Source organism: Gorilla gorilla, chromosome 14 (assembly GCF_029281585.2).
Source record: "Gorilla gorilla gorilla isolate KB3781 chromosome 14, NHGRI_mGorGor1-v2.1_pri, whole genome shotgun sequence".
In the NCBI taxonomy this organism is placed as follows: domain Eukaryota; kingdom Metazoa; phylum Chordata; class Mammalia; order Primates; family Hominidae; genus Gorilla; species Gorilla gorilla.
In genome coordinates, this window is record NC_073238.2 from 29,594,830 (window position 1) to 29,738,587 (window position 143,758).

At 47.5% G+C, this 143,758-nt stretch overlaps 2 protein-coding genes, 2 long non-coding RNA genes, 2 pseudogenes and 1 gene segment (V, D, J or C); 3 read left to right on the forward strand and 4 right to left on the reverse strand.

Moving 5' to 3' along the window:
- Positions 1-6,965: 6,965 nt before the first annotated feature.
- On the reverse strand, positions 6,966-38,123 carry LOC129527211 (rho GTPase-activating protein 23-like). Its single transcript, XM_063697670.1, is given in 15 exon segments — positions 6,966-7,027; positions 9,114-9,210; positions 9,798-9,854; positions 16,150-16,275; positions 17,128-17,217; positions 17,504-17,577; positions 21,565-21,643; positions 25,025-25,180; positions 25,560-25,681; positions 27,823-27,953; positions 28,218-28,279; positions 29,817-30,113; positions 35,768-35,911; positions 37,873-37,930; positions 38,119-38,123. Coding segments are annotated over 15 exon segments (1,560 nt in total).
- A 14-nt stretch (positions 38,124-38,137) lies between these two features.
- On the reverse strand, positions 38,138-40,560 carry LOC129526481 (immunoglobulin heavy variable 3-15-like). The segment is given in 4 exon segments: positions 38,138-38,253; positions 38,478-38,633; positions 40,055-40,381; positions 40,485-40,560. Coding segments are annotated over 4 exon segments (645 nt in total).
- A 20,678-nt stretch (positions 40,561-61,238) lies between these two features.
- Positions 61,239-72,197, reverse strand: LOC129526259 (uncharacterized). Of its 4 annotated transcripts, XR_008670880.2 has the most exons (6): positions 72,081-72,197; positions 70,687-70,802; positions 69,859-70,081; positions 68,674-69,613; positions 61,919-62,108; positions 61,239-61,833 (listed from the first exon to the last, which is right to left on the reverse strand). It is a non-coding gene; the product is annotated as an uncharacterized lncRNA (long non-coding RNA). The 4 variants fall into 4 exon arrangements; XR_008670879.2 differs by lacking the exon at positions 72,081-72,197 and having other exon boundaries at positions 70,691-70,879; XR_008670878.2 differs by lacking the exons at positions 70,687-70,802; positions 72,081-72,197 and adding an exon at positions 71,013-71,193 and having other exon boundaries at positions 61,240-61,833.
- Positions 71,906-79,532, forward strand: LOC115931457 (sodium- and chloride-dependent creatine transporter 1-like; annotated as a pseudogene).
- Positions 79,533-83,831: 4,299 nt separating this feature from the next.
- LOC129527224 (B-cell receptor-associated protein 31-like) lies at positions 83,832-92,681 on the reverse strand (annotated as a pseudogene).
- Positions 92,682-94,001: 1,320 nt separating this feature from the next.
- On the forward strand, positions 94,002-112,962 carry LOC129526160 (aquaporin-7B-like). The gene is given in 7 exon segments (XM_063697139.1): positions 94,002-94,168; positions 100,358-100,487; positions 108,091-108,214; positions 108,643-108,780; positions 108,989-109,107; positions 109,318-109,535; positions 109,894-112,962. Coding segments are annotated over 7 exon segments (1,380 nt in total). The 5' UTR covers positions 94,002-94,055; the 3' UTR covers positions 110,432-112,962.
- A 28,876-nt stretch (positions 112,963-141,838) lies between these two features.
- LOC129526162 (uncharacterized) overlaps positions 141,839-143,758 on the forward strand; it is a 3,161-nt gene continuing 1,241 nt past the window's right edge. Inside the window, exon 1 of the long non-coding RNA XR_008670773.2 lies at positions 141,839-142,050. This is a non-coding gene — a long non-coding RNA (uncharacterized lncRNA). The remainder of the gene's footprint in view (positions 142,051-143,758) is intronic.

Genomic DNA, 143,758 nt, shown 5'->3' on the forward strand with positions numbered 1-143,758 from the left:
ATTCCATTGCAGTTGGGGAACAGACTTTATATAATTTTAATCCTTTTCCATTTATTGAGGCTTGTTTTAAGGCCTAGTATAAGTCTATCCTGAAGAGCGCGTCACGCGTAGCTGAGAACAATGTGTGTTCTGCTGCTGTGTGGAGTGTTTCGATGTCTTTCAGGTCTTGGCTTACAGTGTTGTTCAAGGCTTCTACTTCCTTGTTGATCTTCTGCCTCGTTGTTTTATCTGTTATTGAAATTGGGGGCCGGGAGCAGTGGCTCACGCCTGTAATCCCAGCAGTTTGGGAGGCCGAAGTGGGTGGATCACGAGGTCAGGAGATCGAGACCATCCTGACTAACACGGTGAAACCTCATCTCTACTAAATATACAAAAAATTAGCCAGGCATGGTGGCGGGCACCTGTAGTCCCAGCTACTCGGGCAGCTGAGGCAGAGAATGGCGTGAACCCCGGAGGCGGAGCTCGCAGTGAGCGGAGATCGTGCCACTGCACTCCAGCCTGGGCAACAAAGTGAGACTCCCCCTCAAAAAAAAAAAAAAAGGAAAAGAAAGTGGGGTACTGAAGTCTCCAACTACCATATTGAATGGTCTAATTCAGTTCAGTTCCCTTCAGTTTTATTAGTTTTTGCTTCATATATTTTGGGCTCTGTTGTTAGGAGTATATATGTTTACAATCATTTTATCTTCCTCATAAACTGCCTCTTTTATCATTATAAAAGATATTGTATCTTTAGTAACAATTTTTTTTTTTTTTTGAGACAGAGTCTTGTTCTGTCGCCTAGGCTGGAGTGCAGTGGTGCTATCGTGGCTCACTGCAACCTCCGCCTCCCAGGTTCAAGCAATTAGGAGCTCCTGTCTCAGCCTCCTGAGTAGCTGGGACTACAGTGCATGCCACCACGGCCAGCTAATTTTTGTAGTTTTAGTAGAGATGGGGTTTCACCATGTTGGTCAGGCTAGTCTTGAACTCCTGACATCAGGTGATCCACATATCTTAGCCTCCCAAAGTGCTGGGATTACAGGTGTGGGCCACCTCGCCCAGGCTTCAGTAAGAATTTTTGTCTTAAAGTCTAATTTGTCTCACGCTTGTGTAGCCACCCTAGCTCTCTTTTAATAACTCCTCACATGGTTTCTTTTTGCATCCTTCTACTTTCAACTCTTGTGTCTTTGACTCTAAAGTAAATCTCTCACAGTTAGATCATTTTATTTTATTTTATCCATTCTGGGCTGGGCCTGGTGGCTCACAGCTGTAATCCCAGCCCTTTGGGAGGCCCAGGTGGGAGCATCACTTGAGCCCAGGAGGTTGAGACCAACCTGGTTAAGATAGCATGACCTCGTCTCTACAAAAATTTTGTTTTTAAAATTAGCCAAGCATGGTGACGTGGCCCCATAGTCCCAGCTATCTGGGAGGCTGAGGTGGGAGGATTGCTTGAGCCCAGGATGTCGAGGCTGTAGTGATATAGGATCACACCACTGCACTCCAGCCTGGGCAATTGAGCAAGACCCAGTCTTATAAAAACAAAAAAAATAATAATCCATTCTGCCAATTTCTGCCTTTTGATTGTGGTGTTAAATTCATTTACATTCAATGTATCACTAATAAGCTAGGATTTATGTCTGCCATTTTGCTAATTGTTTTCATATGTCTTGCCTTTTTTGTTCCTCTATTCCTTGATTCTGCCTTCTTTCCTTCCTTCTTCCTTCCTTCCTTCCTCCCTCCCTCCCTCTCTCCCTCTCTCTTTGTTTTTTTTTTTTTTTTTTTGGAGACACAGTTTCACTCTGTTGCCCAGGCTGGAGTGCAGTGGCGCCATCTTGGCTCACTGCAACCTCCACCTCCCCAGTTCAAGCGATTCTCCTGCCTCAGCCACCTGAGTAGCTGGGATTACAGGCGTGCACCACCACCCCCAGCTAATTTTGTATATTCAGTAGAGATGGGGTTTCGCCATATTGGCCAGGCCGGTCTCAAATTCCTGGCCTCAAGTGATCTCCCCACCCTGGCCTCCCGAAGTGCTGGGATTACAGGCGTGAGCCACCATGCTTGGCCTCCTCTGATTCTTGAAGCGGCCTGAAGTAGATAGGGAATCCCTGCATTCCAGTATCTGTTGTCAATGCAAAAATTGCCACGGCCAGTTCTCTGTCAGGGTCAGAGTCGTGGGGAGGTTTCTTATGGTGCAAGAGTTGGGGTCAAGGAATTTGAGGAACTTGAATAGGGCAGGGCCAGGGAAATCAGAGCCTGGTCAGGAGCTAGACTTCTCCCTGTACCAGTGGGGGTGCTTAGGGATTACTGCAGGCCGTAAAGAAAGCTAAGCAGTAGGCAAGGGACCACCAGAGAAGACAAAAGTGGTCCCCTTCCTCAAGAACTTGTAATTAAGATGATAAGGAGAGTGGGGTGCCGTGGCTCATGCCTGTAATCTCAGCACTTTGGGAGGCTGAGGCAGCAGGATCCACTGAAGCCAGGAATTCAAGAACAGCCTGCGCAAAGAAGCAAGACCCCATTTCTACAAAAAATACAAAAACATTAGGCAGGAGTGGTGGTGTGTGCCTGTAGTCCAGCTAACTCAGGAGGTTGAAGCAGGAGGATCACTTGAGCACAGCAGTTAGAGGCTGCAGTGAGCTGTGTTCAGGCCACTGCACTCCAGCCTGGGTGACAGAGCGAGACCTGTCTCAAAAAAAAAAAAAAAAAAAAGATGATAAGGGAGCCTTCTGAGTAATGAACAGCTCCACTCCACCCGCCGTGGAGCTGAGAGACTGCCATGTGTGCCTGCCCACACTCCTACCCGGGACAGCCTAAACCATCCACACAGGGAGGCATGATCAGAATGTGGCTGTAACTTGGGGCACCGATGCCGCCTGGGTGTCCTGGACACAGCCTGGAGAAAGTCTAGAGATGGGCTGTCACATCTAGAACAATGGATTCTGATGAGCTTGGGAGCACTCTGTCCAAATCAAATCCTCCCTAGAAACCCAGCAATGTGAGACAGAACCAAGAGTGGCTAAGATGGAGGCCATGGGAGCTTGGATCCCTGCACGCTTGGTCCTCTCATACACCTGTTGGTGGTCACAACCCCATGGTGGCTCCAGGGAACACAGTTTGACCATCACGGACCTGGGTTTTAGAGTCAGGCAAGAGAGACAGAGGCTGGCAGTCGTGAGTGTCCGGCACTTGCAGGATTTGTGCCCACCCTCAGAGCTCACAGCCTGGTGGGAGGCCAGGCCCTGGTGCCCAAGGCAGCCCCTTCCCTACAGCCGGGACAGGAGGCCACAGGCTCTCAGATGCCTGGTGCCTCCTGCTTCCCTGACTCTGGTTCCTGGTCTCCCCAGTAGATGAGACTGAGACCACTGCGGCACACACAACTCAACGTCCCTGTCCCTGAAACAGTTATTCCTATCGCTGTACTTAATAGACTGACAGCCTCATCCGTGCCTTCATTTCTTAGAGGCTTGGCCAGCTGGTTTCAGCTCAGGCTTAGGACAGAGCCAGTCCCTGTGCCAGAAAATCAAGAAACACTCAGAGCCTGAGAACAGAGGATCAGAACTCAGATACCAGAGCACCACCAAGGAAGGAGGCCACCTAATCAGCTCCCCTGCCTGAGGCCCAAGAATATGCCCAAATTCTAGTTGCTTAAGTTCTCTGAGCCTTGGTTCCCCCATCTGTAAAATGGGGATGGTACAAAATTCAAGGGTCTTCCGTAAAAATGAAATGAAACCGATGTTTGTGAAAAGTTATCTGCATACTGGCTGGCACCTAGTAGGTGCTCAATAAATGTGCATTCCCTCCTCTGTCATCTCATGCTAGTGATTGTGATGAACTCACTGGGTCACAGTGAAATCTCTGAGTCAGTTTACAGTAAAGACGTACTCTCTGAAAAGCACGTTCTATTGTTCAAGGCCCTATGATTGAGAAGGCCTCCTGCAGGAGTTCCCAGGCTAATGCAGGAGTCAGGCAGGCCCAGACTGGGAAGCGGTAACTGCTAGCATCTCAGGAGGAAGGAATTTCAAGCCAGGAGGCTTCAAGGAGGCAGTGGCCTGTGAGCTCTGGGGAGGTCAGTGTTGAGTCCACTGGAGACCCGGTGGGGTCACAGGAAGCAAATGAGGACATCTTCTGGCCAGAAGGGACTCAGAAGGGCCTCTCCGGGGAGTGTGGAGAAGCCAGGCCCAAAGGGGCGGGGCACGGCTGCTGGGCAAAGTGCTGGCTCTCGAGAAGGGGCCGCAGCCTTCGGAGGCCTCGGCCTGCCCATGATGCTCCTTGGCCCCTTCAGGAAATCTGCCTTGCTTCATGGGACCTATTTCAGACTTCCTTCACTCTGCTCAGACTTTCCCTGCCACCTTCACGCCCAGCAGAGGTCCTCACCTTCCACTCGCTGAGGAAAGAGCCATCAGCTGGGAGTGGCCCCAATGACCTGCTGCCAACACTGCCTGCTAGTGTGCCCCTGCCACCTCCCCCTCTTCCTACTACACCTGGGGATGCATCTGCTAGGAGCACAGGCTACTGCTGCTTCATGGGCTCTGGCCCCAGCTCTTCCTCTCGATCTGTCTCTCACCTGGATCATTCCCATTGGCAAGTAAATATGTGCTTTTGTCTTTTTTTGTTTGTTTGTTTGTTTTTGAGATAGGGTCTTGCTCTGTTGCCCAGCCTAGAGTGCAGTGGCATGATCATGGCTCATCACTGCAGCCTCAACCTCCCAGGCTCAAATGATCTTCCTGCCTCAGCCTCCCAAGTAGCTGGGACTACAGGCATGCCCCACCATGCCTGGTTAATTTTTGCATTTTTTGTAGAGTTGAGGTCTCACTATGTTGTCCAGGCTGGTCTCGGACTCCTGGGCTCAAGGGATCCTCCTGCCTTGGCCTCCAAATGTGTTGGGATTACAGGCATGAGCCACCATGCCTGGCTGCTTTCATCTTTTAATGAAAGTTTCCCTCAAGCCACATATTTTCCCATTTTTGTTCTGTAAATATCTCTTCACAATCGGACTTCTCACAAGAGTGGTCTATGTATGCGCTCTTCCCTCCCTCACTTTATTAGCTCATTCCATCTGGTTTCTACCTCCACTGTGCCTCCAAACTGGCCAGACAGTCTGTTTCTTCATTAGCTTAGTGTCTGTCTCTCATTAGAAGATAAGCTTTGTGAGGGCAGGAACCTATCTGTTTGGCTCATTATTTATATTTTCAGTACCCAGCACAGTACTGATATAAAGTAGACATTCAACAAGTATTTGTGGTATTATCAAATGAATTAGCCCTATCTTTTTCAAAAGCATTGTTAGGTTTTGGTATAAGGGTAATGCTGGCCTCATAAATGAGTTGGAAAGTGTTTCTCCCTCTTCTATTTTCCTTTCTTTTTTTTGAGATGGAGTCTCGCTCTGTCGCCCAGGCTGGAGTGCAGTGGCACAACCTCGGCTCAGGTTCAAGCAATTATCCTGCCTCAGCCTCCTGAGTAGCTGGGATTACAGGTGCATGCCACCACACCCAGCTAAATTTTTTGTATTTTTAGTAGAGATGGAGTTTCACCATGTTGGCCAGGCTGGTCTTTAACTCTTGATCTCAAGATCCAACCTCAGCCTCCCAAAGTGCTAGGATTACAGGCGTGAGCCATGGTGCCCAGCCACCCTCTTTTATCTTCCAAAAGAGATAGTGGAGAATTGGTATTATTTCTTAAATAACTATTTAAATAACATTTAAATAATTCAAATATTTAAATAAACTAAATATATCAATATTTAAAATTATACTATTTTCTATTTAGAATATTTTAAAAGTATTAAAGTAAATTGTTTAAAAATTTAAAAAATTCCTTAAATATTTGGTAGAATTTAACAGTGAAACCATCTTGTCCTGAAGTTTTCATTGTTGGGGGGTTTTAAATTACATATTCAATTTCCTTAGGAGGTATAGGACTATTCAGGTTATCTATTTTTTCTTAAGCAAGTTTTGGCAGTCTGAATCTTTCAAAGAATTGGTCTATTTCATCTAAGTTATTGAGTGTATGGGCAACTTTATGCCCATAAATTCAATAACTTATGGGTCTATAGCCAGGCACGGTGACTCACGCCTGTAATCCCAGCACTTTGGGAGGCCAAGGAGGGCAGATCACAAGGTCAGGAGATCAAGACCATCCTGGCTAACCTGGTGAAACCCCGTCTCCACTAAAAATACAAAAAATTAGCTGGACGTGATGCTGGGTGCCTGTAGTCCCAGCTACTCAGGAGGCTGAGGCAGGAGAATGGTGTGAACCCAGGAGGCAGAGCTTGCAGTGAGCCGAGATGGTGCCACTGCACTCCAGCCTGGGTGACAGAGCAAGACTCCATCTCAAAAAAAATAAATAAATAAAAAATAAAAAATAACTTAGGGATCTGTAGTGATGTCCCTCTTTCATCCCTGATACTGATAATCTGTGCCATCTTTCTTTTTATTCTGTTAGTCTGGCTAAAGGTTTAGCAATTTCATTGATTTTTTTTCAAAGAACCAGCTTTTGGTTTCATTGCTTTTTTTCAACTGTTTTCAATTTCATGGATTTCTGCTCATCTCTTTATTTCCTTCCGCTTGCTTTAGGCTCTCCAAAGACCTTAAAGGATATCTGTTTTATTTATTATAGCACCCCACAGATTTACTGATATTCCCATTTTATAGATGAGGAAGCTAAGGATCAGAAAGTGGTTAAGTAACTTGCCCAATGTCCAAAACTACTAAATGGTGGAGCCAGAACTCAAACCCAGGACTGTCTGACTCCAGAGTCTGTGCTTCTAACTACTGAGTGACATTGCCTCCTAGCCACATAACTCCCAGGCCAGGTCCTTCTACTACAGCAGATGCCTCACCAAACACTGCCAAGGTAAGAAACTTCTCAGCTTACCTTGGGCACTTGGTACCTCCTGCCTTCCCTCCCAGGGACCATCAACTTTCCCTATGGTCCAATTGCCATTCCCTCAATTCCCTTAAACAAAAACCAAAGTGGGCTGGCTTGTACAGGGATTAAGCCTTCAGAATTGCCTTCATACGTACCTTGGACTTGGCTGAACTACAGGTGGTAGAATCTGTTGGTGAAAGACAGAAAAAAAAATGAAAGTTGCATCAGGGAAAAAGAAAGCTGAGTCTTATGCACACAATTCCCTCTCCTCAAAGGCTTCAGAAACCAGGGAATTCTGAAACATGAGATCTCCCCAGGCCCTAGGAGTATGATGGACCTCTGATGTCCATCTACGGGAGAGGGATGGAGCAGAAAATGATGTTAATTGCCACTTCCTCTAGAGGCAGGAAGTGACATCAGGCTGCCAGTCACTGGCCCCTCATTTACCAATGGCTAAGGGCAAGGGGGCATTGTCTTTGAGCCTGGTTCCTCTCCCCTTCCCCGCACATCCCTGTTACTCTGAAGCACTGGAGAGAAAATGCCAAATATCAGGTGCAGTCCATGGAAACCACCACAGTGAAACACAGCAAATCACAGATGCTCTGGAGAAACGGAGACCACACAGTGCACAGAGAGGTGGGTGCCCTACATCCACCCCCGAGCACACAACAAAGAAGAGGGACCACATTAACAATGGATAAAAGGTCAGAAATGAAGTGGGTGGGATGCAGGAGGTGGAGTGGGCTGGTGATTAGAGCCTTGACAGGTTCCACCTCCAGACCTGGGGTCACCCTGCCTCATGGGCAGGGTCCCCAGTTATCACCCAGTTATGAAGGAGACTAAAAGCATGATTTCTATGGGAATCGGGTCCCACTCCCTTAATATCACTGGGGTGGAGAAGGAACCAGAAACACGTCCTGGTGGGTCCTCTCCAAGGCTAGAGAGGCAGCAGGTTGGTCCAAGGGCCTTCTGGGGTCCCACAGGGTAGTGGGCAGGTGCGGTTAATCCACACTCTCTGGCAGGCAAGTTAGATGCCCCCCTCTCCGGACCCCTCCCCGTGCACAAGGTGAGAAAAGCAAGATGGGTGACCACACACGACACAAGGGGCGCGGGGGGCGGCGGGTGATTAGAAGAGACAGGGTGTCCCTCTCTGCCATCCCACCCCCATGTCTTCTGGCCCCTCCTGAGCCTGCCTCTGGTGACTAGGGAGCTCCTGTGTGGCTCTGTCAGAGATGAACAGAAATGCTAAAACTAAAGGGAGGGACAACCATGGCGGGGGGAGGAGTCAGTGGCTGCAGCCACAAAGGGAGTGGCCCTCATCTGTCTCTGAGCATGTAAATCATCTGTCCTCTGCCATGAGAGGGCCACAGGCCCTGCAAACAGGACTTAGGGCCCCGGTTTCTTAAGCAGGAAGAGGCGGCCCATTGGGGCGAGTGAGGCAGGAGTTAGAGATAAAGAGAAGCTTCTGGGCGTGGCATCGCTGGTCTCCAGAGAGTGTCGGTCCCCAGCCCGGATGACTAGCAGTGGTGAGACTCGGCAAAGAGAGGCCGCAGGGTCTGTGGCACTGCAGGAGGGCAGCAATTTGATGCCCAGGTGTCCAGGCAACGGGGCGGGCCCTGGGCCCAGTGAGTGCCTCCTTCCTCCTGAGAAGGGGCTTTAGGATGGGAGGGGCATGGACTGCTGGGGTAAGTGGATAACAAGCAGGGGTAACTGGCATGTCAGTGTGGGGTCCTCACAGTCCGGGACATTCTGCCTGCCTCTGTGCCCACCCAGCCTTCTTATCATCACCCGCCACTGTTAGTGACCGAGGCCGCGACACCGCACTGTACCCTTTAAATCTCCAACAGGTCTGCTGGAGGAGGGGAGGGGGAGGAGAAGAGAACGGGGTGGGAGGAGAGCACGGGGAGAGGAGGAGGGAGAGGCGGGAGTGCAAGGAGGAAAAGAAGAAAAATTAAAAAGAGGAACATGCCCAGAAGGACACAGCCAGCCCATGAGAAATTAAAGGCTGAGGAAAGAAACCAGTGAGAGAGAGGGAACAAAGCTCCGACCCTGCCCGGGGCGGGGCAGCTGCGCAGACAGGAGGTGGGCACGGGGCAAGCTGGACTTCCCCAGGGAGGGAGAAGGCCCCCAACAGCCCCATCTCCATGGTGGCTGGCAGGGGAGGGCCCCGCTGGGGTGGCACAGGGAAGCTGGGCATCTGGCGAGGCATCTAGGACCCTCAGGAATGCAGTGTCCAACCTCCCGCCTCTCCACTCCCAGGGCCCTGCACTCACCTGACCCCAGGTCACCAGGGGGCACTGTCCTGCCAATGTTGGGCAGGAGGTACTCAATGTTGGGCACTGCCTGAAGCTCCTTGTCGCCCACAGGGGCCTGCAAACAGGAGGCGGGGTCAGCTGGCATGCCCTCGGATGCTGGGCTGCCGACCCCCCAGAGGGGTGTGCCCTGATGACAGAGCCCGTGTCTCCTCCATCAGACCGGGCTCACTGGGGCAGGGACCGTCTCCCTCATCAGCCAGATGCTCTTGAGGATGATTCCTACATGTCCCCTTTTAGACAGTTTTGCGCCTTCCTCAACATCTCGGAACTGCGAAGGCCAGAGCGGCCCCTTCAGCTAGGGGCAGGAGCTGTGTCTCCTGCACCAGACTGGAACTCCTCCAACCTAAGTCCTTCTCAGTAGCCCAGAGGGCAGGAGCTGCCTTTACCCCTGAATTGGGTTCCCTCTGAACAAGGCTTATATCTCCCCCATTTAGACTGGGGATTCCTGAAGGCAAGCTTTGTGCTTCTCTATCAGACTAGGGGCTCCTGAGGAGAGGGTCTGTGTTTCCTCCATCAGACTTGAGGCAAGCTTCAAGGACAGACACCTTCCCCAGCTTAAGTCCTGCTGCCTGCCCCACCCCCAAGGACTGGGGCTCACCCCAGACCAGTCCCCATGCCAACCCAGCCCGCAGCATCACTTACTCTCTCTGCCTTGTCCTCTTGAACCTGGTCACTGAAGAACCAGTCTGAAGAACCAGTCTGACTGCAGAGAAGACAAAAGGAAGGAATGAAATCAGCATGGGAAAGAAGAGTCTCTTCCACCTGCTCATTCCAGAGGACCCACTCAGGCGGCAAGGGGGGCCTCTCTCTCAACAATCCACAGGCTGGTGGGGCTGCAAAAGAGGGCTCAGAAGGAGCTGGACGGACCCTAAAACCTGACTCCACAGACTATGAAAAACCCTAGGGGAGAGAAAAGGTGGGACCCCAGTGTGGGAGGAGACATGGCAGTGAATGGGAGCGGCCACCTCAGATGGGAGATAGGCTTAGGGAGAGCTTCGCTTTTACTTGCTTTTCTCTAAACACTGTCCTGGGCACACCCCTATGGTATACTCCCCACAGCAAGCCGGGGGGGCAGGGATGCACCAGTGCTGTTAGTGTTGGCCAGGTCCATGGCTGTGACAGCTGAGTGTGCCCCACGCCACCTGCCACCCATGGGTGCCACACTGACAACAGGGGTGTCACGTACTCAGCCCAGAAAAGGAAAATGACAGGAGAAAGGTGTTGGAGGTTTCCTGAGGGGCAGGAGGTGAGAGCTTTCTCATAAAGGCCAAACAAGAGAGAAAATAAAGACCCCGACAGTTTAATATATTTTGTAAAATTTGAGAATCTTTAAGATAAAATTCTAAGTTTTCTGAAAAAAAATCCAGATTGCTTATAAATGAACACGTATCACAGGTACTTGGAACTTTCAGCAGCAAGACACAAGAAGACAAGACAAGAAAGTAAGTTTTGATGTGTTGAAGGAACCTAGAATTTTATACCCTGCTAAAATCTCATTTAAAAAAATGAGAATGTAAAATAAAACTATTCTTTTTTTTTTTCCAACAGAATCTCACTCTGTCACCCAGGCTGGAGTGCAGTGGTGCAATCTTGGCTCACTGCAACCTCTGCCTCCTGTGATCAAGTGATTCTCTGGCTTCAGCCCCCCCGAGTAGCTGGGATTACAGGTGCATGCCATCAGGCCTGGATAATTTTTGTATTTTTAGTAGAGATGGGGTTTCGTCATGTTGGCCAGACTGGTCTCAACTCCTGACCTCAAGTGATCCGCCCACCTCCACCTCCCAAAGTGCTGGGATTACAGGCATACCACAGATTGTTTTAATCACCCCTTAAGTGAACCTCCTGCTCTCTGGAACCACCACACCTGGCCTTGAAATAAAGCTATCCTGAGACAGCAGAAAATTTACTACACAAAGACTCTCTTAACTGAATACTTGAGCAAGTAAAGAGATGAACTTCGGCAAGCTCCAAGAAATAACTAAGGCACTTTTGGCTTTTATTGTATTTATTTATTTATTTTTGAGATAGGGTCTCTCGCTGTTATCCAGGTTGAAATGCTGTGGCATGATCCTAGCTCACTGTACCCTTGCACTCCTGGACTCAAGAGATTCTCCCACCTCAGCCTCCTGAATAGCTGGGACTACAGGCATGTGCCACCTTGCTCAGCTAATTAAAAAAAAATTGTAGATTTTGCGATTACAAGCATGAGCCACTGCACCCCACCACTTTTGGCTTTTAGATGTGGTGGAAGGAAGACACAGAAACTGATAAGCATTAGAAATTGACAGTGACAGGCCGGGTGCAGTGACTCACACCTGTAATCCTAGCACTTTGGCAAGCTGAGGTGGGTGGATCACCTGAGGTCAGGAGTTTGAGACCAACCTGGCCAACATGGTGAAACCCTATCTCTACTAAAAATATAAAAATTAGCTGGGCATGGTTGTGTGCACCTGTAATCCCAGTTACTCAGGAGGGTGAGGTGGGGGAATCACTTGAACCTGGGAGGCAGAGGTTGCAGTGAGCTGAGGTCGCACCACTGTACTCCAGCATGGACAAGAGTGAAACTCCATCTCAAAAAAAAAAAAAAAATGAATAAAAATTAAGGCAATTACCCTTTTCCCCCCTCAACACCTATGAAAGAACAGGAACAGGCAATTTATAATCTCATTATATAGACTTAAAACACACAAAGAATATTATATATATTTAAGGATAGCCATGCATTTACAGTAAGTGGAAGGTGTCCTGGAAGGACACATATTAGCCTATTAAGAGTGGGCACCTAGGGGAATGAAGAGGGGAAACAAGGGGACTTGCCTGAGCATGCGCCATGAGCCTCAGTTATTATTGCTCATGATCTGACGTGTGATTAACTCAAACAGCACAGGAAGGCCAGAAGGGAAACAAAAAAGAGATAGAAGAGAAGAGAGCGAAGGAAGATAAGAAAAATGCAAGCTCTGGCCAGGCACAGTGGCTCACACCTGTAGTCCCAGCACTTTGGGAGGCTGAGGCAGGTGCATCAGCTGAGGTCAGGAGTTCAATACCAGCCTGGCCAACAGGGTGAAACCCCAGCTCTACTAAAAATACAAAAATTAGCCCAGCATGGTGGCGTGCGCCCATAATCCCAGCTACTTGGGGGTGCTGAGGTGGGAGGATCACTTGAGCCCAGGAGCCGGAGGCTGCAGTGAGTGGAGACCGCACCGTTGCACTCCAGCCTGGATGACAGAGACTCTGTCTCAAAAAAAAAAAAAAAAAAGAAAAAGAAAATTGGAAGCTCTGGAGTCAGTCATCTTGGTTCAAGTTCACCTTAGCCAAGTTGCTTTCCCTCTGTAAGTCTATTTACTTATCTCTAAAACGGGCATGATGTGAGTACCTCCTTCTAGGCCTGAGGAGGATTGAGAAGAAATACTGTATGGAAAACGTTGAGTGCAGCACATTGTTAATGTATAATAGATGTCAGCTACCATTATTCAAAAGTGCGGCTTCCAGAGGCAGGCTGACCAGGGTGAGCCTGAGGATCGGCCCAAAGAAGCCAGCCATTAACTCAGGTTGGAAGGTGCCCAGAAGTACTCTGCAAGCCACAGCATCTACAGGAAGCACCCGGGTGGCCACAGCTCTCAAGACGAATCCACACTAGTTCCTGCCACCCTGTTTCTGCACGTGCTGTTCTTTCCGCCTGGGATGCCCTTTCTCCCTGCTCTACCTGGCTAAGTTCTCATCATGGTCCTCTAAGGCAGTTCAAGAACTCCATGACTACGACCCCAGCCCTGCACCCAGGGCCGGGGTGGGTCCTTCTGTGGGGCTTCCTTGGACATAGCCCAGAGCACAAAGAGACGCAGCTCTTACTTTGATAAACATTATTTTATCAAAGTAATAAAATAATAATGAGAAGCATCATTTTATGGATTTTTGTGTGTGTGTGTGTGTGTGTGTGTGTGTGTGTGTGTGTGTGTGTGTGGCAGGGTCTCACTCTGTCACCCAGGCTGGAGTGCAGTGTCACAATCTCGGCTCACTGCAGCCTCCCACCTCAGCCCCCCAAGCAGTTGAGACCACAGACATGCACCACCACACCGGCTGGCAATATTCCTTCTGAGCAGGCTCCCATTCACCTCCGTGTTCCCAGCACGGGGATCTGTCTCTGGCGTGGAATAATGACCACGACAAAGAGGATGACAGTCAGTTCTCACACAACACTTAGGACCTGCCAGGCACCGCTGCGAGTGCTTTAGCAGACATTCACAACGATGTGCGGTAAACAGTATTGTCATCTCTACTTTACAGATGTGGAGACTGAGGCACAACAGGTAACGAACTTGTCCAAGGCCACACAGCACATAGGAGCAGGCTGGCCCCAGAGCCACTGCCATCAACCCCCCCACCCCAGGGGGCACTTGGCAATGTCTGGAGACTTTTTTGATTGTGACAACTAGAGTGATATTCCCAGCATCCAGCAGGTAGAAGCCAGCGATGTTGCTAAATGTCCTATAACACACAGACCAGCCTCTCACAATAAAGACTTATCTGGACCCCAGCGGTCACTAGTGCTGAGGCTGAGAAACATTAGGTATCACTGCCTTTGCTGAGTGAGTCCCTAAGCAAAAGCCCTGGGTGATCTTTGTTTGGGTTCCATTTGACTTCGTAAACATAGGTAGGGGCTCCTGGCAACTTGCCTGCTGCAAGATCAGACATCCAGGTTTGCTCTCCTCTCTGCTCTGCCATTATCTTGCTGCGTGGCCCTGGGCAAGTCGCTGTTCCTCTTTACCCCTCAGTTGCCACCCTCTTTCCAACCTGAAGACTGGTCTGGGTGCCCCAAGTGACAGCAGCACTGCCCTGGCTATGGAGCCTCCGGGCTAGACAGAGCTGGCACGCTTGGGTGGGCAGGCTTTCAGGGCTTGCAGAGTGGGTGGCTCATTCCCTCGACAATCATCCAGTGCTGGTTACGTTCAATTGCCAAGGAGGCAGAGAAGGGAAGGACACTAGCTCAGTTAGCTCTCGGGAATGAATCTCTGAGTAGAAAAGCCCAGCCTGGCCGGGCGTGATGGCTCACACCTGTAATCCCAGCACTTCGGAAGGTCGAGATGGGAGGATTGCTTGAGTCCAGGAGTTCAAGACTAGCCCTGGCAACATAGTAAGACCTCATCTCTACAAAAGAATACAAAAATTAGCCAGGTGGTGTGGTGGTGGCATCTCTAGTCCCAGCTACTCAGGAGGCTGAGATGGCAGGATCGCCTGAGCCTGGAAGTGGGCCATATCTGCCCACTGCACTCCAGTGTGGGTGACAGACTGAGACTCTATCAAAACAAACAAACAAACAAACAAACAAAAAAGCAAAAAGAAAGAGAGAGAAAGAGAAAGAAAAGCCCAGCCTGACGTAACCTCAATTAGCAATTTACTCATTCATTTATACTCCACAAACACTGAGTATCCACTGTGTGCCAGGCGCTAGCGTCAGTGCTAAATGAGACAAACTTCACCTTCTCCACCCTGCCCAGGGCAGGGACTCCCCATTGGGGCTTTGGCCTCCTTCCTCCCTGAAGGCTGCAGTTCCTGACACCTCAGCTGACCTCAGACCTTGGGCTTCCAGGGGCTTCTCCAGGAACACAGAGCCAGACACCCACTCTTCCCTGCTGCCCCCAAAACACACCCTCACGGGAGGTTCCGGGGCTCCCTGGTGCCCTGGAGAGCTAAGCTTTCCCAAGGCCTCATCAGGATCCCCGATGCTGCAGGGCAGCCCTGGCCTCCCAGACAGCTCTGGAGTGGTGTTCCTAGTGTCCGGATGCAGCAGGCTGTGATGCTCCCTCCTGTGGCTCAGAGCCCTGAGCATGCAGTCAAAGAGGGAGATGGGCAACCAAGGCTGTTAACATGGCTCAGCTGCCCACCACCTCGCCTCCTTACCCTGGCCCCCTCCCTCCGTCCCAAGCCAGCTCAAGGAGGGACCTAGGAGTCTGGCCTTTGGATTGATAGCAGGAGGAAAGCACAGGCTTTGGTCAGTCAGATCTGGCTTGAAATCGTGGGCTGCCACGTATTAGCTGTGTGACCATGAGCAAGTTGCTTTGCATCTCTGAGCCTGTTTCCTCCTCTGTAAAATGGGGGTGATAGGGCCCAGCTTTCCTTCCGTGAAGTGTCTAAAGGGGGCTTGGGACTGAGGCTTCCCTTCCTCTGACCAGCTGCCAGTCTTATTTCCCCTGGCAGGAGGGGCTCTGTTCTCATCCTTTGTGGGCTGTAACAAGAATTGGAAATGGAAAATCTATGATTCATAATGACATCCGTGTGTGCCCCAGAAGGCGGCAGTGCTGCCTTAGGGTTGGGCTCTGGAAGACCAAGGCCTCCTGCGCCCTCTGCTGGCCACTCTGGGTTCTCCTCCGCCCATGCACAGTAACAAGAACCTACAGGACAAGGGCTGTTGGCATCCAGGAAGCCATGAGAAGGGAGGTGGCCAGCCCAGTACATGCCAAGCACTGGTGCAGGATCCTGCCTCAGGCCAAGGCCCTGTGTCCTGCCCCATCCACCCCTTGTTACCATGGACATCACCACTACCTCCCCAAAACCTCAGTGGGGCCAGCAGGGAAAGTCACTAGAGCCGGGGCCTTCTGATATCAGGCCAGACCTTGGCCACCGTCTGCTCGTGTCTGCCAGGACACCTCTCCAGGGACCACCTTCTGAAGCTGCCCCTTCCGCCCTCCACCAGTAGCACCTTCCCCGCCCTTCCTCCTCTTCTGCCTTTCCCAGGCATCTTGGACACTCGGGGGCCTCTCGACTCTCCTGCTGGGGACACAACATCCCAGGGCAGCAAGGATTCCAGGATCCATTCCTGCCTTGCCTTGAAATGCAGCCCATGGCTTTGGAGGAGTATATACCACCCTAGCAGCATGCTCTAAAGCTGCCAAGCCCCTCCTGGGGCACACCCCGCCAGGCTGAGCAAGAGCGAGGGGCTCAGAGGAACATGGCCTGGGCCCCAGGGGCTGCCGGGCACCCCCCCGGAACAGGGGCTTACGTGCTGGATCAGTGTCTCCACGATCTTGTAGCGGTCAGGCATGTGGGTCACCATGTCTGTCATGTTGTCCTCAGATGTCCTCACCATTGTCGGCCCAAAGACCAGGGCCAGGTTCCGGGGTTCTATCTGGGCAGCAGGGAAAGCAGGTCACTGTCAACATCCTGAACTCAGTCCTCCCTCACTCTGGCCCCTAAGGCCTCTGTCCCGAACTACATCATCACCAGTCCCCAGCTTAAAGGGTGGACACCCCCTTGTATGGGCATGGAAATGCTTGATGAGTAGAGCACAGGCCAGATTTCAGCCCCTTTCATCCCCAGGCCCAGCAGCCATGAGCAGTGCCCAACCCGCACACCTATACAGGGCAGCCCTGAGTGGTCAGTGCCAGCAGTGGGAGACCCTGCAGTAGGAAACATGTTGGAGGTCCCAGGGGTTATTTTAGGCCTGGGAAAAAATCTGATCACTTGCAGATGCCTGTAATCCCAGCTACTCGGGAGGCTGAGGCAGGAGAATCGCTTGAACCCGGGAGGCGAAGGTTGCAGTGAGCTGAGATCATGCCAAGGCACTGCAGCCTGAGCAGCAGAGTGAGACTTCATCTCAAAAGAACAAACAAACAAAAAACACAAAAAATCCTATCACTCCCCTCATTTTCCCCACTGCAGAACCAGAAGGCATAAGGGGTTTGATGAGGAAAATGCAATGCGAGGGACTTGAGCTAAGTCGGAGGATGGCAATGCATCGGATACGGGGGGCCAGGGTTCCCTGACTCTGGAAAGCCCTCAGAAACTCAGGAGATGGCTCTCTGGGGGAAAACACTGACCAGCATGTAGGAGCGGGATGGGGACGGAGCAGTCATAGGAGGAGGGCGTGCCTAGAGGGGCCTGAGTTACTGGACCTGCAGGAGCTCAGTGCGTGCTGAGGACCCCCACACAGTAAGTCCATGCTTGCCTCCCCCAGACTCCATGCGGGACTCCTATCCACCTTGTTTTTCTCAGAGTGGTCAGCCATGGTCTTGAGATGGCCCACAAGGAATTTGAGCGTTTCATAGTAGTGTCCTGGGAGATCCCGGATCTGAGCAGGAGAGAGGAGGGGCATGGGGACAGGCTGTAAGGGCCTGCCCCTGTCCCCCGTCACCACCATGCCCCAAAGATCTCCCACTACCATGCCTCAGGGAGTCTGGAACCTATCCTCTGACCCCCTGTTCTCTTGTATGGATGGGGAAACTGAGGCCCTGAGTGGAGCAGGTCTTCTCCAAGGCCACAGGGGTCGTGGGCAGCACCGGACTCCCTGCCTCCTGGGACAGAGGTGCTCAGGCAGCTGCCCCACCCCGTGCCTGGCAGCACCTCTCGCTCCTTACCAGCTTCCGCAGCGTCCTCATCCGCTCCCACACGTCCTCGATGCGGTTGGCCTTGATGAAGTCGTTGTATTTGTCTAGAACACAGCAGAGACTCTTTAGAGAGGTGGGCGCAGCACCTTCCCCTGTTCTCCGGGCTGAGGGCCCTGCTGGGAGGGCTGTGTTTTGAACTCCTCCAGTTCGGGGGCTCCAACGTGGGCGACAGCCTCTTGTGTATGTGAACACACCCACCACAGCTGCACTTACCACAGCTGCACTCACCACAGCTGCACTCACCACAGCTGCACTCACCACAGCTACACTCGGGTGTGCACCTGACCTGGGGTAGCCCAGCTGTGTTCATTTGGGAGGCAATATGGTCTGAGCTGCATGCTGATCCCAGAAAAGGGGTCCCTGCCCCCATCTCCAGGACAGGGACACCAAGGTTCAGCAGGTCAGAAGAGAAGGGCACCTGGAGAGGAGGAGGGGCTTCAGACAGCCTCGACCAAGGATTCCCCCAACTCCCTTCAGAACAAGTCCATGGGGACCTTTAAAAAATGGAACATGATAAGCCTATTCTGAAATTCATCTGGATGAGCTAATGCACAAAGACAGCCAGGAATAGTTTTTAAAGAAAGAGTAACCTGGGAGGATCTGCCCTACCAGGGACTGAAACATCCTGAATGGATGGCACAGCTGAAGCCGGCTGGCAGGGCAGAAATGGCAGAGCAATGTTAAGGCTAGAAAGGGGGGAAGGGGGCCATGTGGATATTTATTATATGATAAAGGCAGCACTTCCAATCGGGGGGAGGGATGGGGGCCTCAACAGATGTCCCCGGGACAAATGGCTACCATCGGGGGCGGGGGGGATCATTTCTAGCTCACAATACACAAATGCAATCACACGGCAGAGCCAATTGTGAAAATTATAAAAGCACTGGGGAAAAAATAAGAAAATATTTTTATAATCCTAAGGCCATCCTAAACATGAGATGCAGAATCTATGAAGAAAAGATGAACAGCTTTGGTCACATTTTAAACAATTGTTTTCAGCCAGGCACGGTGGCTCACGTCTGTCATCCCAGCACTTTGGAAGGCTGAGGTGCATCAGCTGATCACTTGAGGTCAGGAGTTCAAGACCAGCCTGGCCAATGTGGCAAAACCTCATCTTTACTAAAAATATAAAAATTAACTGGGCATGGTGGCAGGTGCCTGTAATCCCAGCTACTTGGGAGGCTGAGACAGGAGAATGGCTTGAACCTGGGAGGCGGAGGTTGCAGTGAGCCGAGATCATACCACTGCACTCCAGCCTGGGTGACAGAGTGAGACACTTTCTCAAAAAAATAAATAAAATTAAATAAAAATAAAATTAAAAATTGTTAGGCAGGGCGCGGTGGCTCACGCGTGTAATCCCAGCACTTTGGGAGGCCAAGGAGGGTGGATCACCTGAGGTCAGGAGTTCGAGACCAGCCTGGCCAACATGGTGAAACCCCGTCTCTACCAAAAATACAAAAATTAGCTGGGCATGATGGTCGGCACCTGTAATCCCAGCTGTTCGGGAGACTGAGGCAGAAGAATCGCTTGAACCCAGGAGGCAGAAGTTCCAGTGAGCCGAGATCACACCATTGCACTCCAGCCTGGGCGACAAGAGTGAAACTCTGTCTCAAAAAACAAAACAAAACAACAACAACAACAAATTTGTTTTCAGTTTCTGTACTGCAAAGTGAAAAGGCAAATGGCAGGCCAAAGCAAATATTTGTGAAAACTAACAAAGTGTTAATATGTGTAAAACACAAAGAGCTTTTCTCCCACAAATCAACATAACAAAAAAATAAACAACCCAACAGAAAAATGGGCACATTGTCTGATCAAGCAATTACAGAGAAAATAGAAACAGCCAATATGCTAATGAAAAAAGATTTAATCTCCCTAGTAATGAGGGCAATGAAAATAAAAACAATAATGAGATACCATTTCCCTTATCTGATTAGAAAAGTTTAAAATATTAATACTATTTAATGCTGTCTGGGTGAGGTGGCTCAAGCCTAAAATCCCAGCACTTTGAGAAGCTGAGGAGCGATGATCACTTTAGACCATGAGTTGAAGACCAGCCTGAGCGATGTAGGGAGACCCTGCCTCTACCAAAAAAAAAATTTTTTTTAATTAGCTGGGTATGGTGGCACAAACCTGTAGTCCCAGCTACTCAGGAGGCTGAGATGGGAGGATCACTTGAGCCCAGGAGGTTGAGGCTGCAGTGAGCCATGATTGCGCCACTGCATTCCAGTCTGGGCAACAGAGCAAGATCCTGTATATATAATAGTATTTTTATTTTTATTTTATTGTATTATTTATTCATTTATTTTGAGATGGAGTCTGGCTCTGTCACCCAGGCTGAAGTGCCGTGGTGCGATCTCGGCTCACTGCAACCTCTGCCTCCTGGGATCAAGCAATTCTCCTGTCTCAGCTTCCCTAGCAGCTGGGACTACAGGCACCCGCCACCACACCCAACTAATTTTTGTATTTTTAGTAGAGACGGGGTTTCACCACAGTCAGGCTGGTCTTGAACTCCTGACCTCAGGTGATCCACCTGCCTCAGCCTTCCAAAGTGCTGGGATCACAGGCATAAGCCACCATGCCTGGCCTTCAAATAACAATAATAGTTATAACATCCAATGCTGTTGGGGATGTGGAGAGACAGACTCCTACATCGTTAGTGGGAGTCTAAACCAGGGCCTCTTTCTCAGAGTGCAATTGACACTGGTCTCAGAAAGGTTCGCCGGGACTTTGACCCAGCAGTTCTACATCTAAGAATCTCCTTAGAGAGCACAGATCCAGGTGTGCAAGGACTTATTCAAGGAAAGCCATTGCAACAGGTTGTGTGATAGCAAACATTTGAAGACAAGCTAAATATCCATCAATAGAGGAGTACTTAAAGAAATTATAGTCTATTCAAACCATGAAATTCTGTGTGGCTGATTTAAAAGAAGAATGAGGTAGACCTCTCTGCACTGACACGAATGAATCTCAGAATTACAACTCTGCTTTTGTTAAAAACAACTCAACCAGCGGTGTGCTGGAGCCCGCTCACACCAGCTCCTGAGAGCGACTGTGTGCCTCTCTTCCCAGTTCCATGTTGGTGACATCATGTTGGTGGCTTGAAATACACCATGGTAGGAGTATTTACACCATGGAAGCTGGAAAACGCTAGGCATTAGGGTTTTTTTCCCCAGAGACAGATGTTAAACATCTGCCAGCACACCCCTGAACCCATCCAACTCCAAACCCCATGCAGGCACGTGTGTATCTCTGCCACGCATATAAGAGGGCCAGGAGAGAAACACAACAGATTGTGAATCAGCAGTTCAGCAAACGGCCAAAGCCCGTCGGAGCCCGATGCCTGGGGTGGAATCCTGGCTCTGCCATTTACAACCTGTGTGACCTTGGGCAAGGCATTAAACCTCTCTGAGCCTTGGTTTCCTCATCTGTAGAGGGAAGACAATAGCACCTTCCTCATGGAGTTGCTCTAGGGATTTGTGCTTGGCACACACTAATGCTCAGAAAGTGTTAGCCACAACCTCCCGTGAAAGGGAGCAGGAGATTCACAGGGTCCTGTGCTGTTTTCTTTATTCACATCTGTACAATCTATGTTTTTTTAATAAGCTTTTGTGTTAAAAAAAAAAAAAAAAGCCAGCGTGGTGGCTCATGCCTGTAATCCCAGCATTTTGTGGGGCTGGGGCAGGCAGGAGGATTGCTTGAGCCCAGGAGTGCAACACCAGTCTGAGCAACATAGTGAGAAACTCCCCCCATCTCTGAAAAAAACTTTTAAATTAGCTGGGTGTGGTGGTGTTCACCTGCTGTCTCAGCTACTCAGGAGGCTGAGGTGGGAGGATCGCTTGAGCCCAGTAGCTTGAGGCTGCAATGAGCGGTGATTGCACCACTGCACTTCAGCCTGGGCAACAGAGCAAGACTGTCTCCAAAAAAAAAAAAAAAAAGAGTAAAACCAACAAACCAAATGCAAAAGTAGTGGTCAGGGTGCGGCACAGACTGGTATCCCCTCCCCACTCCCACTTCCACCTCCTACTCACCATCAGTGAAAAGAGGCTCAGGCAGCTTTCGGAAGAAGGACTTGAGCAGGCTGCTGACCACATTGAGGTCTTGCCAGCGCTGGGGGAGGAGTCAGATGTCAGGCCACAGGCAGGCCTAGCCCAATGCCCATACCTCCACGATCATTCACCCCAGAGCCCAATCAAGCCCACCAGGCCCTCCCTGGGACCCACTTAGACTAAGCTCTCTACTCATCAGGATGGTGGCAGCAGACCTGAGTCCCCAGAGAGGTCCTGTGCCCACACTCACACTTGGCCCCAGTACCTCCCTGCTCCTGCCAGCACGTGGGCTCCAACACCTCCCCATTCACAGAAAGTCCCAGGCACTGTGGGGACACAGTGAGTGGCAGCTGCTGCCTCCACTGGGCACAGTTTAAGCATCCGTGACACACCAGTTATTCGTGCTGGCTCCTTCCTGTCTCAGGTCCTCTGCATCTGCTGGTTCCCTCAACCAGAACTTTCCTCCCCGCCTCCACACAACTCGCTCCTCATCCCCGCCTAAAAGTCACTCTTCAAAGAGGACTTCTCTGACCCTCATAGCTAAAGCAGCCACCTTCACCACTGCCCTGTCACCTGCACCCCAGCCCTGACTTTGTTTCCTTCATGGCGCTTAACCCAATTTGTCATTATTTTCTGCTTTTGTTTCTATGTTCATGCCTGTCTCCCTGCAGGACTGTAAGCTCCAGGAGGAGCCAGGATCCCGTCTGTCTCATTTCCCACTGTGCTCCTATCACCTAGGACAGTTAACCTGATACTTACATGGCCCTAAATCAGTAGTTCTAACAGAAGGAGGCCATTTTGTCCCCCAAACTCCCACTCCACCCCCAGAGGACATTTGACAATGTCTGGAATCATTTTGATTTTCCCAACTGGGAGATGCCACTTGCATCTAGTGGATCGAGGCCAGGGATGATGCCAAATTTCCTCCAATGCACAGGGCAACCCCACACAACAAATAATTGTTCTTCCCAAAATGTCCAGTGAGGTTGAGAAACCCTACTCTAAAATAAATGGTTGTTGAGTACAAGAACTAACGGCCGGGTCGTTGTCCCTTCTGTCCTCCAGGGGGCACCATCACCCCACACTGCAACCAAGTTGGGCACAGCCGCCTCGCTGGGAATGGCTCAGAATAACTCAGGCCCAGAAAGCGACCTAATACCCCCAACAAAAAGACAGAGCACAGCAGTACACACGCTCATTACAATGGATCCACAGCTTAATGCCAGACAATCCCATAAACAATACACTCCCCACAGGCTCACCAGGGGTTAGATTCATCCCCCACTATACTTATTCCCAGCACGACCCACAACAAATGACACAATGATATCCAAGACAAAACAACACATCCAATACACCTTGTATGCCCCCGGCTGGCCCTGGCTTGGACCAGCTGCCTGCCAGCATGGCCCCCTCATCTCACACACACCCAGTGCGGCTCCTGCCCACCCGACTCCGTTACCTCCTGGCCCTCAGGTGTGAGCTCCTCTCATCTCCCAGCTGCCAAACCCAATGCCCTGGCCAGTGCTTTCTGGCTCCTCCAGAGTGAAGTGTCTGCCCTCACCCCAGCCTCACCAGCGGCCCTCTCCTTCTGTCCCACTCAGAGCGAGGCCCCTGCTGTTCTGCGACCCACCCTTGGTCATCCCATGCCCCAGCTGCAGCAGGACCCATGCCACTCTCTAGTCCACGCTCAATCTAGTGCCTGTTTATGCCCTCGCCCCATGCAAGGGACTTTCCACACCCCAAATCCAATGGAGCCACTCCCTGAGATGGCCCCTCCCTTCCACCTCTCCTCATGCTGCCCTACTCCCTGGTTTTCTGCCAGGGGAAGATACCACCAGCCCCAGCTCAAACATGCAGCTCTTCCTCGCCCCTCCTTCCTCCCTCTCATGCAGCCAACTCTTAGGGTTGCTCCCATCCTCCCCCTTCCCCCGGGACCACCAAGTCCTCCCGACACTTAGCGCTTCCATAGATCAGTGACTTCTCCCCAGACCCCTGCCCTCCACTTTCGTATCCAATGGACATGAGCAGAAGCATTACTCTTTCTTTAACTTTGTTCTCACGATGCCTCCCCAGCTTAAGAACCATCAAAAGCTCCCTACTGTCCATCAGATCAAGGTCAAAGTCTTCAGTGAAGCCATCAAATGCCCTCTCTGTCCCCCTGGGGCCTCACCCTCCCCACCTCCAAGCCCAGGAGGTAGATCTACTCTCTGTGCTAACCCTCAAGCCCTCCCTGGCCCTTGCTGGGGTTTTGGAAAAATGCCATTATCTCACACCCCGAAAGGCTTCCTGTCCACCTGCCCCCTCCTATTCATTCCTCCAATACTCAAATCCTCCAGCCACCACCTGCTCCAGCCTGAGCACCCTGTCCTTCCTCATCACAGTGTGGTCCCTGATGAGAGATCATCTTTTTCTCTTGTCCACAATTTCACACACACTTGTCTCAGCTCCTCACTCTCCAAGGACAGGAAGACTTGTGTATTCCATGAGCCTTCATGTGTGTGACTCATGGGACATCACTGCCCACATTCATGGTTTTCCAAAATATCTTTTTTATCAGAGCCCCTTTGGGCAAATAAAATTGTACGTGAAAACCCAGTACAACAGACAGGGCAAAGCAGGGTTGCTCTAGCAAGGACACGGGGTCCTGACCTGCCCCTGGCCTCCCATGCCCCTCTGGGGAACCCTAGGACTCTGTGGAACACCCTTTGAGAATCGCCGGCCCTGCTGGAAACACTTAAGTGTGATTGCAGATCCTTTCACAGGCTGGTCTCATCTCGCCTGATCAGCCACTTCTCTTTCCATGTTGCAGCCACCCAAATTGCTGGCCATTCTAGAAAACATCATATATTCCCCTTTTTCTAAGCTGGCGGTTTGTAAAACATGGTCTGTAGGCAATATCTAGCCACAGCCTGCTTCTGGATGGACCTTGAGCTAAGTATGGTTTTTACATTGTTAAAGGATTAGGAAGAGAAGGAGGAGGAAGAGAAGGGGGGAATGCAACAGAGCAAACTACAGCAGAAAATATTTACTTTCTGCTTTCTACAGAGAAAGCTGGTAGACTCCTGGCACACTTTCCACATCTACACCATCGTGCAGGCCATTCTGCTGCCTGGAATGCCCTTACCTGGCTTTCACCGGTCTTTGGTGAACTCTACTCATCCTAAACACTCGGACAAAACTGCCATCTGTGAGCCTCTGCCTCAGAGCTCCCCAGGCCATGACTGCATTTACTTGGTCAGCTTCAGCCTGGGGTGATGCCCATCCCCAGGCTGGCCAGTGGGGGCAGGTCCCATCTTGCCCATCTTGGTGTTCTGGACCAATGCCGGGCATGTCATAGGGCACAATGCATGCAACACAATAGACCACAGAACTCTCCAAGCGGAGCACCACCCACACACCATCTCATCCCCCTTCCACAGACCCCCCCAACTTCACCCACCTCATCCTGCAGGTTGATGTCACCAGGCCAGCGGTTGAGCTGCTCCTGTAGGCTGGACACCACTGCATTGTTGCCGGGCACTCGGTAAAAGCCTGTGGACTCCAGCCCTCATGCCTCCACAATGCGACAGCATGCAGCCACGATTAAGGGGACATGCTGGGGACACAGGGGAGGGGTGTTAGGGGGGACAGGGGCCAGAGGAGCTGGGGAGGCCAAGAAGGGGACAATGCAAGGCCCAGAGCTGCTGCCGGGAACCCTTGGGGGGAACAAAAGGCCCTTGCTGCCTCCAGTCTGGGAGCTAAAAATAACACCAAAGCCTCGCCATGGTCTGAGAAGGAGCCGGGCTCAGCCTCAGCCCTGCTGCTCCCTCCCTGGGAGGCCTGGGGCAGGTGGGGGCCTTCCTCTCTCTGGGCTGTTTTCCCAGCTGTGCTTGTACAATGAGGTGAAGAGCTGGTTCCATGTCCCTTGCTGCTCTGACCCTCTGTGCCTCAGTCTCCCCCTGCCGGGCCTGCTCTGGCGTGTGGCAGAGACCCACCTGGTTCTCCGTGGCTGGCTGGCACTCCTCCAGCCTGACCCCAAATGCCCTTCGGGTGGCCTTCTTATTTTTCTTGATGATGTTGATGCCCCAGGGGGTTTTGGTGGCTGCAGCACTGTCATCTGAAGTGGGGGAGACAGAGCCAGAGTGAGCTGGAGTATCCAGTAGGGTCACACATATTCACTGCCACATTCACACATATGGAGTTATGGGGATTCCATCAGAGAAGAAACCAGATGCCCAGGGCTGATGGGACATTTTATGGCAAGAGAAAAGGCCTGAAGTGGAGGATGCTTACCCCAAAGGAGAGGCCCAGAGCAATGCAAGGACTTCCATGTGGCTCATGGGCCAAAACTACAAGGCAGAAGCCATAGAACTTTGTTTCTTTAGAGACAGGGTCTCTGTCGCTCAGGCTGTAGTGCAGTGGTATGATCATAGCTCAATGCAGCCTCAAATTCCTGGGCTCAAGCAATCTTCCCTGCCCAGCCTCCAGAGTGGCTGGGACTATAAGCTCATACCACCACACCTGGCTAATTAAAAAAAAAAATTTTGCCAGGCACAGTGGCTTATGCTTGTAATCCCAGCACTTTGGGAAGCTGAGGCTGGCAGGACCACATGAGGCCAGGAGTTCAAGACCAGCTGGCCAACATGGCAAAACCCTGTCTCTACTAAACATACAAAAATTAGCCGGGTGTGGGCCGGGCGCGGTGGCTTACGCCTGTAATCCCAGCACTACAGGAGGCCGAGGCAGGCGGATCACAAGGTCAGGAGATCGAGACCATCCTGGCTAACATGGTGAAACCCTGTCTTTGCTAAAAACACAAAAAAATTAGCCAGGCATGGTGGCGGGTGCCTGTAGTCCCAGCTACTCAGGAGACTGAGGCAGGAGAACGGCGTGAACCCAGGAGGTGGAGCTTTCAGTGAGCCGAGATCACGCCACTGCACTCCAGCCTGGGCAACAGAGCAAGACTCCGTCTCAAAAAAAAAAAAAAAAAAAATTAGCCAGGCGGGGTGGCGCACGCCTGTAATCCCAGTTACTAGGGAGGCTGAGGCACAAGAATCGCTTGAACCCAAGAGGTGGAGGTTGCAATGAGCTGAGATCATGCCACTGCACCCTAGCCTGAGTGACAGAACAAGACTCTGTCTCTAAATAAATAAATAATATATAAAAAAATATTTTGTAGGGATAGGACCTTGCTATGTTACCCAGGCTGGTCTCAAACTCCTGGCCTCAAGCAATCCTCCAGCCTCAGCCTCCCAAAATGATGCTGGGATTATAGGTGTCAGCCGTCATGCCTGCTGGCCCAAGGGAACAACTTTCTTTTTTTTTTTCTTTTTTTTTTGAGACAGGGTCTCGCTCTGTCACCCAGGCTGGAGTGCAGTGGTGTGATCTCGGCTCACTGCAACCTCCACCTCCCAGGCTCAAGTGATTCTCGTGTCTCAGCCTCCCACGTAGCTGGGATTACAGGCGCACACCACCACGCCCGGGTACTTTTATTGTATTTTTTTTTTTTTGAGATGGAGTCTCGCTCTGTCACCCAGGCTAGAGTGCAGTGGCGTGATCTTGGCTCAATGCAAGCTCCGCCTCCCAGGTTCATGCCATTCTCCTGCCTCAGCCTCCTGAGTAGCTAGGACTACAGGTGCCTGCCACCATGCCTGGCTAATTTTTTGTGTTTTTTAGCAGAGACGGGGTTTCACCGTGTTAGCCAGGATGGGCTCGACCTCCTGACCTCGTGATCCACCTGCCTCTGCCTCCCAAAGTGCTGGGAGTACAGGCGTGAGCCACTGCGCCCGGCCTTTTGTATTTTTAGTGGAGTTGGGGTTTCACCATGTTGGTCAGGCCGGTCTTGAACCCCTGACCTCAGGTGATCTGCCTGCCTTGGCCTCCCAAAGTGCTGGGATTACAGGTGTGAGCCACCTTGCCCAGCCAGGTAAGAACTTTCTAATAGCCAAAGTGAGGGAAATGGGAAAGGTTGCTCTTGGAAAGGGTGGGCCTCTCATCCCTGCAGAGACACCAGCAAAGATTAGAGGACCACCCAGCAGGGATGTCAGAGAGGGGAATCAGGCTCCAGGCCCTTCCCCCCTGAGACCCTGAGAGCCCCCAGACCCTCACAGGCATGCACACGCAGACAGACATACCGGTAACCCTGGCACACAGTCAGACACACACGAGCAGACACAGCCCAACACACGCACACACGCTCTCCCCTCCCAATGCCCTCTGCCCCAACACACCACCCTGTCTCAGTGGCCACCTTCCTACCCTTGCTCCCTGCGGGCAGGTCCTGAGTCCTGAGGCCACGTGCCGCACTCTGCTTGAGGAACTCAGACTTGAGGCCCCCCAGGCTGCGAGAGCCTTTGGGGGAGGAATCAGCTTTGGGCCCAGAGCTATGGCTGTGTAGGAAAAAGGGGGAGAGGAGAGGTCTTCACTTGGGGTGGCCAAGCAGGCCACCCACCCTGGCCTCCCGCCCCTCGGGACCTCCCCTCCACCCTGAGGCAATGCCTCCATGCCTAACTGCAGCCTGGAGAACCTGGATACCCTGGATACCCCTTCCCCCAGCAGAGGGCAGCCTTGGAGGTGGGCCAGGAAGACATACTTTGCCTTCAGCCCCCTACCACCCCCACAGAGGAGACTGCTCCATGAGGGCTGGGCCTCACCTTACTTTGCGATAATCATTAAGCTTCTTGCTGATCAGAGCTTGGTTGGCACAGCCGGGGTCCTGAAGCAGGAGAGGAGAGAGTGGATCATGTGAGTGCCCACAGCCAGCCACCCCAGGGCTCATCCCTAGCCCTGCTTCCCCTCTTGTCCACCTGCGAGGTGGACAGCCCAGACCCTGGAGTTAGAAAGACCAGGCCTGGACTCCCCAGCACCCTCTCACCAGCTGAGGCCTTGGGGAAGACTTTTAGCCTCTCTGAGCCTCAGTCTCCTCAGTAATAAACATGGGGGCCTAACAGGGAAGGCTCGGGGCTGGGTGCAGAATCATGCAGCACTCGCCACCATCCTGGCAGACGCTGAGCAGGCATGGAGGAGGTGCCCCAGGAGGGACTGCTAATGCCATAGTGATGGTGACTTGGGACACCCCTGACTAAGCCTTGTTGGGGACAGCCAAGCCAGGCCCCCAGAGGAGGAGGCCCAAATTCCAGGCGCCTTCCTCCCTGCAGTGGGGAAACCTGTTCCCGGGAGAGCAGAGCCTGGTCAGCGAGAGGATGTGTCCTCAGCAAGAGGCCATGCACTAGCACCCCCTCCCACGGCCAGAGCAGGCCCAGGCCCACTGCCCTCTTGGCAGAGACCCCAGGCCTGGGACGCCCACATGACTTTGTGTGGGTGTCTCAAGGCACTTCTGTGCAGGTTCTTGGCCAAAGAAGTAAACAGGGAGGAATCCCTACCTAGGTCCCTGGAGTGTAGCTACGGTTGACCACAATGGGTGCCATTAAAAAAAAATTCTTCAGCTGGGCGCAGTGGCTCACACCTGTAATCCCAGCACTTTGGGAGGCTGAGGTGGGAGGATCACGAGGTCAGGAGATCAAGACCATCCTGGCTAACACAGTGAAACCCCGTCTCTACTAAAAAAAAATTAGCCGGGCGTGGTGGCATGTGCCTATAGTCCCAGCTACTCGGGAGGCTAAGGCAGGAGAATCACTTGAACCTGGGAGGCGGAGGTTGCAGTGAGCTGAGATCATGCCACTGCACTCCAGCCTGGGCAACAGAGTGAGACTCTGTCTCAAAAAAAAAAAATTCTCCCAAAATCCCTGCCGAGGCCCTTGGCTCCACCCCTGCCCACCTGTGGCCAAAGGCCAAGCCTCTCGGCCTCCTCACAAGGTCAATGTGTTCATCCCCCTGCAGACAGGCCAGCCCAGTGCAGTTCTGTTGCGGGGACACTCATGCCCTAACACACTCCATAGGAGGACCCTGTCTTCCTCGCCTCCTGAGAAAAGCTGAGACTGGCCTGGAGCTGACCACTCCACACCAGAGCCTGCTCAAGGCGATCCTAACACAGTCACAATAATCCCTGTCATCATTAGGGTCAGGATGGTGACTGCTGGTCCCCGCACCCGAGGACGCCAGGTCCTCCGTGAGCCCTGCCCTTGCACCCTCCTCACCCCGAAACCTAGGGGGACACAATCACGAGGTGCACTGCTGTCAGTCCCCCTTTCTAGCAGAGGGAAGTGAGGCTCAGAGCGGACATCCCAGGTCCACAGCCGGTGAGAGGCCACCCCACCCGCCCTCTGTGGCTGCTGGGCTGGCCGGGCCATCACCTCGCCCTCGGCCCTGCTGTTCTCCCAGATCGCTCTGATCCAGCCCAGCATGTCATCCCAGTCCTCAGCCTGAAAGAGATATTCACAGAAGTCAGCGGTGGTCAGCCGGAACACGTGCCTCCTCTTGGTCTCACTGTAGCCGATGCAGACGGGCGCCGCCTCGTGTTCACCTGCGCCGGCCGCTGCAGCCCCCGCCGCCGCTGGCCCGGGCTCCTGCCGCTCCTTGCTCAGCGAGAGCGAGCGCGCCCGCAGCGCGGCGTACACCCGCTTCCACTGGCGCAGGCCGCTGCCCGCTTTCTGCAGGGAGACACGGGGTTGGGGGAGACAGGAGTGGTGAGAGGCCAGTTCTGCCCACTGCTCTCAGAGTAGCAGACAGAGGACAGCCGGGGGATGGACCCCACGCTGCCTACCAGAAGCCCCCTGCTCCACCCGGCTAGACCTGGGCAGCCTCCTGCCCACAGCCCACCAATGCTTTCTCAGCCCCTCGCCTGCCTAGACACCCCTACCCATCACCCTAACGCCCCCCAGCAGACCCCAACCCTCTCCCCCTCTAAACACCAGCATCAACACTCACCGAGCGGTGGCAATGCTCACACACCCAGCATGGCCCTCCCTACATGAAATCCTCGGGAAGCCGTTTGCAGCCCACGCCCCTCCCCAGGCTGCCCCTCATCCCAGCAAACCTGCTCAGAAGCCGTCCGCACTCTTAGAGGGTTGTTCTCCCCACTTTCCTGCCGCCCACCCAAGACTCCGCTTGCCCAGAAGCTCCTCTTAGGGACACCCAGAACCGCCATGTGGCCAAAGCCAGTGGCTGCTTCTCCCCAACTTGCCTTAACCCCTCGGCGGCATCTGACACAGCCGGCCCCTCCTTCCCTCTCCAGACCCTGTCTCGGCACCTGAGACCCCACGTTCCCGGCTTTCTTCCTAATGCCACTGGCTCCTTCCTAGTCTTCTCTACTTCCCCTCCCCCACCCTCTACACCTGTAGTTAAACAGCCAGGAGACTCGTCCCCACGGGACATTTGTGTGGAGGGAGCTGGAGGGTGTGCTATGGCATCTGAGGGATGCGGCTAAACATTGCACAATGCACAGGACAGCCTCCCCCAACAAGGAATTATCTGGCCCAAAATGTCAGCAGAGCTGAAGGTAACAGACCCCGCCCTAAAGGAGGCGGAGCTCCAGAACTTTGTCCTGACTCTCCCCTCCTCTCCTCTCCCTGCACACCTCCCTCAAGGATGTCACCTGTGCCGTGCCTTTAAACCAGGTCCATCTGCTGATGGCCATTCCCCAGCCCAGCGTCTCCCCCAGCCACAGCCCGGCACCCCCACCCTGCTCAGTGTCTTCATTTGCAGGTCCCATGCGCACTTTGCACAATACTTGCCAGGCCATGTGATTTCTTACCATCAGACCTCTTCTCCACTCTCTACCCCCATCTTTTCCAGCCCAGTCAATCCATCCAGTTGCCCAGAAACCTGGGAGCTGCCCTTGACTCCTCACTTTTCCTCGCCCTTGACATCCCATCCATCAGGAAGTCACAACTGTCCTGCCTCCAAAACATCCCCTGTCTCTGTCTTTCCTGCCAGAGGAAAGACATCTTTCCACGCCATCAACGCCTCTTGCTTGGAGGATGCACAGACCTTCCCAGTCTCTACTCTCGCTCCTGCAACCATTCTCCAGCAGAAGCTGCAGCGATCATGTTAGAATGAAAAGGAGATCACATCTCTCCCCTGCTCAGCATCCTCTCAAGAGATCCCATCGCCCTCAGAATCAAATCTAAGGTCTCCTGTGGTCTGTCCCTGCCTTTCTCCAAATTCATCTTCACACCTTTCTCATTATGTCAAGCCAGGGGGCCCTTGCAGGTGAGCGAGCCAAGGCTTTCCTTTCTCAGGGCCTCTCCGCTTGCTGTTCCTTCTGCCTAAGCCCCCCTCTGTCACTTCTATATGTGGCTGCTTCCTTCTTCCCCTTCAGATCTGAGCTCCAGCATCACCAACGTCACCTCCTCAGCGAGGCCTTCTCTGGCCATATTTTTCCCTCAATGCAGCTCCCGCTTCTGATCAGCTTGATCCCTTCCAAGAACTTACTGCAGCCTCAGGCTGTCCTGGGGACAGGGAGCTTGTCCGTCCTCTCATTTCCATATCCCAGGGCCTACAGCAGCATGCAAGCGCTCATCAATATTTTCTGAATAAATGAATTAATGATCCTTGGAGCACCCTGAGGGCAGGAGCTCCATCTCCCATCAGACCAAGAGCTCCTCTCTGCTGGCTGGTGGCTCCACATGCAGCACAGGCCTCAGCTTTCCGAACAAACCAGACAAAGAGACCCCGTGGCTGGCAGATGGGCACAGCCCACATCTGGCCTCCCATCGTGTGGATCCTGAGCTGTGAACCCTGCTCATCACAGAACTGCTGGAGGGGGACAGGGACATTCAGAGTAGGAGACAGCAGAGCCCTCCAGGGAGAATTTTAATGTGACAGTGAGGTGGTGACAAGGGCACCTCTCTGAGGCTAAACCAGCGGCATGACCTAGGACAAGTCAACCGCACTCCCAGGCCTCAGTGTCTCCGGCTGGTAAATGAGTGAGGGAGTTGGTCACCAAGGCTGTATGCAACTCCCATGCTGGGGCTGAGGCTGGGGGGACAAGCCACTGTCCCTTTCCCTCCTCTGCCTAACAGTCCGTGTCTCTGAAAGAGGCTGGGGCTGAGAGGGAGCACAGAGAGGGTGCCCACGGCCTGGGTGGACCAAGGGCCTGAGGCTGACTTGAAGACTCTCCTCTAACGTCCAGGCCACGGCACCAAGGGAACAAGTGACATCGGGTTTTGGCCAGCAAGGGACTGGAGGCCTGGTCCTCCAGAACTGGCCGGTGAGCAGGCAGGGGACAGCTCCTGTCCCTGAACTGGGCTCAGGGCCCCCAGGAGCTGAGGGTCAGGCTCCCCAGCAGGGGGAGCCAGCCACCCTCACAAGGACCCTTCATGTGGCTCACACGTTAGACTGGAAGGGCTGGCCCACATGTGGCTCTCCTCCCACAGTGCACGTGGCTGGTCCCTCCTTGCCTCATGGCTCCCACCCCACGGGTCGCTGCCAACTTGCTGGCTCTTTTTGGTCTCTGTCGGCCTCCCCGGCCCCCCCACTTCTCTCAAGGCTCAGCCAGGTCTCTTGCCTTCTTCCTTCAAGCACCTGCACAGAGGCACAGGTAACTCGTCGGTGCTGACAGACAAAGGCCGTCCCCAGGTGGGCCTCCCTCTAGTACCACGCCCTCAGAGCCTCTGTCCCCAGGACATCTCCACTGAGGTCTGTCCCAGGGCCCTCAGACTCACATAGCCCCAGTGGAGCCACTTGGCTTCCTCTCCCCAAACCTGCTCCTCCAGTGTGCCATGGCCCAGGGAGGGTCCCACCACCCACCACCCTCCCTCAGCCCAAGCCAGGAATCCAGGAACCTTATCGCCTCCTCCTCCTTCCATACCTCCCAGCAGCTGGCAAGCCCTGGCCGTCCTTCCCATGGAATCTCTCTCTAAAGTGTCCGCTCCATCTGGCCCCACACCACCGCCTTGGGTCAGGGCCCCCAGCCTCACTCACCTGGACAAGGGCAATGGGATTGGCTCCTCCTGTCACAGACATAACCCCAGTCTCCTGCCAGCCCCAGCCCACATTTAAAACCCTGGACAGAACCGGGCACGGTGGCTCACGCCTGTAATCCAAGCGCTTTGGGAGGCCAAGGCAGGCAGATCACTTGAGGTCAGGAGTTCGAGACCAGCCTGGCCAACATAGTGAAACCCAGTCTCTACTAAAACTACAAAAATTAGTTGGGTGGGTGCCTGTAGTCCTAGCTACCCAGGTGGCTAAGGCTCGAGAATTGCTTGAACCTGGGGGGCGGAGGTTGCAGTGAGCTGAGATCGTACCACTGAACTCCAGCCTGGGCAACAGAGTGAAACTCCGTCTCAAAAATAGATAAAATAAAATAAAATAAAATAAAATAAAATAAAATAAAATAAAATATAAAATAAATAAAATAAAATAAAATAAAATAAAATAAAATAAAATAAAATAAAATAAAATAAAAAAACCCTGGACAGGCTCTTCCTGGGTATCAAGGCCCCACACTCTGGGCAGGTGCCCAATTCCCCAGCTCATCTTCCACCTCTAGCCCTGGCTCCCAGCACACCTCTCCCCACCTCTCCCCAGGACCCTCTAAGGAGACATCTTCCCTGTCAGGCCCCTCCACTGTCTCCCAGTTTTGTGGCTTCTCATCCTTTCATGTCTCAGCCTCTGGATACCTCCCTATCCATGCCCACCCGCCCCTGCACCCCGGTGTCACAGCAGTCTGTGCACTTGGAACCATGATGCCACATGCGTTCTCTCTGCTCAACAGGAGCCCCAGGAGGGCAGGGCTGCCCTGGCTCCCTCACCACTAACTCCCCAGAACCTCCACAGAGGCTCCAGAGCAGGGAGGCCTTAGTCATTCTCCACAGAGGAGCGCCAGTCCCGCCTCGACTTCACCCTCAGTTAGTCCACAGCAGCCCTTGGGGTAGGATAACATTGTTGCTATCATACAGATCAGAAAGTGACGCTCGGGGAAGGTAAGTGGGGTGCCCAAAGCCATGTGCTTGATATGTGGCCAGATAGGAACTCAAAGTCTGCCTGCTTCAAAGCTTATGTTCTTTCCAGGGACCCCCAAGACCCCAGAAGGCAGGGTAGAAAATTCAAATAGCAGTAAGCGGGCTGGGCACGGTGGCTCATGCCTGTAATCCCAGCGCTTTGGGAGGCCAAGGCAGACAGATCATTTGAGGTCAGGAGTTCGAGACCAGCCTGACCAACATGGTGAAACTCCGTCTCTACTGAAAAAATACAAAAAAAAAAAAAAGTAGTTGGGTTCGGTGGTGAGTGCCTGTAGTCCCAGCTACCTAGGAGGCTGAGGCTGGAGAATTGCTTGAACCCAGGAGGTAGAGGTGGTAGTGAACCGAGATCGCGCCACTGCCCTCCAGCCTGGGCAACAGAGCGAGACTCCATCTCAAAAAAAGAAAACAAATAGCAGTAAGCAGAAGTACAGCAGCTTCAAGTGCCGGGCACTGGGTAAACCCTTTACTTAGATCATCTCATTTAATCCTTAGCAACAGGCTTATGAGCTAGGGATTACTGTTAGCTCCATTTACAGACGAGGACACTGAGTCACGGCCAGGTGAGTCACCCAGGCTCTCAGAGCAATGGGTGATGCAGTCAAGAGTCAAACCCGGGTTCATCCTAATCGCCGGGAGGGAAGGCAGTGGTCTCTCCTCCCACTTCTCCAGCCCACAGTGCAGCCTGGGGCCAGGATTTGCACCCCATGGATCCAGGGGCTCTGCCCTTCTCCTCTCAGAGTCCTGCTGGTTCCCTCCCAGGCCCTCCCCAACTACTCCCCGAAGCCCCCTTTGCCTCTCACCTGGATCTCCACGGTGGCTCTAACTGGTCTTCTTGCCTCCAGCGTGGCCCCTCCCTAACTCACTCCCAGGGAGCCAAATGGATATTTTAAAGCTGTTAACTCCCTTGGCAAGAGCCCCCGAGAGCTTTTGGTTGCCCTTAGGATGAACACTAAGCCCTTTGCTGGCTTGCCTGCGTCTTCTTGGGCCTTAACTCTCCTACGGAAATCACCCCGGCCTTGCTCCTTGTTTTCCATGAGCCCCAGCGGCCATCTTCAGGATGGCCTATCAAGCCAGGGCCACTGTGGGATGGTTTTGCCAGAATTCCAAGCACGACTCGATCAGATCCATCCCACAGCAAAATCCACCTCTCTTATTAAGTTCTTTTACATAAGTTCTTTAAATCCCCCTGCCAGGAAGTTCTTCCTAGCATCTAACCTCCATCCTTCATGCAACAACCTACACTGGTTCTCTCTGGCTCCAGAGGCTGTCAGGGTAGGCCTAGGAGAGGCTGGAGGGTTCTGCTGGAGCCAGCTTCCACCTCATTCCTCCACCCATCTTACCTTCCCCTTCTTGGTGAGAATCTGCTTATAATACAACCAGCCTTCTCTCCTGATATCGCTGAAGGTCGCATCTGAGAGGTCAGAGGTTGAGTGTCGCTTAGAAGGAGCGTCAGCATCTTCAGAGGTGCCCCAGCTATCCAAGGACTGCAGGGAGACAACAGAGGACAATTTAGGGTGGCTCCCACAATGCCAGCATCTCAGGAACCCCAAGGACCACTTGTGGCCACACAGTCCTGATATATGTCTGTGCTACACCCCGATGTGCCGTGCGACCTCATGGGTATTGCTTGTCCTCTCTGGACCACTTGTGTTGAGGTCATGAGACATACATAAAGGAGAAGCCAGAAAGGAGGAAAGGCTATGACCTGTCAGCAGACCACACGCCTCACCACGCTAGAGGAGCCAATTCGGAGCCTCCCGTAACTTTATAGACTTAGAAGAATTAAGGAAATGGAGGAAGTGATCGTGTCAACGAGGAGTTAAATAAACAGGGGAAGTGGGAACATCAACAAAGGCTGAGTGAGTGGAGCAGGTAGTCATGTCCACGAGGCGTTAAACAGAGGAAGTGACAGTGTCAACAGGACTCCAGCCAGAGGGCGCAAGTCAAGGGAGAGTTAAGTAAGCAGAAGAAGTGATAAAAAATAAGCTAGGTGCCAATATCACCGGGGTGTTCAACCAACCAATGAGACAGAGCGCTTGACATCAAGATGGCTTTTCCAGTCCATCTATAATCAAAAACAGCCAGGGAAAGGTGGGGCGGGCACGGTGGCTCATGCCTGTAATCCCAGCACTTTGGGAGGCTGAGACAGGCAGATCACTTGAGGTCAGGAGTTCAAGATCAGCCTGCCAACATGGTGAAACCCCATCTCTACTAAAAACACAAAAATTAGCCGGGTGTGGTGGCGCATGCCTATAATCCCGGCTACTCGGGAGGATGAGGCATGAGAATCGGTTGAACCCAGGAGGTGGAGGTTGCAGTGAGCTGACATCGCGCCACTGCACTCCAGCCTGGGCAATAGAGTGAGACTTCATCTCAAAAAAAAAAAAAAAGAAAGAAAGAAAAACCATGCATGAAAAACATATACATATGATTTTAAAAACAACAATATGTCCAGGTGTGATGGCTTATGCCTGTAATCCCAGCATTTTGGGAGGCCAAAGCAAGAAGATCACTTGAGGCCAGGTGCGGTGGCTCACGCCTGTAATCCCAGCACTTTGGGAGGCCGAGGTGGGTGGATCACCTGAGGTCAGGAGTTCAAGACCAGTCTGGCCAACATGGTGAAACCCAGTCTCTATTAAAAATACAAAAATTACCCAGGCGTGGTGGCACACGCCTGTAATCCCAGCTGCTCAGGAGGCTGAGGCAGGAGAATAGCTTGAACCCAGGAGGTGGAGGTTGCAGTGAGCCAAGATCATGCCACTGCACTCCAGACTGGGCAATAGACTGAGACTCTGTCTCAAAACAAACAAACAGCCAGGGCTATCACAGGCCCGATCCTGCCTCCCCAGGTCCTGAGGCTGGGAACTCCACCTGTCCACCAATCTCAACCCCGTGTCCCGGCCACACCTTTCCAGTGTCCACCCCGACCCCATCCCATGAAGACAAGACGCGATGCAAATACTGACTGAAGGTAGTGAAGGAAACAAATGAAGCCCCAAGTATAAGCTCGGGGAGCTTCTATTCTAGCTGGGGAGCCAGGCAGGGAGGAAGGGAAACACCAATTGTGCATGAGGCGTGCTGAGGAGGAAAACAGAGTAGCGAAGGGAGGCGTGAAATGTCAGGAGCGGAGGCTGGAATTTCAGGGAAGACCTAAAAAGCCGCGAAGACAGTGGAGAAGTGAGTCGTGTGACTATGGGGGATGGGTCTGGAAAGAGGCAGTCCAGACGGGGGCCCCTGGGTGGGGCTGCATGGTGTCATTCAGGGATGTCGGGGCCCACAGCAGAGGGTGGGTCCCGCGGTGGACACAAGGGTGAGGGGTGCAGGGAGGAGGGGGAAGGCAGGAGCTGGAGCAGGAACCCCCATGCCGAGGCTGTGGCCCCACCTCCCTGACACCCTCTCTCCCCACACCCTCGCTCCTGCGCATGCACACACACTTGCAGCTCACCCCGTCGGTGAAGAAGCTCCGGAGCAACCGCAGGCTGGGTATGCGGTTTGGCAGGCACCTGGAAAGCGAGGGTCGAGGGTGAGGGATGTGGGCAGCAAAGCTGGGACCTCACGATCTCGTCATCCACCAAACCCCAAGCCCAGAAGCCTTCCAGCGGGGGAGGCACACTGTCCCATGCATAGAGGACCCTCAGGGCCAAGAGCCCTGCCCCAGAGCAGCTGGCCAGGGTGGCTGTGGCTACCCCACCCCATGTCCAGACAGGGCCTCAACGCAGAACCCGGCCCTCGTCGCGGAAGGTGTTGAGTCCATCATCGCAGGACTTGGAGCGCTCCTTGGTGATGGCCAGCAGGTAGGAGGAGCGGCGGCCAGCCTTGATGCGGCCTGCAAAGCCGCCCGCATCGGGCCTCAGGGTCCGCGGGGCAGCAGGTCAGGGGCTTCCCAGAGCCCTCCCCTTTGGGCAGGGGCAGGAGGTGACTCTCCCAAGGTGCCCCAGGAGAAGCGGAAACCAGAGGAAGAGGCCAGACATCAAGCAGCAGGCCCAACAGAGACCCCTGGGACTGGGCAGCCAGGGAGAGGGTGGGACTGGGGGTGTGGGGAGTGCTCACCGCAGTCCTCCGAGTAATGGCGTCCGAGGGTGAAGGTGAAGGTCGGGGAAGATGGGCTGGTGCCCAAGACAGGGGCTGAGTTCATGGCACTGGAGACCACAGCAGAGGCAGGGACGTGCTTGGCTTGGAGGTCAGTGCTGAGGCTGGTGGGCTCATCTATGCATGTGGAAGGAGAAAGGTGTGAAGGCGGCAGACAGTGGAGCCTGCCTGCCTCCACCCTAGCCTTGCCAGCCCCCGTGCCACTCACCTCCAGGCTCAGACACATCCCAAAGGGTCCTGCTGGCAACACGCCCACTGTCAAGCGTGACTGGCCCGCTGTCCAGACTGTGGCCATGGAATCCTTACCCTCAGGAGTGGGGCTGAACCACCCTCCTTAGACCGGGCTCCTGAGGACAGAGCCAATATTCCCCCGTCAGACTGGGAGCCTCCTGAGGGCAGGGACAGTGTCTCCCCCATCAGACTGAGGGCACTCAGAGAGAATGAATTATGTCTCCCCTCTCAGACCAAGAGCCTCCTGAGGGCAGGGGCAGTGTCTTCCCCATCAGACTGAGAGCTTCCTAAGGGCAAAAGCTCCCCCATCAGCTGGGGCTCCTCAAGGGCAGAGATGACATCTCCCCCTCAAACAGAATGTGCTCTGGAAGAAGAGACTGCCTCTCCCGGCCACAGCCTAGAGCCTTCCATCAGGGGTCAGCGGTGTGGATGGGGCCCTTGAGACAATCCAGTGAGATCTGGAAGTGAAGAAAAAGATTATAATCTGGGATAAATATAAAAAATTACAATAAAAATTTTATTGCAAATTTACAAATTATGGTTGTTTATATGTACAAGGTAAAGGACAATGTTATGATTTGTGAATACAACATGAAATAACTAAGATAATTAAGAAATAACTGATATAATTATCATTCATTGCTTCAAATTTTTATCTTTTATTGTGACAACATTTAACATTTACTCTTAGCTGTTTAAAATGACCGAGGTACTATTTTAAATGAACCAATAGAAACCAATTTATGTAAACAATTGAAAATCCGGGAAATCAATTAAGAATTACTGTAATAATTTAATAATTAAAATTTAATAATGTAGTTAATTAAGTTTGATTTTTTCAAACTTTTTTATCATTTCATTGTAATGTTTAATATGAATGCCTACATATACATGCATTGGTCTGTGTATTTATACATCTTTCTATGGGTATAAATTTATGTCCCTATAGCTATGTAGTTACTGATGTCAACAAATGTTAATAAAACTCTGGAAGAATCAGTGCAAACAATTAGGAATGTTTATTTCTTGAAAGTATATACTTAAAATATAATAATATGTAGAATGTTAATAATTACTAAAATTTAAATATTAATGATAAAATTCATAATAAATATAAGTAACAAAATATCACAGCCCAGAAGACTCCAGAGTCCTGCGAAGATAAACGTGACTTTTCCAGCTGAGGAGAAAGGAAACCTCTCCCGGCACCTGCTCCTGGGACCTGTCCCGTCCTCAGTGGGTCCCGAGGGCCCCCTGGTTGCCCCACGCGCCCCTGCAGGGAGGTTTGTGTCTGGGCTTACACTGACCTCTCCTCACTGTGTCTGTGGTACAGTAATACACGGCCATGTCCTCGGTTTTCAGGCTGTTCATTTGCAGATACAGTGTGTTTTTTGAATCATCTCTTGAGATGGTGAATCTGCCTTTCACAGGGGCAGCGTAGTCTGTTGTCCCACCATTAGCTTTGCTTTTAATACAGCCAACCCACTCCAGCCCCTTCCCCGGAGCCTGGCATACCCAGCTCATCCAGGTGTTACTGAAAGTGAATCCAGAGGCTGCACAGGAGAGTCTAAGGGACCCCCCAGGCTGTACCAAGCCTCCCCCAGACTCCACCAGCTGCACCTCACACTGGACACCTGCAAACACAGAGACACTAAGGTCAGAAACTGCCACACATATCCACTGTTTCTCTCACTCATGTCCGCTCACACTCAATCTCTCTAGCTCTCCGTAAATTACCTTTTAAAATAGCAGCAAGGAAAACCCAGCTCAGCACAAACTCCATGGTGATTCCTGTGTGTTCAGTCCTGATCACTGAATGAAAACACTTGGGAATCCCAAGGCTGGGGCTCCTCTCCCAGAGCTGCAGGGTCAGGACTGGGCTGGTTTTCATCAGGAGAGGGAGGGCCCTATTTGCATGTCACCTACTATATAGCAAGCTCTGGGGTGGGACGCCTGAGCAGAGGGCAGTGCCCAGATAAGGTAATGATGCCCTGCAAGAATCTGATGACAATGATGGTGTTTGGAAAACTTGCTGTCTTATTAGGAAATTGTGCTGTGATAAACACTTTGCACTAATCACTCTCTTACATTTTTACATATTTGTGTAAATCATATTTTTAGGGGTCAATGGTTTCTCGATTTACAGATGGCGAAGTAAACCCATACGTGGAGGGGCTTTGTATGTATCTAAGAGCTCATACTTGAGGTTAGTGAGCCCCAGTATCTGGGCCTGTGCTCCTCATCCACTGGCACTATATTACTCCCTAACCCAACTCCAGGACAGAGCTGGGCATGCCTAGTGTGGTTTGTGAAACCCACTTTCTGTATTGAGAACATGTGTAATTTTGCTGCATTCTAGCATTCACCTAATAATATGGTGAGAACTAGGGTTCACGAAGATAAATTATTAGGTGTTTCTGAAATTTAATATTTTTTCTATCTTTATATCACTTATTTCTTGTGCAAGTTTTCATTTGTTTGCTGGTAATAAATTTTATAAATTTCAGTTTACTGATAATAAACTTCACATATTTAAAGTGTACAATTGATAAACCTGATGTAACCATCCTAGTTATCAAGGTGAACCAGAAAATTCTCAAAATTTCCCTCTCATTCTTCCATATTCCTCCTCCTTTCCTCTTCCCTTCTTCTACCGTTTCCCCAAATGGTAAATTCTGATCTTCTTTATATTGCTGTAGATTCAATTTAATTTATCAGAATTTATTAAAATGGAATAACATAGTACATATTCTTATTTGTTTGCTTTATTTTCCTGAACATCAATACTTAGATATTTTATCTTGTTGTTATATTGCTTAAGTTCAGTTTTTATTTTCCAGAATTTATATAAATGAAATTATATGGTAAATCTTCTCATTTGTATGGTTTATTTTACTCAGCAAAAATACTTAGATATTTTACCTTCTTGTTGCATGTATCAGACAATTATTTATTATAAATGTTGTGTAGTATTCCATTGAACAAATTTACCATAATTTGATTTTCTGTTAAGCAGCTTAACAATGTTCAAATTATTGTATTACTCTGGTAGTACTAAAAATCTGCTACTCAACTTGAAAATGTACATAAATGAGGAATATATTTTCTTTATTTCTTACAACTACATCAACAATAACAGATAAACAGTCAAGATGAAATTTTGCAAATTTCTGAATGCTTAGGATAACTGAAGTTAAAAAAAATCTTAAATTTAACAAGAAGCAAGTTCTTGTAGAGAGTAACAAAGCCAGCATATGAGATTACCTAAGGCAGAGTCTGGCATATGAAATATAGGCTGTTAAAGATAAAAATACAAATATATATGGGATTGCTTGAAATTGAATATGGTTAGCTTGTTGTAGTTTGAAATTCTAAGGGACCACATACTGAAGAGCTTTTCTATCCTCTTGAATCCCTTTCCCCAAAAAAGGGGCAGTCACAAAATCCTCCTTTCCCAAAGTGTCTGTCTAGGAGAGAACAAGAGTCCCCATTTTTGAAAGGCATTCAGACTCGACTCCCTTATATCCACTACAGATCTAAAAATTACTTTGCAGGGGAACCACCAAAACCAGTACACTAGGGGCACAGGTGCAACCCCTCAGGAATTGAGATGGGAACAGAGGTCACTGCCACGAAGTTCTGTTGAGACATAACTCTCTTTCTTATGGAATCAGAGCTTTAGTCTGCAGGGCAGGGCAGCAGATCTGGGAGGTGATGACACTGATGGGGAACACTGGAGTTGTGGGAGGGAACACCTGGGGGAAACAGGGGGGCTGTATCCCAGTGGAAGGGACAAGAACACACAGATGAGCATCTCATCTGGAGGAGGGTCAGGAACACTCAGAAGGTCACACCCAGACTTACGGGCACAATGCCTTTCTAGGAATATGGACCGAGATGAGGTCAGAGACTCTTCCTTCAGTGTAAGGGCTTCCACTAATTTATCAATTGTCAGTTACATATAACAGAGGAATGCACCTGTGGGAGCTGAAAGAGATTCTCTGGAGGATGGAACAAAGAGAAGAGACACAATCACGCAGCAAAGAAAAACAAGATATCACTGGAGCATCTGTAGTCTCTGGTGGGCATAGAAGAACAGACTTCAATTAGTTGTTGAAACCTTTATATCAGTCTTTACTAATTTATATGCTAGAATAGTCGGCCTCATCAATGGAGTCTTATTATCCCCATCAGGGATGAGTGTCCATGTGGGCACGTGGTGCAGTTCTAGTCATGGGGGCAGGGGAGGTGGTCTGTTCAGGTGTTCCTGGTCCTTCAGAGAATTGCAGAACTGTCTCTGCCCCTTTTCCAGCCAATATATAAAATATGTATGTGACCATGGGAATATTGTCACCACGTAACTGCATGATGGGAGTCACCTGGGGGGTGAAGCTGACTTTCTGGATGCATCAGTGTGGAAAATTGAGAAAAGAAACTTCCTGGGCACATGAGCTGTCAAATTATTCAATCCTGGAGCCACTCACTTCCAGAGGCTTCCTGTTTCATCAGGTTGTGATTTTCCTCATTGTGTAGTCAGCCTAGGTTGTCCTTCTTCACTCTCTGCTAAAATAGTCACACATAATATCTAGAAGCATTAAGATTAATAAGTAACTAATTTGAAAATTAGAACAAGTCCCAAGTGAAGTCGAAGTTACTGTGTGGTTGACAGGAAACCTGGCTGGATACTAAGAGTGTGTTCACATCTGTTTTATGTAGATTAGCAACATATTCTGTATATCCCTTAAGTAATACTTTCATTGAGACTCCTGATTTAACACTATTTCTTGATGAATAACACCTAAATCATAAAGGTGGAGGTTATTACCTAATAATTCATATTACTGGTACAAACTTTCACCTAGGATATATTCCTATACCTGATGTAAAATCAGCCCAGAATGGAGGAGTTACTTCTCTTATTAGAGCTTGTCAATTAACTAAAAACCAGGATTAAATACAGATGTTCTACATTAGTGTGTAATTTTAAAATGTGTTGTAAGCAGAGGAGGTTCTTAAGTCTCCTGGAAGCCCCATCAAAATGGACAAAAAAAAAGACACTTTTAAATAAATTCCTACATTCTAGAGACCTGACATATGAATTCGAAACCAAATGCCAACAAAGGAGAAAACAAACAAATGAAACAACTAGTATGGAAGCTAGAATAATGTGATGCACCATTACACCAAATATTCAGTCTTAACGTGGTTTTTAATATTATGTAAACATGGAAGGTATTGCCATTGTTCATATGATACAGAATCAATGGCACTCACAATCATCTGAATATGTTGAAAAATGGCATCTTCAAATAAAAGTTATGAAAACTTCAATAAAATATTGAACTCTCTTCACCAAGTGTTATACCATTAGCACTGTGGCATGATGGTTTCCTCCCTCAGCACACATCGGTTATTACCCTATGACTTGGTAGCTGGAAGATTCACACTTTCGAGATTTTACCCTCATCACATACCTTTGTCCTATTGCATGCATGTGTTACAAAATATGGAAAATGATTTTTGTGTTATTCGCACTCCAACGACTAAAAATTTAAAGTTGCCTTTTTACCACATCTTTTAACAGCATTTTGTGATATCCGACCATGAAGTTATGTCTATTGTGTGTCTTTTATCACACAATGTGAATCTAGTTAGGAATCGCAGAAGCTTCCTCATTTGACACCAGTGGGTGTTTCGCACTGTACAATCCCTTTCCTGTGAGTGGGAAGCCTCACTCTGACCCACCACGAAACCATCACAAAAACCCTGAGCCAGTCTGCTTTCTGGCTCTATCGAGCTATTTTGGGTGTTCCTGAGAGACCAGCACTAATCTCAACAGACGCCTCAAGAGGTAATTAACTTTTCCATATTCACATCGAGGGAGTATGCAGCACCCACAGATGTGACATCCACCTGACATTTTAGTTGAGATCCCTTCGCCTTTTTGAGGTGTCAACTAGAACTGATGCTGTGAGCTTGTTGTCATGGCTGCTAAACACACGACCCACCTGTTCCCTGAACCAACTCCAGGACAGAGCTGGACATGTGTGGTGTGGTTTGATAAACCCCCATTTTTAATAAAATCATGACATCGTTTTGCTGTATTCTAGTGTTTCCCTAAAAATATAGGTAGACCCAGCGTGTATTCATGTGTATATTCAGGAGTCTCTGATTTCTCATATATATTTAATGGAATATGTAATCCTTTCTTTAAATTATACTTTACGTTCTGGGGTACCTGTGCAGAATGTGCAGTTTTGTTACATAGGTATACACACGCCATGGTTGTTTGCTGCACCCATCAGCCTGCCATCTACCTTAGGTATTTCTCCTAATGCTATTCCTCCCTTAGCCTTTTACCTCCCGACAGGCCTCAGTGTGTGATATTCCCCTCCCCGTGTCCATGTGGTCTCATGGTTCAACTACCACTTACAAGTGAGAACGGCAGTGTCTGGTTTTCTGTTCTTCTGTTAGTTTGCTGAGAATGATGGTTTTCGGCTTCATCCATGTCCCTGCAAAGGACATGAACTCATCCTTTTTTATGGCTGCATAGTATTTCATGGTGTATATGTGCCACATTTTCTTTATCCAGTCTATTATTGATGGACATTTGGGTTGGTTTCAAGTCTTTGCTATTGGGAATAGTGCCGCAATAAACACACGGGTGCATGTGTCTTTGTAGTAGAATGACTTATAATCCTTGGGGTACATACCAAGTAATGGGATTGCTGGGTCAAATGGTATTTCTACTTCTAGATCCTTGAGGAATCGCCACACTGTCTTCCACAATGGATGAACTTATTTACACTCCCACCAACAGTGTAAAAATGTTACTATTTCTCCACATCCTCTCCAGCATCTGTTGTTTCCTGCCTATTTAATGGTCACCATTCTAACTGGTGTGAGATGGTATCTCATTGTGGTTTTGATTTGCATTTCTCTAATAACCAGTGATGAGGAGGATTTTTTCATGTTTTTTTGGCTGCACAAATGTCTTCTTTCGAGAAATGTCTGTTCGTATCCTTCACCTACTTTTTGATGGTTTTTTTTTCTTGTAAATTTGTTGTAGATTCTGGATATTAGCCCTTTGTCAGATGGATAGATTGCAAAAATTTTCTCCCATTCTGTAGGTTGCCTGTTCACTCTGATGATAGTTTCTTTTGCTGTGGAGAAGCACTTTACTTTAATTATATCTCATTTGTCAGTATTAGCTTTTGTTGCCATTGCTTTTGGTGTTTCAGACTTGAAGTCTTTGCCCATGCCTGTGTCCTGAATGGTATTGCCTAGACTTTCTTCTAGGACTTTTATGGTTTCAGGTCTTGATAAGTCTTTCATCCATCTTGAGTTAATTTTTCTATAAGCTGTAAGGAAGGGGGTCCAGTTTCAGTTTTCTGTATATGGCTTGTCAGTTTTCCCAACATCACTTATTAAATAGTTCTGGAATTCTTTCCTCATTGTTTGTTTGTGTCAAGAATGTCAAAGATCAGATGGTTGTAGATGTGTGGTGTTATTTGGGAGGCCTCTGCTCTGTTCCATTGGTCTACATATCTGTTTTGGTACCAGTACCATGCTGTTTCAGTTACTGTAGCCTTGTAGTATAGTTTGAAGTCAGGTAGCATGATGCCTCCAGCTTTGTTTTTTTTTTTTTTTTTTTTTTTTTGCTTAGGATTGTCATGGCTATGCAGGATTTTTTGGTTCCATATGAAATTTAAAATAGTTTTTTCCAATTCTGTGAAGAAAGTCATTGGTAGTTTGATGGGGATAGCATTCAATCTATAAATTGCTTTGGGCAGTATGGCCATTTTCATGATATTTATTCTTCCTATTCATGAGCATGGAATGTTTTTCCGTTTGTTTGGGTCCTCTCTTATTTCCTTGAGCAGTGGTTTGTAGTTCTCCCTGAAGAGATCCTTCACATCCCTTGTAAGTTGTATTCCTAGGTATTTTATTTTCTTTGTAGCAATTTTGAGTGGGAGTTCACTCATGATTTGGCTCTCTGTGTTTCTGTTATTGGGCTATAGAAATGCTTGTGATTTTTGCACATTGATTTTGTATCCTGAGACTTTGCTGAAGTTGCTTATCAGCTTAAGGAGATTTTGGGCTGAGATGATGGGGTTTTCTAAATATACGATCCTGTCATCTGCACACAGAGACAATCTGACTTCCTCTTTTCCTATTTTTATACAATTTATTTCTTTCTCTTGCCTGATTACCCTGGCCAGATCTCTCAATACTATGTTGAATTGGAGTGGTGAGAGAGGCATCGTTGTCTTGTGCTGGTTTTCAAAGTAAATGCTTCCAGTTTTTACCCATTCTATACGATATTGGCTGTGGGTTTGCCATAAATAGCTCTTATTATTTTGAGATACATTCCATGGATACCTAGAGTATTGATTTTTTAGCATGAAGGGGTGTTGAATTTTGTTGAAGTCCTTTTCTGCATCTATTGAGATAATCATGTGGTTTCTGTCATTGGTTCTGTTTATGTGATGGATTACATTTATTGATTTGCATGTGTTGAACCAGCCTTGCATCCCAGGGATGAAGCCGACTTGATCATGGTGGATAAGCTTTTTGATGTGCTGCTGGATTCGTTTTGCCAGTATTTTATTGAGAATTGGTGCATTGATGTTCATCAGGGATATTGGCCTGAACTTTTTTTTTTTTTTGTTATGTCTCTGCCAGGTTTTGGTATCAGGATGATGCTGGCTTCATAAAAAGAGTTAGGGAGGAGCCCCTCTTTTTCTTTTTTCTTTTTTTTTTTTTTTTTTTTGGAGACGGAGTCTCGCTCTGTCCCCCAGGCTGGAGTGCAGTGGCGCCATCTCGGCTCACTGCAAGCTCCGCCTCCCGGGTTCACGCCATTCTCCTGCTTCAGCCTCCCGAGTAGCTGGGACTACAGGCGCCCGCCACCACAGCCGGCTAAGTTTTTTTTTGTATTTTTTAGTAGAGATGGGGTTTCACCTTGTTAGCCAGGATGGTCTCGATCTCCTGACCTCGTGATCCACCCGCCTCGGCCTCCCAAAGTGCTGGGATTACAGGCTTGAGCCACCGCACCCGGCCACCTCTTTTTCTATTGTTTGAAATAGTTTCAGAAGGAATGGTAACAGTTCCTCTTTGTACCTCTGATAGAATTTGGCTGTGAATCCATCTGGTCCTGGACTTTTTCTGGTTGGTACGCTATTAATTACTGCCTCAATTTCAGAATTTGTTATTGTTCTATTCAGGGATTCAACTTCTTCCTGATTTAGACTTGGGACGGTGTATGTGTCCAGGCATTTATCCATTTCTTCTAGATTTTCTACTGTATTCGCATAGAGGTTTTTATAGTATTCTCTGATGGTAGTTTGTATTTCGGTGGGATCAGTAGTGATATCCCCTATATTACTTTTTATTGCATCTATTTGATTCTTCTCTCTTTTCTTCTTTATTAATATGGCTAACTGTCTATCTATTTTGTTTATGTGCTGTATTCAGGAGACCCATCTCATATGCAAAGACACACATAGGCTCAAAATAAAGGGATGGAGGAATATTTACCAAGCAAATGGAAAGCAAAAAAAAAAAAAACAACAACAACAAAAAACAAAAGCAGGAGTTGCAATCCTAATCTCTGATAAAACATTTTAAGCCAAAAAAGATCAAAAGAGACAAAGAAAGGCACTGCATAATGGTAAAGGGATCAATGCAACAAGAAGAGCTAAATATCCTAAATATATATGCACCAAATACAGGAGCACCCAGATTCATAAAGGAAGTCCTTAGAGACCTACAAAGAGACTTAGACTCCCACACAAGAGTGGGAGACTTTAACTCCCCACTGTCAATATTAGACAGATCAACGAGACAGAAAATTAACAAGGATATTCAGGACTTGAAGTCAGCTCTGGACCAAGCAGACCTAATAGATATCTACAGAACTCTCCACCCCAAGTCAACAGAATATACATTCTTCTCAGCAACTCATCACACATATTCTAAAACTGACCACATAATTGGAAGTAATACACTCCTTGCCAAATGCAAAAGAACAGAAATCATAACAAACAGTCTCTCAGACCACAGTGCAATAATCAAATTAGAACTCAGGATGAAGAAATTCACTCAGAACTGCACAACTACATGGAAACTGAAAAACCTGTTCCTGAGTGTCTACTGGGTAAATAAATGAAGGCAGAAATAAAGATGATCTTTGAAACCAATGAGAACAAAGACACAACATATGAGAATCTCCGGGACACATTTAAAGCAGTGTGTAGAGGGAAATTTATAGCACTAGATGCCTACAAGAGAAAGCAGGAAAGATCTAAAACTGACACCTTAACATCAAAATTAAAAGAACTAGAGAAGCAAGAGCAAATTCAAAAGCTAGCAGAAGAGAAGAAATAACTAAGATCAGAACAGAAGTGAAGGAGATAAAGACATGAAAATCAATTCCAAAAAATCAATGATCCAGGAGCTGGTTTTATGAATCTTTAATTCTGTGTTGAGAAATTTAAAATTTCTTTAGTTTGATGATTGAAGTCCTTATGCCATCATTCTGACATTTTCTTTTTTATTTCTCATATATTTTATCCATCTCTAAATTCTTTTCTACCAAATTATATATGTTTAAATTTGTAGTATTTTAATGTTGAAATTAGAAAGTAACAATCTTCCCTTAATGTGTACAATTTAACAAATAATGACATAACCATAACTTTTCTCAATACAGAAAAAATTATCCTCAAAATTTCCTCTTGTTGTCCTGTAATTTCCACTTCCTACACCTTCCCTTCTCATACCATGACCACGGCCAACTACTGGTTTTCATTATGTAACTTTAGATTAGTTTTCATTTTATAGAATTTATAAAAGTGGAACTGTATGTATGTACTTGTATTTTTTGGTTTATGTTACTCGTCATAAGTACTTGTGAATTTAGCCTTGTTGCGCATTTCCAGCAGTACTTGTTTGAACAGTGGGTATTATTCAAGTGAACGAATTTAGAACCAAGTGTTTACTGCTTAATCTGCTGATCAATATTTGGATTGCTTTCAGTATCTGGGTATTATAAAGAAAGGTGCTACTCAGCTTAGAGAACTACACAGTTGAGAAAGACAATGTTCTTATTCCTACATCAACGTGAACAGCAGTTAAACTGAAAAAGCTGTAATTCAATAAATTTTCTTCAACATATCAGGTAATTAAAGTTGTAGAACTCTTTGTGTGTGTCAGTTTGTGTGTGAGAGAGAAGGGAGGAAGGGACACAGAAAAAGTGAGAGATCCTACATAATTGACCATAATTTATGAGGTGCTCAAATATATACAAGGACTTAGTCCTAAAGGACAAGGTCCACATTAGATGGAGAGGACAACGTGGTGCACCTTCGTATGGCTATCTATTTACATAAATATCATTGTCTAATAATACAATAATATACATCAGAATAAATATGGTGGAGAGTAAAATATGCCAGTGATGAAAAACCCCACCTCCAGCACCTTTTTTACCCTCTTGCACCTGTCTTGATGTGTCCTGAGCGCCCCTTGGTGACCTGAGCACCCCCTGGTGTCCTGAGCTTCCCTGCGGGGAAGTTTGTGTCTGGCCTCACAATGACTTCCCCCTCTGTGTCTTTTGTATAAAAATCCATGGTGGTGTACTCATTGCACAGGTAGCTCAGCTGTAGGAAAAACTGCTTTCTGAATGTGGATCTGGAGGTGGTGACTGGACTCTTGAGAAACGGGTTGTACTGTGTGCTTTCTCATGACCTACACACCTGACCCACTTCAGCTCCTTCCCTGGGCGCTGGCAGATCCAGCTCCAGGAGGAAGTACTGGTTATGATCGGAAATCCAGAGGCAGCACAGGTGAAGGAGAGGGTCTCTGAGAGCTTTACTAGAACATGAGTGCACTGAAAAACACAATTTTTGTCATACGCAGCATCTGAATGACATTTTGATGAGAACGATCACAGGCTAGAAGCATCAATAACAAGGTTGACATCAGTGTAAGGTTGGACAGGCAGTTGCTGTGCAGATATTTTCACAGATGTAATTCTTTTATTGCTGTGGTTGCCTTGTGCAAGATTGTGGCCTTTCCGAGTGTTACAAAGCTAGCTCTTGTTGTTAGGGATATAAATAATTATTTTGTTGTTGTGGTTGCCTTTGTGCACAGTTGTGGTTATTCTGAGTGTTATAAAGCTAGTTCTTGTTCTTAGGGATATAAGTAATTCTTTTACTGTTGTGGTTGCCTTTGTTCAATTTGTGGTTTTTTGGTGTGTTATAAAGCTAGGTCTTGTTCTCAGGGGTATGTGCATGAGAAGCTTCCATAAATGGCCTTCCCCAGCTCCATTTGTCAGGGTTTGAACACAAGGGACTCCAGTTGGATTCCGACAACTTTTACAGGCTCTTCTAACACTACCGGTGAAGAAGGTGACTCTGTGACAGTTTACACAACACAGGATCAATTCCACATCCTCACCCCATTTTGACCAAAGAAGCTTATGCCCTCATTCCTAATGGCCACATGCATTCCCAGATGTGTCTCCAGAAAACAGAGTGAAGTGTCCTGAACAATGAGAGAGAAGAAAGTCTCAGCAGCCTCTCCCAAGGGCTGCAGGAGTCACAGCCTGAGCCCCACCTAAGCTCCAGGGAAAGGGCTTGAGCCCCAGGATTTAGACCACAGGGACAACATCCTTTTTTCCAGAAAGCAGGAAAAGCAAATGGAAAAGCGAGAACCACTAAAAATGAAAGTCAGGAAGCACCAGATCAGTGCTGATACTCATTTGAATACTTTATTTTCAGGAGAAATGTCATACATAAAACCTGTGAGGTCCTACATGACACTGAACCTGCTCCAGCCTCTCTCTTGGCTGTAATCAAAATCCCTAAAAGCCATTCTAGTCAGGGAATCCCACTGAGGTTCCTGTCCTGAGTCTGACTGGAGAAGACTCACCAGGCACCCCTGAGCTTCCTCACGACTCTGATGCTGGTGCCCATGGTTGAGGAGTTCTCATTCCTGTAGGTGGCAATGTACATATTGTGCATGTGAGAATGAGTCCTCATATTACAATGATTTAAAAAATATATGTAGAGATGACATTGGTGGGCACAGAAATCTAAAATTAAAGAGTTTCCCTAGAGAAACTGTCAGAAGCAGAGGAAGTCCCAAATCCTGACAGGAAACAAACCCCAGCCTCCATGTGAACCTGCTCTGGGGTTGACTCTGATGAGTGGGTCCTGAGCGCCCCCTGCAGCTGATTTCCCCCAACGTTCCTGCAGGAGGTTTGTGTCTGGGCTCACACTTGTGTCCCCTCACAGGATTTCTCACACAGTAATACACGGCCACGTCCTTGGCTCTCTGTCTGTTCTTTTGCAGATACAGGGACTTCCTGGAATTGTCTCTGGAGATGGTAAATTGGCCCTTCACGGAGTCCACATAGTGCATCCTACCGCCATTCTAACTAATACCCGAGACCCACTCCAGCCCCTTTCCTGGAGCCTAGAGGACCCAGTTCATGTCACTGTTACTGAAGGTGAATCCAGAGGCTGCACAGGAGAGTCTCAGGGACACCCTCAGGCTGGACCAAGCCTTCCCCAGACTCCACCAGCTGCACCTCACACTGCACACCTGCAAACACAGAGACATCCTGGTCAGAAACTGCCACACATAGCCACTGTTCTGTCACTCATGTCCCCTCACACTCAATATCCTTAGTTCTCCATGAATTACCTTTTAAAATAGCAGCAAGAAAAACCCAGCCTAACCCAAATTCCATGGTAATTTGTTTATTGCTGTTGACCCAATAGAAACACCTGAGAATCCCAGGGCTGGGGCTTCTCTCCCAGGGCTGCAGGTTCACGGCTGGGCTGCTTTTCATCAGAAAAGGGAGGGTCCTATTTGCATGTCCTCTATTACATAGCAAGCTCTGAAGTGGGACACCCGAGGAGAGGACTGAGCCCAGAGTAATGAGAGTGAAAGAGCAAACCTGAACAACTACAGATAAAAGAAAAAAAAAATCCTCAGCATATCAGAGTTGATATCATGGAGCAAACATGAACTGAAAATTTGGGGACAGGTGTTGATAGGGAGACCCAGGATGCATATATGAGTGTACCTGGGGCAGGTGTCACTCCATGGCATTTAAGCTAACCTGGAAACATTTAGAGTTCCTTGAGGATGTGCGCATTAACAGTGTTGCAGTGTGAAGCTTCTAGAGCCACATATTGTTGCAGGCTTTCCTTACAAAGCTTGAAATATCCCACATGACCTCACACTCGCACAGTGTGACCTTGCACATCCCCAAGGTCACCTCACATGTGCTCTGAGTCACCTCACACATCCCCAATGTCACTTTACACATCCCGCAGGTCACCTCACACATTTCCCAGGTAACCTCACACAAGTCCCAATTCACCTCACACATCCCGCAGGTCACCTCGTCAATCTACTAGGTCACCACACACATGCACCAGGTCACCTCACGCATTCCTCAGGCAACTTCACACCTGCCCCTGTTCACCTCACACATCCCCCAGGTAACCTAACACATGCACCAGGTCACTGCACACATGCCCTTTGTCACCTCACACATTCCCCCATGTCACCTCACACATCAGGCAGGTCACCTCACATATACCCCTTGTCACCTCACACACACTCCTGCTAAGCTCACACATCCCCCACGTCACCTCAAAAGCTCCCAGGTCACCTCACACATTCCCCAGGTCACTTCACACATGCCTTAGGTGATCTCACATGTGCCCAGGTCACCTCACACATCTCCCAGGTCACCTCACACATTCCTCATGTCACCTCAGATGCACCTTAGGTGACCTCATACATCCCCCAGGTCACCTCACACGTCCCACAGGTCACCTCACACGTCCCACAGGTCACCTCACACATTCCCCAGGTCACCTCACACATTCCCCAGGTCACCTCACACGTCCCCCAGGTCACCTCACACGTCCCCCAGGTCACCTCACACGTCCCCCAGGTCACCTCACACATTCCGCAGGTCACCTCACACATTCCCCAGGTCACCTCACACGTCCCACAGGTCACCTCACACATCCCCCAGGTCACCTCACACATTCCCCAGGTCACCTCAGACATTCCCCAGGTCACCTCACACATGCCTTAGGTCACATCATACATGCCCAAGTCACCTCATGAGTTCCCCGTGTCACCTCATGCATGTCCAGGTAACCTCACACTCACCCAGGCCACCACACATGCACCCTGGGTCACCTCACATGAGCCCATGTTCACCTCACACATACCCCCAGGTAACCTTACACATCCCCCAGGTCACCTCACTGTCATGTGACCAGGTCACCTCACCTTCATACAGGTAGGTCCCTTCACACATGCTATGATACATGTATACATTATGGAATTGTTAATCAAGCTATTTAACATATCCATCACCTCACAAATGTGTAATTTCTTTTTTTTTTTTTTTTTTTGAGACTGAGTCTCACTCTGTCGCCCAGGCTGGAGTGCAGTAGTGCGATCTCGGTCACTGCAGCCTTTGCTCCCAGGTTCAAGCAATTCTCCTGCCTCAGCCTCCCGAGTAGCTGGGATTACAGGCGCCCAACACCACGCCTGGCTAACTTTTGTGTTTTTAGTGGAGACATGGTTTCACCATCTTGGCCAGTCCGGTCTTGAAATCCTGACCTTGTGATCCACCCACGTCGGCCTCCGAAAGTGCTGGGATTACAGGTGTGAGCCCCCGCTCCTGACCTGTATAATTTCTTACTGGGAAAAATTTTAACATTTACATTTTTAGCCATTTTGAAATATATAATGCATTCACAGCCATATTTTCCATCTTGTGCATTAGAACACTGCAACTTACTCCTTCTGTCTAACTGGAACATTTTACACTTTGACCAAAATCTCCCTTTTTCCAGTCCAACCCTCCAGCCCCTGGTAACCAACATTCCATTCTACTTCTGTGAGTCTACCATTTTAATGCACTGCAGTGAAATCACGAATTACTTGTCTTCTGCGCCTGCTTGTTGCACTTCACATATGGTCCTCTAGAGTCATGATTGCTGTCGCATTTCAAAACCAATCATGCCTGTTCAAGAGTGTGCCAAAGTCTTAACTCATTTGAGCCTTAACTCAAAAGTCCACAGTCCAAGGTCTCATTTGAGATGAGGCAAGTCTCTTCCATATGAGCCTGTAAAATAAAAACCAAGTCAGTTACTTCCTAGAAAGAATGGGAGTTCAGGCATTGTGTAAATACAGCCATTCCAAATGGAGAAATTGGTCCAAACTACAGGCCCCATGCAAGTCTGAAATCCAGCTGGGCAGTCAAATTTTCATGTTCCAAAATAATCTTCTTTGACTCCATGTCTCAAATCCAGGTTACCTGATGTAACAGGTGGGTTCCCCTGGTCTTGGGCAGTTCTGCCCCTGTGGCAGAACTTTTTTAAAACTTTTCAAATGAAAAGTTTTAAAAAACTTTTGCAGAGCACAGTCTCCCTCCTGGCTGCTTTCACGAGCTGGCATCGAGTGTATGTGGTTTTTCCAGAAACATGGTGCAAGCTGTCAGTGGATCTACCATTCTGGGTTCTGGAGGGCAGTGGCTTTCTTCTTACAGCTCCATGAGGTTGTACACCAGTAGAAACTCTGTGTGGGATTTCTGACCCCACATTTCCCTGTCACACTGGGACTAAAGGCACGTGCCACAATACCTGGCTATTTTTTGTATTTTTAGTAGAGACAGGGTTTTACCATGTTGGCCAGGCTGGTCTTGAACCCTTGACCTCAGGTGATCTACCTGCCTAAGACTCCCAAACTGCTGAGATTACAGGCCTGAGCCACCGTGCCTGGCCAAGATTAATATGTCATTTAATGATGTATTTGAAAACTTCATGGTTCTACAAACACACATACATACACAACAGCCCAGCAAAGACACCTACATATGCCCATGAAAAGTGAATATATATCTAAACACCAAAATAGCACACCCATTTGTTTCATATTTTTTAATTACTTGATTGAATTTAAATTGTGTTTGCAGTTTGAGGTTGTAGTAGAAAATAATGCTCTTCTATGTGTATGTCTGCCTATTCCAATACTAAAAAGACAAATATATTTACATACATGTTTTGTTAAAGCTGAATGTAAATGCTGTTCTTGCCAAATATGTCACTCAAATGTGCAATGGTATTAACTTTAAATATCAGTCTGTTTTTAATAAATTGAATAACTAATAAGACAAACATTGTATTACATTATTTGTTAAATTTAGATTGTAGTTTTCAAACCAGGAAAGATAAAATTGTTTCATTTGAAAAATTAAAAAAAAAACTTTTCTGGCATGAATATTCAATACAAACTCTAGTATTTATTTGTCAATATTCCTTTATGATAGAGAACATCCAGGAATATGAAACTGAATACAGCCCATGATTTTCAGGGCTCACTCACAATGGCATCTTCCTACAGGGTGGTCTCTGAGGGTCCAAGCACATGGGGATTTGGACTTCATCATCAAAACACTAGTGAGCCCCAGGGCTGAACACACAGAGGGCAGCAGGAGCTGCAGAGCCCACTCTCGGGTACTTAGGGAAATGAGGGGATGGTCTGCAGGACCCTGGAAAAGGGTGAGTAGGGCAAAGAGTCTGCAGGTAGATGAGCATATTCTAAGGAGAACCATTATCCTCTAAACATGGTTGGCTTCAGTGATTATGAAGACAAGGGAACTGATTCACCAGACTTGGAGGTCAGAAAGTAAAGTGACTTTCTTTTTCCTTCATGGAGACTGAGGAAGGTAAAATACTTTCAAAGAAAAAGGGAAGATGGAGAAACAGTCTGAAAAACAGGACACCTGAAGCCAACCAAAATGGAGAACAAGAGCATTTAAAGTCGTGTTTAATTTCCAAAAACAGCAGATGAAAGAAAAAGAAACAAAATACCATGTATATGCTGAGTTAATGTTAAAAAACATGTACAATTGTTTGACTATTACAGCACAAAAATACAAAACTCTAATCATTGAAACAGTTTGTATTGAGGATATACATTTTCTTTAAATAGGATCTCACTCTGTCAATGAGACTGGAGTGCAGTGGCACAATCACAGCTCACTGCAGCATTAACCTCCCAGGCTTAAGGGATCCTCCCACCTCAGCCTTTCAAGTAGCTGCTACCACAGGTGGAACAATACCCAGGTATTTATTATTATTATTTTTGTATAGAAAAGACCTCACTGTGCTGCCAGGCTGTTCTAAAAGTCCTGAGCTCAAGTGATCTGCCTGCCTTAGCCTCCCAAAATTATGGGATTACAGGTGTGATTTTTATAATTTTACTATTTTAATAATAGTATTATTTTTAATCAAGAGAATATATGAATAACCTATTTTAAAAATTGTCCTGAGAGATCATTGCTAGTATTACTTGGAAAATATGCAGCATTAAAAGTTGAATTAAATCCTGTTCTAAGTTAATGTTTTGTAGGTAAAAGTAATCATGGATTTACAAGGAAGAAATGGTGAGAGATCCTGGGGAAGACTTTTGCTTGACCAGGTTGGGAATCACCAAGGTTTAAAAGAAAACCACAGCTTCTCAGGCTCCTGATTTGGAGCTGCTTCCTGAGAAACCCCGTGTACTGAGCGCCCCCTGGTGGTTCTGAGTGCCCCTGGTGTCATGAGCGCCCCCTCGTGGTACTGAGGGCAGTGTGATATCCTGAGCACCCCTGATGCTTCTGAGCGCCCCCAGGTGTCCTGAGCGCCCCCTGGTGGTTCTGAGTGCCCCCTCGTGTCCTGAGTGCCCCCTGGTGGTTCTGAGCACCCCCAGGTGTCCAGAGAGCCCCCTGGTGGTTTGAGCGCCCCCCTGGTGTCCTGAGCGCCCCCTGGTGGTTCTGAGCGCCCCCTGGTGGTCCTGAACACCCCCTGGTGACCTGAGTGCCTGCTGGTGGTCCTGGGCAAACCCTCGTGTCCTGAGTGCCCCCTTGTGATTCTGAGTGTCCCTTGGTGTCATGAGCACCCCCTCGTGATCCTGAGAACCCCCTAATATCCTGAGCACCCCATGGTCCTAAGCACACCCTGGTGGTTCTGAGTGCCCCCAGGTTGTCCTCAAGGTGCCTTGGTGGTTCTGAGGAGCATCTACCACACAGCTCCCTCCTGTCTTCCTGCAGAGATTTTTCTGTCAGAGCTCACGCAGATATTCCCTCTCCTGTGTCTCTCACAGTATTACAAGGCCTTGTCCTTGACTTTCAGTTTGGTCCCTTTAAGGTAGACTGCACATTAAAAGGTGTCGCTTGGGACTGTTAATTTATTTGTACTTATGGAGAGTAACTTTGAGAACTCCCACTTGATCACTCACTGTTTCTACCTACGCAAATCCCTGTCATGAAGCTGGCTGGACCAAGCTCATGCTGTAGCCAGTAAAGGAGAAATCAGAGGCTTTGCATGAGAGTCTCAGTGAACCACTGGGCTGTACAATTTTTCCCCCTTTGACTCCATCAATACATTTCACACAGGACTTCTGCAAACACTGAGGAAATGGAAGAACGGCCCCATGTGGAGCAGCCGCAGCTGGACCTGATTCACAAGGGACACTAATATTGAGGGTGATGAGAAGGGAAGCCCAAATCAGTGCAGACCCCACGGTGTGGACACTGAGGAAGGGAAGAGACATGGGTTGGCTCCTCACCAGGGCCTGAAGGAACAGGGGATGAGCTGCCTTTCATGAGGAGGGGAGGGGACACATTTCCTTGTCTTTCTTTTTGTGGTCTTGGGTGCACTGCTCAGCATTGCTCATCCGTCCTCTGTGTCTCCATTTCGGGGGAGGCAGGGTCAAAGGACTCGTGGGTCTGGATGCACAGGGTTAATCTGCTGATTAGTCTTTTTTATTTTCTAGTGTGGACCCTGTTCAGGTATCTTCACAGTAGCAAACATTATAAAAAAAAATACATCCAGTAAGAACTTAAAAATACATTTCCAGAGAAAACGGACACCAATCTCTAATCGGTGCATTTAGAGCTACAAACTACTGTTCTTGACAATAAGGCAAAGTTAAGGTACAATAAAAAAATGCAGATCTACACCTTGTCAGGGAGGGATTTTATAATTATTTTCTTGAGATCATTTTGCCATAAAACAGTTCAACATTGGATATATGTGCTTGTGTCAGGAAACAGTCAGTGTGGAAATATGTGTACTTATCAGAGTGAAGAGTTCACATGGAGTCATGTTTGTTTGTCTGAGACAAGAGTCCACATGAGGAAATGTCATTACCAGAGGAAAGAGTAAATGTAAGGACATATGTGGTGGTCTGAGGAAAGAGTCCATGTGGGGACATGTGTGTTTGTCTGAGGGAAGAATCCATGTGAGTAAAGGTGTGTTTGTCTGACAGAAGAGTCCCCATGTTGACAGGTGTGTGTACCCATCTGAGGGTAAATGCCCATTCAGGGACAGTGTGTGCCTGAACTGAGCTGAAGTTCGGGGAAAATCTTTCTCAACCAACGAAAGAAAAGAATTATCTGGGTTATTTGCTTGTCAGGAAGAAAAAACCTGGGTCATGTTGAAAATTGATTTTTTTTTTAATTAAAGGTCTTTAGTGAATGGTAACATCTTATATGCAAATGAGGAAAATTACTTCATTCTTTTTTGCATGCATCTCATGACATCCCCACCCTCACCAAATAAGTTATTAGATAACTTTATACAGTCTGCATTTAATCCTGGGTTTAATGAACTGCTAAATACTTTTTACAAAAATTGTATATATTTAGGTTTATATTTTCCATCACACAATTATGAGCTTAGACAAATTAACTGCATCATGTCTCAACCATTTTATATCACTAAAAATAATTTTACTATTCTTAAACAGTGCCATTTTTACTTATTTAATACTCATTCTCTGAATTCCTTGAATATCCTCTATCTGTTTATTTGACTATAGTTTTGGTTTATACCGAATTTCAAATAAATGATACTATACGGTGTAATTGAAATGACTTCACTGAAGAAAGTAGAAAATGAAGTTGCTAGTCTAATTAACTTTGAAAATGAGGAAATTCTGTATGTTTAAGATGTAAAGAAACTACACATAGCACTCTATTCTAGTAGATAAACATATTTCCAATGAGCTTTACATTTCTGATACCACTATGCATGTGTCCTAAAATTGTGCAACCAGGTAATAATAAGGCAGTTGGTGGGATAGGATTCCTCACTTTAAAGTGGATGGTTATGGACAGTCAAGGAAGGAAGGCTAGAAAGGTCCACGTGGTAGCATAGTTGGGTCAGGAGACCAGGGTGTTCTCATTTTTAATATAATAAAGTTACAGAAGATTAGGTACATAAATAGTTTTGATGTGTCCATAAACATGGGTTCATATAAACATGCAAGTCTACTAGGCCAGTAGGTTGAGAGGTCCTAGAAGTAATTATGCACGGTATCACAATTTTTTTTATTTTACTGCTATTCGTTAACATTAGAAACAAGCAATCTTTAGAAAAATGGCTAATTCTATGTACAAAAGAGGTAATATAGAAAATGAACTTAGAATTTATTGTAATACAAGGAAACAGGGAAGTGTTCAAAAACAAAAGGATGAGGTGCACTGTAAGGATACAGGATCCAAACTAAATGAGCTCCCAGGACCTAATAAAGCTGTGGTGATTTGAATGACAAAATGAATAATACAGCATGGATCTTCTTCAGTGTATGAAATATATATTCATAAACCAATACACATATTAATAGATGATTATGAAAATAAATATTGGGAAGATGAACACATCTCCTTACAGAAGTATTCCAAATATCTGAGGTCAATAGTCCTCCAATCAAGTAGGTGAAGTTTAAACACTCATGAGTTGATTGTGGCCTGAGCTTAGACACATGGAAAAAATAACCACTATTTGTGTATTCTATAATGAGACTTCAGATATAATGCCAAAAACATCATCTATGAATGAATACAATTTTACATGTTTTTGAATCTAAATTTGTACAAACACACACATACACACACAGACACATGCACACACACACATATGTTTCTGCAATACACACTGATAAGGGAGTAAAGACAGCCACAGACTTGGAAAAAATACTTCCAAGTCACATATTTGTGAAATGAATTCTTTTAATTTGTCAAATGACTTTTATAAGCAATATGCAAGTAAACTTGCAATGAATCAAAATGAAGCAATGCAGTTAAAATGAACCAAATGTCAGGAGAGGCATCTCAACAGAAGTTATAGGAAAATTGTTAAATATGAACTTTTGGAGGGACATGTGCATTTAAATAAAAATTAGATACCATTACTCACCTACTAGATTGGTTAAAACACACAATTCTCATAAGGATACATGACAATATGAATGTGGAAAACCAAGAACTATCATGCATTGATGGTGGGAATTCAAAATGCTACATGCACAAAAGATTTTTTTGGCATTTTTAATAGACATGAATGCAGACTTAAAATGTGATTTTGTGTCTGTATTCCAAAATACTTACAGCACTGATTAAGAAATTAATGTTTACAGAGATACCTTCAGAGGAAGTTCTATATTAGTTTCATTAATTTGATTCATTCTTTAATCATTGAAATTTGTTTACAGAATAAATGTTGTAGGAAAATCTCTCAAATAATTAAAATTTCTCAAATACACATTAATATTGTTCCTTTTCTTTAATGACTTAATGTCATTTTCTAAGCAAATCTTTAATCTAATAATCTTTGTCATCTCCTCTGTGTCAGCACAGGTGTCTCCTTCCTGGGGTTTCTGACACTCTCAGGATGTGGGTTTTTGCACTGTGTCTCTCACACAGTAATACACGACCATGTCTTCAGATCTCAGGCTGCTCAGCTCCATGTAGGCTGTGCTCATGGACCTGTCACTGGTAATGGTGACTCTGCCCCGGAACGTCTGTGCATAGTGTGTGTTATCATTGTGAGGGTTGATGCATCCCATCCACTATGCCCTTGTCCAGGGCCTTGTCGCACCCACTGTGTAAAGTATTTGGTGAAGGTGTATCTGGAAGCCTGGCGGGAGACCTTCACTGAGGACCCAGGCTTCTTCACCTCAGCCATAGGCTGCAACAGCTGAACCTGGGAATGGACACCTGTGAGGAGAATGGAGGAGTTGATAAAAGCCCCCTTGACTGAACTCAATCCCCTCCTCATCACTGGTACTTGGGAGCCCCTTACCTGTGGCAGCTGCCACCAAGAAGAGGATCCCCCAGGTACAGTCCATGGTGAGGAGCTGTGTTCTCAGGGGCTTCTATAGAAGAGGGATGTGGTTGTTGGGTGATGCTCTCAGGGCACAGACATCCAAATTTACCTCAGTGGATCTCGGGTTATTTGCATATTCATGAGATAGCATTTCATAGCACAAAGCCTGGTTAATAATAAGAAACGGAAGATAAATGACACATCAGATTTACAAGAGTGAGATGCTGATGGTCCAAGCCCTATTCCTGTTTGAGGAAATGCATGCCCTGCTCCATTTATGAACATTCATGAACAGAGGTCCTTTCACAGAAGAACAATTCCCCTCAGGACATGCTCCTCACTGTGAACCTACATTTTATAAGCACAGAGACCACCTGGATAATTTCTGGAACCATCACTCTCCATGACACTGAGCAGGTGCCTTGGTTCTGTCCTGGATCCATCAGTCACCAGCACAGCTGACTGATGACTGAGGAAGTTACTGCTGATGTCCCACATGAGTGACCAGCAGGTCCCTCTGAGATCTGCTGGGCGCTCCTGAAACAGTGTCTCCAGCACGTGACTGGTGTTCAGATCCCCCAGGATCTTCAATAGAAACACTCTTGTTTACAGATTTGCTCTGTGATGTGTGATTAGAGATGATTTTCTCATCTCAGGAACAATAAGAATCAGAAGCTGAAACGGTAGTTTCAAATTCTTTATGAACTCACTGCTCCCAAAATATTTGTCAAGGAATTTGTGTTTTGAATAATTTGGGTTAATTTTGGACTCAATTTATTGGAATTTTTTGAAGTATTTATATATTTTCAATTCATATCCATAGGTCCTCATCTTTACATATTGATATCTAACTCACCTGGTCTGTGCCCCCAATAGCCCAGACCCTGCCTTGCAAAGAGGTTCCTGCTGGGACTTACAAATCATTTCCCCCAAGCTTCTCTAGCCCAGCATGAAATGGCTGTGTCCTGGTTTATCATACTCCTTCAGTGACACCATATGCTGCTGACACCATCTCTTGAAACAATTGATTAGCCTTACTAAACCTATTGAACTCTGCAAGGAGACCCAGAGCAAGGATTCAATGACACAGGAGGGAGCCCCTTCTCTGAAGCTCCAGATTCACTTCATTAATGGAACCAAAATGAAGACAAAAACTTACAGGAGATTTGGGAGTGCCATGTTTCTTCACTGGGCTCTTGCAGTTGAATGTTGCATCTGAGAATACCAGCAGGTGCAGATACGTTCAGATGAAAGCCCACTCCATATCCACTATTCCAATAACACACATTTTCCCTTCTTCCTAATATGTAGCTTTTAGGAAGTGCCTCCTACACTGACACTAGGCCAAGTTATCTGACTTTCTTCTCCTAGAGATTTAAAGCAAACAGGATACAGGTGGAGACTTGGGAAGTGCATGCAGGTTGTTATTTTCACTTTCTCAGCTAGGAAACCAACAAAGTCCCCATAATAAAAGAAGCTGAGATCTATGATGGCATTTACAAGATGTTGGTCTTAAAAATCATGATGTCAGAGGCTTCACATTGCTCTACTGCCTTTGTCTCACCCTCTGTCATTGTCTTAGTGTTTCTGTGTTCTCCTCAGATAGAGTCTGTGCATTGCCACACTTTCATCTTTAATCCATAGTCATCATCCTAGTTAGAATGGATTGTGCAGTGCAGGTAAGCACTGCCTGTTCTTCCAATGGAAACCTAGAGATTCAACAGGCTTCGTCTTCTGGGCTGTGACCTTAACAAAGCATCTCCAGGGGAAAAGCTCATTTTTGGCTGTTACTCCCTTTTGTGGTTTTGGCCTCCCTGGACTATTTACGTACATCTTACCCCTTTTGGCTAACTTTACTCATTCTATAATAATGGAAGAATGGGGGAGAATCTGGAATGGGAGATTTGTCTTCCTTCACATAGGATAAGGTTCTGGAAAAGTCATTCCCTTTAGAAGCTTTTGAAGTAGGCTCCTGGTGTATTTTTCTATAATTAATCATCTTCATTTCATCTTCAATTCTGACCCACAGGAAATTTATTTGGATTGTATATTTTAGAATCTGGAGGTTTCTGGAGAGAAAGTCCAGAAACCTTAGAAGTATAAGACCCTCTGGAATGCTCACATTTACCGAGTCCACATTTGTCTTTCAGACGTCTATAGTGGTTACCATGTAAGTGCCCTCAACAACTTGTGGCTTCTGCAGCTTCTGCAGTTTCTGCACCAGTTAAGCAAGTGCTAACTGCAATTCTGGACATGCTCATCTCTCCAGTTTTTGGAGTGGGTAATATTTCTTGCAATTTCAGTTATTTAATAGATTCCAAAATGTATTGACATTCGGATTATGCAGATTTATTTTGACATAAAATATGACGGTGATGAAATTTATAATCAATATCTTGGAGCATAAATCAAAAGTACAATCAAAGGTCACCTTTGATGTGTTACTGGAGGCAGAATTCTGACCTTATTACATGTAGGTGGCACATCTGACATAAATAAACAGGCAAGAAAACAGAGAAAGGACACGGCACAACACTGTGCCATGGCACAACTCTGGTTGCCCTTAAAACTTTCTCCTTCATTTCAACCTTGGTGAATCTGACAATTATGTGTCTTAGGGTTGCTCTTCTCAGCGAGTATCTTTGTGGTGTTCTCTGTATTTCCGGAATTTGAATGTTTGCTTTCCTTGCTAGGTTGCACAGGTTCTCCTGGATACTATCATGAAGAGTGTTTTCCAACTTGGTTCCATTCTCCCTATCACTTTCAGGTGTACCAATCAAACTTAGATTTTTCTTTTCACATAGTCCCATATTCCTTGGAGGCTTTGTTCGTTCTTCTTACTCTTTTTTTCTCTAAACTTGTCTTCTATTTTTATTTCATTAATTTGATCTTCAATCACTGATATCCTTTCTTCCACTTGATCAAATCTGCTGTTGAAGCTTGTGCATGCATCACAAAATTATTGTGCCATAGTTTTCAGCTCCCTCAGGTCATTTAAAGTCTTCTCTACACTGTTTATTATAGTTAGCCATTCATCTAACCTTCTTTCAAGGTTTTAGCTTGCTCTTGATGGATTAGAACATGCTCCTTTAGCTTGGAGAAATTTGTTATTACTGACCTTCTGAAGCCTACTTCTATCAGCTCGTCAAAGTCATTCCCATCCAGCTTTGTTCTGTTGCTGGTGAGGAGCTGTGATCCTTTGGAGGAGAAGAGATGCTCTGTTTTTTAGAATTTTCAGCATTTCTGCTCTGGTTTCTCCCCATCTTTGTGGTTTTATCTAAGCTTGGTCTTTGATGATGGTGACCTACAGATGGAGTTTTGGTGTGGATATCCTTTTTGTTGATGTTGATGCTATTCCTTTCTTTCTTTCTTTTTATTTATTTATTTTTTTTTTTTTTTTGAGACAGAGTCTTGCTCTTGCCCAGGCTGGAGTGCAGTGGCGCGATCTCAGCTCACTGCAAGCTCTGCTTCCTGGGTTCACGCCATTCTCCTGCCTCAGCCTCCTGAGTAGCTGGGACTACAGGCGCCCACCACCACGCCTGGCTAATTGTTTTTGTATTTTTAGTAGAGATGGGGTTTCACTGTGTTAGCCAGGATGGTCTCGATCTCCTGACCTTGTGATCTGCCCGCCTCGGCCTCCCAAAGTGCTGGGATTACAGGCCTGAGCCACCATGCCTGGCCATGCTATTCTTTTGTATTTGTTCATTTTCCTTCTAACAGTCAGGTCCCTCAGCTGCAGGTCTGTTGGAGTTTGCTGGAGATCCACTCCAGACCCTGTTTGCCTGGGTATCACCAGCAGAGGCTGCAGAACAGCAAATATTGCAGAACAGCAAATATCGTTGCCTGATCCTTCCTCTGAGAGCTTTGTCCCAGAGGGGCACCCGCCTGTATGAGGTGTCTGTTGGCCCCTACTGGGAGGTGTTTCCCAGTTAGGCTACACGGGGGTCAGGGACCCACTTGAGGAGGCAGTCTGTCCATTTTCAGAGCTCAAATGCCATGCTGGCAGAACCACTACTCTGTTCAGAGTTGTCGGACAGGGACGTTTAAGTCTGCAGAAGTTTCTGCTGCCTTTTATTCAGCTATGACCTGCCCACAGAGCTGGAGTCTATAGAGAGAGTAGGCCTTGCTGAGCTGAGGTGGGCTCTGCCCAGTTCGAGCTTCCCAATGCAGTGGCTCATGCCTGTAATCCCAGCAATTTGGGAGGCCGAGGCCCAAGTAACAAAAGTGAAACTCCGTCAAAAAAAGAAAAAAAAAGCTGAGGGGATTGAAGGGATTTCTATGCAAAGTGTGGACGGTGTGTTTTAATTTCTCCTTGCTTAATATAGTATAATGTGAGAGGAGGTTGATAAAGAGGAAACTATTGGAAAATGTGGAATCAGGTATTTTATAAATAAAGAATATTCTCCCATCTTCTGGAAACCCCATAATCTTTTTAAAAATGAAGGAATTTTAAGATGTATTTCTACATTCCAGATACATGCCTAATATAAACTTGGATTTAAGTGCAAACAGAGATACATAGAAGATGAAAATTCTGCAGCAGATCATTTGCCAAATAGGCAATTTTATACTAGTTTGTAATTTTACCTAAGATTCAAAAGATAAACGACAGAGAGATCCAAATAATAAATTATAACATTTCAATGTTAGACAACTGGTTGAGAGGCGCTTGAATTGACATTATTCTGATGAATCATACCTCAATAATAAAACTGTGTTGAATGGTGCACCTGTTCAAGAGGGTGCTTGAGTAAATAGTTTCTACCTCCCCTACTTAGGAGTCCTGCCACAACCCAACATGCTCTAAAACCTGGGGGACACTAAGAACAGAGACAGAAGTTTGAATATTGTGAAGTTATTATGAAGTTTTTGAGCGATCCACAATCACTGACAGGGTGATTGGTGAAGGTTTTCTCTAAGGGCCTAGGCTTGGAAGAGTATGGCTCTTTGTTATGATGAACAAAGAGCTGTTTTTCTTTGATGAGTAGATGGCAACAAAGACCATCAAGGAAAATGAAGAAATGGGGAAATATGGTCCAAACAGGGGAACAACATAAAGGTCCAGAAACTGGCATCAATGAATATAAAAGCATATGGATTTCCTGGCAGAAAATTTAAATATTACAATCATGTTTAATAAGCTAGTGGCAGCATGCAAGAACACTGTGAGAATTTTAAGAGATAAAAATATTTAAAAGAGAACTAAAAAAAATTGGTGCTGAAGAATACAATAAGTCAGCCAAAAATTTTTAGAAAGCGCACTGTAGGAGAGGCTCAGGCTTTCGTTTCCCCTACAGGAGGTAGCCCTGCAATTTCCTCAGACGTGAATCACTGTTTCCTCTCACCCACCTTCTAGATTCTCCTCAGAGATTCTCCCGACTCCAGAGCTCATGTTCTCACATGTTGTGCGACTTTGGGTTAAAACACACCTGAAACATTTAATGGCTGTTGTCCTTGATCATTTCATCATCACCTGCATTTTAGTTGATGTGATTTTTTTAAACCTCAGTTTGAAGGAAAGAAAAAAAAATCTATAGACTCTATCTAGGCCAGAATTACTTCTCTCTCTTTCCCTTGGTAGCTGCGAATGTAGCCCCAAATATGATAGGAATCAATAAACACTGCAGCTGTTACAATACTTTCTTGGTCAGCTCTTCCAACAGTATGAGAACCACGGCAGCACAATTATTTTATGGGACTAATTCTGTTCCTACTGGAGACACATCTATTCTTATGTACCAGGACCTCCAGTCCATCGCAGCCTATGATTATGGAGAAGGAAAGAAACATTCTTCAAATTTTCATCATACATGTGGCAAGGGAAACTGGTATTTCTGTCCACTGCTTTCTAGACCCAGGTATTGTAGCTCCTGGCCATGGGACACTGTAGTGCTGTTTGGGGGCATTTAAGCATCCTAGAGAATAGTATTATCCCCAAAATGGCCCTTCTTTATTAAATTTCCTACTATAAAATGGAAGCATAAACTACCTGCTGTTTATCTCACATCAGACTGTGGAGATCTAAGTCAATGTTTCCATTGTTCTGCTGGGGCCTTGTTTCTGGTCAACTGTGAGGGAGAAAGAACTGCTGGATCACAGACTGTTGTTCCCATGATCACATCTCCTGTCCCTTAACTATAGCTACATCCCCTCGTGTCAGAACACATTGTGCAGTGTCTCATTCTAGGAATAAGATATTCAGTAACTTGGACAGTGACTCTAGTAGCTTCTGTATGATTAAGAAAAATACATGTGAAGATAAGAGTTAATTCTTCTAAGTATAAATGACTACCTATCAGGTTTGGGCTTTGACTAAATTTTTTAAATTGTCTCCTTATGACTGGTGGGTATCCTTACAGGTTGTAATGATTTTGTTAGGCAAATGTGATATCTATCACTATCAGCTCAGGCACTCAGTGAGAGGTGCTGGTCAGTCTGGTTGGCGGTATCTGTGCTCAGTCTTTATTGTACGTTAGAGAATGTGCTGATATAAAGAGAGAGGATGCTATCACTTGTGTGGCAATAATGATTAAACTGCAGAAAATCATTGTACTATGAGGTCTCCATACCCTCCTATGCAGCAGAAGAGATTTCCCTTGCTTTCAGCTGCTGGTTTCCTTACATTAAAATTTATTGCGTTTCCTTTTACTGCACTTTTTTTTTAAATTCTAAGATATTGTCTGCTTATTTAATTAAAGTAAGCACCAATAAATTTTAAAATTATCAATTACCTGTATAAGAAACATAAAATCGGTGTGGTGAAGATGCCGAGTAGAGATACCAGAAAACAAAACTAATAAAGAAACACATTGTGTAAGTTTAGAGTCGTCACTGAGCACTGAAACCATGAGGAGCTTGTGTTGACTTTTATATGATGAAAGTCTATTATATTTGACATCCAGAAGGCTGATCACACCAGTGAGAAAAATCTGTAGAGTGGTCCACACAGATCAGAAATCAGAAAGTCACAAACTTGCACAACCTGCAGACATTCAGTGAATTCAGCATTCAGCTCTTCCTATTTCTTCAGTAAAATAGATGGGTTACATCTGCATGGAAAATGGGACAAGTATTTTATAAGCTGATTCTCCTGGGAAGTTGCTAATGAAATCAGTCAAGTGATGCTCTGACACAGGATTGTGAAGAGGACGTTGACCCCTGGTGGTCGCTGTCATCAACATGGGATGCTCAACCCTGGTGGGTGTCTTTGTTACTGTTTTGTTCACAAGAGATTTTAAGCTGTCATGTGCTGCATGCAGGTGAGTTTTTAAGCCTCAGATGAGGAAAATAACATGACCACACAGTAGATGAGAAAATTGAAGACCTCACTTCATCAATGACATTCCACTGATGAGAACTGTTCACACAGAGAGCCAGGGATAACCTGGGAAGAGGAAGGGGCTGGGGAAGATCATCCATAGATGGACCCATCCAGGCTGCTTGAACTCCCTGTGGAAGGAGGGTGTAAATGTTTGTCCTCAACAGATAGCGAGTATTTCAAGACCTTCACAAGCTTTCAGAAAAACAGTTTTCATGAACAAGTGCCCGTATGTTACTCAGAGATGTACTTGTCATCATTTATCCTCCTCTCTAGGCAGCACCACAGTAGCGTGTTCTCAGAATTCTCCCTGATCCTCTATGAGTTCCTGGTGCAGCTCCTGGAGGAAAAGCCTGCATGGGGGAAGGAGCCCTCCTCAATTGCAGCCCTGAGGCTGTCCCCAAAGTGCCATCAGCTCTCCTACATCCTTCTCGAGCCTCTGCTCTCTCTCCCTTCCACCCCCACCCCTTGGACAAGCAACATCTGAAAGTCTCCCCTGCCCTCGGCTCCCAGAGCTGTCTGGCCGTGGCCTGTACTCTCCCTCAAAGCGGCCCTCCCCCAGGTCACTGTCCTCCCTTCGATGACATCACGCGCCCACCCTGCACTCCTGCTGGGCTGAGGGCCTCCGAGCCTACTTCACCGGGTCCTCTTCTCTCTTCTCTCAAAGGCCATGGGGTTTGCCTGTGGTCCAGCTGGGTTGGCCCTCTTCCCTCTGTCCTGGGTCCTTGAGTGGCCCCGCTTCTTTAGGCCATCTATGAGTCACTTCTCTAATGCCCCTGTCTCCAGACCAGCTTCAGTCAAAGGCTGGGCCAGAGAAGACCCTAGTGAGAAACTTCTGATGAGCAATGTGACCTTGCCACCTCAAGGTACCCGCCCACCGCCCCTGGTCTAAGCACAGGTGACACCGCCTGTCTCCCCCAACCACACACACCCCTTGAGGCTCCTCCTCCAAGCCTGGGTGGGGACACTGCCCCTCCCTCACCCAGGAAGCTCAATCTGGCTTGGGCCAGAACTGCTTTTTTTCCTAAAGCTGGAGGGATGGCCGCGGGCTTAGCTTAACGGGATGAGCCATCTGGGGACTGCAGTGTCCACGATCAGATCAGGGAGCTTGAAGTTGAGGGGGGCACACTTTACCTCCCAGGCCAGGACAATGACCACTTCCTTCCCCACCCCACCCCCAGGCTACTCTTAGTCCTAGAAAATTCTAGACAAGCTGCTCAGCTGGCAGCAGAGAGGCAGCCCAAAAAGCTGACTCTTGCTGGGTAGGCCTGGGGGGTCCTGGGGAGAGGAACACGGTGTGGGTGGGGGGCGGGCAGCCAGGACCTCAGGGCTGAGGCCTTTGGGGAAGGGTCTGTGCACCCGCCAGGCACCAGGGGGCAGCCTTGCCTTATTCCCGCTCCAGTCCCCTCAAGTCCGAAGCCCCTACCCACTCTCACACCAGGCAGGGGTGGGGGCCGCCGGGGTCATTTATCCGGGCCCCTTCTCTGCCTTGGTGACAAAGTCGAGCCTTGCTCATCAGTCAGGCAGGCTCCCCTCTGGCCACTGTGGAGACACAGAGGCCTGTCACCTGAAGAGCTGGTCCCGGCCTCCAGCTTCCAGGGTAGCCGGGAAGCTCTAGCCCCCAGTGGGTAGCGGTGGACAAAGCTCAAGGAAGGAGGGAGCACTGGGAGGAGACGGCTGCAGCCTGCCAGGAGTGGGGAGAAAGGGAGAGAAGGGGAGGCGGAGGGCTGAGGGGGCCCGGGGGACGTCTACCTAGGGCTGGGAGGGGCCGGCCAGAAAGCCTGGGCCGCACTAGGAGCCGGCGACCCTGGGGCGAGGGGCGGCCCGGAGCCCTGCGGGAGGAGCTGGCAGCCGCCCCAGGTAGCCACCATCCTGCCTCCCGCTGGAGCAGCGTCTCCTCCCCAGGAGGAGGGCAGGGACGAGGTGAGCGGAGTGTGACGAGGAGGGCGGGAGGGAGGGATGCGGGAGGGGGAGTGGGAGGGGAGGGGGAGAGGGGGCGGCCGGCCGTGGGGGTGGGGCGATAGTGACATCACCCCGGAGTCGGTTTTTAAGCTGCGGCCGGCCGGGGATGGGGAAGAGAGGGACAGTCGGAGAGCGGCGGCGAGTCGCTGAGCCCGCCGCGGCCCCGAGAGCGGCTGCAGCCGCTGCCGCCGGGAAGGAGAGGGCGAGGCGCGCCTGAGCCGCCGCCGCCACCGGAGTCGCGGGCGAGCTGGTCAGCCGCCGCGGGACCCGGCCCCTGCTCCGGCCGCCGCTTGCAGACCGCGGGCGCCGATGTCGCCCGCGCCCCGCTAGGCTGAGCCTCGGGTCGGGCGAGGAGCCGCGGCTGCCGCCGCCGCCCGGGCCGCGGGTAAGAGCCTCGGGAGCCACCACCGCCGCCACCCGCCCAGGCCCCGCCGCCGCCCGCGCGCCTCCGGGCCCCCGAAACACAGGAGATTCTTCAGGCTCACTTTCAAGTGCTTCGTGGACTTCTTCTGACAGCGCCGCCCGCGCCTCGCACCCCGCCGCCCGCCCGCCGCCCCGTCCCCAGGCCCGGCCGCCCCCCGGCCCCCGGCCGGCCCGCGCCCTCGGAGCCCTTCCCGGTGCCGCCGGTGCCCCCCGCCTGACCGCCGCCCCCCGAGAGGGGCCGCGACCCCGGCCCGGCCGTGCGGCCCGCCGGGGCCATGGCGAAGAAGAGCGCCGAGAATGGCATCTATAGCGTGTCCAGCGACCAGAAGAAAGGCCCCCTCACCGCGCCCGGGCCCGACGGGGCCCAAGGGCGACGGCCCCGCGGGCCTGGGGACAGCCGGCGGCCGCCTGGCCGTGCCGCCGCGCGAGAGAGACCTGGACGCGCCAGATGGACTTCATCATGTCGTGCGTGGGCTTCTCCGTGGGCTTGGGCAACGTGTGGCTCTTCCCCTACCTGTGCTACAAGAACGGCGGAGGTGAGCTCCCCCGCCCGCCGCGGCCCCCTCCCCCAGCAGGCTGCCGGCCCCCGATGCCCGACCCCCGACCACAGGAGCCGCCGCGGAGGGGTGAAGTCCGGGCAGCGGTTGGCCCCCGGGCACGCGGGGTCGGGGCCACCCCTGGTCCGCCGCTGCCGCTCGGTGGCTGAGCCAGGCGCCTCCACCCCCCTCGCAGTCATGTGCCTGGCAGGGTGAGGGGAGCGGGCGGGCGATGCCCGCGAGACTGCCCCCCAGACTCCTGGGCTGGGAGGAGCGATTGGCCGCCGAGGTGGGAAAGCAGGCCTGCTCCTTGGGGTCTCCTCGAGGTAAGGAGCCCTGGCTGCCCCCGCGGGTCGGGCACACAAGCGGCACATTGTGTGGGCCCCCCACGTGTGCACACACAGAACACAGAACACACACACACACACACACAATGGGCCACTCTGTCCCTCCCCCTGCCCTCCCCTCCCCTGGCGGCCCTCCCGCCCCTCCCCTCTGGCCCGGGCCTAGAACACTGGGTGCCCGAGCCAGGCTTGGGAAGCCTGCGGCCTGGCCCGCCTGGCGCCGCCACTGGACACACTGCACGCACGTCCCATGCCTGCCCGCCCGCCCGGGCCCAGCTTAGCAACAGCGATGGGCACGCGTGTGTCCTGTGACTACAAAACAGCACTGGGGTTGCTGGAAGCCGAAGTGACCCGGTGATGGGTGGGAAACAGAGGTCCAGAGCAAAGGCCTTTGCCCAAGGTCAGGAGAAGGATGCTGGGACCTGGAGTCAGGCAAGTTGCAGCCAAGCTCAGCCTCTGAGTAGTGGAGCGAGCCCAGCCAGGGCAAGGGTAGGAGGCCCAGAGAGGAGAAGAGGGTAGTGGCACCCAGCTCTCCCTGCCCTTTTGCCACCCCCACCCCAGCCTGCTGGCCAGGGCCTGTGTCACGCCCTATCTCCTGCAGAGCCCGACTCCCTGGGCTTGCTAAGGCCGGCCTGGCCCCTTTTCCCGCACTTGTATCCCTCTGTCCTTGCACGTGGTCATCCCACCAGCAGCGGACTGTGACCCACCCGCCCTCTGCCTTGGACCTCACACTTGCAGGCAAGCGTCCAAGTGCAGGACAGTTGTGCTCCCTGCCTTTGGATGAGCCCCTCAGGCCTGATCACCCAGCCTTGGCGCACACACACACACGCATGTGCCCTGACTGTGCTGCCTGAAACAGGGAATTGCGGCACTAGGGACAGCCTGCGTGTCTGAGCGTGCATGTCCTCCATGGCCATCACCCCAAGTAACCATGGGGCTGGAAGCCCTGTGGGCCTAGGGCCTCTCTGCCACCCAGGGAATAGGGCTTCAATGGCCCAGGGGCTACTGTAGCGCCTCTTCAACACACTGAACCCACCCCCTGAAGACCCCACCTGGGGCCTGAGTCAGTGGCCACCCCTACACTGACTTACCCAGTGGGAAGTTGTGATGGGGCCTTTGGAGTCTGGGCTGGTCTGCTGGGCCTGGGCAGCCTGGCTGGGGGCCACCCTGAGTCCACCCTGTGCCTCCACCCCCAGGTGTGTTCCTTATTCCCGGCGTCCTGATCTCCCTGGTCGGAGGGATCCCCATTTTCTTCTTGGAGCTGGGCCAGTTCATGAAGGCAGGCAGCATCAATGTCTGGAACATCTGTCCCCTGTTCAAAGGTGAGCAGCCCTTGGCCAGCCTCAGGGACTGCCCCCTTTTCCCAGCTGGCTCCCACTTGAGAAGTCTTTTCCTGTCCTGAGCACCAGGCCTGGGGCCACGTGATGGCATCCCAGTCTTGAGGGGGGATCCTGGAGGAGATGTTCAGGCCGCACAGCGAACTTGGGGAACCAGGGACTAGAGGGGGCATAGGCAGCTCCACAAGGCAAGGACAGGCCAGGCATAGCCGGGCTGGGGATGGGACCTGCCCAGCACACCTGGCTCTCTAGGTAGGTCCTACTATTACTATCCCCAAGGACGCTGGGGCACAGACAGGTGGAGCGACGTACTAAGGTTGCCCACTGTGGGGGCAACTGTCTCCAACACTACCTCAGGCTACTGGAAACTCCCCCCCTTCCCACCACCACCACCACCAGCTGCTGAGGACTGGAGCTACTGGGTGGCCAGGTGGAGGCTTGGACCTCCTGGAACTGCCATGGTGGCAGTGGGACCCACAGAAGGGGCCAGGTGTGTGAGGCTGGAGACTCAACAGCACTTGGTCAGATGGGGACAGGAGGAGAGGGGCTCGCCCTGCCTTGGGTCTAGGGGGCGGCTGGAGGAGAGGAGTCAGGCTGCGGAGTCAGCCCAGTGTTGGGGCTCACACAAGGGGGAGTCCAGGGGAGTCAGGAGCACCACAAACAAGGCTCCAGAAGGACAGACGGTGGGAGCACTGCCAGCCTGGGTGGGGAGATGAAGGGGTGGCAGGGGGAGGTGGCCAGGAAAGAACCTACATGGCAAGGACTTCCCGGCCCCAGGCCTGGGCTACGCCTCAATGGTGATCATCTTCTACTGCAACAGCTACTACATCATGGTCCTGGCCTGGGGCTTCTATTACCTGGTCAAGTCCTTTACCACCACGCTGCCCTGGGCCACATGTGGCCACACCTGGAACACTCCCGACTACGTGGAGATCTTCCGCCATGAAGACTGTGCCAATGCTAGCCTGGCCAACCTCACCTGTGACCAGCTTGCTGACCACCGGTCCCCTGTCATCAAGTTCTGGGAGTGAGTCCAGCACCTCTGGGCCAAGCCCATCCCATCCCCCAGGTCTCCCTCACATTGCCCGGCTCCAGGGGAATGGCCCTGAGGGGGGACCAGGGTGTTGCTTGGCAGTCCCTCCTGGACCCTGCCTGCCCTTTCCTGCCCTCGGAGAGTCCTGGGGCCAGCCCCAGGGGCTGGGCCAGGTCAGCCTCTTTCCTGGGTTCGGCAGCCTATCACTGTCCTGGTCACTCCCGCCTGATGGGAGAGCTGGGGCTGCATGTGGGGTGGGATGGGAGTGGCCTCCCAAAGGCCAGGGGCTCATGGGCTCCAGGCCCAGCCCAGATGGACAAGAGGGCCCGCTGAACCCTGGGCTGTGGGAGAGAAAGGAGCCACGACTCCTGGGGGTGGACCTTGTGGCTCCATCCTCTGCTGGCACAGGCCTCATGGGACCTCCCTCCCTCCCCTAGGAACAAAGTCTTGAGGCTGTCTGGGGGACTGGAGGTGCCAGGGGCCCTCAACTGGGAGGTGACCCTTTGTCTGCTGGCCTGCTGGGTGCTGGTCTACTTCTGTGTCTGGAAGGGGGTCAAATCCACGGGAAAGGTACCACTAGAGGCATGCAGGGGGGAGGGTGTCTCAGCCCTGGGAGCTGGATGTCTGTGCCAGGCACACCTGTGGCAACGGGAGGTGACCAGAGTCTAGCCCTAAGGAAGGGGGAGGTACTGAAAGCCAAGCAATGCTCCCCACCCTACAAATCCAGGGCCCAGCATCCTTTGCCACTGTGGGGAGAGGCCCCGGCAGGCACTGTCCCTTCCCTGTGCCCATCACCCCCACCGGTGCCCTCTTGCCAGTCTCTGACTCTTGTGACAGTCTGGTGGACCTGGTCTGGCCATCTGTTACCTGCCTATCTTGCCTTGGGGACCCAGAGCAGAGTCTGGCCACATCCCTTGGGGGCTCCCGGTCAGGCTGGGGAGTAACCTGAACAAAGAAGACAGTGTCCAGAGCTGTGGGACATGGCCAGCTCCCTGGGGGACAAGGTCCCCAGAGCAGCATGTGGGAAGAGGGGGCAGACGGTGTGGCAGCCGTGTCTTGCCTGCCTCTGCCTGGCCCAGTTCCACTCTCCACCTGCTCAGCCCCCACCTCTCTCCCGAAGAGGAGGGGGACCCGGCCCCGATCCAATATCCTGCTCCTTGCCTGGGCCTCCCACACCTGCACTGCCCACACACTCACACAGCTCTCACTCCCCACATGCTCCACGCCTCCTGTCCCCACTGAGGAGAGCTCCCAGAGGCTCGCCCGCTCCCCACCAACATGCGTCCCTGCAGACAAACAAGGCGCCCAGAGAGCTTCCCCACTGCACTTGCCAGGGCTGCCGGGGCCCAGCCTTGCCCCTAGCTTCCTCTGGTGGGAGCCATGGCTCGGAGGAGAATGAGAACCTCTGAACATACCTGCCTGCAAGGGGGACCGGAGGTGCTGGGAGTGGGCGTGTGAGGGAGGTGGTGCCGCAGTCCCCGCTGAGCAGCCTGGTCCCCCAGATCGTGTACTTCACTGCTACATTCCCCTACGTGGTCCTGGTCGTGCTGCTGGTGCGTGGAGTGCTGCTGCCTGGCACCCTGGATGGCATCATTTACTATCTCAAGCCTGACTGGTCAAAGCTGGGGTCCCCTCAGGTGAGGTGGAGGTGGGGAGGCTGCAGCAGTGCGCTGGTGGGGAGCCCTGCAGGCTCCTCATGCCTGTGCTCTCCGGCCCTCCTCTAGGTATGGATAGATGCGGGGACCCAGATTTTCTTTTCTTACGCCATTGGCCTGGGGGCCCTCACAGCCCTGGGCAGCTACAACCACTTCAACAACAACTGCTACAAGTAAGCACCACCAGCCTGCCACCCGTGCCCTGTCCTGCCCTGCCCAGCAGCCTAACCCATCCACTCTGGCCCCTCCACCCCTCCGGGACGCCATCATCCTGGCTCTCATCAACAGTGGGACCAGCTTCTTTGCTGGCTTCCTGGTCTTCTCCATCCTGGGCTTCATGGCTGCAGAGCAGGGCATGCACATCTCCAAGGTGGCAGAGTCAGGTAGGGCCCTACCCCCAGCCCCGCCTCCAGAGCAGCAACTGCCACCCAGATGCATGATGTACAAGAACACGCAATAGAAATGCTGAAAGGTGACGAGGATTCAAACGGAACTTGTCAGATTGTGGGCCTGCGGGGGCAGGTCCTGGGATTTGTCAATGTTGACAGAGACAGGACTTGCCAGCCCCTGCTGCACGACCCAGGGTTGACAGCGCCTCAGAGGCAGGTGTGGGCATGGGCGTGAGTGTTGCAGGCAGGGCTCAGGGTGCACGCAGGGCAGGACATCGGCTGCAAGGTCTAGAGCCTGCACCTTTCCCACAGGGCCGGGCCTGGCCTTCATCGCCTACCCGCGGGCTGTCACACTGATGCCAGTGGCCCCACTCTGGGCTGCCCTGTTCTTCTTCATGCTGTTGCTGCTTGGTCTTGACAGCCAGGTTTGCATGGGGCTCTGGGACAGGGAGCCAGGAGGGGGGCAGAGTGAGGGCTGCAGGCAAGGAAAGGGGTGGAGGGTGGTGCGGGGCTCCGCCTGAGCTGCCCTGGCCACAGTTTGTAGGTGTGGAGGGCTTCATCACCGGCCTCCTCGACCTCCTCCCGGCCTCCTACTACTTCCGTTTCCAAAGGGAGATCTCTGTGGCCCTCTGTTGTGCCCTCCGCTTTGTCATTGATCTCTCCATGGTGACTGACGTCAGTGGGGTGGGGGGTCTGCCTGTGACCTCTGGTGGCCGTCCGCCATCCTCCCTGACTGGGCTGTCCCCCAGGGCGGGATGTACGTCTTCCTGCTGTTTGACTACTACTCGTCCAGCGGCACCACCCTGCTCTGGCAGGCCTTTTGGGAGTGCGTGGTGATGGCCCGGGTGTACGGTAGGTCATGGCTGAGGGCTGGGCTGGGGCACGGTGGCGGGGAAGGCAGGTCTCCAGCTTGGCCCTCCCGCCTCGCTTCACCACAGGAGCTGACCGCTTCACGGACGACATTGCCTGTATGATCGGGTACCGACCTTGCCCCTGGATGAAATGGTGCTGGTCCTTCTTCACCCCACTGGTCTGCATGGTAAGGGCTGGGGGAGGTGGGGCGGGGTAGGGGGAGAGGCAGGACGGGGTGGGGGCCCCATTAACCGTGGCATTCTGGTCCATAGGGCATCTTCATCTTCAACGTTGTGTACTATGAGCCGCTGGTCTACAACAACACCTACGTGTACCCGTGGTGGGGTGAAGCCATAGGCTGGGCCTTCGCACTGTCCTCCATGCTGTGTGTGCTGCTGCACCTCCCGTGCTGCCTCCTCAGGGCCAAGGGCACCATGGCTGAGGTAAGGCTCCCGCCCGGCCCGCCCTCCCCTCCCCTGCTGTGAACATTCAACCCAGCCTGCTTCCTAGCCAGGGAGTGGGAACTGGAGAGAGGCAGAGGAAGTCACCGTGGGGATGAGCAGGTGACCCTGGGGGCTTCAACATGTCCTCTCCTGCAGTGCTGGCAGCACCTGACCCAGCCCATCTGGGGCCTCCACCACTTGGAGTACTGAGCTCAGGACGCAGATGTCAGGGGCCTGACCACCCTGACCCCAGTGTCCGAGAGCAGCAAGGTCGTTGTGGTGGAGAGTGTCATGTGACAGCTCAGCTCACATCACCAGCTCACCTCTGGTAGCCATAGCAGCCCCTGCTTCAGCCCCACCCCACCCCTCCAGGGGGCCTGCCTTTCCCTGACACTTTTGGGGTCTGCCTGGGAGAGGAGGGGAGAAAGCACCATGAGTGCTCACTAAAACAACTTTTTCCATTTTTAATAAAATGCCAAAAATATCACAACCCACCAAAAATAGATGCGTCTCCCCCTCCAGTCCTAGCCCAGCTGGTCCTAGGCCCCGCCTAGTGCCCCACCCCCACCCACAGTGCTGCTCTTCTCCTGCCCCTGCCACGCCCACCCCCTGCCCACCTCTCCAGGCTCTGCTCTGCAGCACACCCTTGGGTGACCCCTCACCCCAGAAGCAGCAGTGGCAGCTTGGAAAATGTGAGGAAGGGAAGGAGGAAGAGATGGGAGGGAGGAGAGAGAGGAGAAGGGAGGCAAGGGAGGGGCAGCAGAAACAAGACAAATATTTCAGCTGGGCTATACCCCTCTCCCCATCCCTGTTATAGAAGCTTAGAGAGCCAGCCAGCAGTGGAACCTTCTGGTTCCTGCACCAATCACCACCAATATCAATTGTGTGAGCTTGGGTGCGAGTACACGCGTGCGTGAGTATGTAGAGTATATATAGATTTCTATCTCTTAGCAAAGGTGAATACCAGATGTAAATGGTGCCTCTGGGCAAAGGAGGCTTGTATTTTGCACATTGTATAAAAACTTGAGAGAATGAGATTTCTGCTTGTATATTTCTAAAAAAAGGAAGGAGCCCAAACCATCCTCTCCTTACCACTCCCATCCCTGTGAGCCCTACCTTACCCCTCTGCCCCTAGCCTAGGAGTGTGAATTTATAGATCTAACTTTCAGAGGCAAAACAAAAGCTTTGAGCTGTTGCGTGTGCGAGTCTGTTGTGTGGATGTGTGTGTGTGGTCCCCAGCCCCAGAATGGATTGGAAAAGTGCATGGTGGGGGCCTCGGGGCTGTCCCCACACTGTCCCTTTGCCCACAGGTCTGTGAGGCAAGAGGCTGCAATACTCCGTCCTGGGTGTCTGGGCTGCTAACCTGGCCTGCTCAGGCTTCCCACCCTGTGCCCTCCGCTGGGCACACCCCCGGGAAGGGACCCCGGACACGGCTCCCACGTCCAGGCTTAAGGCAGATGCACTTCCTGCACCTCCAGTCTTCTGTGTAGCAGCTTTAACCCACGTATGTCTGTCACATCCAGTCCCGAGACGGCTGAGTGACCCCAAGAAAGGCTTCCCCGACACCCGGACAGAGGCAGGTCTGGGGCTGGGTGAGGTTGGTGGGCCTGTGGGTACATTCTTACTGTGCTAAAAAGCCACTGCCAACATAGAAATAAAAACATGTCATTTTCCAAAGCAGGCCTCTGCTTCTGCCTCTGCTGCTCTAAGGGGTCGGGGTACAGGAAGTAGGGGGAACCTCCTCCAGCTGGAGCTGCTGCGGTGGGCAAGGCTCTGCTCTGGAGGCCTCTGAGGCCTGCACCCTTCTGGGGACTGGGAAGGGAGCAGGGAAGGCAGCAGCCCAGGGAAAGCCTTGTCCCCCTGGAGCCGAGGCACCTGGGGAGAGCAGGACGAGAGAGCTGGGGAGCAGCCACACCCACAGGGAAGGGTGGGTGTAAAGCCATGGGTGCTGAAATTTTCAAAATGTTACCCCAAGAATTTGTCACTGAACATGTGCCTTGTGTCACTTGGGCCAGGCTGGTAGCAGCAGAGGGGATAACTCTTTGCATCAGGGATCAATTTTGAAGGTGGAGCCAATAGGGGTTGTGCATGACCAGGATGCAGGGCTCAGAGAGGAGTTAAGGACAACAGATTTGGCCTGAGCAAGAGGAAAGATGGAGCTACCAGGTCCTGCAACAGGGAAGCAAGGAGAGAATGGTCCGGAGTCAGCCTTGGGTGTGTCATGCAGGAAGTGTCATCCAAGTGGAGATGTCTAGTTGGCAGGTGGACACAGGAGTTCCAGAAAGTACTGGAGATGGAACTTTGCAAGTTCTTACCACATAGAGATGTCACTGAAAGCCCTGAGCCTGGGTGAGCTCAAAGGGACGCCGCAAGTCCCAGGACACAATGAGAGGTGCAGAGGGAAGATGCAGCAGCGATGGGGGAGGATGCCTGAGGGCTCCTGGTGGGGTCCTGCAACCTGAGCCGGTGAGGACCCCTCACAGGTCAGGGAGGAGCAGTGGCTGGCTCCATCTGTCCAGTGCTGCTGCTGCTGCTGCTGGTGAAGGACAGTGACCTGCAAATGCTCACTGAGTCTGGCAAGGGTCACAGGGGCCTGGTGAGGGTGGCTTGCATGAGGGGGTGTGTGTGAAAGGCTGGCTGGTGTGCGACTGAGTAAAGGAGTGGCGGCAGCCCAGTGTCATCTGCAGACGAAGGGAGAGACAACAACGTAGTTCACCCAGGCAAGGAAATATGAGCCGGCCTGGAAAGGGAAGGCACTCCAACACACGACACAACATGGCTGACCCCTGGAGGGCATTTCTGTGAAATGAGCCATCATAAAGGGACACTTGCTATAGGGTTCTGCTCCTGTGAGAGAGACAGGGCCTTACATGAGAGGAGGGAGATCCACAGAGACAGAGGGCAAGGGTGGGTGCCAGGGGCTGGGGACAGGGTGGGGAGTGTTGAGTGGGGACAGAGTGCCAGTTTGAGAAAATAAATTCTAGAGGTGGACGGAAGTGGTGGCTGCGCAACACTGTGGCTGCACTTAATGCCACTGAATTGCACACTTAATGATGGTGAAAATGGCTCATTACATATACATTGATGACACTATATATGTGTATGATATATATGCGTTTACCATGAGAAGAGGCGGAGAGGAATTGGAGACAGTGAGTACAGACAGGTCCTTCAAGGGGCAGGACCCCGTGCACAAGATGAGCATGTGGCACCCCACCCTGAAAGGGCTGGGTGCCACGGCAGGGCACAGCAGGCAATGCAGTGGGCGGCTCAGGCAAGCACAGAGAACATCAGGGATCGGAGCCTGTGAAGGGGGAGCAGGTGGCCCCTCAGAGCAAAGTGACAGCTTGGGCTGCTCCCTTTGTGTCCTGCCCAGGACTGCTATCGTGCTATGGGAGAACCCCCAGAGGCCCTGCTCCTCAGCGGGCAGCACCCCCTATGGAGGTGCTTTACCCCTAAACTTCTGGAGCCAGGGGAGGGACCTGGCTTAGAATACGGCCAACGAAGAGCCTGGGTGAGAAATACATGGACCAGACAGGGAGCAGAGAAAGGAGTGGCAGTGCAGTCCCACCCTAGCTCAGCCGGGGGCTCTGGAGCCTGACCTGCAGTCCCTGGCCCCCATCTCTTCAGCAACTGCTGTTTCCAGTTTTCTTTTTCTCCCCAAGAAGCCTGTCCTCTCACCATGCCTGCGCCTTCAAGAACCCCACCTGCTGGCAGCTCCCAGATCTCCAGCCTGGCCCTCCTTAGCTGCAAAGGTGCTTCCCAACATCGGCAAGACCTCTCCCCAGGGTGCCCCAGGCCCTCACACAGCCCCTGTCCCCAACCGACTCCAACTGTCCTGCAGCCCACAGTCACCCTCAGGACCCCTGAGCTCAGGCCAACTGCTTTATACACTGTCGGCCAGGTCTCTGCCTGGATGACAATCACCCTCTGCTAATTGTTCTCCACACCTCCAGGTCAAATGCCCTCCAAGCCACCTCATGCACCATGATGACACCAAACACACAGAAAAAAGACATTGAAAAAAGGAAACTTCACAGAGGCGTGTCATTTAAAGTGGGTTCTGAAATGGAGACACCATTACCTCAGGACTTAGCTCCCGCATCAGGGGTTAGGACACAGAGATCAACAAGCAGCAGGCTTTGCCCTCAAGCAGCTCGCAGTCTAGTGGAAGATGGGTAAGAAAACAGATGAGGATGCCCACGGGTGCAAACGCCCTGGAACAGAAGCTGATCCAGGAAAGCGCGAGCCTGCAGGCCGCCCTCCAGTCTAGGCTGGGCAAGCGCCTCAATTTTCATCTCTAAGAGCCTGTGCCCACACCCCCTGCCCCATTGTTGTTCTGTCACTCCACTAGAAAGGGCGCTCCAGAAGCTGGCCTTGTGCAGCTTTCTGTCTGCTGCTAGCCTAGGCAGAACAGTGGAAGAAGCCATCAGGGCTGGTGAGGGAAGCACCCGTTTGGACTTCAGCCTTTCAAAGCTCAGAGAAGGGTGAGTTCAGGGAGGCCCAAGGTAGCCGAGAACACTTCCTGGAGAAGTGGGATCAGCCTTCGGCCTTGGCACAGCAACCAGAGGGTATTGCCCACGTGTCCCCTACTCCCTCAGACACCACGTCTCAGATCGCCTGGAAAGGGACAGAACTCGTCACGAGGCGGCTGTGCTCTGAGCACAAGGGAAGGGCGACAGGATGCTAGAGAAGGGAACCACTGGCCTGGGCCTGGACAGGGCAGGCAGAAGCAAGCATGCACAGCAGGCCATCAGCTACCCTGCCAGCATCAACATCCTTCAGGGGTCCCCCCAGTTCCAGGAGACACACCTCTAACCTGCTCCCCTGACCCTTCTGCCCAGTCCTCATGCAGACACCAGGTATGGCAGAGGCCCTGCAGGGTGGGAGCACTGTGCTGCGGGTGGGGGCTGCCTTCCTCATGTGCTACTGGAGAGCAGCACAGTGCAGGGGCCTGGGCACTGGTGCCAGGCAGGAAGCCCCGGTTCTGGCCTGGCTTGCTGTGGGCCTGGAAGACACAGCTTTGAGGGAGCCATGGGAGGGACGCCCTGGAGCCAGCACCAGCACAGCGCTCTGGTGGCAGGCACACACCCAGCACGTTCTCAGGGCCAAGGGCCCCAGCCCATTCCCAGCCCCTTTCTGCCTAGCTCTGCCCTGGGCCAGCTCCAGGTCACTGCCAAGGACAAGTCTCCTCTCCCAGCTGGCATTAATCAGAGGTCATCCTGCAAACCTTCAGGAGGGGGTGGGGCAGGGAGTGACTAGTGGCATTCTGCCATGTTCTGTCTGTCCCAAATGTGACGAACAGGAACCCAGAGAAGGCAAGCGAGTCCTCTAGCCAAAGGACCGCCGGTTTACTGAGCCTCCCAAGCTGCCCACACCCAGGGAGGCAGACGGGACACACACTCGGCGGGTGGCCCTGAAGCAAGGCCTGGCCCAGCCCGGGGAGCAGGAGGACAGAGAGGGCAGGGCCTTCGAGAACAGGTGTGAGCCTGGCCTTCAGTGGGGGAAACAGGTTGAAGGGCTGTGGCCGCTTGGGGGCTCCAGGCAGGAGAGAAAGCACAGCCCTCCCCACAGCCGCAGTCACACACTGCACCACGTACACACCATGACAACTTTTATTGCCCTCAAGAGAAACTCCAGTCCATCTGCTCCACCCACCCTCCTGCGGGACCAAAGAAAACACCCAGAGGGCAAAACAAAAAGGGGCTCAAACCAACAGGAAGTCAGCCCCACCACAAGCCGGACTACAACTAACTCGTGCCCTCCACGCTCAGGCATGGAAGCCAGGGCTGTGCCAGGCCTGGCCAGGCCAAGCAGGATGACAGCAAATGCATTCTGAACATGTAGCAATCAGGTCCCCTGTAATGTGCTTGGAGAGTGTGGACAAGGGCCGAGATGAGGAGCTATGAGCTGTGGAGGGGAATGGGGGAAGCGAAGGGCACAAACAGAAGTACTGCAGGGAGAGGCCGGGCTCTCAGGAAGCAGCAGGCACGTGCCAGGTGGAAGCCAGCTGCAGGCAGGGGAGGAAGGAGGCCCTTACTCTTTCTTCTTGTCCATGGGACCATCTACTGCAGCCGGGAAAGGGACAGAAATCCCACAGCAGTAGGTTGGCCGGGTCCACTCCTCCCCTGCCACCTCCAGCCCCATGCCCCAGAGGTCCAGCTCGGTTCCCCTCTCTCCTAACAACAGCTATTCAAGTGAGCAAGGGGCCCCCTCCTCGGCTTCACCCAAAGGCCTGCCAGGGTGGGAGCGTCAGCCCTGGCCCACACTCTAAGGAAAGCCCTGGACCTAACGCCAGCCAGGGAGGACTGCCAGGACCTCACTGGGGGCTGAGTCCTGGCTGCAGGGAACAGCAAGGCATCCAGTCCCCTTCAAGACCTGATCAGGCCCTTCCCAACTCTGCACACCTTTGACAGGTGCCCTCGAAGCCCAAGTCCCATCTGCCAAGCCTGCCCTATACAGAAGGCATGGGTGCCCCCTTTGAGGCTGGACCCTTCCTCCCCACCTGCTGTGGTGCCCAAACTTGGGCCACCAAGCACTGAGGCCAGCTGTCCAAAGTTAGGAGTATTTATGTGGCCCTCACTCCCAACGTCAAGACCGCCTGGGCTTCCAAATGCGGCCTGGTGCACCCAAGCTAGTCTGAGGACTCGGATCACGCCTAGGGCAGCAGGTGATGGCCACAACTAGTGCCTGCTAGGGGAGGTGACTTTTTGACACCTTGTGCCCTCACTTGCCCAGGGATCTTTGCCCTACATCACCCCCCAGCACTCTAGGAAAAAAGGCCAGCAGTGGGTCCCAGAGTTTCACCTGCTTATTTGTTCTTGACCGGGCCCCAAACCATTGAATGAGCCTGAGTACGAAGGTAGGAAGGCTCAGAGCCTAGTGAGCCAGTGCCACTCCTGAGGGCCGCCTCGGCAAGTGCCTACATCTGCTGCCAGGCCACCCCTCTCCTGCCCAGTGAACGGTCCCACTCAGTAGGGCAGAGGTGGCCAGGGGGAGTGGGGGAGAGGGCAGCCGGCCCCTGGGCCCCTGGAAGGTTCTCTCCATACCCACACGGGCTGCCTCATCCTGCTCTGCTCTCCTGCCCTGGGCGCAGCGATACGTGAGGGCTGACCTGCAGCTTTGCGTGCTCCTCCAGCAAGTGGTCGTACTCCTTGGTGAGGCCCTCAGACTGCTTCCGCATGGCCAGAACCTGGTTTTAAGCTTTCTCTAGTTCTTTAAATGATGTAAATGACCAAGAAAACAGAAATGAAAAGACAGGAATTAGGGGGAAAAAACCTGACTGCTACAGACACCAGAAACTGGCCCAAATCTATCTCAAACGAGGTTATACAGGAGCCTACTTCTCAAAATAAAGCCCCTCTGCTGTTGCAGGCCCCCAAAGTAGAGGGAAAGGGCTGACAAAAAAGCTCAAGATAAAGCAAAAGAAATACAGAGGACATCCCCCAGTCCCTTTAATGGAGGAGAACTCTAGTGGCTCTCGGCAATGGTAACCTCCAGGGAGGCTGAAGGTGGGAGACAGGGAGCAAGATCCCAGCCTGAAAGCGAGACCCAATGACAACCATGCCTTGCAGACAGCAGCAGCAGGCGAGGCCTGTGGTATTGTGGGAAAACGCCCGAGACTTAAGTCTATGCGTGGGAGACCAAAGACAGGCAGGCCACTTGGGAGCCGCCCACTCCCCTCCTGAACGCCACTCCCACACTCCCCTCATTCTCAGCCCCCAGGCATGCTGGGGCTACCGTGCCACACTCTGGACGGGAAAGCCCCAGCATGCACTGCTCTAGTGCAGGGCAATCGAGGCCCACCGACTGCAGCCTGGTTCCTCCTGAGCCCCATTCAAACCACTTAGCTTCACTGGCCTGCGGGCTAAGCATGGCTGCATTGGGGTTGGAGACACAGGGTGCTATTTGTTTGTTTTCACGCAACCCTCGAGCATGCGTGCAAGGCTTGTTACTAATACTTTGGCACAAAATGGGCAGCAGTGGGCAGAGGACGCTCCTCTGGACTTCCCTGCGGGGAAGGACACGAGGTCGAGCCTCACTTTGCTTAGTGCTGGCCAGCTTGTCCTTTAGCTTCTGCAGGTCAACCTTCAGGCTCCTGTTCTCTTCCTCCAACATCACCTCAGCATTCCCGACATCCAGTTTGCCTCTGTCAACAGCAGATCACTGGGAAAAGCGCCAAAGGCCAGGGTTACTCAGGAGGTAGGGAGGGAGAGGTTCCAGCCCCATCCTCCCCACCGAGCTGTGGTTCCTCAAGCTGCCCTGGCCACTCGCCCCTTCGGAAATGTCAATGCGGAACCGAGCCACCACTTGCTCCCAGCTCCTAGGCAAAGGCCAGGGCGTGGCTGCCTGCTGAGGGGAAGAGAAGCGCCAGCGGGGCCACTTGCTGCAGCTCGCTGGGCACGCCTTGCCTGCCCTGGCCCCTGGCCCTGCCTCCTTCCCGAGCAGCAGGGCTCAGCAGCTCCATGGTGCTCACCAACCCCTCCGCGGATGGCGGTGCCTCGTGCTCCCCACACGGTGCCGCTCACTGCAGTCAGGAGCCCCCAGTCGGCCTGGCCAGCTCTATCCCACCTCTGCATCCACATCCCTCTGAGCTTGCCTTGCAGCTCACCTCCTGACAGGACGTCTAAGACTGGCCAACTACCCTGCCCCCACCTCCTCTCCAGCACTGAGGGATGCCACAGACCCCGAGTTCCAGAGGGGGTGCGGCAATCTTGCAGGGAACAAGGGCCTAGCTGAGGGCCTTCGGATCACAGCAGAGGGCCTGGCTCACTGAGGGGCTGTTTTTCTCAGGGAAGGGTCTGACTGGAAGCAGTGGATGGAAACGAGAGCAGCAACACCCTCCTCCTCACCCAGACCCTCACACACAGACGCCTCCAGCAGGCATACTCTCCCCAGTGAGGACTTCCCCTCTGCGCCTCCACCCAACTCTGGCTTTTCAGGCACATTTCCCAGGGTGATAGGCTAGCAGTGGCCACTGAGGCCCTAAAGAATGTGGCTCCCACAGTATAACACCAGGACGCCCCATGGTGGGTAGGGAAACTGGACTCACCTTCTTGAGCTGGTCATTCTCCATGTACTTCTTGGCCGCCTCACTAGCACTCTCCGCCTGCTTTTTAAAGGCTTCATTGGAGGCCAGCAGTGTGGCCTGCTGCGAGATGAGAGTCACCAGGTGTCTAAGCAGGCTGCGATTATTTACAAAAAGAAGGGAGAAGTGAGAAAAAGAGCATGAAGGGCTGGCAGGAGCACCTCCTGGTTGCTCCCACTCCACACCTGGCTCCAGCCTGGACCTGCCCTCTTGCCAAGGCAGCCGAGCGAGAAGCCACCAACCTGGTGCTGGCAGTGTGAGGGAAAAGGTGGGGCCCAGGAGCTGTCCTCTGCTGCTGTGCCCAACGGCCACCCTTAGCTCTGGGAGGGGCTGGAAGCAGGAGCCTGGGGGGCTGGGAAGAGCCTCGATACAGCATGAGGTCCCGGAACGCGGCACTTTGCGGGTCGGGGCCTAGACGTGCCAGACAAGCCACAGCACCACCTTCCTCCCTGCGAGGCTGGGCTTGCCTTGGTAAGGTAACGAGAGAAGCTAATCAATCCGAGCACTTCCAACATGCCAGGCCGCATCCTCACATCTACCTGATGAGGAAGTTACTATCACTGCCCCAGCTTATAGAGAAGGACACTGAAGTTCAGCAGCATAAATCAATGTACCCAAGGCCAAAAACCAGAAATGGACATGGCTGGAATTCCAAATTATGTCTGCCTGACTCCAGAACCTGAGCTCGGAACCACTCTGCTCTCTAAACTAACAGGGAATGGCTCACAGGTCCCAACGTAAGATAGAACTCTCAGGCCGAGGCGGGCGGATCACGAGGTCAGGAGATCGAGACCATCCTGGCTAACATGGTGAAACCCCGTCTCTACTAAAAATACAAAAAAATTAGCTGGGCGTGGTGGCAGGCGCCTGTAATCCCAGCTACTCGGGAGGCTGAGGCAGGAGAATGGCGTGAACCCGGGAGGCGGAGCTTGCAGTGAGCGGAGATCGCGCCACTGCACTCCAGGCTGGGTGACAGAGCGAGACTCCGTCTCAAAAAAAAAAAAAAAAAAAAAGAACTCTCTTCTCTCGCCAGCCTCCTTCCCAACCCGTCATGCAGGCTGCGCTGGAACACATCCGTTATGTAACAGCACCCCAAACGAGGTCTTCTTGGGCTGGAGGGTGTAGAGGAATCAGGACACAGGCACACGCTGTGTGTGACTCACTCACCGTTCCGACCAAAGGGTAAATGAACCCAGCACCTATGCTGGCCCAGACATCACTGATAGGTAAGATGAAGTCGCTTGGCACACCTTTTTTGTCAGGTTGGTGAGACAGAGAAAGGTCGGTCTTTGCCATGCAGATGGGCAAATTTCCAAAACCCTGTAAGAAAGGAAAGAAAATGTGTTCACTGATACAGATGTGAGTCTCCTGTGTTTTTCAATTTGCACTTTATACAGTCTCGGCAGCAATGGTATGCCAGCTCAGATCGAGGCACACGCAGGAGCTGCTTGTTACTACTTGTTCACTGAAGAAGCAAGAAGGTGAGGATAAAAACTCATCTCCATGTGATGACTGTTTAGTAGGTCAACGGTGACTATTGTTTATTTTGGAGGTTCTCGTTAAGAGAAGGCAGTGTTATGTGCATGTTTGGGAAAAGCATTGCTATTTTCAGGCAAAGCAGCAGCTGTAGAAACCGCTTTCCAAGACTATTAATATCCGGGACCCAGCAAGGTAGTCTGGAGAAAGGCTCTGCGACTAGGCTCTTAGTCATGTTGTTCACTCATTCTGGAGTCAGTCAAGAAGCAAAGGGTTCCTTTGTGTTGGTTTATGAATCATGGTTATTTGATCTGCAACTACATTACAAGAACTAAGATGACGTCACTATTTAAGCTTCTTGTTTTTAAGGACCAAAGTCTATGTCTGACCCAGAGTTCCAAAGGTGAAAGAGCAGGAAGTCACATGTGGTGTCTCACAAAAAGCACCGTGTCCTCGAAGCCTGTTTCTGATTAAATGGCACATAGTGTTCCTTTAGAGGCTTTGCTAATTCATTGCAACCACATACTTGGCACTAACTTTAAAAAAAATAAAAATAGAGATGGAGGTTTTGCTGTGTTGCTCAGAGTGTTCTCAAACTCCTGGCTTCAACTGATCCTCTGCCTTGCCCCCACAAAGTGCTAAGTGCTGGGATTACAGGTGTGAGCACCGTGCCTGGTTGACACGAATTTTAAGGAGTATTTCCTTGATAGAGATAAAGGGAATGAAATCTTTAGTCAAATTTTCATAAGACTTAGCCTAAAACTATTTGGAAGATCTTAGAGTCTTATCAACTTAGGGAGGACTTGGGCTTGGGGCCATTTTCTTTTTGAAATCTCCACTCTTCTATACTGATAAGAATTTTGCTGAGTGAGAATCACAACTGCCTTTCAGAATGGTGCCAGAATTTTGAATTTCAGACATGGTTAAATATTAAAGTAATTTCTATAGGTTTGCTAATGTAAAAATTTTGTCAGTAGGCATATTAAAAAGAAACAGAAACCAACCAGTATGCTATATACTGTCACCAGATTACTTCATAAAAGAAATAACATTTTAACACTGAAAGGAGAAAAGACTTAATATTACAATAAATGATAGTCTTAAATATCATTATTAAAAACTGAGGGGAAAAAAAAACAAAGCAACCTCATGAAAATGACCTTATTTTACTTGGTTCGTTGCACATGAATGAAAACTTCACCACAATGCCTAGGCACAGAGCAGTGCTTGGGAATCCTTTTTGTAAAGGGTAAGCCAAGAACATCAGGGAAAATTCTAAGAATTTAGAACTTTCTGAGTTCCTATTTTACCAAACCTAGGAGAACAAATACCCTGGCTGGCAATGGTAGCATTTAACAAAACTTCAAATGGGTTTACAAAAAAGAATAAGGAGTTGGAGATTGTTTTTAAAGATAAGGTCAACACTACCAATCATGAAGCTCTTTAGCCAGCAGGCTCTTAAAATGTTCTGACTTCTATCTATCTGATTACACCAAAGTAGGAGGGACACTGGAGGCACATGGTCCTTTTGGTAAAAGGTGGCTGAGCCTCCTGTAATGGTGTTGATTCATCATGACTGTCACTGGACTAGGTGATGACACATGCTGTCAGATCATAGCCACCTTCCCAGCTGTTTGCCTACTTGCCTTTCTCAGTGGCTAGAGGTAGAAGATGATGGAGCCTTCAACCTCAGTGGAGCAGCTCAGTAAAAAGCCAATGAACCACTTGCATAAGAACAGCAAACATTCCCATCTTTATAGGCTGCACTCCTATCTGCCTACCCTGGCAACTTGCTAGCATTTTTAAGGTAGTAAGAGGCCTGTAAGGAAGAGGAAGCATTGCAATTCATCTAAATCTGACTCCGCAGCTCTACTCCAAAGGATAGTTTCAACATTCTGGGCTGAGTGGGAGGGATGAAAGATCACACATCACCTACAAACAGGGATACCACCCATGTCAGACACATTTATAGTCACGGAAGTAAATGATGCATGGATCAGAGGATACATGCCTCACCATAAAGTTCTAAATATAGTCTACACTCTACCCGAGGATATTACTTTCATCTTTGTTAACCAGAAAATAGAGTAAGCAAAGGTTAGCTGGTGAGACGTGTACAAATCCTCAAGTCAAGCTGAGTATTCTGAGAGCCTAAGGTGAATTTTTTTTCCCCTAAAAGTACAACTTTTACCTGCTGAGTGTAACGATCTATTTTGACTTGTGCCTCAGGACAGAGTTCGATATCTTTGGCTCCATAGACAGCCTGGGCAATGGTCCTTATCTTGTCCACAATTGGAAGCTGCAGAAACACAAATTATAACAAAATTGTGTAAGTTTAATCTGGTTAAAGATTTTTTAAAAAGTTTAGTGACACTTACTGTAATTGCTTAAAATTCCCTTATCAGGATACCCCCTCAGCAACTGCAGGATTCCTTGCAAACCCTCTTTTTTCCTTTTAGCACCCTAAAGCACTGAAATTTTCAGTGTCAGAATAGATCAGATGTCAACTAGCAAATAAGCCTTAGGTGTTCAGGCAATTTAGAGGCTGCTTAGAGCCCACGTAGAATCTGCAGAGGGAGGCCGGTCACAGTGGCTCACACCTATAATCCCAGTACTTTGGGAGGCCTAGGTGGGTGGATTACCTGAGGTCAGGAGTTCGAAACCAGCCTGACCAATATGGTAACACCCCGTCTTTACTAAAAATCCAAAAAAACTAGCTGGGCTTGGTGGTGCATGCCTGTAATCCCAGCTACTTGGGAGGCTGAGGCAGGAGAATCACTTGAACTGGGAGGCAGAGACTGTGGTGAGACAAGATTGTGCCACTGCACTCCAGCCTGGGTGGAGTGGGACTCCGTCTCAAAAAAAAAAAAAAATCTGCAGAGGGAAGAGGGAAGTTAGTGCCTTACAGAGGGCTTCTGACTAGGAAGCCCCGGGACTGCGGCCGACCCCTTCCTCTCCCTGCCTCACCCCTGCAGAAAGATCTGCAGAAAAAGCTGGAAGGGGTGGGACGGTGTGTGTGAGGGTGGGGACTGGGCCTATGCAGTTTCCAGACCTGGTCTTTGGCACCCTCTACAGGACACTTCCATTCCCACACCTGAGCTTTGGACAATTGAATCCTATGCCTCTTCCCACCCGTGGAACCTGGTGCCAGAAATTCCCAAGACTTACCCACTGTCCACCACGCCACATAGCAAGTGTCCTCAGTGTCTGCAAACCAGAAACAACTCCCTTGTGTCTCAGCACTGGGCCACCTGCTGAAACCCCAAACTGCCTGCCCCATTGTTTGAGACCCAGTCAGGCCTTGGCTCCAAAAGTCCTCTTGGACTGCCGCTGGCCCCCAGGGTCTCTCCTGACTGCACCTCGGTCCCGGAGCTCCCACACCGCTGGGCCCCGAGCCCCATGCCCCGATCCAGCTGTGGCTCCTTTACGGGGGCCTTGCTGGCCTTTCCTAAGGGAGGTGTTTTCCCGAGGGCAGGTGGACTGCTCCTCAGACTAGGGGCCCTCGGAGGGCCAGGCCTGGGCTTCTACCTCCTCTCGCAGGCTGGTGTTTCTCTGCAAATATGGCTCGTGTGTCCTCTTTCCTCTCAGACTGGGGGCCCCTGGGGACTGGGCCTGAGTTTCCCTCTCCCCCTTCAGAATGGGGGTTCCCTGAGGACTGACCCAGGGCCTCCCCCCGTCCCCTCCATCTGGCTGTTAATCTCCAACACTTCCACCTCCAGTCCTATTCTGCACAGCTCTCCCCAGCGCTGGGGGCTCAGAGGCCTCTTCAGCCTTCCCCAGGGCTGGTGCTCAGGGAGGGCTTCCTCAGGCGCTGGCCCCAGAGTCAGGCTGAACATTGGCTTGGAGGACAGGCCTTTCCTCTGGGACTGTGAGGCCCAGAGTGCCCACCCAGAACTCCACCTCTGACCTCACAAAGGCCTGCTTCAGAACTCGGTCTCCACGGCACTGCTGGCCGGATGAGGGATGTTATTTTGGGCAGTGCATCTGGACTTGGTTCAAGTGGCACCAGCCAAACCCCTGCCTTACTGACCTCTCCCCTGGAGGAGCAGGAGCAGCGCTCGAGGCCGCCCTGGGAGGGCTGAGAGGCAGGCTCTGGACTGGGGACACAGGGATAGCTGAGCCCCAGCTGGGGGTGGAAGCTGAGCCAGGGACAGTCACGGAGGAACAAGATCAAGATGCGCTTTAACTGAGAACCCCCCAAGGCAGAGGCTGAGAATCAGAAGACATTTCAGCAGAGTGAGTGGGGCTCCAGGCAGGGTGGGGATGGGGCAGCCTCCTCAGTGCCCAGATCTGGAAGGGCCATTCCCTGGGTACCATACAGCGAGGAGGTGACTGAGGGATTGTTTGGGGAAGGAGCCCTGGCTGGGAGTGGAAGTCCCAGCTTTCTTGTTATGGTGCAGTCCTGTGTTGCTGTGTGACACAGGCACATACACCTTCTCTCTGGGCCTCAGTTTCCTTACCTGTAAGTTGGTTGTTGGGAGGACCAGTGGTAGAGCAGAGATGGCAGGGATGCACTGGGCTGGGCCATCAGCAGACCATGAGGGTGGGACGAGGAGAGAGCTGAAGACCACCAGCAGTGGACCACAGGGGGAGGTGTGCAGGCAGGAGACGGGTCAGCTGCCAGCTTGCTGGAGTCATTCCTCCCACGCAGTCCCCTCCTGAGGGGCTGGAGCTGGGGCTGGAGGGTTTCAGCAGTCAGGGCTGGAGATAAGAGTCTGTGCTGGAGCTAGAGGGAACTGGGCTAGAGAATCAGGAGGACAGACAGGGTGAGGGGACTTCGGGCTACCTTCATGCTGTCAGTTAGAGATAAAGATAGGAGTACAAAGGGGAATTTTTGGGTGAGGTACACGGGTGAAATGAGTTTTCAGGGCCTCATCCTGTGTGTTCACCTTCTGTGTGTGTGTGTGCATGTGTGCATGTATGTGTGTGTGCAGGTCCTGGACAGTCACAGCTTAAGTTAGCAGCAAGAGGGCTTGAGGTTAAAGGTATAGCACGCAAACATGAGGCTGGAGCCACTGAGTAGAGGCTGAGGGCATCTCCACAGTCCAAAGCTGGGCTGCAGACAGGGAAGGTCAGGAGGAGCACTGGAGGGTCTGGCCTGGCGTTGGGGTCCTGGGGCCAGCATGGGTGGGGTGGGGCTCCAGGGCGTCGCCTCATTGGCTGAGCACCGCTCCTCCCTCCCTGTTGCTTGGCTGGGTTAAGGGAGTGGCACTAGCAGGAGCTGCCCCAGGGCTTCTCCCCTGGGGACCAAGGTCTGATGGAAGTGTGGGGCCAAGTTCTGTGTCCTCCAGACCTAGTGACCTCTCTTTGGCTCCTCAGCATCTACAAATCTGAAGGACAAAACATGGTTCAAGCATCTGGGCACAGGCGGTAAGTACCCCACCCTCTTCTCACCCTCCAGCCCCCTGTCCTCCACCCAGCCCACTTCAGTGCCCTCCCTGCTCCATCCTCAGCCTCTCCGTTGGGGCAGCTGCCCCCCTCGACCTCCTCCTCCCCACCCACCCACTCGCCTCTGAGGTCCCAGAAGAAAAGCATCTTCCACCTGTTGCCTGGGCTGGGTCCTGGGGTGAGGGGAGGCTCAGAAATACTTGGATGAGGGTCAAGGCATGCAGGTGGCCTTCAACTCAACTGCACTCAGCACCTCTCACCCTCTCAGGCTCAGCTGTCTTTGGGGTGAAAAAGAGCCAGTCCTCGCAATGGCCAAGGCCCTGCCTGTGTAGTCCTTGTTAGCTTTCTGACCTCTCCACTCCAGCCCCCTGCTCTCCCTCCTCCAGCCACACTGAGTTTCTTTTCTGTTTTTTTTTTTTTTTTTTTTTTTTTTTTTTTTTTTTTTTTTTTTTGAGATGGAATCCAGTTCTATCACCCAGGCTAGAGTGCAATGGCACGATCTTGGGTCACTGCAACCTCCTTCTCCCGGGTTCAAGCGATTCTCTTGCCTCAGCCTCCGGAGTAGCTGGGATTACAGGATTACAGGCACACACTACCATGCCCAGCTAATTAGTTGTTTTTTTTTTTTTTTTGTATTTTTAGTAGAAATGGGGTTTCGCCATGTTCGCCAGGCTGTTCTTGAACTCCTGACCTCAGGTGATCCACCCGCCTCGGCCTCCCAAAAGGTTGGGATTACAGGTGTGAGCCACTGCACCTGGCCTCACACTGACTTTCTTTGCTTTCTTCAAATATGCTGAGAGTCCTCTGGTGACTATTCCCTCCATCTGAGAGGCTTTCTGCAGTTAACATACAGCCCACTCTCATCTCCTTCATGGCTTTGCTCCAAGGCCACCTTCTCAACAAGGATTACTCTGACTGCCCTATTTGAAATCACACCCCATCTCCAGCCCCTGTACTCGCAATTCCCCTCTCCTTGCTCTGATTTTTCCATAGGAGCTGGTACCTTCGCTTATACAAATGTACTTACTTATTACATTTCATTGCTGTCAGCTCCACACAAGCAGGGATATTGGCCTGTTGTACACTTGGACGGAGAGAATGAACAGTGCCCCTCTGTTGACATCATTGCCTCTAGCCTACGTCTCTTTCCAGGGCTTTAGATCCTGTTTCTAGAGACCCACTGGTGTCTCACAGGCAACTCAGCTCCTAGATGGAAACAGCCTCCTCCGCCCCCCACAAGTCCACTCCTCCTGTGCTCTTGGCTCAGTCAGGGGTTCCCTTCTCTTCAGTTGCTGAAGCCAGAAGTCAAGGTCATGTCCTTGATACTTCCCTCTCCCCCATGCCTCACATCCAGTCGCCAATCTCCTAAAATATCTAGAATGTGCACAGCTTCCACCATTCTTTCTACCACCACCCTACTCCCCCATGGCCATGTCAGGCCATCACCCGCCCATTCTTCAAAACCCCCTTCAGGCCTCACCTCCCATGCCTCCCCTGAGCTCCCCCAGTCCCAGGCTGCTTCTCTCTGGTGGTGTTGCCATTACCCATCTCTTCTATTAAACAGAGTGACCCAAGAGTGGAGAGTGGGTTTTGACTTTGTATCCCTGGTGCTTGACTCATAAGTAGGTGCTCAACAAAAATTTTTTCTTTTTTTGAGATGGAGTCTTGTTCTGTTGCCCACGCTGGAGTGCAGTGGCATGATCTCGGCTCACTGCAACTTCTGCTTCTTGGGCTCAAGCGATTCTCATGTCTCAGCCCCCACCCCTGCTGGGATTAGAGGCGCCTGCCACCACGCCCAGCTAATTTTTTTTTATTTTTAGTGGAAATGGGGTTCTGCCATGTTGGCCCGGCTGGTATTGAACTCCTGACCTCAAGTGATCCACCTGCCTCGGCCTCCTAAAGTGTTGGGATTACAGGCATGAGTCACCATGCCTGGCCAACAAATGTTTGTTGAATGAAGAAATGTTGGTTAGCAGGTTGAATTGTTGGCTCATGGTTTGTTGGATAGTTTATGGTTGACTGGTTGATTAGATAATTCAATGAGTTAATAGCTGGTTAACAGGAGAATCAGTTAGTTGGTTTTTGATAGGTTAGTCAAAGGGTTAGTAAGCCACCAGGCATGGTGGCTCATGCCTGAAATCCCTGCACCTTGGGAGGCTGAGGCTGGAGGATTGCTTGAGTCCAGGAGTTTGGGACCAGCTTGGGTAACATGGCAAAACCCCATCTCTACAAAAAATAGGAAAAAACAGCCGGTCATGGTGGCATGCTCCTGTATCCCAACTACTTGGGAGGCTGAGGTGGGAGGATCACTTGAACCCTGGGAAGTCTAGGCTTCAGTGAGCTGTGACTGTGCCACTGCACTTCAGCCTGGGCAACAGAGTGAGACCCTGTCTCAAAAAAAAAAAAAAGAAAAAGAAAAGAAACAGGCGTTAGTGAGTTGTTAGCTATTTAGTTCCTTGGTTAGCAGATTACTTAGGGGATCTGGTTGGCTGTCAGTTTCTTGCTTTGTAGGCTGGCTTTCTTGGGCCCCTCTTCTTAGTCTGTACCCTCTCCTTGAGCTCTCTCATCTATGCCCATGGCTCAGATGACCATCTGTGATTTGCTGTCCTCCAAATGTGTCTGTAAGTGAGACCACATGACCAGCTGCCTCCTCACTGGCCATCCCACCCAAGTATCTAGCGGGCTCCTCACACTCAACATGTCCAGAAAGGTCCTCCTTGTCCATTCTCCCGCAGCTTCTCTGCTGTGCCCCATGCTAGTCATTCCGCTGCCCTAGCCAGGACCTGAGGGCATCGCTGAGCTTCCCCGCTCCCTTCCCTCTCTAACCGAACACCAAGCCTGTCAGCTTGACTGTGTTCTTGTGGCCATTGGCACTGCCATCTCTGTGGCTCAGGCTGCCACCACTTCTCCACCCATCTGTGGAGAAGCTGATGCTCACCCTGCCTCCACTCCACTTCCTCCATCCTGGCCTCCACAGGGGAGGCAGCTCTCCTGCTGAAATCCTCCACTTGGCCCATGGCCCTCTGGTAGAGTTCAGACTCCCTAATGTGGGCCATGAGGCCTTCTGCCACCTGGCCCTGGCTCCTCTCTGCCCATCTCATGCCACCTCCACTCTTCCGTGGCCAATCCATTCCTGCACATTGGATACTGCCTTAGTTGCAGGCCTTTGCACATGCCAGTCCTACGCCCAGAGTGATCCCTGCCTCCCTGGAGGCTCCTTTGCCCTCCAGCCTTCTTTTCTTGACCTAAATTTCCCTTTCTCTGGGAGCCTCCTACCCCCTCCTCTAGGCCATTCACTTCCTCCACATGCCCCACAGTGCCCACTCTTTCAGCTGGGGCAATGCTCATCACACTGCATAGTAATTGCTCAATTGATTGCTTTTCTTCCCACGGGCTGGATTGTACCAGTGTCCTTTACTGCAGTGACTGAACATTCTAGGCATAGTAGATTCAAGAAATCTTGAGTTCATTGGCTGGTTGGTGGTTATCTGTTGCTTACTGTGTCTTGCCTGCTGTGTTGTGATGAGGAAGGAGCCAGGCTTCCAGGATTCTCTTGGTGTTCTTGGCTTTCTGCTCTGTCCACTTCTCTCTCCTCTTCTGTGGTTACCTCCAGCATGGGAGGTGGGGTTGGATGGGAGCCAGTGGAGGGTCACCTCACCCTGCTAGGGAGAGCAGCAGCATTCCTCAGGGCTCCTAAATTCCCCTGACCTCACAGCAGCAAAAAGTAAGCAGAGGGAATGAGAGATGTCCAGGCATGGAATAAAACATCTTCCACTTTTCAGCTGAGACCCTCTGTTCATAGCTCACCCATCCCAGTCCTTGCTCTATTCCTTACCCCAGAGAAACAAAACCAGGGATGAGTAGATGGAGAGGGATGCAGAGTTGCGCGGATAATCCACTGACCCCCATCCAACTCCAGCTCCCATGCAGCATCGTATAGGGGTCTCATTATCCCATGATGAGCCTCCTCAGCCCTGAAGAAGAGACCCTACCAATGCAAGCAGCAGCCCAAAGACAGTCCTGGGAAGGTATCATAGAGGCAGGGGAGAGGTAGACAGAGCAGGGAGCCAAGAACACCAAGGGAATCCTGGAAGCCTGGCTCCTTTCTCATCAGCACAGAGCAGGCAACAACCAGCCAAGGAACCAAAGATTTATTGAATCTACTATGCCTACTATGTTCAGGCACTGCAGTGAAGCAAACTGGTATGATCCCAGCCCTTAGGAAGAAAAACCGTTAATTAATTAAGCTTTTTTTTTTTTTTTTTTGAGACAGGGTGTCGCTCTGTCACCCACGCTGGAGTGCAGTGGTGTGATCTCAGCTCACTGCAACCTCTGCCTTCTGGGCTCAGGCAATCCTCTCACATCAGCCTCCCCATTAGCTGGGACCACAGGCATACACCACAACACCTGACTAATTTTTGTATTTTTTTTTTTGTAGAGATGAGGTTTTGTCGTACTGCCCAGGCTGGTCTTGAACTCCTGGGATCAAGCGATCAGCTCACCTCGGCAAGTGCTGGGATTACAGGCGTGAGCCACTGTGCCTGGCCTAACTGAGCAATTACTATGCAGTGTGATGAGCATTGCCCCAGCTGAAAGAGTGGGCACCGTGGGGCATGTGGAAGAAGTGAATGGCCTAGAGAAGAGGGTAGGAGGCTCTCCCAGAGAAAGGGAAATTTAGGTCAAGAAAAGAAGGCTGGCGGGTAAAGGAGCCTCTGGGGAGGCAGGGGACCATTCTTGGTGTAGGACTGGCATGTGCAAAGGCCTGCAGCTAAGGCAGTACGTGATGTGCAAGGATGGGCTGGCCAGAGGAGTTGAGGGGCTGGTGTCAGCTTCCGGGCATGCAGACAGTGAGATAGCAGAGTGACTAAGGCCACACTTAGAGGTATCTGTATCCCTCTTCTTCCTCTTTTTTTTTTTTTTTTTTTTTTTGAGATGGAGTCTCGCTCTTGTTGCCCAGGCTGGAGTGCAGTGGCAAGATCTCGGCTCACCACAACCTCCATCTCCCATGTTCAAGTGATTCTCCTGCCTCAGCCTCCGAAGTAGCTAGGATTACAGGCATGCGCCACCACGCCTGGCTAATTTTGTATTTTTTAGTAGAGATGGGGTTTCTCTATGTTGGTCAGGCTGGTCTCGAACTCCCGACCTCAGGTGATCTGCCCACCTTGGCCTCCCAAAGTGCTGGGATTATAGGCGTGAGCTACCGGGCCCAGCCCCTCTTCTTCCTCTTTATCCTCCAGGCCCACCCCGCCACCTTCCCCAAACTCCAGTCCTATACCTCTCCCTATACGCAGATTTGGGACCTGTTACTCACCTGTTTCATCTACCTTTCCATCTAACCGTGCACTTAACTAAATATAAATCAAGTGCCAGGCCCTTTGGGAAGCTCTGAGGATCTAGTTGAGAGTAAGACAGATTCCCCAGTTTTCACTCATTCAACAAATATTTATTGCACATCTACTATGTGCCTGGCATGGTGCTGGACACTGAAGATACACCAGGAAGTAGATCCAGTCCTTCCTTTTCTCCCTCCCTCTCTCTTGCTCATTCATTCATTCACTCACTGTCTCACAAACCTCTGTTTGCACTGACCTGGTTGCACAGCCTGGTGCATTTTGCTGACCCCTTCATTTTTGACAGAACCTGGCGCATGTTTCAGCACTCAGTGCTGTTTACAGAGCTCGGCAGCACACTTTGTCACACCTCATGCTGTTTGTAGAGTGCCTCACTGTTGCCAGGCCCTGTCCTGTGACCCCAAAGTTCTGGCTCTAGCAGATAGGCAGACAGACAGATGGACAGACATAGACTACTGAGCTCTACTTTCCAGCCTGCTCTCTCCCACCCTGCTTTTTCCCAGAGGCTTGTTGGCACCGTGGATTGCACTTTCAGCTCCCCACCTGCCCGTCTGCAAAGTGGCCTCATTGGTGTGCCATTTTTACTGGTCCAGTCCCAACTACAAGAGGCATGGCTTGGCCATCTACCCTAGTTCTTCTCCATGTCCCCATGGCTCTCAAGTGTCTCCAATTCCAGCTGTCCCAGCTGCCCCGGGCAAGAGGAGGTGTGTGTGGCAAGTCTGCTGGGTTACCTATTAACTCAGCTGTGAGTTGAAGAGCCGATGGGCAGCAGGCAGACTTGAGTCTCCTTTCTGTCCATGGGCTCGGGCCACTGTATCAGGTCCACCCGTGGCTCCAAAATGGTCTCCTGGTCCGTGATAGCAAAGATCCAGGAAATATGGTGCGAGGAAGATGAGAGGAAGATGGTGCAAGAGTTCCTGGCTGAGTTCATGAGCACATATGTCATGATGGTGAGTGGGTGGGCAGCACGAAGTGGGTGGGGCTCTGCCAGGGCCTTCCATGACCCCTCCCCATGCTGACCCCATGGGTCACATTGTCCATTCCTTGCCTCTGAGCTGGGAGCCTGGGGAAGCAGCGAGGAAAGTAAGGAGGGGCGGGGGGGCTTTCTCATCAAGCCTTTTTGGACAGAAAGGGCTCATAATATGTGGGGGTCAAATGAAACCATGCACTGGGGTATCCGGGGCACGGCTGGAAATGGGGAGAAGGGAAACCCAGAGTAAAGAGATTGAAGAGGCCCAGGTGCAGTGGCTCATGCCTGTAATTCCAGCACTTTGGGAGGCTTAGGCAGGTAGATCACCTGAGGTCAGGAGTTCGAAACCAGCCTGACCAACATGGTGAAACCCCGTCTCTACTAAAAATACAAAAATTAGCTGGGCGTGGTGGCGGACACCTGTAATCTGTTATTCAGGAGGCTGAGGCAGGAGAATCACTGGAGCCCAGGAGGTGGAGGTTGCAGTGAGCTGAGATCACACCATTGCACTCCAGCCTGGGTGACAGGAGCAAAACTCTGTCTCAAAAAAAAAAAAAAAAGAAGGAAAAAAAAAGAGAGAGAGATTGAAGAGAAACTTGATGATCAGGCTCTGATAATGAATCCAGAGGGCAATGGGCGATGTTGAAGGCTGGCAAGCAGGGGAGTGACATGATCAGATTTGGATTTTAAAGGTAATTTTGGGTGCAGTGTGGAGCATAAGCAGGACAGGCAAGGCTGGCAAGAAGGAACCAGTTAAGAGGCTATTTTTGATCTAGGGCAGAGAGAGGGTGATGACTGATCTGGGGTTGGAGAAGAAAGCACATGTTTGAGAGGGCTGTGGAAGATGGAATCGGGGAGACTCTGCCAGCAGAAGATGTGGGCAAAGAGCCGATGAGCTGTTCTGGAGCACGGGACCCAGCACAGGGTGAGAGGCAAGATGCCTGTGGGAAATCCAGGAGATAGTTAAACACAGGCAAGGGGCTGGAGCTCAGGAGAGGCTTGGTCTGGAAGGAAAAAGTTGAAGTTCATCACAACACAGGTGGTGGTTGTCAACACTGTCTAGAAGGAGTGTACAGAAAGAGAAAAGGATGGTTTGAGGACAGATCCCTGAGGAATGAAGAGGGGCACGCAAAGGAGCCTGAGAAGGAATGGTCAGAGAGGTGGGAGGAGAACCAGAGCCGACTGCGTGACAGAGGGGGGCAGTGGTTCCACCAGGAAGAAGCCGTCAGTGGCATGGGCAGCGGCAGATGGGCCACGCGAGGTGAGCACTGGCAAGGGGCCTTAGGGTTTGCCAACCTGGAGGTTGCTGGTAACCTTGACAAGGGCTCTTCTTTAGTGTGTGATTGGGACAGAATCCAGACTGCAGGCGGGATGTGAGGTTGCTCCCTCTCCACCTGCTTCAGCCCTGCCACTTACCCCAGTGAGCCTCTGCCCTTAACATGACTGTAGCCATGTTTATTGCATCTTATTCAGGGTCCAGAGTCTAGAAAAAGAAGGGGCAGCCTCTGGGAAGGGAGGCAAAGGCAGCCAGGTGCATGCTAGAGGAAGGTGGGGTGAGAGAGGCTGTTTGTGTGTGTGGTGGGGCCCATGGAGCTCAAGGGAGAGAGGAAATCGGAACACCAGGGTTCTTAGCCTGACCCTGCCACTGAGTGACCAGTTGGCCTTGGGCAGGTCTCTCCCTGGCTTAAAGCCTGACTTCTCACTTATATCATGTAGAATTAGGCCTTCGTGGGCTTTGGAGCTGTGTTTGAATCCTAGCTCTGTTATCTTCTAGCTGTGCGACTATCCACAAGTATCTTAACTGTTCACAAATTTAGCTTTCTTGTTTTTGAGACAGGGTCTCACTCTGTCTCCTAGGATGGAGTGCAGTGGTATGATCTCAACTCACTGCAGCCCCCACCTCCCATACTCAAGTGACTCTCTTGCCTCAGCCTCTTGAGTAGCTGGGACTACAGGCACGTGCCACTGTGCTCAGCTAATTTTTCTATTTTTAGTAGAGATGGGGTTTCACCATGTTGGCCAGACTGGTCTTGAACTCCCGAATTCAGGTGACCTTCCTGCCTCAGCCTCCCAAAGTGCTGGGATTGCTGGCATGAGTCACCTCACCCAGCCCACAACTTTGGCTTCCTTATTGGTTAACAGGAGGACTTGTGTGAAGAAGGCCAAGTCTCAGCACCCAGTGTGGTGCCCATGTATTGGTCCCTTGTTATTAGGACGGGTGCTCTAGCTCCTCTCTCCTCTCTGTCTCTGGCCCTCCCCCCTACTCCTCTCTTACCTCCCCACCTGCTTTGGCTCCTGAGCTGGGATGACAGCAGTTGGATCCTGTCCCTCCTTAATCCAGGGCAAAGTAACTCACTTATCACAAGACATTCCAGCCCCATGAGGGCTGTTAACCCTTGGAACCTCGGAGGCAGGAGGGTGCATCCTCTGAGAGCTGTTAGGGAAATAGGCACTGCCCACATGCTTGATACCTGCCCACATCTGTGTTTCTCTTCCTTTTGTTGAGATTTTCATTGAGCACCTAATGCATCCTGGGCTCTGTGATGCTAAGCCCCTTACGTGCAGCATCTTCCCAAATCCTTGCAATAGCCCTGTGAAGTAGGTACTATTATTATCCCAGTTTCACAGATGGGAAAACTGAGGCTCCTTGAGACTAAGCCTTTTGCCCAAGGCCACACTTTAAGTCAAGATTAAATCCAGTGCAGTCTAATGTCACAGTCTTTTTTGTTTTTTTTTGAGATACAGTCTTGCTTTGTCGCAGTGGTGTGATCTCGTCTCACTGCAACCTCCACCTCCCGGGTTCAAACAATTCTTGCGTCTTAGCCTCTGGAGTAGCTGGAATTACAGGTGCATGCCACCATGCCCAGCCAATTTTTGTATTTTTAGGAAAGACAAGGTTTCACCATGTTGTCAAGGCTGGTCTTGAACTCCTGACTTTAAGTGATCCTCCCACCTCGGCCTCCCAAAGTGCTGGGATTACAGGCATGAGTCACCGTGCCCAGCCCAATATCACAGTCTTGACCCTTAACCTCTATGCTCTGTACCTTAGCTTAAATATTGCCAGCTTTTAAAGACTGGCTTGTTAATGCTCCCCCAGCCAGGGTAAGGTCCTCACTTTCAGGTAGTTCAAGATGCCTCTCTCAGCCTCAGTTTCCCCATTTATAGAGTGGGAGAAAAATTCTTGCTGTGCAGATTTGTTGTGAGGATTGAAGACAGTAGCACTTGTAAAAGAACTTTGTGAGGTGTAAGCCTATATCAGATATTGTGTTGTTGTTATTTTTAGTTGCCAGGCTGTGCCAAGAAGTGAGGGCTTTTTTTTTTTTTTAATATATATATATAGGAATCTCAGTGAGTCACCAGGGTGAAGGTTTTGCCAAAAAAGCTAGTGTGACCTTGGCCCCATTTATTGCAGCCAGGACGAGGGAAGTGGACTGATCCGTGTTGCAGCTTCCAGCGGTGTTGGCCTTGGAGCTGGCCTCCTGGCTGTGAGGGAGAGTTGGGTGGGCTGGGCCACATTCACTGATCAGGGAGAGGAGGGGCTGGAGCCATCCGGGCCCTGGAAAACCAGCCATACACGTGAGACATGGGGCAAGGGTTGTAGATCACATGCTACAGGGGCCAAGAGAGCGGCAACTCAGGGCGGTGGGGACTTTGGCTGGCTGCAGAGTGCCAATCTGTGCAAGGCTGTATAGCTGCCGCCACTCCAGCTGACTGTTGCCATGGAGGTTGAAATGCAGGCCAGTGTTGCCTGAGCTGCTCATTTTTCAAGAGAGACGGAAACTTCTGTTCTTCAAAACCAAGTTATCTAAACAAAACCTGTGCGCTGGATAAATTACGTGGGTGAGTTGCCAGTTGGCAACCCTGACACAGGGAATCATGTGGGGTTCATTCACTCACCCAGTATTTTATTTTATTTATTTTATTTTTTTGAGACAGAGTCTCACCCTGTTGCCCAGGCTGGAGTGCAGTGGTGTGATCTCAGCTCACTGCTCTGCCTCCCAGGTTCAAGTGATTCTCCTGCCTCAGCCTCCCGAGTAGCTGGGATTTCAGGCATGTGCCACCACACCTGGCTAATTTTTTGTATCTTTAGTAGAGACGGGGTTTCACCATGTTGGCTAGGCAGGTCTCGAACTCCTGACCTCATGATTGGCCTGCCTCGGTCTCCCAAAGTGCTGGGATTACAGGCGTGAGCCACCACGCCTGGCCTATGCTCATCCAGTATTTTTAGCACATGGTATTGGAATGGGGGAAAGGCCATGGGGGCCCCTCTGTTTTCAGACCCTCCATGCCTCCTCCAGTCCCTCTACCTCTTGACCCTGCCAGCCTGTCAACCTGTCCTGACCTCACTCTCCCCTGCACCCCCAGCTGTTCCTGTCCTCTCCTGCTGTATCTTATCCTGGATCCGAAGCCAGCCCAGCTCTGGGCTCCCCTGCTTCTGTCCTGGGGCTTCTGAGGGACCCAGTGGGCCCTGCTCAGCTGCCTCTCCCCCACCATATCTGGGCTATTTCACATTTTCTCAGACTTCCCCAAAGCTGCTCTGTACTCTGACTTTTTTTTAAAAAATCAGCAAATGGCTTGATCTGCTGCTTGATAGGTAAAATAATCAACACTTCCTATGTTCAGCTCACCCTCTTGTCCCTCTTACCACCAGACCCATTAACCACCTGTGTATCCACATATCACCCCTTGGCTGGGGCGGGGTCCTCTCCTTCCTGGAGGACCCCTCCACTTCTGCACCAATCCAGCTGTCCAGCCTATTCAGGTACTTTACTCTGTCCTTTTTCTCTGTCCTTTATCTTCAGCCCATCCCTCTCTCAGCCTATAAACATACTGAAGTTTCTCCACTGAAAACAACACAAAATGAAACATCCCTCCCTTCACCCTGTCAGCCCCTGCACGGGATCATGTTCTCTCTTCCCCGCTCCTCAGGCAAGTTCTCGAAGAGGAGTCTACACTGGTGCCTTTCAACTCTTTTTTTTTCTTTTTTTGAGATGGAGTCTTGCTCTGTCGCCCAGGCTGGAGTGCAGTGGCGTGATCTCGGATCACTGCAAGCTCCACCTCCTGGGTTCAAGCAATTCTCCTGTCTCAGCCTCCTGAGTAGCTGGGATTACAGGCAAGCACCACCACGCCTGGCTAATTTTTGTATTATTAGTAGAGACGGGGTTTTGTCATGCTGGTCTTGAACTCCTGACCTAAAGTGATCCATCCACCTCGGCCTCCCAAAGTGCTGGGATTACAGGCATGAGCCGCCGCACCCGGCCTGGTCTGCCTTCTTACCCTGTACCCTCTCCTGGGGCCTTCTCCTCTGTCGGCTTTGACTTCAGACCTTATGTCTATAATTCTTCAGGTTTTCTCCTTTATCAACTCTAGAACAGAGTTCTCCAGGGGAAATACAATACAAGCCATCTGTATAATTTAAATTTTTCTAGTATCCACATTAAAAAGGTAAAAAGCAACAGGTGAAATTAATTTTAATAATTAACCCATATAGCCAAAATCCTATTTCAGGATGCAATCAATGTAAAATTATTAGGATATTCTGGCCAGGCATGGTGGCTCACACCTGTAATCCCAGCACTCTGGGAGGCTGAGGTGAGAGGATTGCTTAAGGCCAGGAGCTCGAGACCAGCCCGGGCAACATAGTGAAACCTCATCTCTACACAAAATAAATTGAAAAACTTAGCTGGGATAGGGCTCAATGGCTCATGCCTGTAATCCCAGCACTTTGGGAGGCCAAGGCAGGCTGATCATCTGAGGTCAGGTGTTTGAGACCAGTCTGGCCAACATCGTGAAACCCTGTCTCTACTAAAAATACAAAAAAATAGTTGGGCATGGTGGCGTGCACCTATAATCTCAACTACTCGGGAGGCTAAGGCAGGAGAATCACTTGAACCCGGGATTTGGAGGTTGCAGTGAGCCGAGATTGCACCATTGCACTCCGGCTTGGGCGACAGAGCAAGACTATCTCAAAAAAAAAAAAAAAAAAAAAAAAATTGGCTGCGTGCTGAGGCACATGCCCATACTCCCAACTACTTGAGAGGCTGAGGTGGGAGGATCACTTGAGCCCAGGAGATGGAGGCTGCAATGAGCCCTGATCATGGCACTGCACTCCAGCCTGGGTGATAGAGCAAAACCCTATCTCAAGCATCAAACAAACAAACAAATAAAACAGAGGCACAAGAAAGCAAGGCATGCATGGAGCAGCACAGTTGTTTGGTTTGAGGCCATCTGGCACAGGTAACTGCCTGGATTTAATCCTGGCTCACCATGTACAGGCTGTGTGACCTTGGACAAGCCATTCAAGTTCTCTAAGCTTCAGATTACCCATCTGTCAAGTGGGGGAGAATAATAGCGCTTAACTATCATTTGCAACATCTGAGTTTCTGGCTCGGCCAACGGGGATGGGGAACATAGAGTGAGGAGCAGGTGTGCTGTGAGATGGCGAACCTTCAACAGAGCCTGAGACGCCCGCGGAACACCAGGAGAGTTCCAGTGGGGATTTGCAAATAGGCATGTGGCTCCCCCACGGAGATGATGGGAATTTTAGCGCATCAGGCATAGCTGAAACTGTCTACCTGGTAAAACCATGCCTGAAAAGACCTTTGGAAAATCAGGAGTTGCTGGAGCCCTTGGAGAGAGCTGTGGTGTCTGTGACATGTGGAAGTGGAAGCCAGATTGAGGAGGGGGTGCGAGGGAAGGGGTGAAGCAGCTGGCCAGTGTGTTCTCTCCTGCAGCCTGACTGAAACAGGGAGGGGGCAACCAGGAACCCACAGCTGGAGAAGGACGCTGGGCAGGGGTGGGACAGTTTGCTGGGAAGGATGAGACTCCAGTGTGTGGGAGCCGATCAATGGGAGGATGGAAGGTATGGGGGAGACGGAGGCCTCTGCAGAGGGAGAGGATAGCACAGGAGCCAGGGCTGAAGGGAACAGTGGCTCTAGACTGAGGGTAATGGGCCTGAAGGTAGGCCCCTTCCCCTGTGAAGGCGGCATTATCTGAGGAGCCGTGAGGGATGGGCAAGAAGCAGCAGCTTGGGAATGCCGCCTGAGGTCAGTGGAAATGAAGCTGAGGGCAAGACAGTTAGGGCCCCACTGTTCCAGCATTGTGGGAATTGCGGCGGAGTGTGTGTACGTGTGTGTGTGTGTGTGCAGGGAGGGGCTCCTGGCAGAGTCAGGCGTGGATGGATTTGGAGGTCCCTTGAAGAAACTTCCTTCAGGTCAGCCTGAAGTGTGAGGGACTCTGAGGGGGTGCAATGCATGCCAGCCATCCCCTCCTCGCAGCCCTGCCTCACCCCAAAACTTCAGGTGGGCCTGGGGCTGAGGTGCTTGGATGTTTGTCGTAAGAGCTTTTAACTCTGCTGCTCCACCCAGCTCTCAGTGGCTCAGGTCTGAGAGGCCTCAGCAGGAGCAAGGAGAGGAGGCAGTGAGGAGGGAAGGCTCTGGAGGAAGAGGGCATGGCAGAGGGTCTTTGAGGCAATGCCAGGGAGGCCCAGGGCATGGGGCTGAGGAGCTAGAACTGAGCTCTGAGCCCTCCTCTGAGGTTGGGGCTTCTGGGCAGGCAGCCCCCTTAGAGGCGCTCCCTTGTAGGTATTCGGCCTTGGTTCCGTGGCCCATATGGTTCTAAATAAAAAATATGGGAGCTACCTTGGTGTCAACTTGGGTTTTGGCTTTGGAGTCACCATGGGATTGCACATGGCAGGCCGCATCTCTGGTGAGTGAGCCCAGGCCCTGCCGGACCGGGCAAGACCAGGTGTCCCCAACAGGCTCTTTCCTGCCCACCTCAGCCAGCAACTTTGCCAGCACAGCCAGTGCCTCAGCCTGGCCACCAGGCAGGAGGAAGTCTCCTCTGAACCCCGTGCCTATGACGTGTCTGCCCCAGATTCTTCCTGGGTCCCCCTGACCTACCATTTCCACTGGCTGGGTCATGTTAGGCAAGCCATCGCCTCTGTGTTCCTCAGTTTCCTTAAGAGTGAAACGAAGATGGTGGCCCCTGCCTCACGGGGTGGTTGTGAGGGCTCAAGGAGAGAACTCTGTCATGGAGCATGCTGTCATACACACTAGCCATCGTTGTTCTCATACTGTTTGTCACTGTTGTTTGTTCTGCTCTCACTCCCTGACACACTTGCCTGCTGCCCGCAGGAGCCCACATGAAGACAGCTGTGAGCTTCGCTAACTGTGCACTGGGCCACGTGCCCTGGAGGAAGTTTCCAGTCTATGTGCTGGGGCAGTTCCTGGGCTCCTTCCTGGCGGCTGCCACCATCTACAGTCTCTTCTACAGCAAGTGTCCTGCCCGGGTGTCCGCCTCTGGCCTCAGCAGCCTCCTATGAAATATGGGCAGATTGGACCTCAGTGTCCTGATTTGTAAAAAATAGCTGGGAGAAAAGAGCCTTGGAGCTCCCCCACCCTCTAACGTATAACCTCATTTCTGGGACCCCGGTGGGGCTTAGTTGGGGGCAGGTTCGCATGATAGTCTGTGTCTCCACAGAGGCCATTCTCCACTTTTCGGGTGGAGAGCTGATGGTGACCGGTCCCGTTGCTACAGCTGGCATTTTCGCCACCTACCTTCCTGATCACATGACATTGTGGCGGGGCTTCCTGAATGAGGTCAGTGGTCCAGGATGAGTACCCCTCCCCCTGCCCTCCACCCCTCAGGACGGAGCCAGCAGGGAGTCCCTCCGGATAGACAGGACAAGAACTCTGGATGGAGACTGTACTAAGACGTGTCTCTGCTGGTGGGCTTGGGTCTGGGGCACTGCCGACGTCCTGTTGGTTGGGGAGGGGCCCAGGTGAGCTGCCATAGCATCTGCTCCTCAGGAGTGGCTGACCGGGATGCTCCAGCTGTGTCTCTTCCCCATCACGGACCAGGAGAACAATGCAGCACTGCCAGGAACACAAGCACTGGTGATAGGCATCCTCGTGGTCATCATCGGGGTGTCCCATGGCATAAACACAGGATATGCCATCAATCCGTCCTGGGACCTGCCCCCCAGCACCTTCACCTTCATTGCTGGTTGGGGCAAACAGGTCTTCAGGTACTGCCCCTGCCCAGGCCCATTCCTTTGAGTTTTTCTGTGGGGCTCCTGTGTGTTGAGGGGTAGGGGGTGATGTGAGGGGCAGCACAGGAGGGTCCTGCAGAGCCCCCAGGTGGCCTGGGGAGCAGGAGTGAGTCCCAACATTTCCCCAGGCCAGTACAGATACAGATCCTGCACCTGCACTGAGTGTCAACCCTGTCCCTGAATCGGGCTGAGGCTGACCAGGGCCCTGGGTTGGGGGTGTTTCCTGGGGTAGCCTGGGGATGACTCCTCTGCTCAACCAGTCTTGGCCCAAGGTGGATGAGGGTGCTGTCCTGGGCATCAGCCCCCTCAGCAGGCCTCTGCCTCTTGCCTGCAGCGATGCGGAGAACTGGTGGTGGGTGCCAGTGGTGGCACCACTTCTGGGTGCCTCTCTAGGTGGCATCATCTACCTGGTCTTCATTGGCTCCACCATCCCACGGGAGCCCCTGAAATTGGAGGACTCTGTGGTGTAAGAAGACCACGGGATAACCGTATTGCCCAAGATGGGATCTCATGAACCCATGATCTCTCCCCTCACCCTCATCTCCGTGAGCCTTGCCAACAGATCTTCAGTCCACTCTGCCCCACCCTTACATGAATCCATGGCCCTAGAGCACTTCCAAGCAGAGATTATTTGTGATCCCATCCCTTCCCCAATAAAGCAAAGCTTGTCCCTCAGCAGTACCCCCACTTCCTGGGGGCCTCCTGTGGTTGGGCTTCCCTCCTGGGTTCTTCCAGGAGCTCTAGGGCTATGTCTTAGCCCAAGGTGTAGAGGTGAGGCGCCTCAAGTCTTTCATGCCCTGGGAACTGGGGTGCCCCAGGGGGAGAATGGGGAAGAGCTGACCTGCACCCTCAGTAGGAACAAGGTGAGATGAAAGAATGACAGAAACAGAATGAAGGATTTTCAGGCAAGGGGGAAGGAAGGGCAGTTTTGGTGAAAGGACCGTAGCTGACTGGTGGGGGGCTGGCTTTGGAAATACTTTGAGGGGATCCTGAGATTGAACTCTACACTCTCCCCTGGTTCTTCCCTTCCCCGAGTTCTGGCCGGTTCTTGGACCAGACAAGGCAAGGCCCAAGAAGGTAGATCAGAATTTTTTAGCCTTTTTTTCATTAGTGCCTTCCCTAGTATTCTTCTAGATTTTTTTTCTTAATCACATGAAATTTTAATACCACAGATATACTATATATCTGTTTATGTTCTGTATATGTTCTGTGCTTTATACGTAAAAAAGAGTAAGATTTTTTTTTCACCTCCCCTTTTAAGAATCAGTTTTAATTCCGTTGAGAATGCTTGTTATAGATTGAAGGCTGGTAAGGGGTTGGGCTCCTCTTTCTTCTTCCTGGTGCCAGAGTGCTCCCACATGAAGGAATAGGAAAGGAAGATGCAAAGAGGGAAATCCTTCAAACACATGAAGACACAGGAAGAGGCCTCATAGGACTCCAAGGGCTCCAGGGAAGCAGCTGCAGAGGTTGGGTGGGGTGGGGGGCCAGGATCCACTGACCCTGGGGCCAGGCAGGAATCACTCTGTTGTCTGGGGCTCAGAAGGCAGCATCACCCGTGGTTCCTGTCATTGCTCATGCATTTTGCCTTTCAACAATTATTGTGCACCTACTGTGTGCAGGCCCTGCCTGGACACTGGGGATGCGCAGTGGATGCACTGGGCTCTGCCTTTGAGGGTTGCAGTTTAATGGGCGACAGGTAATTATAAGGAAGAAGGTGAGTGCAGAGTGGGAGGCTTGGAGGCAGTGGGGCTTGGGGTGGGAGAGCTCACATCCAGCCTCTGGGCCAAGGCCAGGAGGCTTCCCAGAGGAGGAGACAGAACAGGGTATTGTGGTGGGGGGTGTCCTTTTTGGGGCTGGGAGCTGCACTTTACAGTTTGAGGGGATGGGCAGAGGAGGCTGGGCTTCGTTCTGGAGGTGGAGACACAGTAAGGTGAGGTTTAGAAAGCACACCTGAGCCGGGCGCGGTGGCTCACGCCTGTAATCCCAGCACTTTGGGAGGCCGAGGTGGGTGGATCACGAGGTCAGGAGGTCGAGACCATCCTGGCTAATACGGTGAAACCCCGTCTCTACTAAAAATACAAAAAAAATTAGCCGGGAGTGGTAGCGGGCGCCTGTAGTCCCAGCTACTCGGGAGGTTGAGGCAGGAGAATGGCGTGAACCCGGGAGGCGGAGCTTGCAGTGAGCCAAGATAGTGCCACTGCACTCCAGCCTGGGCGACAGAGCGAGACTCCGTCTCAAAAAAAAAAAAAAAAAGAAAGAAAGCACACCTGAGCCGCAGTGTGTAGGATGCTGGAAATGGTGGAGATGGGCCTGCAAAGAGAGTGCTGGGAAGTGATGACCCAGGAGCAGCAGCCGGGCACCTAACAATGGGTCAGCACCGTGAGCGTGGAGACGAGGGCCAGGATTGATCAATACCCGAGAAGTACAATGTACAGGACTTGGGCTCCATTTGGATGGAGTGGGTGAGGGAGAGGGAGGAGTCAGAAATGGCTTCCGGTTTCCAGCTTGGGCCTGGGGATTGGAGATGTCCCCACTGAGAGTAGGGCACAAGTGAGGAAATGGTTTGGAGAGGAAGATGATAAGTTACATCATGGATGTGCTGAGTCTGAGTTGCCTATGGGACTTGGAATGGGGGGTGGCAAAAGGTGTGTGACCTTGAGCAAGATATTCAACTCTTCTGGGCCTTGGTCCTCTCATTTGTAAAATGGCGATAAGAATATTACTTCCCGTTTGTGTTGCTGTGAATATTAAATGTGCTACCACATGTAAAATGTTGAGAACCGTTTCTAGCTCAGAGTAAGTGCTCAATAAACACAGTTATGCCTTTTATATGGTCTGGAGCTCAGAAGTGGAAGACAGGGTTTTGTGAAGTCATGGCTTTGTGGATGTAGCTAGAGTGTGGAGTAATGACAGGAGGGTCGGGGGCATGGCACAAGGTAGGTGGTCAGGAGACACTGGACACAACCCAAATGTCCATCCACAGGGGAACAGATACATACACTGCTGTGCAATTGCACATAATAGAATCCTCTACAATAGCAAAAATTAAGGCACAGCAGACACCTGCAACAACACAGAAAAATTCTGGAGGCATAAAAAGTAATACATTAGCTGGGCGTGGTGGTTCACACCTGTAATCCCAGCACTTTGGGAGGCCAAGGTGGGTGGATTACGAGGTCAAGAGATCAAGACCATCCTGGCCAACATGGTGAAACCCTGTCTCTACTAAAAATACAAAAATTAGCTGGGTGTTATGGCACACACCTGTCGTCCCAGCTATTCAGGAGGCTGAGGCGGGAAAACTGCTTGAACCTGGGAGGCGGAGGTTGCAGTGAGCCAAGATCGCATCACTGCGTTCCAGCCTGGTGACAGAGTAAGACTCGGTCTCAAAAAAAAAAAAAAAAAAAGCCTGGTGTAGTTGGGCACCTGTAATCCCAGCTGCTCAGAAGGCTGAAGCAGGAGAGAATCCCTTGAACCTGGGAGGCGGAGGTTGCAGTGAATGGAGATTGTGCCACTGCACTCCAGCCTGGGTGACAGAGTGAGACTGCATCTCAAAAAAAAAAAAAAAGTAATACAGTAGACTATATACAGTGTGACACAGTCTTGTAGCTGAAAAATAAGGAAAAATACATTCTTTGCTATATATATGTATGTAAGAAAACTATTTTAGAAAAAGAAATAATTCCTACAGGCAGATGGGGAAGAACACAGGAGTAGTACAAGCTATTAATAATTTTCTAGTTTTGGAGTTGGACATTTGTGGGTTTATTATATGATTGTGCTTGATAACATATAAATGTGATACATATTGTTTGTATGAGATATATATACACACACACACATAGATGATTGTTGACAAGGAGTTTCTAAAGATCATATATATTTTTTTAGGTAAAATAGAATAACATTCTGCTTCTGGTCTTCATAATAAAAGAGAAATCAGGACTAAGAAATCAAGTGTTTATTATGTAGAGTTTTAATTTTTATTCTTTTATTTATTGATTTATCTTCTTTAGGCATGTGCAGAGATGAACTCATAAATTGTTCAAAATAAACCATTTGAATTCAAAGCAAAGTATATTTTTGGAATATCAATTATCACTTATTGCAGATAAATGATAATGTAAAATGCCAACTTTGGAATTTATTTGTTTTACTTCTGTGACTCTCAGCTTTCTTTTTAAAATATAGTGTACGTTTTAGGTAAGTCCAGACAGCAGCCAGCACTACATTTGGTTTAAAATCCAGCTTTATAATGACTTCATCTTTCAACCAGCCAAAGGCTAGTTACCTTGTGTCTGCCATCGTGCATATGCTCTCAACTCCTGACTGAGAAAACATGCCTGCAAGCACTTCCCTGCCTGAGATTATATTAAAAATCCATACCTGTGCTAGCAGCATGAGTTCAAGTTGATTATTGTTCTAGATCTGTGACTTCCCATTCATCCTCCTAAAGATATAAATGATTGCTTTTCAATAGACCACATACATAGGAATGATTATGAAGGCAAGGTTTAGTAACAATAATATACATAGTACTCTAATGGGATTGAATTGGAACACCCACATTAAACTCTCTTAAAGTATGTGGAGCAGAACACATGAGAGAAAGCAAAAGAACAAGCACACACAGCAGAGCTGCGAGTTGCATACTCTGTGCATGCTAATACCATCGCAACAACATCACTAAGGCTTCTGGGTAACGTTTGCCGCATCATATTGTGACGTGCATTTGTTTTTATATTTTACCCTAAAAGGCAAAATAACTCTCCATGTGATGACAGAGGGAGCACACACAAAAAAAACCCTCCCAGAAATATTAAAAAGGTTACAGGTAATTCAAATGGTATACTCTTTTAAAAGGTACTTGTCTAACACTTTAAGTTGGAAAAGCATCTTGGAAGTCATTAGATCCATATTTACATTACCTGAATTGTAACCCTAGCTTGACATTTCCATGGTGGGAGACATATTTTATTTAGGAGGCAGCAGTCTATTTCGTTTTTGAGAGCTTAATCGATAGATGGTTCAGGTTTTCTAGTGAACCAAAATCTAAATGCCTACCCATTGGTTTTGGTAGCCAACGTCAATATCCAACTGCTCTTTCACACAACATGGCTTCAAAGGCTATGTAACTAACATCATGCCACTGCACCTATGTCTTCTTAAAGCCAAGTACCTCTAGTGCCCCTCATTATAGCTCATATTTCAAGGTATCTTTCAGCAACAATGAATTGCATTAATCAAACTCACTTTTTTTGCGTGTGCTTCACTTTATAGCTTTTCACAAAGAACACATTTTTCACAAATTGAAGGTTTGTGGCAATCTTGCATCAAGCAAGTCTATTCATTCTATTTTTCCAACAACATGTGCTCACCTGGTGTCTCTATTTGACATTTTAGTAATTATCACAACATTTCACACTTTTTAATTATTACTATTATCTTAAATATTTTAACTTTTATTTTAGGTTCATGGGAACATGTGCAGGTTTGTTCTTTAGGTAAATTCGTGACTCAGGGGTTTGATGAACAGATTATTTTGTCACCTGAGTAGTAAGCATAGTACCCAACAATTTTTTTTCCCTGAACCTCACCCATCTCTCATCCTCCTCCCTCAAGCACACCCCAGTGTCTATTGTGCTGCTCTTTCTGTCAGTGTGTTCTCATTATTTAGCTCCCCATGATAAGTGAAAATAGGGAGTATTGGGTTTTCTGATCCTGTGTTACTTTGCTAAGGATAATGGCCTCCAAGCTCCATCCATGTTGCTGCAAAGGACAGATCTCATTCTTTTTTATGGCTGCATAGTAATTCATGGTGTATATGTACCGTACTTTCTTTTTCCAGTCTACCACTGATGGGAATTTAAGTTGATTCCTGGGTATCTATTACCTACATTACATATAAAAGCAGAAAAGAAAAATGACAAGTAGAACATGAAAGTTAAACAGTATCTTTTCAGGTTCAATGACATAAATATTCTTATTATCTAAAGGTATACAGTCTTGTCTAATGTTTTATTTCCTATAGTGCTTTTATAGCAAAACACTTTTCAGAATTAGATAAACCAGATTGAGGCCCCAGTCTTACTACCTATTAGCCAGGTAAACTTGAGCTTTGGGATTTTCAGATTCAGATCTTGCAGGCAAAAAAGATTTCTTTGGTATTACTTGAGGATGACAATGTCTATCTTGCAGATTATTATGGTAATGAGTTTATTTATGTGGATTGTTTCAGGATATCTTAAAACTATGTACAGACCTAAAAAAAATCCTCATAATCTTTGCAGAACTGGGGAGGCATACAGACATAATACAACTGTAAGAGTTACTCTTTCTCATGCTTTTGTTTTCTAACTGCTCTGGCCACTGTTTTAGAAGGAAGGGTGAATATATGTAAATATTCCTGGAAAAATAATGTTTTAGAATATTAAATTATTACATATTTCATTCAGAATTTTTTTGAAAGGTAAAACCAACGATTGAACGTAGTTCATGGGATGATCTGGTCCATATTCATCTACCATGATTTAACAAATTTTTTTCTCATCTATTGATGAGGAAAAAATTAAGGGGAAATGTAGAAATGTAAGGTAAATGATCTGCAAAGAGATACACCCAGGAGGTATGTGGGAATGTAACTGTGTAGGTCCACAGGCAAACTAGGTGAAGGAGGAAGGTGAGGAAGAAAGGCATTTAAGACTTACTCTTTCTGTTTTCTTCTCAATTTTAAAGCCTGATGGAATATAATTTTCTCTACAGTAAACATTGAATGAAAATCAGTTTTGTATGTGTTAATAATGACTTCACCAAGAGCATTTGAAGCTCTGTCTATCATATTTTGATGCTCAAAATAAAACATTGTTTTTATAGCTTAATAGTCTCATACGGTCAATTATTGCCTCCCCTCCAGACTGACACTTTGAACATTATTATTAACACTGCTGTCCTTAAACCATCATCGGCCTGCAGTGCAGACAATTTATTGATAGCTAATAAAACAGTGTTCAGGTGCTGCCTGAGGGCAGGATTCAGAATTGTCATACCAATGCATAACCATATTTGATTTTTTGGAAGAAGTTCCATTACTTAAAAATTATGGTTTCATTTTCTTATTTTTATATCTAGATTTTAACATTATATGCATGCCTATATAAGCAGTAAATATGTTATTCAGTTATGTGTGAGTGTAACTCAAATTTCTTGTAATGTGTATGTACAGTTTAATATAAGACAGATTATTGATTAGGAAATAGTTAACAATTAATAATAGACATGGGCCAACCTCAATTACTAAACCAGAAAAAAAGTTTATTTATTTATTTTATTTTTTATTATACTTTAAGTTTTAGAGTACATGTGCACAACGTGCAGTTTATTTAAATGTATTGACTGTTTTTTAGTCACTACACAAATCATCTAAAAGAAAATACCACAGATGAAACCTGCAGATCCACTAACTGGTTATCAGTTTATCAAGACTGATCGTGTCCACTCCCTTCAGAAATCACATGGATTTGTGCATTATGCCAATCTTTTTTGGTCTTCCCCATCTTTTCCCATCCTGAACTAGAAGTAGAAGCCTATTGCATTTTTTATCTGGTACTTTCTTTTGCATTTAGTAGAAATACATACACATACTACCCTAGGCTACTCCACAGTACATTAAAATTTCCTTTTGCTTTCCAGTAATTTCAAATATCTCAACTAAATATCTCAGTTGAAAAATCAAAGTTTTAATTCTTACCCATCTTTCAACATAAAAACTTTTAATATTGATTATAATGTGTTGCCTGCACTTTTGTTTTTTGTTTTGTTTTGTTTTGAGACGGAGTTTCACTGTGTTGCCCAGGCTGGAATGCAGTGGCTAGATCTCAGCTCATTGAAATGTCCCGAATTTAAGCAATTCTCCTGCCTTAGCCTCCTCAGTAGCTGGGATTACAGGCAAGCACCACCATGCCCTGCTAATTTTTGTATTTTTAGTAGAGATGGGGTTTCACCATGTTGGCCAGGCTGGTCTCGAACTCCTGACCTCAGTTGATCCTCCCTCCTCGGGCTTCCAAAGTGCTGGGGTTACAGGTGTGAGCCACCCTGTCTGGCCCAGCACTCTTAATAGATATATAAATCTTACTCTATTAATTGAACTAAGAACATCTTTATAATTTTCCAAATATCATTTATAATGATTAAATATTAAAACATATTTATTCTGCTTACCAAACTTTGCATCTCCTCAGAATGCCTAAATATTTTGCCATATGAAGGTTCCAGTGGAAGTTTCAGACAATACATTTTGATGGCAAATGGTGAATTTTCCTATTGAGAAATATGTTGATTACAAGAAATAAGAGAGACAGTAGATTTTCAAAACCTTTTCAAACTATTTCAGATGAATATTCAGAATTATTTTACTTATAGATTGCACTCTTCTAAGGCACTTACATATTCTGACAACTATGTGTTTTTGAAGCAAATTTTGACTGAATTAATAAATGACAGCACAGATCAAAATGTAAAAACTTACAAAATTCTCAATAGATTTCACAATTGTGCAAAGTCCCATGCTTTCTTTTAATATTGTATACTTATTATACTTTTAAGGGGTACTTTTTAACAGTTGATTTATTATCAAATAAACTTTCTATAATTTGACAGAACAACATAAACTCTTGTTTTTCTCCTTTCTACCTAGAACATACATATGATAGTTGAGAAAGACACATATTCTGATCATGACGAAATAAACACAAGTTAAATATGACTAAGCAGAAAGACGGAAGGACCAGGAACGGTGATGCTAACTTGGAACCACGATGCAGGCTCTAAACTCCTCTGCAATCATCCTCCCTTGTAAGAAAAATACATAAGTCACTTTTAAAATAAATAGAAACCTGAACACACTTCTTAGCTGGTTTAAGTATTTTAAAAACATTGATGAATTAAACACAGAAATATGGGGAAATCTCATTGCTTACCTTAAATTTTGAAATTTTCTTTACAGATCATGAGTTACTTAATGCTCTTTCACTCCTGAGTTTACATTGTAAATTAAAGTTATGTCAGCTTTAAAAAATAACCAATTAAATATAATGATCTAAATTTATACTTTAATTTTAACTAATAGTATGATCTCTTATTATTTACCTCTGATAAAGTCCAAATGTTTGTAGGCCTATAGCTCTGGTTATATACAATGAAATATCTTTCTCATGAGTGTAGAATATCTAGATTATACTTAATGCATTTACTTTTTGAGGAAAAGGAAACCCTTAATAAAATAGCTTCAAATATTTGGTTTTAAAAAATGAGAAAACAAATACGTTACAGGACTTTTGGATTTATCACCAACATGTGAAGGGCTCAGAAGTTGTCACTCCTGGCCTTACAATAATAATAATAATAAAAGCTATACAAATTGAAAATCAATGACATTTCCACAGTGGGAGACATATTTTATTTAGGAGGCAGCAGTCTACTTAGTTTTTGAGAGCTTAATCGATAGATAGTTCAGGTTTTCTAGTGAACCAAAATCTAAATGCCTACCCATTGGTTTTGGTAGCCAACGTCAATATCCAACTGCTCTTTCACACAACATGGCTTCAAAGGCTATGTAACTAACATCATGCCACTGCACCTATGTCTTCTTAAAGCCAAGTACCTCTAGTGCCCCTCATTATAGCTCATATTTCAAGGTATCTTTCAGCAACAATGAATTGCATTAATCAAACTCACTTTTTTTGCGTGTGCTTCACTTTATAGCTTTTCACAAAGAACACATTTTTCACAAATTGAAGGTTTGTGGCAATCTTGCATCAAGCAAGTCTATTCATTCTATTTTTCCAACAACATGTGCTCACCTGGTGTCTCTATTTGACATTTTAGTAATTATCACAACATTTCACACTTTTTAATTATTACTATTATCTTAAATATTTTAACTTTTATTTTAGGTTCATGGGAACATGTGCAGGTTTGTTCTTTAGGTAAATTCGTGACTCAGGGGTTTGATGAACAGATTATTTTGTCACCTGAGTAGTAAGCATAGTACCCAACAATTTTTTTCCCTGAACCTCACCCATCTCTCATCCTCCTCCCTCAAGCACACCCCAGTGTCTATTGTGCTGCTCTTTCTGTCAGTGTGTTCTCATTATTTAGCTCCCCATGATAAGTGAAAATAGGGAGTATTGGGTTTTCTGATCCTGTGTTACTTTGCTAAGGATAATGGCCTCCAAGCTCCATCCATGTTGCTGCAAAGGACAGATCTCATTCTTTTTTATGGCTGCATAGTAATTCATGGTGTATATGTACCGTACTTTCTTTTTCCAGTCTACCACTGATGGGAATTTAAGTTGATTCCTGGGTATCTATTACCTACATTACATATAAAAGCAGAAAAGAAAAATGACAAGTAGAACATGAAAGTTAAACAGTATCTTTTCAGGTTCAATGACATAAATATTCTTATTATCTAAAGGTATACAGTCTTGTCTAATGTTTTATTTCCTATAGTGCTTTTATAGCAAAACACTTTTCAGAATTAGATAAACCAGATTGAGGCCCCAGTCTTACTACCTATTAGCCAGGTAAACTTGAGCTTTGGGATTTTCAGATTCAGATCTTGCAGGCAAAAAAGATTTCTTTGGTATTACTTGAGGATGACAATGTCTATCTTGCAGATTATTATGGTAATGAGTTTATTTATGTGGATTGTTTCAGGATATCTTAAAACTATGTACAGACCTAAAAAAAATCCTCATAATCTTTGCAGAACTGGGGAGGCATACAGACATAATACAACTGTAAGAGTTACTCTTTCTCATGCTTTTGTTTTCTAACTGCTCTGGCCACTATTTTAGAAGGAAGGGTGAATATATGTAAATATTCCTGGAAAAATAATGTTTTAGAATATTAAATTATTACATATTTCATTCAGAATTTTTTTGAAAGGTAAAACCAACGATTGAACGTAGTTCATGGGATGATCTGGTCCATATTCATCTACCATGATTTAACAAATTTTTTTCTCATCTATTGATGAGGAAAAAATTAAGGGGAAATGTAGAAATGTAAGGTAAATGATCTGCAAAGAGATACACCCAGGAGGTATGTGGGAATGTAACTGTGTAGGTCCACAGGCAAACTAGGTGAAGGAGGAAGGTGAGGAAGAAAGGCATTTAAGACTTACTCTTTCTGTTTTCTTCTCAATTTTAAAGCCTGATGGAATATAATTTTCTCTACAGTAAACGTTGAATGAAAATCAGTTTTGTATGTGTTAATAATGACTTCACCAAGAGCATTTGAAGCTCTGTCTATCATATTTTGATGCTCAAAATAAAACATTGTTTTTATAGCTTAATAGTCTCATACGGTCAATTATTGCCTCCCCTCCAGACTGACACTTTGAACATTATTATTAACACTGCTGTCCTTAAACCATCATCGGCCTGCAGTGCAGACAATTTATTGATAGTGTTCAGGTGCTGCCTGAGGGCAGGATTCAGAATTGTCATACCAATGCATAACCATATTTGATTTTTTGGAAGAAGTTCCATTACTTAAAAATTATGGTTTCATTTTCTTATTTTTATATCTAGATTTTAACATTATATGCATGCCTATATAAGCAGTAAATATGTTATTCAGTTATGTGTGAGTGTAACTCAAATTTCTTGTAATGTGTATGTACAGTTTAATATAAGACAGATTATTGATTAGGAAATAGTTAACAATTAATAATAGACATGGGCCAACCTCAATTACTAAACCAGAAAAAAAGTTTATTTATTTATTTTATTTTTTTATTATACTTTAAGTTTTAGAGTACATGTGCACAACGTGCAGTTTATTTAAATGTATTGACTGTTTTTTAGTCACTACACAAATCATCTAAAAGAAAATACCACAGATGAAACCTGCAGATCCACTAACTGGTTATCAGTTTATCAAGACTGATCGTGTCCACTCCCTTCAGAAATCACATGGATTTGTGCATTATGCCAATCTTTTTTGGTCTTCCCCATCTTTTCCCATCCTGAACTAGAAGTAGAAGCCTATTGCATTTTTTATCTGGTACTTTCTTTTGCATTTAGTAGAAATACATACACATACTACCCTAGGCTACTCCGCAGTACATTAAAATTTCCTTTTGCTTTCCAGTAATTTCAAATATCTCGACTAAATATCTCAGTTGAAAAATCAAAGTTTTAATTCTTACCCATCTTTCAACATAAAAACTTTTGATATTGATTATAATGTGTTGCCTGCACTTTTGTTTTTTGTTTTGTTTTGTTTTGAGACGGAGTTTCACTGTGTTGCCCAGGCTGGAATGCAGTGGCTAGATCTCAGCTCATTGAAATGTCCCGAATTTAAGCAATTCTCCTGCCTTAGCCTCCTCAGTAGCTGGGATTACAGGCAAGCACCACCATGCCCTGCTAATTTTTGTATTTTTAGTAGAGATGGGGTTTCACCATGTTGGCCAGGCTGGTCTCGAACTCCTGACCTCAGTTGATCCTCCCTCCTCGGGCTTCCAAAGTGCTGGGGTTACAGGTGTGAGCCACCCTGTCTGGCCCAGCACTCTTAATAGATATATAAATCTTACTCTATTAATTGAACTAAGAACATCTTTATAATTTTCCAAATATCATTTATAATGATTAAATATTAAAACATATTTATTCTGCTTACCAAACTTTGCATCTCCTCAGAATGCCTAAATATTTTGCCATATGAAGGTTCCAGTGGAAGTTTCAGACAATACATTTTGATGGCAAATGGTGAATTTTCCTATTGAGAAATATGTTGATTACAAGAAATAAGAGAGACAGTAGATTTTCAAAACCTTTTCAAACTATTTCAGATGAATATTCAAAATTATTTTACTTATAGATTGCACTCTTCTAAGGCACTTACATATTCTGACAACTATGTGTTTTTGAAGCAAATTTTGACTGAATTAATAAATGACAGCACAGATCAAAATGTAAAAACTTACAAAATTCTCAATAGATTTCACAATTGTGCAAAGTCCCATGCTTTCTTTTAATATTGTATACTTATTATACTTTTAAGGGGTACTTTTTAACAGTTGATTTATTATCAAATAAACTTTCTATAATTTGACAGAACAACATAAACTCTTGTTTTTCTCCTTTCTACCTAGAACATACATATGATAGTTGAGAAAGACACATATTCTGATCATGACGAAATAAACACAAGTTAAATATGACTAAGCAGAAAGACGGAAGGACCAGGAACGGTGATGCTAACTTGGAACCACGATGCAGGCTCTAAACTCCTCTGCAATCATCCTCCCTTGTAAGAAAAATACATAAGTCACTTTTAAAATAAATAGAAACCTGAACACACTTCTTAGCTGGTTTAAGTATTTTAAAAACATTGATGAATTAAACACAGAAATATGGGGAAATCTCATTGCTTACCTTAAATTTTGAAATTTTCTTTACAGATCATGAGTTACTTAATGCTCTTTCACTCCTGAGTTTACATTGTAAATTAAAGTTATGTCAGCTTTAAAAAATAACCAATTAAATATAATGATCTAAATTTATACTTTAATTTTAACTAATAGTATGATCTCTTATTATTTACCTCTGATAAAGTCCAAATGTTTGTAGGCCTATAGCTCTGGTTATATACAATGAAATATCTTTCTCATGAGTGTAGAATATCTAGATTATACTTAATGCATTTACTTTTTGAGGAAAAGGAAACCCTTAATAAAATAGCTTCAAATATTTGGTTTTAAAAAATGAGAAAACAAATACGTTACAGGACTTTTGGATTTATCACCAACATGTGAAGGGCTCAGAAGTTGTCACTCCTGGCCTTACAATAATAATAATAATAAAAGCTATACAAATTGAAAATCAATGACATTTCCACAGTGGGAGACATATTTTATTTAGGAGGCAGCAGTCTACTTAGTTTTTGAGAGCTTAATCGATAGATAGTTCAGGTTTTCTAGTGAACCAAAATCTAAATGCCTACCCATTGGTTTTGGTAGCCAACGTCAATATCCAACTGCTCTTTCACACAACATGGCTTCAAAGGCTATGTAACTAACATCATGCCACTGCACCTATGTCTTCTTAAAGCCAAGTACCTCTAGTGCCCCTCATTATAGCTCATATTTCAAGGTATCTTTCAGCAACAATGAATTGCATTAATCAAACTCACTTTTTTTGCGTGTGCTTCACTTTATAGCTTTTCACAAAGAACACATTTTTCACAAATTGAAGGTTTGTGGCAATCTTGCATCAAGCAAGTCTATTCATTCTATTTTTCCAACAACATGTGCTCACCTGGTGTCTCTATTTGACATTTTAGTAATTATCACAACATTTCACACTTTTTAATTATTACTATTATCTTAAATATTTTAACTTTTATTTTAGGTTCATGGGAACATGTGCAGGTTTGTTCTTTAGGTAAATTCGTGACTCAGGGGTTTGATGAACAGATTATTTTGTCACCTGAGTAGTAAGCATAGTACCCAACAATTTTTTTCCCTGAACCTCACCCATCTCTCATCCTCCTCCCTCAAGCACACCCCAGTGTCTATTGTGCTGCTCTTTCTGTCAGTGTGTTCTCATTATTTAGCTCCCCATGATAAGTGAAAATAGGGAGTATTGGGTTTTCTGATCCTGTGTTACTTTGCTAAGGATAATGGACTCCAAGCTCCATCCATGTTGCTGCAAAGGACAGATCTCATTCTTTTTTATGGCTGCATAGTAATTCATGGTGTATATGTACCGTACTTTCTTTTTCCAGTCTACCACTGATGGGAATTTAAGTTGATTCCTGGGTATCTATTACCTACATTACATATAAAAGCAGAAAAGAAAAATGACAAGTAGAACATGAAAGTTAAACAGTATCTTTTCAGGTTCAATGACATAAATATTCTTATTATCTAAAGGTATACAGTCTTGTCTAATGTTTTATTTCCTATAGTGCTTTTATAGCAAAACACTTTTCAGAATTAGATAAACCAGATTGAGGCCCCAGTCTTACTACCTATTAGCCAGGTAAACTTGAGCTTTGGGATTTTCAGATTCAGATCTTGCAGGCAAAAAAGATTTCTTTGGTATTACTTGAGGATGACAATGTCTATCTTGCAGATTATTATGGTAATGAGTTTATTTATGTGGATTGTTTCAGGATATCTTAAAACTATGTACAGACCTAAAAAAAATCCTCATAATCTTTGCAGAACTGGGGAGGCATACAGACATAATACAACTGTAAGAGTTACTCTTTCTCATGCTTTTGTTTTCTAACTGCTCTGGCCACTGTTTTAGAAGGAAGGGTGAATATATGTAAATATTCCTGGAAAAATAATGTTTTAGAATATTAAATTATTACATATTTCATTCAGAATTTTTTTGAAAGGTAAAACCAACGATTGAACGTAGTTCATGGGATGATCTGGTCCATATTCATCTACCATGATTTAACAAATTTTTTTCTCATCTATTGATGAGGAAAAAATTAAGGGGAAATGTAGAAATGTAAGGTAAATGATCTGCAAAGAGATACACCCAGGAGGTATGTGGGAATGTAACTGTGTAGGTCCACAGGCAAACTAGGTGAAGGAGGAAGGTGAGGAAGAAAGGCATTTAAGACTTACTCTTTCTGTTTTCTTCTCAATTTTAAAGCCTGATGGAATATAATTTTCTCTACAGTAAACATTGAATGAAAATCAGTTTTGTATGTGTTAATAATGACTTCACCAAGAGCATTTGAAGCTCTGTCTATCATATTTTGATGCTCAAAATAAAACATTGTTTTTATAGCTTAATAGTCTCATACGGTCAATTATTGCCTCCCCTCCAGACTGACACTTTGAACATTATTATTAACACTGCTGTCCTTAAACCATCATCGGCCTGCAGTGCAGACAATTTATTGATAGCTAATAAAACAGTGTTCAGGTGCTGCCTGAGGGCAGGATTCAGAATTGTCATACCAATGCATAACCATATTTGATTTTTTGGAAGAAGTTCCATTACTTAAAAATTATGGTTTCATTTTCTTATTTTTATATCTAGATTTTAACATTATATGCATGCCTATATAAGCAGTAAATATGTTATTCAGTTATGTGTGAGTGTAACTCAAATTTCTTGTAATGTGTATGTACAGTTTAATATAAGACAGATTATTGATTAGGAAATAGTTAACAATTAATAATAGACATGGGCCAACCTCAATTACTAAACCAGAAAAAAAGTTTATTTATTTATTTTATTTTTTATTATACTTTAAGTTTTAGAGTACATGTGCACAACGTGCAGTTTATTTAAATGTATTGACTGTTTTTTAGTCACTACACAAATCATCTAAAAGAAAATACCACAGATGAAACCTGCAGATCCACTAACTGGTTATCAGTTTATCAAGACTGATCGTGTCCACTCCCTTCAGAAATCACATGGATTTGTGCATTATGCCAATCTTTTTTGGTCTTCCCCATCTTTTCCCATCCTGAACTAGAAGTAGAAGCCTATTGCATTTTTTATCTGGTACTTTCTTTTGCATTTAGTAGAAATACATACACATACTACCCTAGGCTACTCCACAGTACATTAAAATTTCCTTTTGCTTTCCAGTAATTTCAAATATCTCAACTAAATATCTCAGTTGAAAAATCAAAGTTTTAATTCTTACCCATCTTTCAACATAAAAACTTTTAATATTGATTATAATGTGTTGCCTGCACTTTTGTTTTTTGTTTTGTTTTGTTTTGAGACGGAGTTTCACTGTGTTGCCCAGGCTGGAATGCAGTGGCTAGATCTCAGCTCATTGAAATGTCCCGAATTTAAGCAATTCTCCTGCCTTAGCCTCCTCAGTAGCTGGGATTACAGGCAAGCACCACCATGCCCTGCTAATTTTTGTATTTTTAGTAGAGATGGGGTTTCACCATGTTGGCCAGGCTGGTCTCGAACTCCTGACCTCAGTTGATCCTCCCTCCTCGGGCTTCCAAAGTGCTGGGGTTACAGGTGTGAGCCACCCTGTCTGGCCCAGCACTCTTAATAGATATATAAATCTTACTCTATTAATTGAACTAAGAACATCTTTATAATTTTCCAAATATCATTTATAATGATTAAATATTAAAACATATTTATTCTGCTTACCAAACTTTGCATCTCCTCAGAATGCCTAAATATTTTGCCATATGAAGGTTCCAGTGGAAGTTTCAGACAATACATTTTGATGGCAAATGGTGAATTTTCCTATTGAGAAATATGTTGATTACAAGAAATAAGAGAGACAGTAGATTTTCAAAACCTTTTCAAACTATTTCAGATGAATATTCAGAATTATTTTACTTATAGATTGCACTCTTCTAAGGCACTTACATATTCTGACAACTATGTGTTTTTGAAGCAAATTTTGACTGAATTAATAAATGACAGCACAGATCAAAATGTAAAAACTTACAAAATTCTCAATAGATTTCACAATTGTGCAAAGTCCCATGCTTTCTTTTAATATTGTATACTTATTATACTTTTAAGGGGTACTTTTTAACAGTTGATTTATTATCAAATAAACTTTCTATAATTTGACAGAACAACATAAACTCTTGTTTTTCTCCTTTCTACCTAGAACATACATATGATAGTTGAGAAAGACACATATTCTGATCATGACGAAATAAACACAAGTTAAATATGACTAAGCAGAAAGACGGAAGGACCAGGAACGGTGATGCTAACTTGGAACCACGATGCAGGCTCTAAACTCCTCTGCAATCATCCTCCCTTGTAAGAAAAATACATAAGTCACTTTTAAAATAAATAGAAACCTGAACACACTTCTTAGCTGGTTTAAGTATTTTAAAAACATTGATGAATTAAACACAGAAATATGGGGAAATCTCATTGCTTACCTTAAATTTTGAAATTTTCTTTACAGATCATGAGTTACTTAATGCTCTTTCACTCCTGAGTTTACATTGTAAATTAAAGTTATGTCAGCTTTAAAAAATAACCAATTAAATATAATGATCTAAATTTATACTTTAATTTTAACTAATAGTATGATCTCTTATTATTTACCTCTGATAAAGTCCAAATGTTTGTAGGCCTATAGCTCTGGTTATATACAATGAAATATCTTTCTCATGAGTGTAGAATATCTAGATTATACTTAATGCATTTACTTTTTGAGGAAAAGGAAACCCTTAATAAAATAGCTTCAAATATTTGGTTTTAAAAAATGAGAAAACAAATACGTTACAGGACTTTTGGATTTATCACCAACATGTGAAGGGCTCAGAAGTTGTCACTCCTGGCCTTACAATAATAATAATAATAAAAGCTATACAAATTGAAAATCAATGACATTTCCACAGTGGGAGACATATTTTATTTAGGAGGCAGCAGTCTACTTAGTTTTTGAGAGCTTAATCGATAGATAGTTCAGGTTTTCTAGTGAACCAAAATCTAAATGCCTACCCATTGGTTTTGGTAGCCAACGTCAATATCCAACTGCTCTTTCACACAACATGGCTTCAAAGGCTATGTAACTAACATCATGCCACTGCACCTATGTCTTCTTAAAGCCAAGTACCTCTAGTGCCCCTCATTATAGCTCATATTTCAAGGTATCTTTCAGCAACAATGAATTGCATTAATCAAACTCACTTTTTTTGCGTGTGCTTCACTTTATAGCTTTTCACAAAGAACACATTTTTCACAAATTGAAGGTTTGTGGCAATCTTGCATCAAGCAAGTCTATTCATTCTATTTTTCCAACAACATGTGCTCACCTGGTGTCTCTATTTGACATTTTAGTAATTATCACAACATTTCACACTTTTTAATTATTACTATTATCTTAAATATTTTAACTTTTATTTTAGGTTCATGGGAACATGTGCAGGTTTGTTCTTTAGGTAAATTCGTGACTCAGGGGTTTGATGAACAGATTATTTTGTCACCTGAGTAGTAAGCATAGTACCCAACAATTTTTTTTCCCTGAACCTCACCCATCTCTCATCCTCCTCCCTCAAGCACACCCCAGTGTCTATTGTGCTGCTCTTTCTGTCAGTGTGTTCTCATTATTTAGCTCCCCATGATAAGTGAAAATAGGGAGTATTGGGTTTTCTGATCCTGTGTTACTTTGCTAAGGATAATGGCCTCCAAGCTCCATCCATGTTGCTGCAAAGGACAGATCTCATTCTTTTTTATGGCTGCATAGTAATTCATGGTGTATATGTACCGTACTTTCTTTTTCCAGTCTACCACTGATGGGAATTTAAGTTGATTCCTGGGTATCTATTACCTACATTACATATAAAAGCAGAAAAGAAAAATGACAAGTAGAACATGAAAGTTAAACAGTATCTTTTCAGGTTCAATGACATAAATATTCTTATTATCTAAAGGTATACAGTCTTGTCTAATGTTTTATTTCCTATAGTGCTTTTATAGCAAAACACTTTTCAGAATTAGATAAACCAGATTGAGGCCCCAGTCTTACTACCTATTAGCCAGGTAAACTTGAGCTTTGGGATTTTCAGATTCAGATCTTGCAGGCAAAAAAGATTTCTTTGGTATTACTTGAGGATGACAATGTCTATCTTGCAGATTATTATGGTAATGAGTTTATTTATGTGGATTGTTTCAGGATATCTTAAAACTATGTACAGACCTAAAAAAAATCCTCATAATCTTTGCAGAACTGGGGAGGCATACAGACATAATACAACTGTAAGAGTTACTCTTTCTCATGCTTTTGTTTTCTAACTGCTCTGGCCACTATTTTAGAAGGAAGGGTGAATATATGTAAATATTCCTGGAAAAATAATGTTTTAGAATATTAAATTATTACATATTTCATTCAGAATTTTTTTGAAAGGTAAAACCAACGATTGAACGTAGTTCATGGGATGATCTGGTCCATATTCATCTACCATGATTTAACAAATTTTTTTCTCATCTATTGATGAGGAAAAAATTAAGGGGAAATGTAGAAATGTAAGGTAAATGATCTGCAAAGAGATACACCCAGGAGGTATGTGGGAATGTAACTGTGTAGGTCCACAGGCAAACTAGGTGAAGGAGGAAGGTGAGGAAGAAAGGCATTTAAGACTTACTCTTTCTGTTTTCTTCTCAATTTTAAAGCCTGATGGAATATAATTTTCTCTACAGTAAACGTTGAATGAAAATCAGTTTTGTATGTGTTAATAATGACTTCACCAAGAGCATTTGAAGCTCTGTCTATCATATTTTGATGCTCAAAATAAAACATTGTTTTTATAGCTTAATAGTCTCATACGGTCAATTATTGCCTCCCCTCCAGACTGACACTTTGAACATTATTATTAACACTGCTGTCCTTAAACCATCATCGGCCTGCAGTGCAGACAATTTATTGATAGTGTTCAGGTGCTGCCTGAGGGCAGGATTCAGAATTGTCATACCAATGCATAACCATATTTGATTTTTTGGAAGAAGTTCCATTACTTAAAAATTATGGTTTCATTTTCTTATTTTTATATCTAGATTTTAACATTATATGCATGCCTATATAAGCAGTAAATATGTTATTCAGTTATGTGTGAGTGTAACTCAAATTTCTTGTAATGTGTATGTACAGTTTAATATAAGACAGATTATTGATTAGGAAATAGTTAACAATTAATAATAGACATGGGCCAACCTCAATTACTAAACCAGAAAAAAAGTTTATTTATTTATTTTATTTTTTTATTATACTTTAAGTTTTAGAGTACATGTGCACAACGTGCAGTTTATTTAAATGTATTGACTGTTTTTTAGTCACTACACAAATCATCTAAAAGAAAATACCACAGATGAAACCTGCAGATCCACTAACTGGTTATCAGTTTATCAAGACTGATCGTGTCCACTCCCTTCAGAAATCACATGGATTTGTGCATTATGCCAATCTTTTTTGGTCTTCCCCATCTTTTCCCATCCTGAACTAGAAGTAGAAGCCTATTGCATTTTTTATCTGGTACTTTCTTTTGCATTTAGTAGAAATACATACACATACTACCCTAGGCTACTCCGCAGTACATTAAAATTTCCTTTTGCTTTCCAGTAATTTCAAATATCTCGACTAAATATCTCAGTTGAAAAATCAAAGTTTTAATTCTTACCCATCTTTCAACATAAAAACTTTTGATATTGATTATAATGTGTTGCCTGCACTTTTGTTTTTTGTTTTGTTTTGTTTTGAGACGGAGTTTCACTGTGTTGCCCAGGCTGGAATGCAGTGGCTAGATCTCAGCTCATTGAAATGTCCCGAATTTAAGCAATTCTCCTGCCTTAGCCTCCTCAGTAGCTGGGATTACAGGCAAGCACCACCATGCCCTGCTAATTTTTGTATTTTTAGTAGAGATGGGGTTTCACCATGTTGGCCAGGCTGGTCTCGAACTCCTGACCTCAGTTGATCCTCCCTCCTCGGGCTTCCAAAGTGCTGGGGTTACAGGTGTGAGCCACCCTGTCTGGCCCAGCACTCTTAATAGATATATAAATCTTACTCTATTAATTGAACTAAGAACATCTTTATAATTTTCCAAATATCATTTATAATGATTAAATATTAAAACATATTTATTCTGCTTACCAAACTTTGCATCTCCTCAGAATGCCTAAATATTTTGCCATATGAAGGTTCCAGTGGAAGTTTCAGACAATACATTTTGATGGCAAATGGTGAATTTTCCTATTGAGAAATATGTTGATTACAAGAAATAAGAGAGACAGTAGATTTTCAAAACCTTTTCAAACTATTTCAGATGAATATTCAAAATTATTTTACTTATAGATTGCACTCTTCTAAGGCACTTACATATTCTGACAACTATGTGTTTTTGAAGCAAATTTTGACTGAATTAATAAATGACAGCACAGATCAAAATGTAAAAACTTACAAAATTCTCAATAGATTTCACAATTGTGCAAAGTCCCATGCTTTCTTTTAATATTGTATACTTATTATACTTTTAAGGGGTACTTTTTAACAGTTGATTTATTATCAAATAAACTTTCTATAATTTGACAGAACAACATAAACTCTTGTTTTTCTCCTTTCTACCTAGAACATACATATGATAGTTGAGAAAGACACATATTCTGATCATGACGAAATAAACACAAGTTAAATATGACTAAGCAGAAAGACGGAAGGACCAGGAACGGTGATGCTAACTTGGAACCACGATGCAGGCTCTAAACTCCTCTGCAATCATCCTCCCTTGTAAGAAAAATACATAAGTCACTTTTAAAATAAGTAGAAACCTGAACACACTTCTTAGCTGGTTTAAGTATTTTAAAAACATTGATGAATTAAACACAGAAATATGGGGAAATCTCATTACTTACCTTAAATTTTGAAATTTTCTTTACAGATCATGAGTTACTTAATGCTCTTTCACTCCTGAGTTTACATTGTAAATTAAAGTTATGTCAGCTTTAAAAAATAACCAATTAAATATAATGATCTAAATTTATACTTTAATTTTAACTAATAGTATGATCTCTTATTATTTACCTCTGATAAAGTCCAAATGTTTGTAGGCCTATAGCTCTGGTTATATACAATGAAATATCTTTCTCATGAGTGTAGAATATCTAGATTATACTTAATGCATTTACTTTTTGAGGAAAAGGAAACCCTTAATAAAATAGCTTCAAATATTTGGTTTTAAAAAATGAGAAAACAAATACGTTACAGGACTTTTGGATTTATCACCAACATGTGAAGGGCTCAGAAGTTGTCACTCCTGGCCTTACAATAATAATAATAATAAAAGCTATACAAATTGAAAATCAATGACATTTCCACAGTGGGAGACATATTTTATTTAGGAGGCAGCAGTCTACTTAGTTTTTGAGAGCTTAATCGATAGATAGTTCAGGTTTTCTAGTGAACCAAAATCTAAATGCCTACCCATTGGTTTTGGTAGCCAACGTCAATATCCAACTGCTCTTTCACACAACATGGCTTCAAAGGCTATGTAACTAACATCATGTCACTGCAGCTATGTCTTTTTAAAGCCAAGTACCTCTAGTGCCCCTCATTATAGCTCATATTTCAAGGTTTTCTGTTCCTGCATTAGTTTGCTGAGGATAATGGCTTTCAGCTCCATCCATGTCCCTGCAAAGGACTTGATCTCATTTCCTTTTATGGCTGCATAGTATTCCATGTTGTATATGTACCACATTTTATTTACCCAGTCTATCATTGATGGGCATTTGGGTTGATTTCATGTATTAGCTATTGTGAATAGTGCTGCAATGAACATACACATGCATGTGTCTTTATAATAAAATGATTTATATTCCTTTGGGTACATACCTAGTAATGGGATTGCTGGGTCAAATGGTATTTCTGGTTCTAGGACTTCGAGGAATTGCCACAGTCTTCCACAATGGTTGAACTAATTTACATTCCTACCAACAGTGTAAAAGCATTCCTATTTCTCTGCAGCCTCAACAGTATCAGTTGTTTCTTGACTTTTTAATAATCACCATTCTGACTAGTGTGAGATGGTATCTCATTGCGGTTTTGATTTGCATTTCTCTAATGATTAGTGATATTGAACTTTTTTTTTGCATGTTTGTTGACCACATAAATGTCTTCTTTTGAGAAGTGTCTGTTCATGTCCTTTGTCCACTTTTTAATAGGATTGTCTGTTTTTTTCTTGTAAATTTGTTTAAGTTCCCTGTAAATTCTGGATATTAGACCTTTGTCGGATGGATAAATAGCAAATTTTTCTCCCATTCTGTAGGTTGTCTGTTCACTGTGATGATAGTTTCTTTTGCTGAGCAGAAGCTCTTTAGTTTAATTAGACCCCATTTGTTAATTTCTGCTTTTGTTGCTATTGTTTTTGGCATTTTTGTCATGAAATCTTTGCCTATGCCTATGTCCTGAATGGTATTGCCTAGATTTTCTTCTAGGGTTTTTATAGTTTTGGATTTTACACTTAAGTCTTTAACCTATCTTGAGCTAATTTTTGTATAAGGTGTAAGGAAGGGGGTCCAGTTTCAATTTTCTGCATATGGCTAAAGTTCTTCCATAGTTCTTCCAGCACCATTAATTAAATAGAAAATCCTTTCCCCATTACTTGTGTTTGTCAGTTTTGTTGAAGATCAGATGGTTGTAGCTGTGTGGTCTTATTTCTGAGTTCTCAATTCTGTTCTATTGGTCTATGAGTCTGTTTTTGCACCACCACTATGTTGTTTTGCTTACATGCTGGTTTAGTAGCCTTGTAGTGTAGTTTGAAGTATGGTAGCATGATCCCCCCAGTTTTGCTATTTTTGCTTAATATTGTCTTGGCTCTACAGACTCTTTTTTGTCCATATGAATTTTAAAACAGATTATTCTAATTCTGTCAAAAATGTCAATGTTAGTATAAGGGGAATAGCATTGAATCTATAAATTACTTTGGGTAGTATGGCCATTTTAATCATATTGGTTCTTTCTATCACTTCCCTTCTTAGCTGTATTCCTAGGTATTTTATTCTCTGTAACAATTGTGGAATTGGAGTTCTTTCATGATTTGGCTCTCTGCTTGTCTGTTGTTAGTGTGTAGGAATCCTTGTGATTTTCACGCATTGATTTTTTATCCTGAGATTTTGCTGACAATGGGGTTGAGACAATGGGGTTTTCTAGATAAAGGATCATGTCATCTGCAGAGACAATTTGGCTTCCTCTCTTCCTATTTGAATATCATTTGTTTCTTTCTCTTGCCTGATTGGTCTGGCCAGAACTTCCAATAATATGTTGAATAGGAGTGGTGAGAAAGGGCATCCTTGTCATGTGCCTCTTTTCAATGGAAATGCTCACAGCTTTTTCCCATTCAGTATGATATGGGTTGTTGGTTTGTCATAAATGGCTCTTAATATTTTGAGGTATGGTCCTTCAATACCTAGTTTATTGAGAATTTTTTAAATGAAGCGATGTTGAATTTTAACATGAAGTGTTGTTGAAAGGCCTTTTCTGCATCTATTGAGATAATTATGAGGTTTTTATCTTTAGTTCTGTTTATGTAATGGATTACATTTATTGATTTGCGTATGTTGAACCAGACTTATATCCCAGGGATGAAGCCAACTTGATTGTGGTGGATAAGCTTTTGGATGTGCTGCTGGATTTGGCTTGCCAGTATTTTATTGAGGATTTTTGCTTCAATGTTCATCAGGGATATTGGCCTGAAGTTTTCTGGTTTTGTTGAATCTCTCCCAGGCTTTGGTATCAGCATGATGCTGGCCTCATAACATGAATTAGGGAGGAGTCTCTCCTCTTCAATCATTTGGAATAGTTTCAGAAGAAATAGCACTGGCTCCTCTTTGTACATCTGGTAGAATTCCACCATAATTCCATCTGGTCCTGGTCTTTCATTGGTTGGTAGGCTATATATTACTGCCTTAATTTCAGAACTTGTTATTGGCCTATTCAGGGATTCAACTTCTTCCTGGTTCAATCTTTGGAGGGTTTATGTGTCCAGGAATTTATCCATTTCTTCTAGATTTTCTAATTTATTTGCATACAGGTGTTTATAGTATTTTCTGATGGTTGTTTGTATTTCTGTAAACTCAGTGTTGATATCCCCTTTATCATTTTTTATTGGGTCTATTTGATCTTCTCTCTTTTCTTATTAGTCTAGCTAAAGGTCTATTTGTTAATTTTTTTCAAAAAAAACAGTTCCTGGATTTGTTGATTATTTGAAGGGTTTTTCCTGTCTCTATCTCCTTTAGTTTTGCTCTGATCTTACTTATTTCTTGCCTTCTGCTAGCTTTGGGGTTTGTTTGTTCTTGGTTCTCTAGTTCTTTAAACTGTGATGTTAGGATGTTGATTTGAGATATTTCTGATGTGGATATTTAGTGCTATACATTTCCATCAATGCTGTTTTAGCTGTATCCCAGAGATTCTGGGACATTGTCTCTTTGTTCTCATTAGTTTCAAATAACTTCTTGACTTCTGCCTTAATTTCATTTTTTTACCCAGTAGTCATTCAGAAGCAGGATGTTACATTTCTATGTAGTTGTGCAGTTTTGAGTGAGTTTCTTAATTTTGAGTTCTAATTTGATTGTACTGTGGTCTGAGAGACTATCAAGATTTTAGTTATTTCGCATTTGCAGAGGAGTGTTTTACTTCCAATTATGTGATCGATTTTAGAGTAAGTGCCATGTAGCTCCAAGATGAATGTATATTCTGTTGTTTTTGAATGGAGAGTTCTGTAGATATTTATCAGATCCACTTGATCTAGAGCTGAGTTTGAGTCCTGAATATCCTTGTTAACTTTCTGTCTTGATAATTTGTCTAATATTGACAGTGGGGTGTTAAAGTCTCCCACTATTATTATGTGAGAGTCTAAATCTCTTTGTAGGTCTCTAGGAACTTGTTTTATGAATCTGGGTCCTCTAGAATTGGGTGCATGTGTATTTAGGATAGTTACCTCTTCTTGATGAACTGAATACTTAACCATTATGTAATTCCCTTCTTTGTCTTTTTTATCTTTGTTGATTTAAAGCCTGTTTTCTCAAACACTAGAATTGCAACCCCTCCTTTTCCTGTTCTCTGTTTGCTTGGTAAATTTTCCTCTATCTCTTTATTTTGAGCCTATGTGTGTCTTTGCATATGAGATGGTTCACTTGAATACAGCACACTGGTGGGTCTTGACTATCCAGTTTGCCAGTCTATGTCTTTTAATTGGGACATTCAGTCCATTTACATTTAAGGTTAATATTGTTATGTGTGAATTTGGTCCTGTCATTATGATGCTATCTGGTTATTTTGCAGACTTGTTAATGTTGTTGCTTCATAGTATTATCGGTCTGTGTAGTTTACTGTGTTTTTGTAGTGGCCGGTAATGGTTTTTCCTTTCCATATTCAGTGCTTCCTTTAGGAGCTCTTGCAAGGCAGGCTAGGTTGTGATGAATTCCCTCAGTATTTGCTTGTCTGAGAAGGATTTTATTTCTCCTTTGCTCATGAAGCTTAGTTTGGCCAGATATGAAATTCTGAGATGGAAATTATTTTCTTTAAGAGTGTTGAATATTAGCCCCCAATTTCTTCTGGCTTATAGGGTTTCTGCTGAGGAGTCCACTGTTATTCTGATGGACTTCCCTTTCTAGGTGACGTGGCCCTTAACAATTTTCCTTCATTTTGACCTTGGAGATACTGATGATTATGTGTTTTGGGTTGATCTTCTCATGGATCTTACTGATGTCCTCTGAATTTCCTGAATATGAATGTTGGCCTGTCTTGCTGGGTTGGGGAAATTCTCCTGAATGATTTCCTGAAGTATGTTTTCCAACTTGGTTTCATTCTCCCCATTTCTTTCAGGTACCCCAATCAGTTGTAGGTTTGGCCTTTTTACATAATTCCATAGTTCTCTGATTATTTTTCATTCCTTTTCAGTTTTTTTCTCTAATCTTATCTGCCTTTCTTATTTCAGCAAGATAGTCTTTGAGCTCTGAGATTCTTTCCTCTGCTTGGTCTATTCAGTTATTTATGTTTGTGGTTGCATTGTGAAGTTCTCGTGTTGTGCTTTTCAGGTCCATCAGGTCATTTATGTTCCTCTATAAACTGGTTATTCTGGTTTACAGTTCCTATAATGTTTTCATAGTTATTAGCTTCTTTGAATTGTTTTAGAATATACTTTAGCTCTGCAAAATTTGTTATTACCCACCTTCTGAAGAATACTTCTGTCAGTTCATCCATCTCAAGCCTCTACCCCGTTCTGTGCCCTTGCTGGAGAGGTGTTGCAATCATTTGGAGGAGAAGAGGCACTCTGGCTTTTTGAGTTTTGAGCATTTTTGCATTGATTCTTTCTCATCTTCATGAGCTTATTTATCTTCGATCTTTGAGGCTGCTGATCTTTGGAAGGGGATTTTGTGGGGTCGTTTTTGTGGATGTTTTTGTTGTTGTTTTCTGTTTGTTTGTTTCTCTTTCAACAGTCAGACCCCTCTTCCTTAGGGCTGCTGCAGTTTGCTGGGGGTCCACTCCAGACCCTATTCACTTGGTCCCTCCCCTACCTGGAGGTGTCACCAGTGGAGGCTGGAGAACAGCAAGGATGGCTGCCTGCTCCTTCCTCTGTGAGCTCCATCCCAGAGGGGCACTGATGTGATGCCAGCAGGAACACTCCTGTAGAAGGTGCCTGGAGACCCCTGTTGGTGGTCTCAATCAGTTAGGGAGCATGTACAGGATCAGGGACCACTTAACAAAGCACTCTGGCTGCCCCTTGGCAGAGAGGGTGCACTGCACTGGAGGGAATCTCCCTTGTCCAGAATGTCCAGACCCTTCAGAGCCAGCAGGCAAGAAAGACTAAGTCTGCTGAACCACAGAGACTGTGGCTGCCCCTCCCCACAGGAGTTCTGCCCAGGAAGATCACAGTTCTCTCCATAAACCTCTGGCTGGAGTTGGTGAAATTCCCACAAGGGGGCCCCACCCAATGAGTAGTGATGGATCCAGGTTCTGCCTAAAAAAGCAGTCTGGCCATGATCCGCCACAGCTGCTGTGCTCCCGGTCTAAACCTCCGTCTCCCCAGCACCACCTGGGTAAAACAGCCAACTGAAGCCACAGTGATAGCAACCACCCCTTCCCCTGGGAACTCAGTCATCTTAGACAGTCTCCAGTCTGCTGTCACTGGCCACAGCCTAAGCGGTGATGAGAGTCTGCAAAATTCTGTGCTTGGCACCCAAGGCCCTGGTGGTGTGGGCTCACAAGCGGATCTCTTGATCTGTGAGTTGCACAGATCCATGGAAAAAGCATGGCTCCTCAGGAAAGGTAGAACAATCACTCACTGCCTCCCTTGACTGGGGGTGGGAGTGCCCCTTGCCCCATGCAGCTCCCAAGTGAGGCATTGCTCCACCCTGCTTTTCCTTGCTCCCTGTGGGTCATGCCAATCACCTTGTCAGTCCCAGTGAGAGAACTTGGATACCTCAGATGAAGGTGCAGAATTCACTCGCCATTTTTGTTCTTCTAGATAGGAGTCACAGACCACAGCTGCTTCTAATTGGCCATCTTGGCACCTCCTCATTTAACCTTCTTTTCTCATCTAAAGGGGATAAAGGATGAAACTGTCCCAAAGAAAAGTTTATAAACCAATTAAGGGAGAAAATAAAATTCAACTAGGCTTGCAGAATAATCAGTGGCAATCATGAAATCCACTTCCCAATTTGGCCTACTTCCTTGTAGCTAGTTACTGCTTACTCCCCCAAGATAGTGTAGCCCTTGTCACAAGACTGTGTTCCTTTTCTTTTCTATAGATAAGATCTAAGGCACGTGAGATGATATGCTTTCTGTTTGAGTTTCTCGTTTATGTTACGCATACTGATAAAATCGTTGATGCCAGTTGATCTGAAGGTCCCAGCAAGGAGCCGACTCATGGAAGAATGCAGTTTTCACATCGTGATGATTTAATCTTCCTTGACCTGACCAATTGACAACCCCAATTCTCCAGACCCTCACCTGCCACAATCCCCTTAAAAACCCTGGCCCAGAACCCCTCAAGCAGACAGATTTGAAGCTTGAGGATTCTTTCATCTCTTTGCCCAATGGCATTGTGATTATTAAACTCTTTTTCTGCTGCAAATTATGATGTCTCAGTGTATTGGTCTATTGCTGCTCAGTGGGCATATGAATCTGGCAGTCCTGTAATAGGGACAAAAGATAAACTACTGGCAAAACACTCGTAAAAGTCATAACCTAAGACATAGGCCCACTGAAAGGCAGATATTCAATCGAGCACTATAGAACATATTTCTCTGCTCATACCATAAAATTTAAACCAACATGACTCCAATATAAGGAGACAGACAAAAGAGCTACAAGAAACAGACACTGTTTGAAGATGAGTACTTAAGGAAACCCAAAGTTAAGGGAGGAGACAAAAACAAGGACACTAGAGGAATTTGAAACCTTCAGAAACTTGAGCTATAACAAATATTAAATGCAGTTCAACTCCAGGACAGATTAACATATATCCTCAATTAACTTTATCTCAGTATCAATTTATCTCAGCATCAATTTATCTCAATATCTATTATGGATACCACATGTCTGGCTCTCAACAATGGCAACAAAATTACAAAACATGGTAAAAGGCAAGAAAAAAATTAACAATCTGAGGAGACAGGATGATCATCAGAACAAGACTCAGTGATAATGATGCATATTTTGGAAATAGCAATCAAGAAATTTTACATAACTGTGATTAAGATGTTAAGGACACTAGTGGAAAATGTAGAAAATATTCAATAAATTTTTCTACTAGTGGAAAATAGGAAATATTCAATAAAAGATGACTAGTATAAGCAGAGAGATGAAAATTCTAACAATGAACCAAAAGAAAAGGCTAGAAATTAAAATAACGCCAATAGATTTTTTTAAAATGCTTTCAGTGGTTTCATTAGTAGACCAGACATGTTTGGGGAAAGAATTGGTGAAACTAAAGATAGGTCAAAAATACATTTTAAAACAAAGTGCCAAGAAAAATAAAAAGTGAAGGACATCAAAGACCCGCTGGGCAGTTTCTAAAGTTGTACAAAATGGGAAACTGGAATAGCAGAAAGACGAGAAAGACAGAAATGAGGAGAATCTATCTAAATGAGTAATGGTCAAGAAATTTTAAAGCATAATGACATGAAACAAACGACCGGTCCAGGAAGCTCAGAGAATATAATTCATGACAAACAACAAAAATACAGCACCAGACACAGCATTTCCTATAGGTAGAATAAAAGAAAATAAATCAATAAATAGACAGAAAATCTTGACAGAATCTGGAATGAAAACTACATTCCTTGTAGAGAAAAAAGAGCAAGGATTTCAGCCCACTTCCAGTAAGAAACCAGGCAAGAAAGGAGAGAGTTGCGGGAAATGTTTAAAGTGTTGAAGGAATAAATGCACCAACTTAGAATTCTACATCTAGCAAAATCATACTTCAAAAGCAGAGGGGAAATCACAATTTACCAGACAATAAAACACTAACGGAATATATTGCCAGAAAACTTTCCTGCAAATGTGTTAAAAGAGGTTATTCATGGAGAAGAAGAGTGATATAGATCAGAAACCTGTATTTATAATAAGAAAGCAAATATGTTGAAAAAGGAAAAAAAAGTTTTTTCTTATTGTAAATCTATTTAAACTACATGTTTGTTTAAAGTAATATTAGTAAATGTTTTGGGCAATTACAGCATGTGGGTAAGTGAAATGCCTGATGGTTATGTTACAAAAGATATGAAGGATGAACTGGGACTATTCTATTAACGTGTCCAGAATTGGTGGGTTCTTGGTCTCAGTGACTTCAAGAATGAAGCTGCAGACCCTAGTGGTGAGTGTTACAGTTCTTAAAGATGGTGTGTCCGGAGTTTGTTCTTTCTGATGTTCAGACGTGTTCACAGTTTCTTCCTTCTGGTGGGTTTGTGGTCTCGCCAGCTTCAGGAGTGAAGCTGCTGACCTTCGCCGTGAGTGTTACAGCTCTTAAGGCAGCACGTCTGGAGTTACTCGTTCCTCTCGGTGGGTTCCTGGTCTCACTGGCCTCAGGAGTGAAGCTGCAGACCTTCCCGGTGGTTGTCACAGCTCATAAAGGCAGTGTGGACCCAAAGAGCGTGCAGCAAGATTTACTGCAAACAGCGAAAACACACAAACCTTCCACACCACGGAAACGGACGAAAGCCAATTATCACTGTCCGTTGTGGCAGCCTGCTTTTATTCCCTCACCTGACCTCACCCACATCCTGCTGATTGGTCCATTTTGCAGAGAGCTGATTGGCCTGTTTTGACAGGGTGCTGATTGGCGCATATACAATCCTCCAGCTAGACACAAAAGTTCTCCAAAACCCCACCTGACTGGGGAGCCCAGCTGGCTTGCCCAGCGGATCCCGCGCTGGGGCCGCTGGGGGAGCTGCCCGCCAGTCCCACGCCAGGCGCCTGCACTACTCAGCCCTTGGGTGGTTGATGGGACAAGGCGCCGCGAAGCAGGGGGCAGTGCCGTTAGGGAGACTCCCGCCGGCCGCTTGGGAGCCCACAGGGGAAGGCGTGGGCCGGGAAAGGCTCGGGTATGGCGGGCTGCAGGTCCCGAGCCCTGCCCCACAGCAAGGCGGCTGAGGCCTGGCAAGAATTCGAGCCTAGAGCGGGCGGGCCGGCAGTGATGCGGAACTCGGCGCATACTCCGCATCGGCTGGCCCTGGGTGCTAAGCCCCTCACTGCCCAGGGCCTGTGGCGCCAGCCTGACCGCTCTGAGTGCAGGGCCGCCCTGCGTGTGCCGCGCGCAGCCTCAGTTCCCGCCTGTGCCTCTCCCTCCACACCTCCCCGCAAGCAGAGGGAGCAGGCTCCGGCCTTGGCCAGCCCACAGACGGGCTCCCACAGTGCAGCGGTGGGGCGAAAGGCCCCTCAAGCGCGGCCAGAGTGGACGTCCAGGCCGAGGAGACACGGAGAGCGAGCAAGGGCTGCCAGCACGCTGTCACTTCTTATTAAGGTACCTGCACTATATGTGAACTGGTGGAGTGCTATTTGAAGGTGATCTTAGATTAGTAACAAATGTGTATTGGATACTCTGGGGGAACCACTAGAATAGTTGAAAAAGAAAGTATGCTTTACATGTAATGAGTGACATTAGGTTTGATAATGGATTTTTAGATATAATATTAATATGAAAAGTTCTAGCTACAAAAGAAAAAATGATGTTAGAGTTTGTTAAATTTAAAATGGAATTTTCTGCTCTGTGAAAGACTCCAGAGAGTTAAAAGAAAAGCCGCAAACTAGAAGAAAATATCTGTAAACCATATATCTAATAAAGTATTGGTATCTTAACATACAAATAACTCTGAAAACTGAATAATAAGAAAGCAAACAAGCCAATTACAAATGTGCATAGAATCTGAAAAGACACCTCACCCCTGCCCCCGAAATACCCATGGCAACTAGCATATAAAAATATGCTCAACAGTATTTTTTTTTCTTTAGAGAAACACAAATTAAAACAATTGTGATACTACCACACATTAGTTAGAATGGCTTAAATCCATGAACCGAAGTATTACAAATTCTGGTGAAAATGTAGAGCAATAGTAGCTGTTTGCTGAAGGGAATTTTAAAAATGGTACTGCACACTGGAAGACAGATTGGCAGTTTCTTACAAATCTAAATATCGTCTCACCACGCACTTCAGCTATCATTCTTCTAGGTATTTATCCCAATGATGTGACAATTTATATCACATAAAAATGTGAGTGTTTATCAGAGCTCTTTTTTATAATTATCAAAAATGGACAGCAACCTACATGGCCTTAAACCTTAAATAAGTGAATTGATGTACTGGTACATCCAGAAAAAAGAAATAAATATAAATCTACAGGAATAAATACATGAATATTCAATATTTATTGCTCTGTGAAAGAAATTAGTCAGCAAATGCCTCGTATTATATATTGCTAAATATATGACATGGTAAAAAAGGCAAAACAGTATAGTATAAAAGATTAGTGCTTCCAGAGGTGAGGGGAGAGGAAGTAGGGTTAAATATGTGAAACATGAAAACAAATTTTTTACTGTACTGAAACTATTTTATGTGATATTGTAATGGTGGACATAACATTATGCATTTCTCAAAATCCGTAAGAGTTTTTCAGCTTGAGGAGGAAACATTAATTTACATAACTTTAAAAAAAACTATCCTTTAGGAAGTAGAGGGATTGCAAGATGGAATGCAGAGTGTGACAAAATATTATAACTATTGAAAACATATGAAACAACCTCACTGAGATGGGTGGGAAAAAATGCGTTGAAATAAGTAACTTCAGAAATGAGAGGAGACTGTAAAATTAAAGGTGAAAGGAAGTGTATACAAGCACAGTGCTCCAGTTAATAAAAGTTGTTTCTCATGGAGGTATGGCGTAACATCTCTGACATCACTGTATATGTACACTGTGAATGAACAATTAAGAAACTGAGTGATGAATGGTGGCTGGGAACAAGTAGAGGGTTATTCTTGATATTCTCCTCAAATTTCTTTAGTTAATTAGTAAATGAATTAGCAAGTCCCTAATGGCCTTTAGAGTCTGCTGAAGGAGATGAATAAACAGCTGACTATTAATAGCATAATATAATATGGTGTTTAATATAAACAAAGGGCTATGTGAGTGTGGACCAAGAGACTATTATTTTCACCTTTTATCTAAAACCTT